The sequence below is a fragment of the Lathamus discolor genome, chromosome Z (genome assembly GCF_037157495.1).
Source record: "Lathamus discolor isolate bLatDis1 chromosome Z, bLatDis1.hap1, whole genome shotgun sequence".
Lineage (NCBI taxonomy): Eukaryota > Metazoa > Chordata > Aves > Psittaciformes > Psittacidae > Lathamus > Lathamus discolor.
The window spans coordinates 46,768,427-46,887,618 of NC_088909.1; the positions used below are offsets into that span (position 1 = coordinate 46,768,427).

The window sequence follows — 119,192 nt, forward strand, 5'->3', positions numbered from 1 at the left end:
TCTTCTGCAGTAGACCCTCTCCTGATTTTGCACTTTTTTTCATACGGAAAAACTGCCCCTGTGCAAAGCCACAGTGAATTCAGTGTAGTCCTCAGCAGACCGGAATCAGTTTGTCTGTATAAAGAGATTGCAGAGACCTCCCAAATCTTCAATAAATTTATAATTAAAGGAAAAAAAAAAAAGAAAAAAAAAGAAGTCATAACATATTTACATATTACTCCTTAGTTTTATTGTAAGGATTTCTGTCTTTTCACAGTTAGTATAAAGCCCACTGTTTGTCTGCTTTTGTGTATTTTCAGTTTGATAGTCATGACATCAAATTCCTACAAAAAGAACATGTACTTATTTCAGTGTCAGGAAGAGATTTTCTGTGTAAAAATTGAGTTTTCATTGAATATATTAAGTTTCTGCCTCTTCAAGATTTCCTCTTTACACATTGTTTTATCTTCTTCCAGAAATTATTTAGCAGCATCAACAAAGTGCATAAACTTTCCAAGATAATGTAATCCAGATCCTGTCTCATGTTGCTGTTTTTAAACTTCTTCAGTGCTCATTTCATTCTTCCTGCCTCATACTGCCATCTTGTACATGAACGAAACATATTTACACTTCAGTAAACAGGGAAGTCATCCTTGCAAACAGAAACATTTTCACTGATAGTGAAAGGAAACTATTGGATAGTATTGTTCAGCATACCTACACTGAATAGGCATACCCACACTAGTGGGTAGCTGTTGTGGTTTAAACCGATCCACACAGCTCAACTACTCACACCCCCACCCCCGACCCTCCCTGCTCCCCGAGGGATGGGGAGGAAAATCGAGAGAATGTAACTCCCATGGGTTGAGATAAGAACAGCCCAGTAACTAAGGTACAACACAAATCACTACTGCTACCACCAATGATATTATTGATAAGAGAAAATAACAAGAGAATACGATACCACCGCCGAATGAGTTCGACTCCCCCGAAGAGAGAGTGTGCCCTTCCAGGTAACTCCCAGTTACCTCCCTGGGCATGACGTGCTGTGGTATGGAATACCTCCTTGGCTAGTTTGGGTCAGGTGTCCTGTCTCTGCTTCCTCCTGGCCTCCCCTCGTCCCCAGCAGAGCATGAGACTCACAAAGTCCTTGGCCAGAATAAACATTACTTAACAACAATTAAAAATAATCGGTGCTATCAGCTCTCTGCCCAGGCTGGAAGTCAAAACACAGAGCTTGCACCAGTTACTAAGAAGGAGCAAAACGGCTCCTGGTAAACCCAGGACAGTAGCATACTAGTAGGTATGCATATACTAGTAGGTATACATACACTAGTAGGTAGCACTGAATATTGAGTATTAAATTCAGGAGTTGCCCAGGCAGACCATCTTTTCTTGTCTTTCCAGCACATTGCTTGATCCTCTGCAGCTCATGATCTGAACCAGTGTAGTACTTTGACTGAATTGCTCTGAGAAAATACAGTCTCATCAGCCAGTATTTGTCTTCTTTCAGATTCAAAGCTTAGAATTAGCTACAGAGCCACCTGTCGTGGTTTAAGCCCAACAGGTAACTCAGAACCATGCAGCTGCTCGCTCACTACTCCCTTCTTCTTCCCCCCACACCCAGAGGGATGTGGAGGAGAACTGAAAGAACATAACTCCCATGGGTTGACGTAAGAACAGTCCAGTAACTAAGGTATAACACAAAACCAATGCTGCTACCAACAATAATAATAATGGTAAGGGAAATAACAAGGGAAGAGAATACATTCGCTCACCACCCACTGACCAACTCCCAGCCCAACCCGAGCACTGATCTAGCCCTTCTGGGTAACTGCCCCCAGTTTATATAGCGCACATGACGTGCTGTGATATGGAACACCTCTTTGGTTAGTTTGGGTCAGGTGTCCTGTCTCTGCTTCCTCCTGGCTTCCCCTCCTCCCTGGCAGAGCATGAGACTCAGAAAGTCCTCGGTCAGAGTAAACATTACTGAGCAACAACTAAAAACACCGGTGTTAACAGCGTTGCCCCAGGCTGAAACTCAAAACCACAGCGCTGCACCAGGTACTAAGAAGGAGAAAAATGACTGCTACTGCTGAACCCAGGACAGTATTCACTCCTTACTCCATACCACTCATGTCATGCCCAGATTCCACATTTTTCAATATACCATCACTTGTGTCTCATAGATATATATATACATATATATATATACATACACACACACACAAAGAGAGAGAGAGAGATCATTCCTTAGTGCATGGACCAATCCCTATAAGGCTGCCGAGTTCATCTGGTTCATGATGTCGGGCTCCATCTCTTGTAACAGTCTTTCAGAGCAGGAGAGACAGCGTGCAGTCTTCTACTATTGCCTGCTGCTGACACTGCGGAACTTGGCTGGTCACTGCTGAGCTCATCTGGTTTCGTCGAAGTTCATTCTTTGTTGGGATGATGGTCAGAGGGAAGTCAGGGCCAGTTGCTGGTGATCTGAAGACATCTAGTTGGTGGGCTATAGAAGTGATACATAGCAGGCAATAGCATACAATTGAGTTCATTGGCTGCTTTCCTCTAAAATCAAATCCCCTTGAGGTACACATCGGACTTCCCCATCTTCCCACATTACCCATCAAGTATATCCAGGTCTCTGAGTAAAAGCAATCCCACGAGTGGGTTTGCCTTTACCTGAAGCAGGAATAACCCAGACTGTCTTCCCCAGCAAATTCTCCATGTGCACCACAGGAACTTTATCCCTTTCTACAGCATGTGAAAGTTCTGACTGGGCTAGGCCAGCCCTGTTGGCAGATCTTCTGGTGTCGACCAACCAGTTGGCTTTTGGTAAATGTGTATCCCAATGTTTGACAGTCTCACCACCCATTGCTCTCAGTGTAGTTTTTAACAGTCCATTGTACCTTTTGATTTTCCCAGAGGATGGTGCATGGTAGGGGATGTGATATACCCACTCAGTGCCATGCTCTTTGGCCCAAGGGTCTAAAAGGTTGCTCTGGAAATCAATCCCATTGTCTGACTCAGCTCTCTCTGGGGTGCTGTGTCACCACAAAATCTGTTTGTCAAGGCCCAGGACAGTGTTCCAAGCAGTGGTGTGGGGCGCAGCATATGTTTCCAGCCATCCGGTGGCTGCTTCCACCACGGTAAGCACATGGCACTTGCCTTGGCAGGTTGGTGGGAGTGTGATGTAGTCAATCTGCCAGGCCTCCCCATATTTGTACTTCAGCCATCGTCCTCCATACCAAAGAGGCTTTAACCATTTAGCTTGCTTAATTGCAGCACATATTTCACAGTCGTGAATAACCTGGGCAATAGTGTCCTTTGTTAAGTCCACCCCTCGGTCACAGGCCCATCTATACGCTGCATCTCTGCCCTGATGGCCTGAAGTGTCATGGGCCCACCAGGTCAAAAATAATTCACCCTTTTGTTGCCAATCGAAGTCAATCTGAGCCACTTCAATCTTAGCAGCTTTACCCATTTGTTGGTTGTTCTGGTGTTCCTCAGTGGCCTGACTCTTGGGTACATGAGCATCTACATGGCATACCTTCACCACCAGGTTCTGCACCTGGGCAGTGATATCTTGCCACAGTGCAGCAGCCCAGATGGGTTTACTTCTGCGTTGCCAACTGCTCTGCTCCCATTGCTGCAGCCACCCTCAGAGGGCATTTGCCACCATCCATGACTCAGTATAAAGTACTGGCCACTTTTCTCGCTCAGCAATGTCCAAGTCCAGCTGGATGGCTTTCACCTCGGCAAACTGACTTGATCCACCCTCTCCTTCAGCAGGTTCTGCAACTTGTCATTGGGGACTTCATACAGCTGCCTTCTGTCTCTGATACTTCCAAAGCACTGGAGGGGCCCAGTGGACTAGATATTTGCGCAAACCATCCCACACACCTTGCCACTCATGACTGTTCAGCCCTGGGGAAAATCTCTGGGTGGTCCTCCTATATTGTTGTCTAACCTAGACCAGACCTAAACCAGAACCTGCTTAACTTTTGAGATCAGACAAAATGGGCCATTCCCAGGGTGGTATGGCCACGGGTAAAGCACACTTTGTATGATCAACATGCTGATCCCCATCACAATCAGCAGGCAGGTCTCAAGCGTAACCAAAGGCTATTCAAAACCTTCAGAACTATCAAATGATGCTGTAAACAGTCTGGTGGAGGGGCTGGAGTGTAAGGAAACAAAAGATGTGTAATTGCTAAACACTTCCATTATATATCTCCCTAAGAACAGAGGTCATGACCACACTGGGAATGCAAGCCAGATCAGTTTCATGATCAATGAGTCTACTGCATTACAAGTCATTACCATAAAGTACAGCAAAACAAGAACCTTAGCCCAAGCCCCCCAGCTGATAAACACTAAAACAGCAAATACTGGATGTAAGTAAGGTATGACATGCTGAAACTCTGAGATCATGAACAACAACTTTGAAAGCCAGTAAATCAGCATTTTTACGAGTTACCATTAATTCAAAACAATGAATGCTTCTCACAAATTCGATTAGACCCACTCTGGTCAGATCTGTTGTTATCTCAGCCCTTTAGGCCCACGCTGGGTGCCACAAAGAACTGTTGTGATTTAAGCCCAGCTGGTAACTCAGAACCACACAGGTGCTTGCTTGCTCCCTTCCCTTCCTCCCCCTACTCCCGGAGGCATGGGGAGGAGAATCAAAAGAATGTAACTCCCACGGGTTGAGATAAGAACAGTCCAGTAACTAAGGTATAACACAAAACCAATGCTGCTACCAACAATAATAATAATGATGAGGGAAATAACATGGGAAGAGAATACATCTGCTCACCACCCACTGACCAATTCCCAGCCCAACCTGAGCACTGATCTAGCCCTTCTGGGCAATTGCCTCCAGTTTATATAGCGGGCATGATGTGCTGTGGTATGCAACACCTCTTTGGTTAGTTTGGGTCAGGTATCCTGTCTCTGCTTCCTCCTGGCTTCCCCTCCTCCCTGGCAGAGCATGAGACTCAGAAAGTCCTTGGTCAGAGTAAACATTACTGAGCAACAACTAAAAACATCAGCGTTGTCCCCAGGCTGAAACTCAAAACCACAGCGCTGCACCAGGTACTAAGAAGGAGAAAAATGACTGCTACTGCTGAACCCAGGACATCACCTTTTCCCATATGTTTGTCAACATCCACCTTGTGACTCGCATACACCTGGAGTATTGGAAATGCTTTGTACCACTCACTGCAAACCTAAAAATATTACCTTAAGAGTGCTGAAGAATTTTAATATGTCCCCTTAACATGTCCCCAAGAGAAAATTTTTTTCCATTTTCATCACATCCCACAATCTGTATAATTTCTTGTTTAGTGTAACTGTAATGTCTGAGCAGACAAATACTGAATAGGTAGCTGTAACAAAGGTAGGTTATAGTGATAAAGAGACTGGAAATGGCAAGTTCTCATCTTCTGGGTTTTTAACTATGGAAATTTATGTGATGAAGTAAATATGTGGGCTGCTGTGTGTATTTAGTTAAAATCCCTAACTATTTTCTAACATATTTGTACAATGTACAGTCTCTTCAAAATTTATGCACAACTACTGCAACAAATCAGTGTATTTTTTGATTTTGTTGTATTTCTGCAGTAAATCTTAAGTTCAGAGCTAGTCCACCACCATTATGATGTGGTAATGCAATGCAAGGAAGGCAGTGGAATCATAATTTTAAATTACCCGTACCTTATCAAACTGGCAGAGAAAATAAACACATACTTAGACAACTCTGAGTAAACTCTCCTACTCACATACTCATTGAAAGTGCACTGACATAACAAAGAATCTAGCAAAGGAGATAGTAAAGTTTTGGGCCTGCTTTGTTATTTAAATAAGAATGTGAGTTTGAATACAGCAACCACAGGATCACGGAAGTACTTTAACCACCTATACACACGTGGACTAGTTTTGTTTCAGCACTAAGATGAATGGATCTAATTAGCTACAGGGAAACCAGGCAAACATCTTGAACGATGCCCCGAAGCCTCACAGCCACCTGTGCTGACACTGGCAGTAAAGCCTTCAGGTGCGAAAGTTAAGCCCTACATTAGCCCAGGTGGCTCTTTGACTGAGAAGACATGACTTCAGATGCTTTACACCTCTTAAAGAAAGGGGATCTATTCATGTCAGTCACCAATTCAGCAAGATGATCATTCGGTGTTTCTGCTCATGTGCTACGTAGCATGGAATCAAGTAATCACCACTCTCTGCTGTGCCTGGGAAATAAGTTTTTACTAAAGTGTCCTGATGAGAAATCTCACTGCACCTGGATGCACTAGTATAGGCAGCACATGGGGCAAAACGGAAAACAGCACAAAAGTGACATCCCCAATGAAAACCAGTCTATGAGTCAAAGGTGTGAATTAGGGTGTGTCTGTGGTTCTTTTTAGTTTGGATCAGGAGTGCGCTTTTGAAGCAGGTATTTCCAACACCCCCACTTACTGTGCTTTGGCTCTCTCTGTAGAGGTCTTGATATGCACAAACTAGATTCCTGTCAGATAAAACTAAACCAGAAGAAGTGTTCCAGAAGGATGCCCAGGACTCAACTGCTAGGAGGTATCTAGTCAGCTGGACAGGCCACCTGGAAGGCACACAGGACAGAAAACTTCTGCTCGTGGCTTGGATAGGCATACTCTTTGATGGGTAAAAACTGGATGGATGGCCTGGCCCAAAGAGTGGTTAAACCCAGCTGCAGCTGGTCACAAGGGGTGTTCCCCAGGGCTCAGTAGGGCCAGTTCTGTTTAATATCTTTAGCAGGGATTCAGAGGAGGTGATTGAGTGCACCCTCAGTAAATTTGTAGATGACACCATGCTGGCTGGAAGTGCTGAAAGACAGGAAGGCTCTGCAGAGGGATTTGGACAGGCTGGGTCAATGGGCTGTGGTCAGAGGTATGAGCTTTAACAAGGCAAAGCGTAAGGTCTGGAACTTGAACCACAACAATCCCATGCAACACTACAGGCTGGGGGAAGAGTGGCTGGAAAGCTGTTTGGCAGAAAAAGACCTGGGAATGTTGGTAATCAGCTGGCTGAACATGAACCAGCTTGTGCCCAGGCAACCAGGAAGGCCAGCAGCATCCTGACTTGTATCAGCACTAGCACGGCCAGCAGGGCCAGGCCAGATCATCTCCCTGTTCTGGGCACTGGTGAGGCCATACCTCGAATCCTGCATTCAGTTCTGGGCCCCTCACTACAAGAGAGACACTGAGGTGCTGGAGTGGGTCCAGAGAAGGGCAATGGCACTGGTGAAGGGTCTGAAGCACAAATCTGATGAGGAACGGCTGAGGGAACTGGGGGTGTTTAGTCTGGAGAACAGAAGGCTCAGGAGGAACCTTATCACTGTCTACAAGTACCTGAAAGTAGAATGTAGAGAGAGGAGCGTCAGTGTCTCCTCAGAAGTACCGAGTGACAGGACAAGACGAAAAGGCCTCAAGTTGTGCCAGGGAAGGTTTAGATTGGACATTTGAAAAAATTTCTTCATGGAAGAGGTTGTCAAGCCTTGGAACAGGCTGCCCAGGGAAGTGGTACAGTCACCATCCCTGGAAGTATTCAACAGACATGTAGACATAGCACTTAGTGACATAGTTTAATGGCTGGACTTGATTTCCAGGATCTTTTCCAAGCTAAATGATTCAATGATTTTATAACTGTTATATCTACTGCTTGGTAGTGGAGAGGCAGAGTCTCAACCTGAGAGGCTCAGCAGCAATGACAATGCATGTGTGGCAGTGCAGAGCTTATTCTTCCTCAGGCATATGAGCTCTGGGCTGGCTTTGCAACCAGCACCAAACTGCGTAGGTGCAATGCCATACACCCATGAACATAGGGCTGCTGAGCTTAACACTAAGTGTGTTTGCATAAGGCACTGTCAGCTTCCTGTTCAGTGTATCAGTATCTACTAAACATTTTTCTTTAATCTGCTGGCACTTGTAAACCACAAATTTCACTATGTGTCACAAGCTGTATATTTTCTAAGGGCTGTAGCACCATTTAGTTCTGAATGCAGCACATTATTCAAAGAGTACAGGCTGCAGGTCATTGTCAAAGGTAAAGTAATTCCATAGACTGGGATCCCTTCTCTCTGACTTCGTATGCAATGGGCTGGGAAGGACATTTGCGTTTGAATGAATTAATCTGGAGTAGCTCGTTGCTGTTCACAGCCGGGGCTGCCTATATGGGTGCCAGTCACCTCTACTGTTAACTTAAGGAAATGGAGTATTACAAGGGCCTTAGAGGGTCGCGTTTCTGCTCAGCACCTTTGTAACAGAGATGATCCACTTCCAAGATCCCCTGAACATCTACTGTTCCGGCTACCTCACCCGAAAGCCGGTCCTTCGAGGAACGCTCAAGTGCGGACAGCTGAAGCCCAAAGCACGGCTTCTTAGCCCATCACGGGTAACTCCCACTGCTGCTCGGCGAGGCTGTGCTCCAGGAGACCACACTTCCTCCCGTTCCCCGCAAGGAGCGGGCACCGCGACATCTACAACCACCGCAAACACAGCCGGGGCTCACCCTGGCAGCCCCACTACCCACCAAGCATAGAGCCCGGCCCGGAGGACAGAAGGGCCTGACGGCGGGCGCCTCCACCGCGCCCCGCCAGCGCCCACCTCAGCACATACAGCGTCCGCGCCCCGCGCTTCACCCGCCCTCTCCAGGGCCCGCAGCTCGGCTGGGCGGGTGACGGGTGCGAAACCCCCCCGCCACATGGCGCGGGAGGAGCCGCCCGGCGGCGGGCGCAGGCGCCGCAGCGCTCGCTCCAGCGCCATGGCCCGCGGGGCAGTGCCGGCGGTGCTTGGCGCTATCGCTTGTCTTTGCTTCCTGGCCCCGGCGGCCGAGAGCTTCAAGAAGAGGGGACCCAGCGTGACAGCCAAGGTGACTCTCGCCCGCGGCTGGGGCGGCTCCGCCGAGCGGAAAGTCGCCCCGGGCGCCGGCCTGAGGCGAGCCGGGATGGGTGGGTCGGTCGTGAGGGGGGGCCGCGGCGTCTGCTCAGCGGGCCCTCAGGGGTGGTCCGCGCCCGTTGTCGGCGGGTTCTGGAGGCTGCGGGCCGCCGCTCGCTCGCCCCGGTCCTGTAAACGTAACGCCGGTCTCTCTCCGGCTCGCTGTTTCCTGGGCCGGATGCCGGGCGGGAGGGAGGCCCCTGCGCGTGGGGTCCGGGAAGGGCTTGGACAAATGTCTTTGCTATCCAATTTTATAAGAGTTTTGATTTTGGAGTTTATTAACCGCTTGCTCCCTTTCTGTTGGCGCTGGCACACTTCAAACTCTGGGTTAGCGAAGCCTGCCTCTGCCTTACAGAAACCATAACTTCAAGAGTTAAACCTCACTACTGCGGGCTCTCCGCCGGCTGCGGACTTGGAGTTAGTGCATTTGATTCTTGTTTTTTTTTTTTTTTGAGGGTAAGTCTCACAAGCTGTGGCCTGCGAATCATCTTCTGGCAATATAGTGCAGTTTAACTGTGCATAAAGTACTTAGCTTTTTAAGACCTTCTGCGTGGGATTTCATTTTGTGCCCTTTCCTGATCTTTCTGCGGTGGGACATAGATAATTGGACCTGCTGATCTTCCTTGCGCAGGCCAGTCATAACTTTACTTAGCTCATCAAATCACTGCAGTTCTCTGTTCCAGCTTGCATAGTTTAATTTAATCTCTCTTCATATAAAAGGTGTTCCAGATCTTTGAGCATCTGTGCTGCCCTTTGTCTTCTTTAGATTGGTTTTATCATTCTGTGACAGAGAAGATAGAATTACATAAAGCACTCGGGCTGTGAACGCATAGTGCAGATGTATACGATACGTAATTATGCTCATCTCTTGTCCTTATCCATGTCTAACTATTACAAAAATTCAGTTTTCTTCTCTGATCTTCACAAGGCCAGAGCTACACTTTTTATCAAACTGCTCATGGTGACACCAGATGTCTTTTCTGAGTGGTAGCTGATTTAGGACCCCTTGTTGTGGCTGTGTAGTCCTCTTCCATCAGCAGTATTTGGATTTATCGCGAGTTTATTTGTCATTGTGTTACCTTGTCTGTAGGAATCAGGAAATCTTTGTTTCACAGTCAGTTTCTTCCTCCCAACCCCAGGTAATTGAGTACTCTTGGCCATTTTTTAATTTCATATACACCATCTTGTGCAAATTATACATGAATATGTTGATGAGAATCAGCCACTCTTAGTGGTGCACTCTTTTTTCATTTCAGTCTTGAAATACTGCTAATTGTAAATAACATTGTATGTCAATATTGGTAAGACTGAAAATGTATAATATTTATTTTCTTTAAGACTTCTTGGTGAAGAATCTGGCCAAATGCTTTTTGAGATTTGAGGGTGCATTGACCAGCTTACTAGTGCCTGTATGCTGACTTTCCTGAGAGCTTGACAAAATATGCTTAAGAGAACATGGCTTCTCTATGCAAAAACAATACCTACAGCTACCGAATATTTCTGTGTTTGATTTCCTTGCCAGAAATATGCACAGACATGTTCTGTGTTGCATTCTGTGGAAGCACAGAGCTTTCTGAAAATTACCAGGCAGGTAGCACAGGTATGTGGAGTGCTAGCCGGAAGCTAGGAACTCACTGCTGTTCACAGAATTAGCTGATGTTTTGGAAGTACTGGGTTTGTTGCTTAGGAGAGTAGCTTTGCCATGGGTGAAGCCTTCTGGTTGGGTTAGCTTTACAGTATGTGATGGACTTTACTCCATGTGGTCTGTGAAAGTGTTTAATGTTACTGCTATCTGGGGTCACTGTTTGGCAGCCTCAGTTGTGTTACTTACATATGGTTGTATATTTCAGGCAGTCCTTCTACTAGGAGAACATTTCCAGGTAAAATAAGGTTTGTTTATAGGTAGGCAGTACCCCTTACCTAGATAACCTTGGTGGCAAAATTCAGAGAGGTGTGTTTATGAAAACATTAAAAAGTTGGGTAAAGTGTGCTGCTAAAACTTTGGGAACCACACATCTGAGAATTTTATGTTATTTAGTGCCAAGGAAATTAATGAAGTGTATCAAAAGGAATTTTATTTTCTTTATAGAGCTTTTATAGAGTTAGCCAAAAAAGTTCAAGAGTCAAAACCACATGGAAGATCAAGAAATGGTAGAAATGTTTAGTAGGATAGCGTGAAAGAGGCATTCACATTGAAGAGACTGTGGTCATTTGTTATTGTTAGTGGACTAATTTCTTAGCGTTGCAGACAAGTAATACGTGGTTGAGCACCACAAGGAACAGCAAATACCACATCATAGGAATACACGTTGCTGTTTCCCAGAAGCTGTAATAGTCTTTATGTAACTTTCACAGAATCTCAAAATGTCTCTTTTCCTGACAGCTGTTTCTATTTTCAGTAATTTTTGGAACACTTTTACACGTTCAAGTACATATTCATATATTCTGAACTATACTCAAACACTTTGTAACTCATTTGCCTTTCTGAAGTTGCATTTACATTTAAGCTTTTAGGCAGTTAGCTGAGTAGTGTAGCCTGGTCCATCCTCCGTCAGGTTTGAATTCATATTTAGGAAAGCAACTCCCTGCTTGAGCTGTAGGATTTTCTTCCTACTGTTTGTCAATTTAATGGCATTTAGGCTTTAGCCTGTACTTAATCACATACATAGTAATGCTTAGAACAGTGAAGGTTATGAGTGGATAGCAAACTATCATTTGTGGGGATTGTCAGTACTATACTTCCTTGTTATTGTTCACCACACTGGAGTTCTTCCCTACTTTCACGATTTGTCTTTTCTGTGCAGCTTTATAGATAACGCATGTCAGGGAAAAGTCTTCTTGAACACTGCCTTCAGACGTGTGGTACAGCAGTCTCACTGAGCCATTAAAAGCAGTAAGAAACAAAAGAGTGAATTCACCAGTTCTCAAACATTTTTCTGCATAATCTGATTTTGATAGCTCTGGAAGTATTTTTCTCAAACAGCACACTCAGGAACTGAGAGTTACTATTAATATAGACCAGCCAGAAGCGGTTTCTTAATACCTTGTACTTTCAAAAGCTTGGCCTTATTGTTGTGCTCATGTTTGTATCACTTTTGTTCTACTCACAAAAATGTTCAGGTGTTCTTTGATGTGAAGATTGGAGACAAAGATATTGGCAGAATTGTAATTGGATTGTTTGGAAAAGTTGTCCCAAAAACCGTGGAGAACTTCATTACGCTGGCAACTGGAGAAGTACGTTTGCAGTTTTCTTCCACTTAAGTGTACTCTAGTTTGGATTGGGAAGTAAATATTTGTTTAATGCTGTTTCAGTTGTGAACTGTCAATCTTTATTCAGTGGAGCCTGTGCAAGAGTGCCATTCCCAAGGCTGTGCACTGGTGTGTGACTTCTCAGGTCCTTGGGGCTTGGTTCGCAAGATGTAATTATGAGATGCTGGATATTGCTACCTCAGACTGTACTTGCCGTGCTGATCTGGCATGTAGTGGTAGGATATCAGTCAGATAAAGACAGTGGCTTTGATAACCTGCTTTGTGGCAGAGCAGTCAGCTACATTCACCTGCATCTCAGTTTAATGTTCTTGCCAGTGTTTGTATCTGATGGTGAAATCTGGTCATTCACCCATATGTGTTTCCATGTGACTGTACAGTACTGGATGTTACATAAATTTAAATAATTATTTCATTTTCTTAGAGAGGATATGGATACAAAGGAAGCAAATTTCATCGTGTGATCAAAGACTTCATGATTCAAGGGGGAGACTTTACAGCTGGAGATGGATCAGGAGGTAACATGTTTACTATCTTCCAGGTTCCCTTTCCTTTGAATCCCTGCTGAAATGATGGGCAAAACCATGTAATTCCCTCAGTCTTTCAGCTCCTAAATAGAATAAATGAAAAAAAAAAAAAAAAAAGAAAAAAGTTTTAGACCATCTAGCACTTTTCCAGGCATCTTGGAACATGAGCTGCAATTGTTTGAATTATTTGATTTTAAGTATGTGTAGAGCTTCCTTTGTCTTCAGCTTTTGCAGACAGCTCTTTTATGTCTGTGACTTGTCCCCCATTCAAGAAGCATGGCTTTGTGTCGTGGATTGGAGCCATGCAACTGACTGAGCTGCTCCTGCAACACACTGTCTCCAAAAGATGGATGTCTCCACCCTTGCTCTGCCCTGGCTTTGGGACAATGCTCCTCCCCTGGGGCATGTATACATGAACCAATTCAGGTCATCCGGTGGAAAAGTAATGTGTGATGAAACAGTGCAGTTGTGTAGAGAGAAGGAAGGCAGGTAGGGAAGGAGGTCAGCCAGTTCTGTGGAAACTTCAGGAACATGCTGTGGGAGGGAATTTCAAAATGGGTAGCAAAATTAGAAAATGAGGGTCATGCCCTCTCCCCTTTTTTCCCCATACTAATTCTAAACCCATAAACTTACCAATGGTGTGAGTTCTGGCTGTGTCCATCACTCATGAGCCTCCAGAAGGGCAGTTTAGTCCACTATGGAGGGCAATCCTGTCTCTTTCATTGTGGCTTCTGATCACTTCCTTTACACATGCATGCTTCATGTGCTAGGATTTGAACTGCCTGCATACAGTGTTAGCAATTTCCCCACTGGGACAGAACGGAAAACACACATTCCTTTTCCTTGCAGTGAACAGTGGGGAAGGTTAAAATGGGCAAGACACAGTTAAAGGTAGGCAGTGTTTTTTGCCTACTAATACCATTTATAGGGACAGTAGCTGGTGGTGTTGGGAGCAGTGTGACCACTGTGCTAGGCACTGTACAAATAAAGAATGAGACAGACTGACTTCTCTTTTCAAAGTGATGGTGGTTTAAACATGACTCAAATGTTTTCTTTTCTGAGCTATCTTAGAAACATCAAAATCTGTATGTAATATGGATGGCACAAATTCACAACAAACCTTTTAGGCTAACCTCCATTTGGTCTTCATATATTTCTAGGCATGTCTAAAGTGTTTTCTCATTAGGAGGAAAGGTTGGGAAAGTAAAGATTAAAATTGTCACAAACCATGGCAACTTAATTTTTAGTGACCATAGATACATAATTTAAATTTGCTGAATTAGGGTGAAATACATTTGTTCAGTGGTATATGTAAGTAGGACCTTGGAAGGTACTCGGCTTCCTTGTTAAATTCAAAGGATAATGCATCATCAGCTTTAAATATTCTCTCCTTACATGCAATGTTTTAGCTTATCTTTTTCTTTACACCAGAATGCTTTTTAGTTGTGGAATCGCTGACAACGGAATGATGATGTTGCTGTGTTTACTCAAACAATGAATCTTCAAGTCCTGAACATATACTTTGTTTTTCCCATTTTTGAACAGAAAGGTTTTGGTTTGGATATTTTTTAAAGTTTGTTTCTGATTTTGTGTCACAGGAAGAAGCATCTATGGGGAAAAATTTCCAGATGAGAACTTCAAGCTTAAACACTATGGAATTGGATGGGTTAGCATGGCTAATTCTGGTCCAGACACCAATGGATCCCAGTTCTTCATCAGTGTGACAAAGCCTTCCTGGTTAGATGGAAAACATGTAGTGTTTGGCAAAGTCCTTGATGGAATGGTAAGCTAAAAGTGGTGGCAAGATTTGTCCAAGAAAATCTGGACAAATTCTGCCGTGTTTTATTTGCGTTAGTGTAATTTACACCACTGTGGTTTAAAACAGTTGAATGTTATCTAGTATGTACATGGTAGAAAACGATTGTGAAGAGCCTGAAGCTGGATGATTTAGAAGTACAAATGGTGACTGCAGAAAAGGAAACTTAAAATTATGCCTCTGGCTTTCACAGCTTTTGTTTAGGCCACTAACCACCAAAATCAACACTGACATCTTTGCAGATTACAAATGCAGAAGGTTCAGGATCCCCTGTCACTGATGCTGTTAACCAAGAAATAATTGTATTTCTACAAGCTAAAGTCTACTTCTGTATCATGTATTAGTTAAGGATGACACTTTCACTGTTAGGATTTTTAGAATCATGTGAATATAAAGTATACAGACAAGTATATTCAGATCTGTTTAAAAAAGAAAAAAAATCTAGCCCATTCCCCAATGTTCCCTCCATTCCCTCCAGCTCTGCACAGCTGCAAAACTGATCAAATGCCAAATAGAATTTAAATTGAAAAATGGTACTTCCAGCTGATTGTACTCATAGTAGTCTCGGTTTTCCTTTTGAGTCATTCTGTTTCATCTGTGTTTTGGAATGAATGGGGGAAACCTGAAGTGCTGCACTGACCAGTTCTTTGAGGGGTTTGAAAACCTCATCAGAACACTTGCCCCCACTTCCACATTCCTATTGAATTTGATTCTCATGAGCTGCAGTAGTAGCTGAAAATTTTTGAGAAGCAACTCAGACTAATTTTTAGTTCAGATTAATGCATCAGATTTCTTGAAGCCCAGTTGTGCTGTTACAATTAGAAAAACAAGTACTTCTCATCCTTTAGGATAATCTGGATTACACTTTTTGATCATAGGCTACAGACAGACCCTGAATGTGCTAGGGTTGGCCAGCTGAGAGGGTATTTTTAGTTGCCCCTTCATAATATTTTCATTGGGTTAAGAGTTTTTATGGAAGGGCAAACAACCTTCCTTCTGTAAGCTGTGTTTGGGTTGTAGAGTGGCATGACTGTTCATGTGGGGAAAAAAAAGGCATGTGAGAACTCAGCAGGGTAAAGGTCTTTAAAGTTGCTTAGTATGTAGTACTGCTTGGAACAGTTAGTTGTTCATGTGGTCCCAGTCTTAAGCTACTGGAGTTTCCTTGGATAAACTGAACTCTCTCCTCTTTTGTGTTAACAGTCTGTGGTACACTCGATAGAACTCCAGCAGACAGATGAACATGACCGGCCTCTTCAAGACTGTGTGATTGTGAACAGTGGCAAAATAGCTGTAAAAGAGCCATTTGTAGTTGAAGTAGGTGACTGGTGAGACAAACAGAATGGAAAGTAAAACTTTCCACTTTTCTTTTTAAGGCTTGTTTTTGACTGATCTCGACCATCTATTGAGTTTTCTTCTCAAAATACATCAGGCTGTATTTAGATAATACTTATTATTTGCCAGATACATAAAAAATACGAGCATTTCTGTAACAATTTTATGGAGCTGTCACTCCTTGAAGTTCATGACATACCTCACTAAATTGCAGAAAAAGTCTTTAATGAAAGATTTTAGATGTATTTTTATTTTTTCAAGGTCTGAAATACAGTAATTTTGTCATTTTTGGAAATTTTTGCAGTGTTTCCACCTTTTCAACTGAATATATTATTTTCTGTAACACTATCAGCATTTTTAAAATTGAAAAAAAAGGAAATAACATTGTTTGAATAAATAAACTTCGATTTCAAATAAATACTTAATGAAGAGCTTTTTCTATACCCTTTCCATCTGTGCTTCTGGCCTCTTTTATCACCTTATTTGATTCTGCGAAGTGTGCAGGAAATGAGGTGGTAAGATTAGAGCAGGGATGGTAAATTTCTCTACTCGTAGTATGTCGAAATCCCTGCTGTCTTCCTAAAAAGCAACAGTATTCACATGAAATCTTGTAATCAAGAAAGAGCAGCTCTGTCTACTGTTAAGTAGGATAATCAGTTAGAAACTGATTAAAACAGAAAGAGTCCTTGCTTTACAGCACAGTGAGTTTTGTAACTCCTAGCTAAAGTAGCTATAATAAATGCTGCTTTTTTGCAGCTTTGCTCTATGTCAGAGATGCAACTTCAGGTTCACTGTTTTTGTAATGCTTCTGAGTAACTCAAGTTGACAGCTTACCTGGTAGCTTTGAAACAAGGTCAGTATAAGGTAACCACTTAGAGACACCTGAGTTTGTTAGGTTCGTGAATGAGAGAGATGTGGATTTTTTTCTTGAGTTTCCAGTGTTTCAAAACTCAGGATACAAGAACTGATGCCAAGATCTGAAGAAAGATGCACCCACCTGCACAGTTTACAGTACACCACTTACCTTTGTGGTGATGGATTTCCTGAAGGGTGTCCTGATGCCCAGGTGAGGTATCCAGACTGTGGTGCAGGGGAGAGCATAAACTGGGACAGCACAGAGCTTGTAGGTACCTACTGGTGCCCCGTTGTAAGGTAACAGGAAAAGACTGTGGGCAGGCGTTTACCTCTGCCCCTTGTGACAGGTCACTTGCAGTTCAAGGGGGTGCTTCTGCTGGTTCACCATTTGCAGCCATGGGGCCTCTCTTGAGGGTAAATACTGACACTTTTTTTAGAGACATGAGAAAGGATTACTGTCCTCTTTAAACAAAGCTAGAGGAGGGTGGCTGAATGTGTCTAGTACTACACAGTCAGGCTTCCAATCTTAACCACTGTTCATTTTTATTTCTAGTGCTTCAAGTAAAATTCTCTGGGAAGCAGTGTTGGACAGTGAGAGAACCTCAGACTCCCTCAAATAGCTCAATTTCTGCAGGTAGCTGAAAGTTTTTCTGGCGGCTGATCTGCAGAACAATGTAGAGGGTTCTGCTGGCTGAGCAAGTGCTGCAGTCACAGGCCCACCTTTTCATCACCCCAGCCAGTTTCAAAACCCATGCGCTGCCAGGACCAGACTGGTGTTCCTGCCTAGCTTTGCCAGTATGGCTTTTCTGCAACACTTCCTTTCTCTGAGCCCAGTGACTTACTGCCTCTTAAATTATGCTGATTTTTTTTTCTTTTTTCCCCAAAACATGCACTTTTATAAGCCTACTATACTCACATAGCATGCTGCTGGGAGCCTTAAATGAGCAGACAGCCAGGCATTTTCTTGCGCTTCATATGGAGGTATCTGTGAGACCATCTCTGAGACAAGCTCAGAGAAATGTCTGAATAGAAATGCAGAGAAAACACACTGAAGCAGTACATTCATCTTTTAGTACTTTTATTTTGTAAAGTCCAGTAGCACACATACAAATTTCCAGTTAAATCTGAACAAATATATATATAATTATACATCTATCATTTTTAGTTTTATTAATTTACTACTTAATCATATTCTTGCTTTAGCTTACCCTAGAGCTGTGTGCTCTGTGACTTACAAAATGTTAAGATACGGATTAAGTTGATGTGAAGAGTAAACACACACAGATTAGATGTCATAACTGAATGGAGATGTGTAAATGCCATTGAAAATCCCCTGGTACATGAAGTCATTTCAGCTGAAATCTACAAAATTTCCTGAGAGCTAGCTATGTATTTCAAAACATGGAAGCAGTGTTTTCCAATAGGAACTCTCCATACAGCTGCACTGGCTCTTTTCCAACCTGATGCTAAGAAGCAGATTCAAAATAATTTAAGAGAAATTAACTAAATATTGAAAGTTGCTTTCAGTCTCTTCTTTTTTTTTTTTTTTTTTTTTTTTTTTTTGGTGCAATTTCTCACACAGTCTCTTAAGTGCCCAGCACTTTTAATCTATCCAGTGGCAGCAATGGGTAATATGCTGGGAAAAATCCTCTTGTAAAAATGCTTAGTGTAATTTATGATAGAAATTACAGAAATAATTAGTAAAGCTTTCAATTCTTTTCAAAGGTTAGTGTAATTCAGTGTAAGACTTTCAGGTTTTAGTGTTAAATAGTTAGAGCATGTCAACATATAAAGGTATAAATAATTTCAATACTGTTGCTTCCGTATCTTTTTTTTCTCTTTTAAAGCAGCAATTGTAGTGACACTGATTTTATTTAAAAAGATCAAATGCTTGAACGTAAACTGAGGTCGTGCCTTTTCCTTCTGAGCATAATTTTCACGTCTCAGATACTTATTCCTACTAATTCCATTACACATGACTCGGAGACTTGCTTCAGCGTCTTCTAGCCACGCATTACTTCTACCTCGGCAGTAAATGAGGATAAAATATTCCATGTAGAATGCCTTCTATAACTACGTTTGGAAAGTCATCTGAAAAGAAAAAAGAAAGAACTTTGCTTTCTTACCTATGCCAGCACAATATAAATGGTTTTGTGAGACTTAACTAGGTAAGGCCTCACATAATGTGGGTTACTGCATCACTCCACTGTTTATCTGTGCTGGGCATGTGCCATTAGTAATGCTGTTTCAGCATTAAAGCCACTTTAGTGTAGCACTGGGCATTGCATGAATGCGCTGCCAGATTTGTAGCTTATTGATTTAAAGGGATGTTCTAATACCTAATGCTGCTAGGCTCCAGCTCTTTATCTGAATCTTTTCTCACAAGGAAGATGGATTACACTGGCAATTCAATTTCTAACAAAATCTCAATATACTTGAAGAAATTCCAAGATCACTACTGGGAATACTTCAAAGCTGTTTTTCCATTGTGGTTTACAGAAATGTTTAGACTGAGAAGACTTGAGGATGCCTATACAGCCAGAGATGATTATATGAGGTAGGAAAATTTCAGCCTGTCTAATCAACATAAAACATCATGTGTTACAAAAAATCATCCTATTAATATCTGAAGTTAAAAAGACCCCACTATGTTCTTACCACAAATGTAGAGGCAATTGGCACTGAATTTTCATGTTAAATTTAGCATGAAGGAATTACCCAATAGAACACAGTTCCATACAGGGGAATGTAAGAATATACATTACTGATGTGAAACTATTTTTCAAACGCACCAACTCCTGTGTTTATAATGGAGGTTTCACTTAAATCAGTGGGCATTAAAAGTAAGATTTTCTGATCACCTCTTGTGATTGCTGCTACACTAGGAGATGGATTGGCCTAGAAGAACAGACTGTTTATAGAACCATAGAATCACAGACTGGGTACAGTTGGAAAGGACCTTAAGATCATGTAGTTCCAATGCTCCTGCCATGGGCAGGGACCCCTCACACTAGACCATGTCACCCAAGGCTCTGTCCAGCCTGGCCTTGAACACTGCCAGGGATGGGGCATTTATCACTTCTTTGGGCACCCTGTTCTGATACAGAACTTTCCACACTAATCAGATCTTTCCATTACTTATCAGCCTACAGGCTATTCAAAATAGGGAGATGTAACTTTTATAGATACTTGGTAAATCAGGTCACCAAATGTGGGTGGGATGTTGCCGCTTATTCTTTCATTAAAATATTTCTGGAGGTAAAAATACTGAGCAAAAAGTAGATTTGGACTTGGTAAGGAAAAAAAAAAAGTCTTTACTAGCCAAATGTTATCTCATTGGCATTAATAAGGTGATTCCAGTGTATTAAAGACGCTACAAACAGGTATTTTAGGAAGTTTTAACAAACTGCAACATCCACTGTGAACAATACATGAATAATTCTCCCAGCTTCTCAGTAAGTCATAATTATAAATTACTTGTTAATACTTTGAATCCAATAATGATTCCTTAAGTCCTGCAAGCTCAGCTATCCCCAGTCACCCTGGCAGAATAACCCTATGCTGTTGTCATTAATGTTATTAAAAATACACTTGTAAGGGCAATCTGATGCTTTTCTTCTAAATTAAATGCTGCAGTTCCAGAAACCAGTTTTTACTGGTTGTTCTGTAACATACAGAATATATAGGAAAATGAGTATTGATTTAAAAAATTACACAACTTTACAGTATCAAATTTACTGTGAGGCTTTGCTGCTTAAAAAAATTCAAGTATATTAATTTCAGTTGATTGTATAAATACACTGAAGGACAGTCTTGCAAATCTGGGATACTGACACGGCTTAAAGAATCACAGAATCACAGAATCCCAAGGGTTGGAAGGGACCTCAAAAGATCATCTAGTCCAACCCCCCCGCAAGAGCAGCGTAACCTACAGTACATCACACAGGAACTTGTCCAGGCGGGCCTTGAATATCTCCAGTGTAGGAGACTCCACAACCCCCCTGGGCAACCTGTTCCAGTGCTCTGTCACTCTTACAGTAAAGAAGTTCTTCCTGATGTTAACGTGGAACTTCCTATGCTCCAGTTTACACCCATTGCCCCTTGTCCTATCACTGGATATCACTGAAAAAAGCCTAGCTCCATCATCCTGACACCTACCCTTTACATATTTGTAAACATTGATGAGGTCACCCCTCAGTCTCCTCTTCTCCAAGCTAAAGAGACCCAGCTCCCTCAGCCTCTCCTCATAAGGGAGAACAGAATCCCAAGGGTTGGAATGGACCTCAAAAGATCACCTAGTCCAACCCCCCAAAATCATCAGAGCAGTTTTTGAACAAGTGACAATAAATCTGAGATTCCATTTTTTAGCTTCTGAGGCATCATTTTCAATTCGCAGCATTTTAGATTTTTAATTAATTTTTCTTCAAAATAGTACACGTTGGGGTTTTTTCCCCACCCCTAAAAATGGAGTGGCCATCTTACACAAAAGGTGATGTGCTCATGCACTCAGAAACATCATGAAAAAGTGAGTGTGAAAAATCAGTGAGGGTTGTAACTGTGAGTCTTATTTTTGCAAAGTATTTTTGCAGTTCAAAAAGACTTAAGTTGAGTCACTAGAATAATAGGAAGATGATAGTTTATGAAGACAAGTAACAGTGCAATGAAGGGGGGAAAAGGTGTTCTCCAAGTATTATCTTGCAGAAACAACTGTTTATTTCATAAAAAACCCCAAAACCCACAAGTACACAATCTCCTTTTTTATGGGAAGATGTTAACACAGGCCTTCCTGTATCCAGGGAGGAATAACTCCTGAACACTTCTGAGCCAAACAACTCTCGCAGATCACCTTCAAAGAGTACACAAAATGAATACTCATTTAGACGCTTTTGGTCACAATCTGAACAACCTTGGCTGTTTTTTCACAAATGAATCAGAGTCTATCAAAATAAGAACTGATCTGAGCGAGACAATTTTAGAAAGCTTATCTATAGTTTCTCTGTGCTGCAAACTGAAAATGAAAGAAGAATTAAAGGCAGTGTGTAAAAGCTGTAAAAACTTTTGTTTCTTTCCAACTAGACTGAACTAGTAGGGCCTCTAGACTTAAGACTTGGTTTTCTTCCCTTTTTAAACTACAACTCACATTCTAATTTGTGTTTTAATTCAAGTTAAAGAGTAACTTGCAAATGAATTTGATGTTTTAGGATCTTGAAATACAAAGAATATTCATGTGCCACATGAAATCTAAATACTGTGTGTCAAGGCCAGAAAATGACTTGGCAAAAGCCATAGAAGTCTTTTGTTTCAGATGTCATTAATGAGGCCTACTTAATATTTAAAGATGGCATGCATTAGAAGAGGCTTTTATCTTAATCCAAGTAATGCACTGCTTAAAGGAGTAGTTACAAAATTCATTATGAAGTTCCTAATGATTTCAAGAAAAGGAAGCTCAGCCTTAGTTGTATATTAGGGAAGGAAGACCATCACAGAACTGCAAAATCCTGAATAGAAGTCTTACAGCAAAACCTTACATGGTGGCTGAAAACATTAAGTGCTGTCTTCATTTCAGAGTAACTGGCTATGAAATCCATTTTCTCTCTCATGAATGATATAGAATTAAATTATGTTCATAATTTACACATTGCTCTCGAGGAATCCAAGTTTGCAATTAAGAGGAGCATTAAACAGTAAGATTAAAACATGCAATTGTGATCCACTCTCAATACCAGTATAGGTAGCATCTGGACCAACATTTAGACAGGTATTTCTGCAAGTGCTTCTGCACTGTGTTGTCACATGGGTCAGGAGTGATCTTGTAAAGTGACAATCTCACCATGACCAGCCTGTGCTGGTGTACTGGTTTTCTGATGTGTGCTCCAGCCTCAGATGTGCATTCAGTCCAGGTGACCAGACCAGTCCTAAGTCAAGTCTAAATGACTGAAAACTAAACCACCTTTTAATGTGTCTTCTGATGTGGACCTTGGTCACACAAGATCTCTGCACTGTTTCATTCTAGAACTACAAGTTCAGTAAGACTCTATAGGGTCAATTACCATTGGGCCACACTACTAGCTAGAGTGGGCATTGACAGTCAGAGAGACTATTTAAACCTCTCCAAATATGTGAACCTGGTCCCTATGGTTTTGAAAAATAGCCTGAAAAAAACAACAGAATCACAGAATGACTGCAACTGGAAGAGACCTCCGGAGGTGATCTGCTCCAACCTCCTGCTCAAGTATGGACACCCAGAGCCAGTTGCCAAGGACCATTTCCAGAGAGCTCTTCAGGATCTCTAAGGATGGAAACTCCACCTCCTCTCTGGTCACCTGTTCCAGGGCTCAGTCACCCTCACAATGAGAGTGTTTGCCACTGGGCACCACTGAAAAGAGCCTGGCTTTGTCTTTTTACACCCTTCCTTCAGGCATTTATATACATCTTGAGAAGATGTGAATGAAGTACACTTCACTGGCTAAGAAACTTCAAGCAAACAGTGTTCTTTCCTAAATTTACTCTTAAAAATTTTATGATGTTCAAGGCAGCTAAAGAAGCTCCCTTTTCATTTCAGTACAGTATTTTCTAAAATCAAACAAAATGCTATATGAAACAAATAATCTTACTTTGCAGCTCTGGGAGAAAATTCTCCCTTGAAAGTGTAATTACATTTTTAATACAAGATTTAGTAGAAGTATCAGTTCAAACAAGTAAAATGATAAAACCACTAGGAACACAACTATTAAAAATTATTTTTTTTGTTTTACCTGCACACATTTAATTTAAGACAGAGGGTAAGTTCTCTGAATTAATAATGCAAAGAACTTTTTATTAAACAAAAAAAAGAAAAAAGGGTTTATGAAAAGCTCTTTCAAACACTTTTTTGAACCACATATTAAGAGATTAAGGTTAACGCAAATGTCCTGTGAAATACATCAAACTATACATTCGTCTTCTCCCTCCCCACTCCCTCAAAAGAGCACTAGAGGTTATAAAATATAAGAAATAGTAATAATCCAAATGGAAATACAAACATGCTCACAGGAGATAGACTGGTGTTTAGGGAAAAAGCACTTATAAAGGACTGTGCTTCTAAGTTCAAATCCTTCAGGCAAAACAGCCCAAAGGGTCAACAAGAAGAAAAGAAAGGCAATGTTCTTTTTCTTTTGACCTGAATTCTCAGTAGATTTGTCTGAGAGAAGAACTGGGGGAGAAAATTCCACCCTTTTATAAATCGCCCACCCCACTTAGTGTTTTAATGTTTTCTTACACAAGAACTATTGTTTTATTGGCAGGTTATTAGATTTTGGACCAGTGTCATCTGACAAGGCTGGTATTAATAATAATGTGGTTTATGCAGTGCAGGGTCAGAGCAGTAAAGCACTGTTAACAGATGACAGGTTTGATTACCGTTGGCTTTAGGCAAGACATATGGATCCCTTAGGAACAGCAGCACAGGCTGGTGGGACAGTTTGCTGGAAAGGTCAAGAACAGAGATGTCAGTATCAAGGGACAGCAAACAGAATATTGTACAAACTAGCTTTGATAAAGTGAGGTGGCTGAGCCATGCAGTAGCAGTGGCCAGTGTGCTGCACATCAGTGCTGCCCAGAAAGAGCAGGCTTCATCTCCTGTGAGCAAAGCTCACTGCTCCTCAGCTGCACAGCAGAATTGCCGATGTGAAGCTGAGGTGAAGGGGCTGTGCCCAGAAGGGGCAGCTGGCAGCTGGCTTTGAGACCTCCCTGGTACCTGATGTAATGCAAGCTGCAGGATCACCTACAACCACAGCTCTTGGTAGCCCTTCACAGGGCTGTTTCCCATCCTGGCCACAGTACAGACATCCCCCACCAGCCCTCTTCCCTCTGCTCTGTACATGCACGTGCCAAGTAGTTCAACCAGGTACATACAAAGACCTGTCAAAACGCATAGTGGAGAACCCAAACCTCTGTTTCCTTCTGGCAAATCTTCTTGCTATCTAAAATATACTTTAATGGGTAAAAACATTCCCAGAAATTATTTTAGACCTAGCAGTACTCTATTAGGGGTTTGCAAGGAATTTCTCAATATAAGGATGCTCAATTCACACTACAAATGGATGGATCTACCACAGCTGATGAAACTAGCCATGATTATAAACACATCTAATTTTAATGCTATACTACTGCCATTTTAGTCAACTGCACTGGACAAATACAGCAAAAACCAGTAATTTCAAGTAGTTTATTAATCTGCTGTCCTAGAAAGAGTGGGCATCAAGCTTACCTTGATTCTTCAGATTCTGTTTCATCAAAAGAGCTGCAAGTGAAGTGAGAGGAAACTTTGGTTAAACAAAATTACACTAACAAAAACCCCCAAACAAATCCTTTAAGAACCATCAAAGGGAGGAATATTTTAATAGTCAGTAGTTGCATAATGTCATGCGAAGGAATAAATATGGAGATCATATCTTTTTACAATAACCTCTACTTGGAAATGACAGCATCCATTTTACTGAAATAGATTCACAAGCACATCTCTTTGTCTATGAAGCACTGGGGTACAGTCCCACTGAAGGTATTGCCTGAGGTTATTCACTGCAAGTGAAAGCACAAGTCTGTAAGCTTCTGAGTCCCTCTGGAGACTGCCCTGGGCCAGATGCTTCCCAGTGTACAGAGGGCCTCAAAATTACCTCCATTTTTTTCATTGCCTCCTCTCCACTGCAGATCCACAGAGCTTCCCCTGAAGTGGGAAAGAGCCACGTAGCTTTCTGGGGAGCAAGTTCTGGTGATGCTGCTGGACTATCAACTATGTCAGCCTGCATAGCAAAAGAAATTACTTTCCCTACAAAGCTTACAGCTGCAGATGGTAACAGAGCTTCCAGTTACACTGTTTAGGGTATTTCTGTAGTCATTACATCGATCAGAAAAAGATTCCCTTCTCCCACCCTGATCAAGAACCCTTCCCAATGGAAAGGCAGTGGGGCCATTTGGGTTGATGCCTTCAGAAAGGTGAAAGACCCCACTTTCAAACACACAGAGGGAGATCATAAAAGGATCATAAAATGAACTTCTATTTTGTGCAGTTACTATGACCATTAGACACATGCAAAGGCTTTCTGTGCAACTTTAGTGAGTGTTTATGAGTATTGTACATTTCAGTAGATACTTCAAGATCTATGAGAAAATCATGTTTTTCCTCATCTAAACTCTCCTTTCCTTTCGAAGAATATTACATGAAACCTCACTTGTGTCTTTGAACAGTCTGGATTTATTTTACCACCTTTTGGGGATATATAAACATTCTCAACATGAACATTATGCCCATTTATTTTACAGTGTTAGAGTTGGCAGCAAGACCATTTTAAGTCAATGGAATTGCATCAGCACTGAGTGAATATGGGCCTTTTGGCCTCCATGTATTTTTCAGTAAATGAGAGCTTACCCACAGCTTTCTGCTTTTGGCAAGCTAGGTACATGGCGAACATTCAGGAAATCAAGAAATATTTTAGGGAGCTCTTCATTTTCTAAAATGACTGTCTGTAAAAAAAATAAAGAAGAAAGGCACAATAGAAACCCAAGATTTTTTAGTATCTTAATTATCACACACTTTTATTCAAGCTACCAAAACATTTCCCATTTGCAACACTTTTCAATTCTTACACCTATTTTGGAGCACTTCATTTCAGTAGGAAAACCACAGTTCTTAATGAATCACATATAAATACATTCAGCTCATGCTACTACATTGTTTTTCACCTGCCATCACTGGTGCCAAGCTAGATGTCTCTCAAGCAGAGAAGTCTGATTCTGGAACTAAGTTACTGGCACACTCATTTGTGAATAAAATCCTGTTTATTTAAAGCATAAATCAGCTATAACACAGTGCTTTTATGTTCACCTCACAGGAGACTCCCGTCTGCCACACCAGTGGAAAACTGAAGTCTCCGCTTGGTGCAATTTTATTAATACATGCCTTGGTAAATGCTAACAAGGGAAAGAAACTGTTTGCTTAGCTTGACAGATGAGCTTACAACATACTCCTATCTGCACTGTGACTCCTAATGGCAGAGCTCTGACCAAATGCTGCTGGCTAGACGTGACATATTCTTCCAGAGCAGTGACATGAAGACTGGACTCCATTCTCCTTTGTTTTCCATTCATGAGATGATTTACAATTTTCAGTAAATTAATTCCAAGTATACTTAAAAATAGGTAGCAAATAAATGAGATTCTTAAGTGCATGTTTATCATGAAACAATGACTCTTAAAGAAAATAGATCTCTGACAGTTTCAAAGAAGCAGACCAAAAATAATCATTGATCTTTTCATTTTCATGGAGCAAACAGAATAGTTCATAAATTCAGCCAATGTCTCACCTGAAAGATTAAGCCCTTATTTATTTACTGTTCATACTGCCATATATTCTGATAATACATATACTTCACATGCAAACGAAAGCCACAAGCTCTTTCCTAAAAAGCCTTCCTTCCTTCATAAAGTCCTGATCCAGAAAGGATGTATGCATGGAAGAAACTTCACTAGATTTATAAATCAAACAACTTGTACAAGTAAAGCTGTCCACATCCATCCTGATCATTTCCACACCCTATGTTAGAAGAAACAAACCTAGAGAAGAAACGAGACTGGCAATGGGAAGAAACCTTACTCTGGTTACATTCAGGAGGTAACTTATTCCTACGTGTATATTCTTTTACATTATAATTATCACTGGGGAGACACAACAGGATGTAGAGAATAACAAGATTACAAAAAAAAAATTAGGTTGGAAGACACATTTAGAAGTTCCTCTAGATTTTACAGTAGGTTTTATAGGAAATGGTTTGGTTATTTGTGTAATGAAAACCCAGTTAGTGTTAAAATTCAATAAGACATGCATAGACTTAGAGAGAAACACATTTGAAAACAAAGATATTTGAGAATTGCTTCTTTTTTTTTATGTTACATTTGCAAATCTGAATTTAGAATCTACAGTTCTTCAACAGCTACAGATGTCACTAACAAATCTGAAAAAAACCCAAACCAAGAGGAAGAAGGCAGCTTTTGAACTCTCCTGTTCTAGATTTCAGTGGATGTAACAAACAGGGAGGTCTGAAATGTTGGCAAGTGTGAAGCCTTTCAATTCACCTCTGTATGAAGATGCTGCATTAAAAAATGCCACTTCATTTGCATTCTGAAAAGTCAGCACTCTGCTGCTGCAGAATTTATCCTGTTCTGCATTCAGGTTATGCACAGAAGGAGGGGTGTAGGTGGGTGCATACTCAGAAGGTGTGTGAATTGCATAACAATGCATGTTGTTTGCTCAAATAAATAATAATTATATGCAATGAAGAACTGCAAAAAGTTATATAAAGATGTTTAAGGGCATACAATGCTTACATGCAACCTCATACACCTACTGACAGCTTCTTGCAAAAGTTGAACTGCCTGCTGAGGCTGCTCAACAGAACAGACTGTCAGGGAAGACAAGGATACATGACTGTATAAAAGGAAAACTCTCAACAGCTCTTATTTGTTTCTACTTCCACTCACTCCAGATTAATATCTTATTCTGTTTCTCTTTTTTTTTATATGACATGCATCAAGTCAACCCAAGCGCTAACCCTGCCCTGACCAAATGTATTTCAGAAAAATATGTAAGGAAATAGCATCTGGTTTAGTGTGCTAATCCATATAGTTTGTTAACTGTCAATAACTCTGCTTTGGTGATCAATAAACTTGAAAATGTAGAATTTGCAGAGAAGCAAAGGCAATTTGCACTGTACTCTATCTTGGATGTTGCCTCTGTTGACTGGGAATTCTGTCATTTCCAGAACTTTATGAAGGCTGGAATTACTGCACTGAACAAATGAGGATTTTTCAACGGATGTAATGTGACATGCATTTTAAGCAATTAAAAAATAAACTGGACATACAAGTTAATTATACTGATAAGGGGGAAATTATCTTCCAGCTTAACTTCATTTGCTTTGGTATAAAAAAGGGCCAGTGTATAATCCATCCTCTTAATATACATGGTAGAAATCAAAGGAAAAGAGAAAAAAAGCTTGGGAACAACAACAACAAAACCTCAGCCCTACTGGATCAGGTGTATCTGTGTAGCTGCATTTCCTATATCTTCTGGTGGCCCGAAGTGGATGTCCAGAGAAAAACATAAGCATGATCAACTTCCTATTTAAGTTGTTCAAAAAAATACTCTTAAATCAGAAATAAATTTTAACATAATTGGCTTTATTTAAGTGGGGAAACCCACAACAGAACTGATTTTTAATGTCTAACTGAAAACTTGTGACATATGTATTTTGCAAACTTGATGATCTTTTAATAACAGCTGATTAGAAAAGGTACGAGAAGGTAAAGTCTCTACACTACTGTCAATAATTTATGATGTGATACGCTCAACTGTAGCCTTTGTTCAAATGTATATATGTCACTGGCTTGTATATATGACTATTACCTGTTTGCTTTGCAATCTGAAACTTAGATATTTTCAAAGAAAGTCTCACAATTAGCTTGTTTGTTATGTGAATTTCCAATTAAGCTGAACTGTATCAAGACCATAGCAGTGAGTTTCAATTATGGGCCCCAGAGGGCTAAGTAGACTAACTTAAGAAAAAAAACCAAAACCAGCATGTGTATTTCCTTCCCAAAATTAATAAAAACCTACAAAACTAAAACACCTAACACAACCTCTGGCAAGTGATTGGGAAGTGACTCCAGAAAAACATTTTTCAAACTCATTGATTTCAGCTAAACTAAGAGTATAGATGCCATATATTCTTAGAAAATCTTAACGGGTTTTTATCTGTTACTGTCACACTTTAATGAACTACTCCACGTTTCAGGTAGAAAAACAAAACAACACACACAAGGGAAAGCCTGGCATTTAATCAGCAGAAATGTCTTTTTCATCAAAAAGGTGCAATTATTATGTAACACAAATCGCAAAAATCCCATTTTTTCTACCTTATCAGTTTTATAAAATCATGTTTCCTAAGGATTTAATTGATTAGTTGCACATGTTCTTACAGTGACATCTGAAATACTTAATTGTTGGTTATCTTTTCTCCTACAGCAAGTAAAATATAGCCACAAAATTGCAAAGGGACTTGTTCTGCCTTAACCTTACCTAGATGCCATCATGCAGTGGAAAACAGTGCTAAAATATCACAGGATAATGCTCTTCAACAAGGGAGACATATAAACAGCATAATGATTTCCCACGAGTTTCCTTTTTAGAAAATTGTCTCTAAAGACAGGGTAAATGGTGACATATCTTCACAGAGGACACTGCAAATCGAACACTGGCATTTTAGTTAGGTCCAAACCTACTCATCAGCCAATTATAAGAGTAACTGAACATCCTGCTGAAAACCTGAACAAGACTACTTTGCTAACCTTAGGAGATCATGCCACAGGAATGCATAGTTTTCAGGTATTTATTATTTTTTAAATTATTATTATTAATAATTATTATTAGTAGTGGTGGTGGTGATTTTAATGGAAAAAGATTTAAAAATCAATTTCTTACCATCACCTATCATACTTTCTCAAGGTTACTGGAACAGTTGTTGGAGAGCAAAAAATGTGAGAGGGGAGCTGAGTTACAAGGTTTTTACGAGTCCTTACAGACTTTTCCATTCAATCAGGTTTAGTCTGAAATGCTGTACTGTTTGGATGAAAAAGTTCATGACAGTTTTTCCTCTCTTCACAGGGAGAGATGCTTCACAATACCTAATTCAGTGGTGCAGCTAAAATGGGGGAGAAGAAAATCAATACATTCCAGCTACAGTAAGTAGGCTGGAGTGTCAGTCTCCACTGGGACCAAAACCCACATCTTTTAGAACGCTTTACAGTCTATATTCCACTAACCTGCTTTTCGTGAAGTGCTTTATACAGTCCCATGAAATGATAAAAAAGTTACCAAAAGAACGCATTAACTAAAAACCAACTAGACAAAGGAACCAGACTTCTAAGAGCCAGCTTTTATTTTTTTTAAAGTCATAGCAGATACAATAACGTTTTTTATTACGCATTGTGAAGAACTATGAAGAAACCACTTCCTTCTTCAGTAAGGATGTTATTATGGAATTATTTCTAAATAAGTTGTCACTTAAGTTTTACTAAGGAATTTCCACTTTTCATTATTACTAGAAACATGTTTTTCAAGACAGGAGGTTATCAAACATGCTTAAAACCCTGTTTAAAGATACAAGAAGCATGCAAACACGCACACAACAATACAGAAGTGATGCTCCATGCAACGTACCAGCTAGCTAACACTCCTAGGCTGCATATTGAAGGGAAGTCAACAGCAAAAAAGGCACAGAAGGAAATTGCACCTGTGAACCTCAAGACTGGAGAATAAAAATTCCTGTACCAACTTTCAGATTTGTTATACTTCTATTGAGCTTAAAACTTGCAAGGTATCTCCTAAGGGAAAAATCCATCTATCACAGCATTCTCAAAGTACATGGAGGGTAAGTGAACTAGATAGAAATGAAGCCACGTAAGTTATATGACTGCTGGATCATCATTGAAAATATGTCTGCAGAAATTTATGACAGTGTCTATAAGTTATTAACGCTTTTATTTAAGCCTTACTTAACCTAAATTTAAAGCACTTTCATAATTCTCACTAAAATTACTAACCACTAAGTTTTAAGGTAGTCAGTACTTTAGTTGGAAAGCTAGTTAATTATACATTTGCAGTTCCAACTAGTATTTAACTACTAAGTGCAGAACACATTGACTTGAGGCTATGTGTACAAACATAAGCCACTTGATGTGAAAAATACATTGAATTTTTTTTTGAAAACTGGGAACATAGTGAGAGCAAACAGTGCATATCTCTGCAGCAAAATAGGAGACTAACCCTTGAAAGATTAGAAACAAAGTGCAACAGACTACAGTTCCTTTGAAAAATAAAAATGAAAGGAGGCAGTCAATATAATTTCCTGAGACACTGCTCAAAGGACTGGAGGTTAGGACAAAGCTCACTGAGAAATGAAGAAATCAACAAAGCAAAAGGAAAAGAAGCAGAAGGGCAGGATGAGCTAATGATATATATAAAAAAAAAAAGTAGGAACAAGAAAGGCTTTTAAAAATGAGTATTGGGAAGAAGTATTGCAAAGAGTAAAGAGATCCCTTAACGACAAAAAAGACACAAAAATAAACGATTTTAAAATGGCTTAATTGAAGTGTTTTTTAAAAGTCAATGGACCCCTAAGACAATGGACAATTAACAAGTAATTAAGACCCTGTCAATAATGCTACTGGTAACAAACAGGTGCAGGACTACCTTAGACAATAATATACATATATATCAATCAGTAGATCTAGAAAATACACATTCCAGGATGGTAAAGAAATTGTGTAGTTATGCTTGGAAAAGTCTCCTCGAAGTACAGGGGAAGAAGATTCGAAAAAAGCAAACACATTTACAATACACAGTACACAACAGACAAAGCAGAATAGGTTAACACTTGAGGTACTGTTTTCTGAAAGCTTAAAGGAACTAAATACAAATACACTGTAAATGACCACATCCCCTCCAACATTCAGGTTTTCCAACGCCTGGAAAATCTGGAAACCAGAAGTGTTTTTGTCTTTTCACAGTCAGATGCTGCCCTCCTTATATGCTCTTACACACCAAAGAGGAGGTCAGATGGGATAAAGCAGCAAAACCCGCAATGGTATCAGATCAGGTAATTAAAGACTACCACAAACACATACTTTAAGGCAAATAAAGCCAGTACTGAAATGTGAGTTTCAGATTTTCCAAATTTGCAAGTGTTTCTTCAGTCCTAAGAATGCTTCTCTAAATACTGGGATTTAATGCATGTTCTTGTCTTCTTAGTATGAGATAACTCCTTCTTAGAATTACAGGATCATTTAGGTTGGAAAAGACCTTTAAGATCATCAAGTACTACAATTAACCTAGCACTGCCAAGTCCACCACTAAACCATGTCCCTAAGCACACGTCTACACATTCTTCAAGTACCTTCAGGGACAGTGACTCCACCAGTTCCCTGGGCAGCCTGTTCCAATGCTTAACAGCACGTTCTGTGACAAAATTCTCCTAATGCCAATCTAAACCTCCCTCGGTACAACTTGAGGCCACTTCTTCTCATCCTATCACTTGGTACTTGGGAGAAGACACTGACACCCACCTCACTACAACCTCCTTTCAGTTGTAGAGAGTGGTAAGGTCGCCCTTGAGCCTCCTCTTCTCCAGACTAAACACCCCCAGTTCCCTCAGCCATTCCTAGTCAGACTTGTGCTCCAGACCCTGCACCAGCTTCCTTGCCCTTCTCTGGACCCACTCCAGAACTTCAATGTCTCTCTTGTAGTGAGGGGCCCAGAACTGAACACAGAACTCGAGGTGCAGCCTCACCAGTGCAGTACAGGGGGATGATCCCTGCCCTGGCCCTGCTGACCACACTATTGCTGATACAGGGCAGGATGCTGTTGGCCTTCTTGGCTGCCTGGGCACAAGATGGCTTATGTTCAGCTCTGTCAATCAGCACCCCCAGGTCCTTTTCCACTGAGCAGCTTTCCAGCCACTCTTCCCCAAGCCTGGAACGTTGAATGGGAAGCATAGCAAGCCAGTAGCTTTTTTGTTTTGAGTAGCTACTCAAAACAAAAGACCTTCAGGATCCCCTTGCCATGACCTTCTCGCCATCAGGCAGATAGAACTGACCTAGGAGACAAGGGAGGTTGGAAAGGGGTTACTCTTTTTTTGCATAAGGTTGTTGTGGCCCAAGGGCAGGACCTGGCACTTTGCCTTGTTGAACCTCGCACCATTGGCCACAGCTCACCATCCAGCCTGTCCAGATCCCTCTGCAGAGCCTTCCTATCTTCCAGCAGATCAACACTCCTGCCCAAATGGTGTCATGTGCAAACTGACTGAGGGAGCACTGGATCCTCCTACCCAGATAAAGAGATCAAACAGAACTGGCCTCAGTACTGTTACCCCTGTGGAACCGCACTTGTGACCAGCCACCAACTGGATTTAACTGCATTCACCAGCATTCTTTGAGCCTGGCCATCCAGTTTTTACTCGCTAAAGAGTATGCTTGTCCAAGCCATGAGCAGATGTTTCCATCCTTTTTTTTTCCCCCCCTCGGTCTCCTCATCAAAGGATGTCTCTAATTGAGGCCATAAGCCACAGAGAAGTATATTTGCTTACAGATGCAGTAACAAATCAGCAGGATCACACATTATCTTGCCTAAGGAAACTCATTCTCTGATTTGCCACTGGTCTATACCGTATTATCTACAGCTGCTTAGAACAGGAAGACTAAAAAAATGTCAAAAATGTTTTAAGAAAAGAAAGTCCCATAAGAGAACTGGGGATTTATAAACTGGTACACCTGTTGCAGGGAAGTTAGCAACAACTGCAGTAAGTAGTGTGTGGATAAATACATCTGGATAGAAAAGGATCACATAGCTGCTGTTAAAGGAGGCCCTGTTTCAAAACTTACTGCAATCCCTGACAGGATCAAGAAGCACAGATAAATAGGGCCCTGTTGTTTAAGCATACCTTCATTTCTGAAAGGCTTTTGATAAAGACCCCCCACAAAGACTTGGAGGTAAACTGAACAGCCATGATCCTTGCAAACATAAGCAGTTACAAGTCCTGAAACAAAGGATAGGAGAACACAGCCCACAGTGGTGCATATTGGAAAACGTAACAATGATGGGCTTTAGACTGACCATTAGTGATCAGAGAAGTGAGATGCTGGGGGCTACGATGTATCCCTCAAAGGACAAGCATGTTAGCCAGCAGCAACTTAAAAAAAACAGATCACAAACTTATTAGAAATTATTAGAAAAGGAATCAAGAACGCATGAGAAATAATTATTATATGTTGTTAATATCATGAAAAAGGAAAGAATTTAGAGATAACGAGACACTTCTTCATGGAACAGGTAGTTGAATCATGGGCCACAGGGCATTACCGATGCTAAAAAATGTGTTTGTTTAAAGGAGAGACTGCACAGAATGATGGAAGAGGAATTCATTGAACTGAAAATGCATGGAAAAGCAGAGTGAATTCAGAAAGAATTATCAAGGTATGTTCTCTCTGTTCTCCCTCATGTACCTGCTTTTGAGCTCTATCAGATGCAGGCTATTCTCCCAGAGAAACCTCTGGTCTAATCTGCTCCAAATATTATTTTACGGTATGCCAGGTGAGTTACAGGGTTAATTGTACTAGTCCACAATAGCAAATGGCTCTATCAGAGAAGGAAGATGGCCAGCTCACTCTCTCCTCTCTTCATTTCCCTCATCCTCTGTGCCATTTAGGTGGTTGGGAGAGGCTGCTCCCACCTGCCAGTTCTCATCAGAAAAACTCCATGATGAAAGGTAACTTGTTGGCTTCCATGCACCCACAGCCCCTCTACCTCCTTCCTCTCCCAGCAGCAGAGTGGAGATTTGCTGAAGAGACATGGGAGCTCTGTTCTGCTCAGTGGATCCTATGTGAAGGACTGCCAGGGACAGAGGATAGAGCTGGTGGCTGACATGGTGGTGGTGGCCAGCATCCCCACTTGCAAGCAGTGAAGACAAAGGAGTGATGCAGGGATGATAATCCAACACCTCTTCCCTGCTGTCAGCTCCAAGGACTTTTATTTCAGAAATATGCACATTCTTTAAAGATTTGAAAGCAAAATAATATTAGGACAAAACAAAGATAAAACAGGGAAGAGTTAAGGAACACAACAAATATTTTCAGAAAACTTAAGATGTTACCTGGAACCAGGTACTGTTTGTCTTGGTTTACCTGTACTGAATACAAATTATCTGAGAAAAAATACATTTCTGAATGTAAACTTGAAGTGAAATGACTGTTATTTCAATTTGCTAGATGTTTTATGTAGTCACACTGTGAGATATATTAATTCATATTTCATAAAAAAATGCTGCTTGACACAGAATACAGTTTTGGCTACAGGATGGCTGCATTTTTGTATTTGCATGCTTACTTTCTAGACATGCTAAAATATATATAAAAATATTTTTTCTCCTTTTATTATGTTATTTCAAAGAGGAGTTTGAAGAAAATTGTCACTTATCTCTACACAGAGTGTTTACTATTTTTCCTGCACTGCTGTATTTTCTAATTACTGTATTTACTATACTTGTAAAAAGTCCCTTATAAGAAGAAAAACTATGAGCAATTAAAGAACTAAGCTGTACTCCATTCTTCAGAGCCAAGTGTGACAATATTACCTCAACAGTCAGAGAAACAGAGGCATAGTTCTGCAGCTTGACCAACTTTCTCTTCATCTCCTCAAGCCTTCAGTCACTGGATAATGTCACAGACTATTCTGTTAAAACACTTACGCTGAATTGGATCTTGGATTTTTTGGTGGGATAATGTGGTTTTGGTCAAATGAAGCAGCTTGCGAGAACTGAAAAAGCCCAGAACAATACTGAAACCTTTAAGAATAGCCTTGAAATAGCATTTTCACTTTTTTTTTGTTTCAGAAAAAAAGCATCCCACAGCTCCAATTTTGCTGGTTTTGCTGGGAACAAAGAAAGAGCCAGGTATGCGATGAAGACTGAGGAAATTACCTACGAAAACCAAGTTTCTAAGTCTTGCTCTCCCACAAGAAGGTTAATTACATGCAAATGTCGTATCAAAAATCTAGAAATCATTGAGGGATGACCTCCCCATCTGCACTGTTTCCACACGATACTGTAACAAAAATGCTATTCAAGTCTACAATAACTTCTTATTTTGTCTCCCTGATATTTTCTTGTCAGAGGTTTTGACTCACAGTAAACTCTTGAGAAATGATTCGACATTCCCTTTGAAACTAATTAGACTAAGCAGCAGGTACCCACTCCAAAGTCCAAACAAGAGAATGTAGAAAGCACAGGGAATTCACTGCACCAGGGGTTAGAAACTCACAGTGCCATTTTTGCAGAGGTAACAAGGGGTAACGTAGCTGACCAAACATGTTTAGATTTATATGGTGAGGTTTTTTGGGGATTTCTTCTTTTTTAGTTTTGTATGTTGGTAGCTCTTTCAGCACAAAATGTGGTGTTGAATAAGGACTCCAGGCTACTCTACAGTGTTGGAAGAGTCATTGCAAGGAAACTGGTAAGCTTAATTTTAAAAACTCTGAAGCTTACATTACATTTTAATCAGCTTAATAAGAAAATACACTCTGATATTGAAAGATATTTACTTTTAGCAGTAAAAGTGAGGTAAAAGTCTGTAGGTTTTTTCCTTTTGTTTTGCTCCCCCAAATTATTAACATACTAACAACTTACTCTGATATCCTAATTCTGTAGTTAATGAGGTTGTTTACACAAGGGCAGAGAAGCACGAAGTAAGTTTTGATTACCAGCAAACTCAGAAATGAAAGAGACTGGGGGTTGAGGAAAATGAGTCGGTTTAACAGTATAAATAGATACCACAGGAATAGAACAATAGTATAAATGTCTTTGTCCTAATTTGTGAAAACAACTGGCTTTCTTGTAGAATCACTGTAGCAAAGAAAAATCTGTTTTAAAACATGCACTTTTTCAGATCATATTAAATAACCTTCTGTTTGTAATAATTCTTATGTTTTAAACATTTCCCTAGCACCACAGGAGACCAAGACACAATCAACTTAGAACAATGCAGTAGATGCTGTGCTGACAGCATTAGCCATTGACTCAAAGACATCAGTTTTTTGAGAAATTCAACAAGGTTTGCTCTTTTTGCAAAACATTCATACGAAATTTCTACTCTGCACTGAAACCAACAGGTTAAAGTCAAAAGTTCAGACAATCTCTTCTTGCCTGCTTATGCTACAGAAGCAGCATAAGAAATGGTCAAAATGTAGTGACATCTAACCATATGGAGATCAAAAAAGCTTAGAGAGCATTTCATAAATTACACAGGCAAGTTGGAATCAATGTCAGAGAATAGAAGCTTGAACAGATGAAGTAGGACATTTTTTAACAGACATTAATATGTATGTTTAAATTAAATTCTTGATTAATAACTACTATGCTGTGAGAATGTTTTGTCAGGGGTTATAATTCATGGATTATTTTCATTAAAAGGAAGACAATATAAATGACTTGGAGGATAACAGGGCAGTCATAACAGAGTAAATTATTTTGCCAAACAACATCAGAGCTTGGAAATGCTCAAGACTGTTCAAAAATCAACAGTAAGCACTTCCAGTGGTAACAGTCACTGCAGAACAGTCATGTGGGCAAGGAAGACTTTAATATGTGTTGTCAAATATTTAACTGGTCCAGTTTTGTCATCAGTAGGCTGAGTTTGTTAATTCTCGTACTAACACACATGTGGACCTTGACAGATGGGTTACTTCTGTGTTAAACCAGATTGATTGGGGACTGCACCCTGCTTCTCTGTACCACCCACCATACTACTCCTTCAGAAATGAGACTTTCAATTATCGTAAATATTTTGTCTTAAAACAGTAATTCCTATGCTCTATTTACTGAAACCTTCCTTGATCATACATGTAATTTTCATTAAAATCTGTCAAATAAAGACCTTGTTAATGCCAAAATTTTACATTAAATACCCTTGCAAATTTTCAGAAAAAGCTCTCTTTGTCCCTCTTCCCACTCACACCCATTACAGGAGAGATCCAACAGCAAATTATTAAATTCTTTACTAATCAGTGAAATGAACTGTTTGCAGAATCAAGCCCAGCATACTGCATCATGACTTTGTCTTACTAAGGAGTTGAGAATGTCTAAACAAGCCGGGGGTGGGGGGGGGGGGGTGGGAATTATAAATAAAAGATACAGCAGCTAAAAAGTGTGGTGTAGAGTCTCTGATCCTAAATTCTGGATGCTCTTTACAACCTTCAGTACTTGCTTGCTCATGGATTCAATCTACAGTGAGAATTAATGTTACCAGAAGTGCTAGAACCAAAGTAACTCCCTTTCTCTGCAAGTACACAAACCCTGCTTTTTGTTTGTACAGAACTGCTAACAGAAGTTGCAAGTTTTCCCTTTTATTTCTTGCCAAAAAACCCAACCCCGAACAATACTCAAAATGCCTTGTCCTTCTTTTTTCAGTCCCAACACCCTGGCAAAAACCTTACCTCTTTCAGAGAAATGAGCATCTCTTGTTACATGCTGCTCTGTAACTATAGGAGCAAATCAATAGCAGCTGAATGCCATCTGCTTCGGGCAGCAGAACAGCACCAAAAGTGTGAGCAATGCATCTTCCCTTATTGAAAGGTTATTTTATGCAAGTAAACAATTCGTCGTCTTCTTGCACGCTTGATGCTCATTTACCACTTTTGATCAATAAAATATGCAAAACAACAAAAAAATTGAATCCTAAGAGTAGTTCTGATGCCAGTGTGATAGTTAATCAATATCAGGTCTCTGTTCAGTAAAGCAGGCAGTAGGGTAACTCCTTTATTGTATGAACCCAGGAAAAAGTGTGGAAATGTGTCTTCTTGCCTCTAAAAATATAGTAAGGGAAACAAAACTTTATGCTGCAAATTAAAAAAAAAAAAAAGATATTGAAACAGGAAGCACTATTTCAATTGTATTTTCCCCCCTCACTGTACAGAGCTTCCTTATGTCAGCTTGCCTGATAATTTGTTGCAAAGAATCTGCTGTTATGCTGTTGATGGAGGTCTACTATCATCAGCACAGATACCTGGTTAAATTGTAGCCATTACGAGACATACTTTGGACAGCAACCCACTCTGTTTCCTTCTAAAGCTGTTCTACCTTATTAAGTCTTGGCTTTCAATATATTTATGTTTCAGGTGAATTCAGTTTTTCTGTTAAAAACAAACTGCTATGGGAATTTCTTTTGCACGGTGTTTCTTTTAGTCAGACCACAAACTGCCTTATTACATTAAGCCTCCTGACAATTGATTCAAGTAGAATACTTCTCTCCCAACAAAGAAAACGATATAATTTTTACAGATATTGCAGAACAAAACCTCCAATTCAAACAACTTCCTAAAATAACACAAAATACTTGAAATAACAGTTGCTACTTACAAAGGCTGTCTACTGTAGAGAGCCATATATGCTAATAAATAAAAAAACCTTACTCTCTTATTTGAACAGCAATTATGCAGATTATACCACAAATGCAAAGCCACAAATGTAGTTCCACACTCTATGTTCTGATCTGCATTTAATACTGCATTTACTTCACGGTTCCTTCCTGCTGGTACCTAGAAAACACAGTTATTCAGATATGTGGCCCTTACACACTTTCGGTTATTTGAACTGAAAAAAAGCTTGGTACACTTCTGTGGAAGAGCGTCTTTTGCAGGGCTTCCATTTAAGAGAACTACCAAGTGAAGGACTTAAAGAAACAAAACCAAACACCTGTTCTCTAGATTTGCAATGCAAAGACACTTCCCAATGTACTGGTCATGGACTTCTAGAAAAGATTTATTAAGGTAAAGCCAAGCAATGCTGAATAAAGTATCATTTCATTATCAGATTAGTACCAAACACAAACTTACAGGCAAGCAGCAACACTTATACACAGGAGATAGATACAGAAAATCTCTTGTTCGTTGTTCGGTTCTCATAATTCTCACAAAAACAAGACAACTGGAAGAACATATTTATAAATCAACCTGTATAGAATTTTTAAGATAATTACTGGTACTTAACAAAGCACATGTTTGCACACATGAAAAACGTCCTTCTGACCAATCAGTGAAACTTACTAAATGTAAACAGGTTTGGGTTTTGGGTTTATTTAAATGTGTGAATTAGAGGCTGATTTGTAAGCAACAGCTCAATATTTTTCTTCTGAAAAAAAGACCCTGTAAGACCCCAAACATCTGTAGTTATAACAGGCAGCTGTCCCTTCTGCATAACGAAGCTTGGATCAAGCTCCTTCTGCATGGCTTCTTCAAAAAAGCTTATGAGTTTACATGAACTCCAATATACAGTTTGATCACATTTACAGAAGCCAAAACAATTTTGATCAAATTAATAATACAGAACATAGTAGTGAAAGCACAGTAGCTTTGAGTCAATGACCCAACTAGCAGCAAGGGTATAATTTAAAGTCAGAAATTTCCAGTGCATGCACCGTTAGCCACAGTGAGCCTGTTACTGCTCTAAAGGGAATTGTTTGCCTCTTATTAGATTTTCTACAGCACAGCCATAAGTGATAAATGTACTGCTGTACTCACTGTCAAGTTAATCAATGCTGCCAAAGTTTTGTTGACCTAACAGTAATCCATAAAGTGAGCGGCATTTTCTCTATCCCTATGACATCTCAGTCCTCAGTGGGGATACAAATCTTCCAACAGCTTCTTAAAAAAGATGAAAAAAAAAAAAAAACCAACAACCAACCCAAAAGCAAAGCAAAGCAGACAGAAAAAAGATATTTTCAAAATTCTGTCTTTAAATTACCAGACTCTGAGAATTCCTTGACTCTCTGACAAATTGTTTAAAAATGAAGGCCACAAAATGTATTCAGTTTGATGGTTAGAACACTAGCAAATGGATAACTTCACAGAAGATAAAGCCTTGCCTACTGAAAAGAAGGTAAAAAACAGCTTCAGGAGTCTTCGTAGGAAACAGTTGTGAACGCTATTTACTTGTGACTATAGATTAGTGCCAAAGTTCAAATGGAGCATGGTGCAGCAATTCTGAAGACCGTAATGTGAAAACAATAATTAAAAAACCACCACCAATAAAACTCATCTATTGCTGCATCTGGCTGCAATTCACAGTCCACGACAGGCATCACCACGGCAAAGAAGAAAAAGTCAGGAGACAATCCCTGGTAGAACAAGCTGCTCTATAAACAAACTGCTGCCATGCTCTCACAAGCAATTATAGACATATGAAATATGAATTGCCATTGATTTTTCTTCCAGAGGTCACTCTACTCCATGTTTTACGCACTCTAGGCATTTATTTGGGTGGCAAACTGACAAGTTTTTACAGAATTAACAGAACAATGTAATACTTGCTCAATCACAGGTACTTCATTATAGTTCTGTTCCTTGACACTTGTCCCTCCCAAAACTCACTAGCAAGGGAGCCCTTGATAAAGGTGAGGAACAATGCAATTCCTTGTGAAAAGAAACCATCCTAACTTGGTCAGCAAACGCTTATTTACTTCTGCTGTGCTGATGGCAGAAAAGCAGCAGCAGTCAGAGGGCTGCATTTATCACAGCGTAGTAATTTTACAATGTTCTGATTTGGCTAAAACTCTCCACATTCTTCTTATTGAAAACAGGATGACTTCTCCGGAAAGGAGAAACAAGATTGCAAGTTAGCTCGCTAACAGAAGTAACATAGCTGCCTGGATTTCTGTTAAAAAATAACGTAACATGAAAATACTGCAAAAATGTCAAACTGCTCTCTAAAATTTCATGGTTTTAATGTTTTCACACTTAGCAATTGCTTGATGTCCCTTACTCGGCAATTAGAGAACTATTTAATTTTGGACAGTAAAGTGGACTGAGAATCAAGAATTCCCAAATCATATATTCTGGCATTTTTAGACAGCAGTCTTCCTTAGTTCTATTATTCTATTCTGACATCAATATTTAGTCTCTGGGTTTCCCATGCCAGAAGAATTTGCAAAAAGACTGCGTTGCACAGGTATTCTGGCCCGAGAGGCTCTTGTTTACCCTGCAAACAAGCCTTGGCATCTGAAGCTAACCTTAAATTGTTATTTTGTCACAATTCTTGGCGCCTCAATGCAAGGACAGAACAATACTACTGTGGCACAGACAGCTTAATCAGACTCTAGACTCCATGATAAGCAAATAAAAGAGAGTATCTGAAGGGGACCTGTAAGGATGCTGAGGAAGGACTCTTCATTAGGGACTGTAGTGACAGGACAAGGGGTAACGGCTTAAAACAGGGGAAGTTTAGATTGGATATAAGGAGGAAGTTCTTTCCTGTGAGGTTGGTGAGGCACTGGAATGGGTTGCCCAAGGAAGTTGTGAATGCTCTATCCCCGGCGGTGTTCAAGGCTGGGTTGGACAGGGCCTTGGGTGATATGGTTTAGTGAGAGGTGTCCCTGCCCATGGCAGGGGGTTGGAATAGGACGATCTTAAGGTCCTTTCCAACCCTAACTATTCTATGATTCTGCGATTCTATGCCACCAGTGCAAGTACACTTGGAGAATTGGCACTGTGAAATCAAAGCATATGTGGATATAGTATAAGTGTTCAGAAAGGATCTGTAGTTGAACTGGTCTACAAAACTCCTTGCATTCTTTATTGACTGGACACAGAGGTATCCTTCAACACATGATCATTAGAAGACACCATTATGAGTGATATGTAGACTGAATAAACCAGTAAAGGGAACAAAATAAAAGTTCAGGGAAAATCCAGCAAAACAAGAAAAGGTGGGAAGATGGGTACTGACATATGAAGTTGAAAGAATCTGCTGTAAATATAAAAATGTAGTGGTTGAGATAACATACAAATATAGATAACATGCTGGTTATAACTGGTAAATATACTACATGAAAAATAATTTAGATTGTGAACACGACTTACTTGTGATGATAGATTAGTGCCCTGTCCACCCACATATTAGCAAACCCAGCTCCTCCATCTGCCCAATACGTCAGCGTCAGTCAATGGTCAGTGGTGGACTTCCGTCTTACTTCTTTGTGAACACCATTTTGTAAAATTGGGCTAAAATAACTGGTCAATCTCAAGCAATAGGGATTTTCTTTTATTTTCTTTCTTCCACATCCATTTTTTACTTTTTCTTTTTCAGATGCCAAGGCTGGCTGCTAGAGCACTGAAGTGCTGTCTGTACTTTCATACTAATCATACTGCTCCTGAGCATCTGCACTGGACCACAATAGCAGCCTCCTGCATCATTAGAGCACAAATGCATCACAAAACCTACTAACCTTTATTTCCAATACTACAAAAAGACCTTAATATCCTATGGTAAATTACTCTTACAGAACCTGTCCTCATCATTCTAGCTTTTAAAGTTGGATAATTAATTAAGGTCACATAATTAAACTTACTTGAATTTGATTAATTATAAAAAAAAATCCACCTGTAAAGCAAGTAAGCACTATTTCATGGCATATAAATACAATGTCATTACAAAAAAGCAAACTGCTTCCTAACCCTGAAGTTATATGACTGCTGCTGTTCAAAAATATTAGCATGTATCGCTGCATGACCTTGACTGAGTCCAAATACACGAGAACTATCTGACTGGATAATGTAGACACAGCTGCTTAAGTGCTGGTGGCTGCGATTATGAATCCTGTGCATGGTCTTTGCTCCTCTGTAATCTCCTGTTACGAGTGCTTTTGAAACGTTGCATTAGGAATCTTCCCCACTGAACTAGGTGTGTGGTCTGGATCCCATGATGAAAAGTCCACTTGGACATCTGGCAAAAGTGGGAGAGGTTTCACTTGGTTAACTACCTCTTGATTTCTTGGGGATGTTCTGAACACTTTTGAGAAGCCAACATTACAGGGAAACTGCTCAGAAAACCAGTTACACAGTATGCAACTGTTATCTCCCAATGACCTGCCAGCCACGATTTAAAGAAAAATACTGTAAATGATCTGTGTTCAAAGTGCTATGTCTGTTGTGGCATGTCTGTTATCATCAGTTCATGAGCTGATATGATACCATACTAGCACAGCTATGAATGCTGGATTTCCCTACTGATTATGATATTCTGGAAATAAAAAAAATAAGACACTAAAAAATGGAGGATGAACTCCCCCAGTCAGATACACATAACTGGAATGACATTTTCTAAGAACATTTTATAGGGAAAGTTATCACTGACCTTTTCATTTTCCTAGAATAGACACAGCCAGTGGGTTGCAACAGCATAAGAAATAAGATTTGTATCTAACCATTTTAAAACTGTAACTCTACAAAAGCAGACTCCAACCACTTTGCTGCTGTAAAGGCCATGGACGCACCACAAAACCTGCTGTTCCAAGACAGCAGTTTTAAAAGCTGTGGCAACTGATGTATTTGTGCTGTCAGTTTACATGAGTGATGCCAACACACACTGCAGCAATACGACTTACCTAGCCAACATAGTTCTGTAAAAACTGGCATAAAAATAAGCCTATTTAGTGTGTAATTGACTATGTGTATCCTCTCCTGCCTTCTTCTTGATGGAGCACATTACTCCAAAGCCTTATATACACAACAAATATCACCAACCGAACCAACATGTAATACCTTCTTTAAGTATACTAATACTCAAAGCCTATAAATCTATTTTGATATCTAAGGTGACAGAGAGGCTTTCTTCTCATGCTGATGCACTCATTCTCGAAAGGCAAAAGGTTGGGACATAAGAAGATCATCTAGGTGTCATTTGTCATTAAGAGAAACATCTAGAGGACCCGTGCAGAATGATGCTTATACCACACGGGTCAATACTATTTGGTGTGCATGGACAGCTGAAAGGAAAGAACACCCATCAAAAATGTCTTTAGGGATGCCCACCTGTATTAAAGAGGAATCAAAATCCAACATGCTACGTTTAAGTCTCTATCAGGCACATGGGTTACTGGTTATTAACAGAAGCAGACACTTAACAGATTACCATGTGTGCTAGACAGCAAAAACCACAAATGTTGTAGTGTAAGCAGGGCTTTCTTGAGCTTTAGATGCAATTGGAATGCATCTTGTGATCGGCTCTGAATTGCAGGATCTGAGATTTTCCCATGTGTGTTATTTCCTGCACCATGTTGAAGGAGAAATGTACACAGCAGAGGTGTCAAATACAATTTGACACTCCTGCAACTGAGGTCTTGAAAAGAAAAGGCTTTTAGTGCTTCTGTTGTGAGGAGAAACAAACAAGACTTATTTCTATATCACAGATAAAATTTTCCTTTGTGCTTAGTGGCTACTTGCAACTCTATTTTGTTGCACCACTGTTTCTTACTGCTTTATGTAAAATTTGGATTCATTGATAACATTGGTTTACTCTGACTGTTATACTGAGCTTTGAACTAATTGCTCTCAATTAATCTGTTCCACTCTTTGATAGCTTATTTATCAGATTGGGAAAGATAGATTTAACGGTACTTGCTGGAAACAAGTTCTTTAATTGGAAATACCAGAGTGCTTAGCTCACTTCGTGCTCTAACAATTAAGGACAATTTGGAAAAGCATTTTTCCCCCTACTATTGTCTCCTTGATTAGATATCCAAAGTAGAAGACAAAACAAATGACAATACCAACTAGCAATATTGGCTCAAATAAAAGCCAGCAGCCAAATTACTTTCTATGAGAAATGTGAACCATCCCCATCAATTCCAATGCTGTGTTACATTCATTTTGCTCTATCTTTGCCTCCCACGAAGGCAAATTGCAAAATTTCTTTCAAAATGCATAGCTCTATGCCTGCCTCTATACAATTATCCCTTTCCACAAATAAGCCAAATCAACAGAAGAAATTATTTTTCTTGATTAAGCTCCCACATTTCTCTTGGGATGAAACAAAACAAACAATTAATCTTTCCTTATTTGTTCTCAGAAGAACCTGCATCCCTTAAATGTACGATAAACAGGGTACCTGTGGCAGGCAGTCGGCAGCAATTAGGCTTGTGCTGGAAATGAATGGACTAGAGTCAGAATACCTAATCTGCTGAGAGTTTCTACAGGAGGGCAAGGTTAGACCAGGAAAATTCCCTAGCTGTGGAAATACTGTTAAAAATTACCACTTGACTTCAGCATAATTAACAAGGTTTGGGAATTTATATGAACTGAGTAATTGAAAAGAATTAGCAAGAGATATATACATTAATCTTCACCAGTTACAACATGCCTAATGAAATTAAAGGTTCTACTTCTACTTCACGCTTTGTTTCTGCAAACTTTTTCCACCTACAGAAGAAAAATTATATTAGATAGACAATAATAGTTATGAGAAATTAAAAAGAAACTGCATCACCAATTTTCCTGTCATTACTTCTTGAAGATTTTCTTATATATAATTCATAGAATTTATGATAAGCCACTCTATGTAAGTTTCTCATTTAATGTTCATGTTTTTAAAGTCAACAGGAAGAATCCCTATGAGAATTATAATTTTATACACCATTCAGTGATGTTTTTAAATGTTTGTAAACTTACCCACAGTGAAGATATCAACAGTTTCAGTAAAATTAACTTTTTCACACTTAACTAAATTCAGATTACAGAGACAATAAGCAGGTGAAAAGAGAAATAAAGGCAAGCAATATTGATGTGTGTGGAGAAAATGTTAGCAGAACAAGCTACCCATGAGCACAGGACCTTGTCCCCTCAGTTCACTCTTGAAATCCTTCAACATATCCTTTAGAAAGATTGCACAGAAGCCAAGAAAAGGAAAGATACAAAAAGGAATTATATCTAATGCAGGAGTCCAATTTACTGCAAGACCAAAGGAGAAGGCGCAATGACTACTTTCACACAACCTATATGAGGAAGACTAGTATTCTCCTCCTCCTCTCACCTCTCTAGCTACTGATGGTATAACTTCTTGTTTAAGCAACCCTTCTTGTAAAGGATTTTTCTGACCTGTGCTTGTTCCTTGCAACAACCCTTATAAGCAGAAGCTCGAGAATTCTGAGTTAAATAAATTCAATGCCTTTCTGGTAAAACCCTATGATGATACATTGTTAGATAAATACATTAAACATTATTATGGCACACTTCAAAGTAAAGAATTGACAGGTTACATTTATAAGTCAAACTTTTATTCAACTTCCTTATGTGTAAGGATTTATTTACTGTTGCTTACATATACAGTATGATCCCATACTACTTTTGCCCTCCAGAATCAGTTCTTCATCCAAAGCACAGAATGGATGATATTCAGTTATTCAGCATACATTTAATATTTTGTTTTCTTCCTCTCACCTCCAAACATGGCCTATGCCTTATTTGCAAATTCAAATCCTGCTTTGAAGATGGAATTATTCACTTCTTCATGAACTCACTGGCAATTCATTAAGTAACTTTACAGATTAATTTTGAAGAAAAAGCCCTGAAGACTTAACTCGCCTTAAAAGTCCAATTAAAAAAAGGGGTAGTCACTTGTACACCACAAAGTAAGTATTAGCTTATGCAAACCAACACAGAGTAGGAAATGAAAATGCATTTAAAATGCTGTAGATTGATTAAAAGGACGAAGGAAACTGTCTGCCATACTTCAAGTGGTGATTATAAGGACTCTTTGCAGGAATTACAGCTCCTTCCTTCATCCCCTTATTACAATATACAAAATTGTTTTGACTTTTTTTTTTTCCCCTCCAAAGATGCTCAAGCAAATATATAAAATATTTATTAAGGAAAAAGAAACTTTAATGCCGAATGTCAAATGAGGGGCTGCCTTCAGGATAAGGAAGGTGACCATTTTTTCTATCATCATGGCTAAATGAAGTAAGTGTCTCACGCCTTCTACTGCTCCAGAAGCAATCATGGCTATAGAACAATTGGCCATCAGTAGACTACAATGAATACAGCAGTGCACCAGCACTCAAGTTTTAATATCCCTAGTTCTGCTTTATCAGGTTGTGAAATCTCAGGCAAAGAACTCGATTTCTTTCCCCTTTAAATATCTTAGTTACTCTGAGCATATGCAGGTCATGACAGAGATCATTTCTCAGTGTACAGAAATGCATAATTAGTATAGTTTGCTGTTCATCTTAACTTGGGTGAAAGTATGTGACACAACTGTGTTATGATACACAGTATAATGAAAAGAGAACAAGCATTTAGACATGATTTCTAAACCTTTTATGACTTCTAATGTTAATTCTGCTTTTAGCTGAGTAAAATTTCTTTTGATCCGCTCCAACATGTAAGAGTGAAATGAGAGTGTTCATGCAGCACAATTCTATACAGCAAAACCAAACAGATTATTGTATATTAAGGAAGAAATATGAATCATAAACCACAACACAGTACACTTAAAAAGCAAAAAATGTATCTCTTAAAACATAAACCAGGTAAACTTCCTAAGCATGTTTGAAAAATGCTTGGACTATTTCTGCAGTAAACACCTCTGCAGACACTGTTAATGAATGGCTCTCCTTTAAATTATCTACAGAATTATTCTGCTTTCTCATTTTCCTTTGCTTTCTGCCTCGTTTTAACAAGAATACAATCCTGCACGTATGAAGCACTCTTCTTTAAAATCCACAGCCGTCTAAAACCAGCTGTGTAACTGTACCACCCAAGAAACATGTATGCACAACAGCATCTTAAAATACCTGGTCACAGCAATGATGGATTTAAGTTATTAACCGATCAAAAAAAGATGGATGGTGGTCTGCTTTTCTTAATCTACATCATCATCTAGATCTATTTAAAGATATGTGGTACACTAACAAACTTAGTTAAGGTTTCGATAAAATCAGTAGAATAATCTGCCCTGTTACATTGAGACTGTATCGATCAATAAAATCACTTGTACTAGGAAAGTACTGTTAACTACTGACAATCCCAGCCATTAATATTATTTAACACTCTGCTCACAATCTTTAATGAGGACAAAGAACATTTTGTCTTTTTACACTTATCATACCATTGCTTTTAGAGTTCCTTACAGGTACAGTTCAACCTTGATTATTACAGACTAAATGGAGTTAGAAAAGGAAGACATTGAATAATTTTGGATAATGGAGAGAATTTCAATGTGATGAATAGATGTGTGTGATTCGACAGGCTTGCCAGCAAAACATCAGTTAAATCTTATTTCACTGAATCCAACTTTTACTTGCAACTTCCTAATGCTAAACTGATTCTTCCCAATGTATTTATCTGCATTTAAAACAACTGATTTCCAGAAGCAGCTATCAGAAAGATAAGCATCTGTACTGGACTTCATGAGATTATTTTTTTTCCTGCAAATAAGCCAATTTGGTCTTAAATTAATTAGAAGTAGATCCCAACAGTGAATGTGTACATAGGACAAAGGCAAGGATTGCCTTTGCAGAAATCTTTGTGGTGGTTAATGAATGACACAAGAAAGTCAAAGCGATTTCTACCCAGCTCCTGCTCTTAAATATGGGGAATGCTTAAACAGAAGTCTAGTGGGAGAAAACCTACAGGTCAGAAATGAACGGGATAAGGTGGAAAACAATAAAAATAAGCTCACATTTTGCACAAAAGTTTTATAGCTTAAAATTTCTTCCTCCAAGTTCAGCTTTTAAATATACAGCCAATTAAGCCAATTACCTCCCACATGTAAAGGATTTGGTCTTAAAAGGCCTTTACTAATGCTTTGCACAGTGGCATCTGACCTGTGAATCTCTTCATTATATCAATATGATTCAATCATGTCTTCTCAGCAATATGATTCAATCTCTTTTCTTTAAGAATAGTGTTTGTGATAAATACAGGGCTCAGTTCATGAAAACACATTAATGTTCAATCAGATCTAATGAAAGCTGAAGCACAAGTATGTGTTTAATAACTTCAAGGGCTATATAAGACAAAACATAATGGTTCAGACCAAAGGTCCATTTGTATATATCCTATCTCCAAAAATGGTTAAAATGGATACCAAGGAAGAGTATAAATGAAAAAGACTAACATATAAGTAACTTTTCTTCAATACTCTAACAGCCCTGAAAGGCATGAGGACTTTCTATGCTTGATATAAACTACTCTTCCATAAACCTTTCCAATCTTCCGTGGAACCAATTTAAAGTTTTGCATTCATGACACCCTTGGGAAAAGACACACAGGAATAACAAATTGCTTGATACAGAATGGATTTCTGAGAATATAAAAGAAGAACAATTATAAAGAATATGAACATTGACAGAATGGATAAATGTGATGAACGTGAACTACACAGAAATAAAATTTGAATAGCTGAATGATCATTAAATAATTCTAAGATAATTTTGCTGTTACGTTTCCAGAATTAAATAGTGACCAACTTGATTTTACTGGGGAAAGACAAACAAACATCTCATAAAAATGTATGTATCACACACAGAGATCTCAATATTTCCAAACAGCTCCAACAGGACTGGTTCAAAACCATCTACCTCTACAGATATTATATTTTTTCTACTCTAATATTGATAATGGAACATCAAGAACTGTTCCATTTAGACAGTATTTATATATTGCTTCTGATTCTAGAGAACTATGCCAGCTTCAACAAACTCACAACCACAATCTCCCTGTCTTTATATGAAATCCTAGCTTTTGTTCCACCTAGAAGAGCTAAGGCTGACTTTTATGTACTACCATGGGACATTTTTATCTTCACAAACAGAAGAAAAAAACTGAAAAATCCAGTCCATCGCCAAGGATTTGTGTTCCTCACTTTCTCATCCTACTCCAGTCAAAATAGCTCTGAAGCAGTATTTCAGCTACAGTTGCAGAGGAGTATTTGGCTATTGAAAGGCAAAGGTTTAGCCAATGCTTTATGTGAATTACTTGCAGACTGGAGTCAGGAATCTAGATGGCTTTTCTTAGAGCAGGGAAGTCTCAGTCTTCTTGAGGATGGACAAGGTTATAAATGGCTGCATCTGCATTCCTTCTTGTTAGAACTGCAAGATGCCAACAGAAATGCAATCAATTAAGCAGTGAAGAACTAATGAAACTTCCCACCAGGTGATGGAAAACTCTTTTTCTTCACAATTTGATAAAAAAAGACATAAGAAAATAAATTATCTTATTCCCCAAAATGATAGTGAAAAGGAGCAATGAGTGACACTCAAAGAAAGTGGATTTTTATCCTCAGTTGCAATATGAAATGCTCTATTAAGTCTGAAATGCTCTACAACAGAGCTTTCAAATCAACAAAAAGATCCTTTTAGTATTTTAGTTTTTTAACTTGAATCTAAAATTTTTATGAAGCAACAGCACATAAATAAATCAACTTAAAATACAGTTCAAAAGTTTTAGAATAAAATTTGGATTGATGACTAAAATCAGAGGGTTTTCTGGGATAGTGAAGGTTATTTAATGCTTCCATTCAGATTTATTAATTTGTTCATATCCATTGCCCTGTCAGAAAAGGCTATTTATTTACTTAAACTTTACCACAAGGAATTTATCAACACTTACTGAAGTAATTAAAGAAAATCATCGTGGCCCACAAAGAAACAACACTTTGGGCCAAATTTTCTGTAAGACAGTTTTCCTTCTGCAGTCACTAGCTGCACAAATAGCTCATGTGCTGGTTTTTGTTCTGGTTTGTTTTATTTATTTTTTTTGGTGTTTTGTTTTTTTTTTAATCTCAGCTGCTGTTCCACTGCTCCCTCAAAAAGAGTAAAAAAATGCATTATAATAATGTTATTTTCTCCTTTATATTTCTGATTAACTTACTCATAAAGCAACTACACATTATTCAACATTCCATCCACTGTTTTCCTAACTCCACTCTGCTGGAAATTAAGACAGCTAAGGAGTATAGGGTTGGATTTTACTTTCTTAAGAGCAAAACCATAACAGGTATGGGTTTATTTACATTTTTCAGGAAAGACGGGTAGTTCAAATATTTTTTAAGACAACTGCATTTTGAAGAATACTGAAATATAGGACAAAGTGCTTCTCAAATATTCAGATTATTTCCTTAAATGGAAAACAAATCTCTAGTCCAGTTCCATAAACTCCATAACTCATTTTTAAGATTTGGATTCCTGAAACTGCTGGAATGCTGAAGTTCATAAAATCTTCAAGTCTCACAGCCAAGCAGCACTTTAACCAATCTTATCTCCAGGAATCAGGACTGTTCTCTCTGTAAAAAGTTCAAGAGTAAATAAAAGGCAAGTATGTTTTCTTGACCACAGCTAAGAGAGAAATATTAGCTATACAAATTAACTCTGGTTAGAGACATATGTACATGCAGACTTTACATACATGCAGAGCAGTTCAGAAGGTTTACAGCCCTCTGTTTTATATTCGAATCTTGCCAGTCACAAGAAGAATTTCTTCAGGTCACGAGGACCAGAAGAAACAAGTTTGTATCCTGAAACTCATCAAAAAGATGGGCCTCTTCCAAAGTCTCTCTCCATACCCAAAACATTTCAGTGACGACTATCAGCAAAAGATGGGCCTCTTCCAAAGTCTCTCTCCATACCCAAAACATTTCAGTGACGACTATCAGCAGCTACATAGTCTCATGCTGAAGTGTGGGTGCCACTTCACAGTAAATTCTGTTAACGATGCCTGTTACCTTGTTGGACTGATGATATCAGCAAATGATGAGATTTCTTTTGCCCAAGGGGGTTAGAAAATATCTATTCAATTGAACTTTAAAAGCCAGATCTGTCAAAGGGCAAGTCCTTGGGGCAGAGAGACTGGATGACAATAACATTCAGTGTCAGCTGACTGGGACAAGGATATGACCTAACTCCAAATCAGTAGAGAGCAGGTGGCTAGATCAAATTCTTCCCCATTATCAATTCACTGGAAACAAGCTCCATAAAGACTCGTCCTCCAAGAGTACATTATATAAAATCTATTTGTAACAAATACTGATCAGATTGACAATGCAGCTGCTTCGATAATCATTTAGGTAAGGTTCCTCAGTCCTGCCTTCAGGAATCCCAACAATGTCTTCAATGTCCAAAATGAAACCCCATCTACCTCTTCAGTTGGTCTGTTCACAAAATTACTTTACTGAACTCATACACAGAATCACAGAATCACAGAATCCCAAGGGTTGGAAGGGACCTCAAAAGATCATCTAGTCCAACCCCCCCACAAGAGCAGGGTAACCTACAGTACATCACACAGGAACTTGTCCAGGCGGGCCTTGAATATCTCCAGTGTAGGAGACTCCACAACCCCCCTGGGCAACCTGTTCCAGTGCTCTGTCACTCTTACAGTAAAGAAGTTCTTCCTGATGTTAACGTGGAACTTCCTATGCTCCAGTTTACACCCATTGCCCCTTGTCCTATCACTGGATATCACTGAAAAAAGCCTAGCTCCATCATCCTGACACCTACCCTTTACATATTTGTAAACATTGATGAGGTCATCCCTCAGTCTCCTCCAAGCTAAAGAGACCCAGCTCCCTCAGCCTCTCCTCATAAGGGAGATGTTCCACTCCCTTAATCACAATAATAATTGTGCAAGTGGCAGCATTTCCAGTGATCTATGCCTCCTTTAAATATGCTTCCAGAGCAGACTATATTTCTGTATTGCTTTGTGTTACACCGTCAGTACAAGATTAGAGAGTGGATTAATAAAAACCAAAACAAAACTCAAATAACTGCCACCAAGAAGCTACAATGCTAGTTAACATTCTGTCATATCATCTTCCACACTTACCTTCATCTTCTTGTACTTTCAAGCAAATACATTTCTCCAGGCTCACAAACATACTATCTGGAATTACAGACTTTCAGTGCAGTCCAGCTGGCAGCCCTTCTCAAATTAAGGGCTCCTCCCTACACAACCAGCTCCCTCAAATCTGTATCTTCCACTTTTTCTTAACACCAAACTCTACAGGAAACATATTGATAACAGATATTTTGTAACCACAGAAAAGTCATAGCTAAGTTCAAATCTTGCCGCAGTCTTATACTACTATCAAGAATATTTTCGTCAGCAATAGTATAATCCAGTGATATCTATTTTACAAATTTTTAACCAAAATCACCTGGATCTCTGCTGTATTACAAGCTACAAGATCAGATATTCAAGTAAGTAACTATTAAGTTAGAATTTATAACACACACCAGTTGATTATTAGCTCTTAGTTCATAGCCACCACAAGGTAATGAGAACTGGCTTTGTCTGCTTCCACTCTCAGTAACAGGCGTTTTTTTTATTCAGCAAAGACTAAACCAGCTCAAGCCCTCTGCGCTGTAGGTTAAGATCATGGACAGAGACAGTTACCACGAATCGGCAGAGAAGCAATATTTTATTGCTTCATACTAATCTGCTTGAATGTTTGGGGCCGCACTCTGCCATTCACTTATCTTTGCATCTGTTTCCTCATTAATAAATTAAACATAATCACCTTTCTTCTTGTCAATCAGTTGTTCTCAGTATGTGCAAGGGCTCTGTATTATTATTATATGTGCAGTTGAATTACTATGCATATTAGTGTTTAATAGTCAACTGTTTCACAGTATTAAAACCAAAAGTTGTGAATTTGGGTCAAACTTGTAAAATATGAAAGTAACTTAAAAATAATATAGCTAAATCATTATTTCACAATTCAATGAAAATTGGTCTTATTACAACAAAAAAATTTCCCACTCAACTTTTCAAGAACAAAAGAAAAGTAAGCTGTCTGATGAATATTAGCCAACAGTGTATACTGATAAATTGAAGAAAATTACTATTTTTATCTCATCATTTAATATTTTACTTATTCACAATTTTGGTATTCCTCAGAAAGACATAATTAAGTGTTTCTGAGCTCCTGTCTTTCCACTCCAAGAAACAAACCACCTGTGCTAAAGGATCTAAGAGGGAGATTTCATTATGAAAAAGTCACAAAGAGCTAACAAGGTACTTGCAAGTGCAGCACCCTGCAACTCAAACAGGGGAGATTCTTGCCCTCTTTATTACTTGGTACAGACTGATTTTACTATTCTAATTTCATATCATTTTTATCTACATTTAACTATAGAAGACTACTTCATCAAAAATAAATTAATAACCCAGTGTGATTAGACCATGTCAGATACAGCTCTGTATTTGACTACAATCTTCATGGCATGCTACTTCTTGCCTGTACAGACTTTCAAGGTGCAAAGTGCAATGACGAGAAATGAATACATATTGCATAAGAAAAAAATATCTGAGTGTAACATCCGTGTAAATGCTTAATCTCTCCATGACATTCTGGCTGTTTTTTGAAAAAGTGACTACCTTGACTCCATAATAGTTTACAAGTAGCACAAATGGCTGGCCTCTAGTATCACAACTGACTAGTGATGGTAGTAGCCAAACTGCTCTTACAGATTAACTCTCATTAGTATCACCTGAAAATATGTTTGCAATATTTTATATACATATTGTTAAGTTAAAAACTGATGATGTCTTCTGAAATTGTACCATGTTTCTACATTGTGTCTTAGAAAATGCTCAGCAGTATTAAAAACCTCCTGATAACTGAAGTGTATCAGTATGAACTTCTAACTGTCTAAAATCATGTTCTTCATTATCTTACAAGTTAAAATTTTACTGATGATTAGTTCTGCTTTCTGCTAGCAGAATCAGAAATTAGTGACTTTGCCAAGAATTCAATTACTTTTGTTTTAATTTAGTATGCACATGAGTATGGATATAACTCAGAGGCTTGTCATATTTTAATCAAATGATGTCCATCAATCCCAACATAAACCATTGCATGTTCCTATGATAGCCAATGGTGATAGAAAAGGGAAAAGGTCAACTGAACGTACCAGAGTGTACAAGACCAAGAGCTGATTGACTCTTCCAGTAGGGGGAGATGTTATTTTAAATTTTATCAGCAATTATAAAGTGCTAACTGATTTACCCCTGTATCTTTTTAAGAAAATCAATCTCGTAACAGAAATCCGTGCCTTAGTAGCAATATGCTCCAAAAGAGAGTTGTATGAAAATCAGAAAAAAAAAAATCACAGAAAACGGCCGCAACAGAGAAACATACTGATGATGGAGAAAGCTGTGCTGATAGCCATCAAAACCAAAAGGGCAATATTCCTTTTCAAAACCAAAGTCTCTCCAACAGCAATGTTTTTTCACCCACACAATAAATGTAATTTTTAGATATCAAAGATGCTATAAATACCACAGAGGAAGAAGGAAAAAAATATTAAATTTTTGCATTTAACAATACCAATTAAATATTTAAGAATGCAAAATAAACTATGTTGCCTGAACTGGTCCCTGTGTCTCAGAACAAAATCTGAGCTGTGTTTTCCTCCTTATTTCCAAATTACTTTTAAAACTTTAATGCCAGAAGTAATTCTGTCCCAGTATTCTCCTCCTTAAACAGCTTTCTTTCACAAACCTTCTTTGAGAATGAGGGGCGTTCCTGAGCAGTGCAGGCTGCCATCGATTTTCTATGAATGAAACTCACTGTCCATTGTGTTACATTTCACCATTCTTCCAGATGTGCCACTGCAATTGCAGATGAAGTCATAAACCAGATCTATGAAATTTTTATTATTTTTACTACTCTGAGTATAAATAGAATATTTTCAGTCTTGTCTTCCTCCAAAAATTATTTTTTGACTAAGGTAATCTCTATGATCCCTCTCAATAAAACAGCATTTGCATTAGTATAACTGAATGTCCAGTAAACTGGGAACATGCCTAGAGGACCATCTTAATCTGACTTTGTCACCAGAGAAATGGCTGTGAAACTACACCATAGGGGATTTTTAAAGCAACCGTGGTGAGAGTAGAAATTCCATTTATTAAAAAAGGCTGTTACTTATCGCTGGTATATTTAGATGTCTGTACGTCTAAGTCATTCCTGAAGAATCCTTTTACAGTCTGTAGGAAAATCAGAACTCAAATAGGTAGAATCTGGGACTTTAAATGCAAGTTTCCAAACCAGCTGAGATGAATACAGGATGACAGGTGCCTATTTCAATTAGATGAACAATTCAGATACAGGTATGACAATAGAGAGATAAATTTGATGAGCTGATTCTTCCCTACTCTCTCTAAATAGAGCTAAGTTAAATAAAGCCTCCTCGTACCTCTTCTGCAACACTTTTCATTGGTACAGTCAGAACAATAACATTATTTTCCCCATTTTAGGCACAGGAAAACAAGGTAGTAGTAGGTACACTAAAGTCAGTCAGAAGCTTTTGCATGAATTTGGGACAAAAATGCCAAACAGTCTGGACTTCCAGCTGCTAGGCTTGCTAATCATCATTGCTGTATCCATTTCCCACCTCTAAAATTGCCTGTCAGAAAAACATCCCACTTTATACCTTCAGACGTTTTGGACTCCACCACTTTTAAAATAAATGTTGATTTTACTTTCACAGTGCTGAGAGGAGTCTCACCTGCAAGTACAACTCCAAGCCTTGCCGTCGCTGCTCCAGGACTTTGGGGACCCAGTTTCTCACATGCTTTGAAGGCATCTCTGGAGTTCTTATGAATTTCTTGAGCTGCAAATGAAAAGAAATGCAGACAAGAAAGAAAGTATAAGAGTAAACAAAAGATTTCTGTTAGAGATGAAGCAGTACATGTAAAATAATAATGCATAAAATACAACAGCACAGCAATGAAATTACTCACCATAAGCTCACTGTAGTAACAGAAGACTTCATACCTACATGTTGCCATTACAAATCTCCAGGCCTAGCTGCCCTGGACAGTGAAGAGGAACCCTACTAACAATTTGGTGTGACTAACTGCATTAAAACAAAATGACAACAGCTACATGAGAACACTTGAAATGAATTCCTCATTAGTCAACCTGGGATGATACCTCACAATGTCACTGCGGCATACCTAGGTATTACTTTGCTAAGTGCACTGACAAAACATGGTGACAATCTGGAACTCTGGATTTAGGCAATGATGAACAGGTGGAAGAAGTACAAACAGGAGTGCTAACTCGGGAGAGCTGGCAATCAAGAGAAAAAAATATCCATGTTCTCCAATTGCACCAACAGATTGACAGTTGTGTTTAATATACTGAGAAATAGGGAGATTGCCACTGAATGTATTTCCAATAATTCTCCATAATTATTCTTCTAAAGATTTACATAGGAAAGTTTTATAGATATATACAGAAACGTGTCTATGAATACATGACTGCATACAGATGGACACAAACATGCATTCAGAGAACACTAAGAATCTGCTTGGTGGAACAATATATTTTTTCAAAACACGAAAATATTAATGTTTTCCTCAAAACTACAGCACAAAAATTATAACTGAAATAGGCTTCATTGCATTTTAATAGAAGGTGACATCAGACATTCTTTCTGTTGGCTATTGCCTGAGTAAATCTAAGGCAAAGAATGCATGGAAAGAAACTCAAAATTGACTTTGACATGCATGCCCATGGGAGACTGAGAATTTACATTTCATTTTTGAGCTTGCTGAGATGTCACTATAGGAAAAAGCAGTGCCAACATATCAATGTCTCTACAATCACAAGTAATGAAGCTACTGCAAGGAAACCTCAATTGCTCTGGAAACATTTTGCCACTTGCTTATTTCTTAACAGTGCTAAATTACAATTAAACGTGAAGTGAGAAAACAACCCACCAAAGCAAAACCCCAAATCCATGTACTTTTACTGACTGATCTTAAAGCCAGAATATGAACCCCAATTTTTACATCTAAATTGGTTGAGTATGTTGAAGGAACTATGGTCACAGCTGTTACAAACTATGACAGCACCTGCATAGGAGTAACAAGCAAAATGCTCCAGATGAGAGGAGACAAATCTGAAACAAAACAAGTGTCCACCAAAGCCTAACCGCTTGCAGGGTAAATGCTCTGTGCCTGGTACCACCAGCTGATGATGGCCCTCTTACATAAACCATAAAACTCATTTGCATAAATATGCAAGTACATGTACAACATGTAGGTATAAAGCATGTGCTCTACAGATGTAGAAGTAAACAAGCCCACTTTCTTATGCTTGAAATAATATATTGCAAAAAGTAAGTACCACAATGTCAAAGAATATTGAGCAAATCAATGTATGCATTAGCTGTATTTCTTTACACCTGTCCCTACAAAAAACCCACGAGGATGATCAGGGGACTGGAGCACCTCCTGTAGGAAGACAGGCTGAGAAAGTTGGGCCTGTCCAGCCTGGAGAAGAGAAGGCTGTGTGGAGACCTCATAGCAGCCTTCCAGTATTTGAAGGGGGGCTACAAGGATGCTGGGGAGGGACTCTTCATTAGGGACTGTAGTGATACGACAAGGGGTAATGGGTTAAAACTTAAACAGGAGAAGTTTAGACTGGATATAAGGAAGAAGTTCTTTACTGTTAGGGTGGTGAGACACTGGAATGGGCTGCCCAGGGAGGTTGTGAATGCTCCATCCCCGGCGGTATTTAAGGCCAGGTTGGACAGAGCCTTGTGTGGGATGGTTTAGTGTGAGGTGTCCCTGCCCATGACAGGGGTGCTGGAACTGGATGATCTTAAGGTCCTTTCCAACCCATGCCTATTTGACATACTGTAGTCTCTATTTCCTGCAAGACTAAAAGATGGCACAAATTACCAAGTAAAGAATTATCTGTCCAACTGTGAAGTCAATTGTGATTTATAATGTACAGTAATTATTCTAAAATTATAAGTAACTTGCAAGACAGAATTCAAAGAGCTTAGGATTTTCAGAGATTTCACTGAAGTGAAATCTGCAGCTGTAATGCTGTCACCTTCTAGCATTCTGGTGCTTGAAAAGAACTACCAATATTTAAAAATGTAAAGGAAGAAGAGTATAAAAAATAATTAGGCAATAGACGGTTGTATTTTTAACTATTCTGTACATATAGAAAGAATTTAATTCTTTCTAAATAGCTCTCCATAAGAGAATAATAAAACTTTTGTTCAGACTTGAATATAATATTGTAATGTGAATGGTGCACAGCTTGAAAGGCGCAGTTTGCCTTTCATAACCAGCGCAAAGTGTAAGAGTCTACGAAAACTATTTCAAAAAAACAACAGCAGTGGAGAGTTTCTGTCAAGGAAATAATCTGTACTCCCGGTGTAGTCTGGGAAAGATTTTAAACCTTTTCAACTACAGCCAGATGGCAGAAGAAGAGGGGCTTTACTTTTTTTACACAACTGGAATGTAAAAAATGTTGAACCCAGGAAGGAGAAATACTCACCTGTGTTCTTGGAAATGGCTTTGATTAAAAAAAAAAAAAAAGATAAAAAAGATAATCAAAACATTAATTGGCATTCTGATGAATAAGTAATCTCTCAAATGAACATTGGAGTCCTCCTTCCTTAAAACAATGCCAGACGAGCATGTCCTTCCCTGGCCAAAGGTAAAATCTCCCTTTCAGCCTTTATTCCCATTTGCTATCATGGTTGCTCTCTATGGAAGCTTTGTTTCTCTAGCTCACTACAGGTATCTCCAGCACTAAGGGCACCTTGAACATACAGCAAGTCTAAAGACACCTTTCGAGCTACCACGGACTCACAGCAGTTTGGAGTGAAACTTACATTTTAAATTAATGAGTAAGAGAGGAACAAAAAAATAAATACCTTATTAGCATGCTGAAAACAAACTGGTATTTGGACCTGACTATAAACAGTGTCATGAGATGTGAACAAATTGTTCGCAAAGAACAATCAAGATACAAGTGCAAAATATTCTTCTCCAATAAAAATTGTTCAAATATACACCCTACTTTTTTTAAGAGCATTGAGATTTTCTGCTCTAACACAAAACAGAGAAGGGTGAAATCGCATACTATATTACCTGAGAATGCTTTTCCAGTATTTCTGTAACACTGAAAGCACTAAGAAAGGTTCAGAGCATGAGCTGTTCAAACATGTTTACTGAAATTTTACTACAGCTTCAAAAAGCAAGACTTAAGAAAAGAGGTATATTGTTGCAAAATACGCTGGGTGCTTTGCCAGGAACAAGGAACAAATAAAGAAAAGTCACTATCAAATTTGCAGAGTAATATAAACAGACAACAAGCGGATGAAGAGTAAGATGGAATAAATTGAAGAGTGGTACAAAGTGTCTCATTAGAATAACTCGTTTTCAAGTTTGTTTATTTTGCTGTTTATTTTGCTGCTCTTTCTGGAGATAAAGTGAACATCATTTATGTTTTTTCTGGTGTTTTAAGGAGAAATCTCTGCAAAGGAAGTTACCTCAAAGGAATCAGGGTACAAGGAGACAAATCCGAGAGTGAGACTGCAATCATTTGTGACTTCCATGTGGAGTACCTGTGCATCTCCAGAAATTACAGTGAAATTAGACTTCAAAAGGAAGAAGAAAAAGGAAAAGAAAAAGCAGAAGCATTCAATGCCTTTTTTTTTTTTTTTTTTTGCCTCATTCTTTAAGAATACTGACAGACCTTGGGCTGCCCAGTCCCTGGAGTTGGAAGACCACAAGTGTGGGAAGAGTGACTTTCCATTTGTGAATGCTGAAATTATAAGGGACCAGCTGTAACAGCTGAATGCTCACAAGTCCCTGGGGCCTGATGGACCAGGCCGCTCCAAGCCCCATCCAACCTGGCCTTGAACACTGCCAGGGACAGGGCAGCCACAGCTTCCCTGGGCAACCTGTGCCAAGGCCTCACTGCTCTCACAGGGAAGAATTTCTTCCTAATGTCTAATTTGAATTTCCCCTCTGTCAGCTTAAAGCCATTCCCCCTTTTCCATCACTACATGCCCTTGTAGAAAGTCCTTCTTCTTGCAGGCCCCCTTAAGGTATTGGAAAGCTCCTATAAGGTCTCCCCAGAGTTTTCTCTTCTTCAGGCTGAACAAGCCCAACTCTGATAAGGTCATCGACCTAGCAGGTGAAAGGAAGGCAGTGTATGTAGCTTTTCTGGATGTTAGGTTTTTGATACTGTCCCCTCACAGCATCCTTCTGGACAAGTTGTCTAGCTGTGAAATGAGCAGGTTTACGATATGCTGGGTGAAGAACTGGCTGAAGTGAAGAGCTCAAAGATTTGTAGCAAATGGGGCTACATCTGGCTGACAGCTGATCACCAGCAGTGTTCCCCAGGGCTCAATTCTGGGAACAGTTCTGTTCAATATTTTTATCAATGATCTGGATGCAGGATTGGAACGCACCATTAGCAAGTTTGCTGATGATGGCAAACTGGGAGGTGCTGTTGACTCTCGAGGGACAACAGGTCTTACAGAGGGATCTAGCCAGATTTGAGTCCTGGGCAATGATTCATGGGATGAAATTTAACAAGTCTAAATGCCAGAATCTGCACCTGGAATGGAGTAATAACGGGTACAAGTATAAACTGGGAGAGGAGCGGTTGTGGAGCAGCCCTGCAGGAAGTGATCTGGGAAGCTGGTTGACAACAGCTCAGTGTCAGTCAGCAGTGTGCCCTGACAGCCAAGAGGGCAAACCCCATCGTGGTGCACATCACACACAGCATGGCCAACTCATCAAAATAGGTGATTATCCTGCTGTATTCATAGAATCACTGAACGTTTGGATTGGAAGAGACTTTAAAGATCATCCAGTTGCAACCCTCTGCCATGGGCAGGGATACCTTCCACTAGGCCAGGTTGCTCAAAGCCCTGTCCAGCCTGGCCTTGAAAACTAGATCATGTCTTATTGCTCACAGTAATACAAGCAAGAAATGCTTTTTCCATGTGGGGATATAGACAAACTTATTTAAGACTCTTTAAATGTTAAAGGTGCTATACAAACACAAACACTCCTTGTTTCTCAGCTTGTGCTTTACAGCTCATCATTTATAATTTACACTGCCTGCCATAATAAAGGGTGTGGGGGGGGGGAATACTCCATTCCAGTTCTAATTGCTCCTGCAATTTTAATTACCCAATTTTATTTTTTACATAAAAATGTGAAGTTTTATTTTTAGAAATTTTCATTGTGAAGAATAAACTTACGGAGCCACACAACATATCCAGACTCCTTGTTCATCCTTCAATAACTTTTTAATCCAATAGCCAAGTTCTGATTCAGTGATGGTGCTGCGTCACCCTGAGTAATGTGTGCAGCTCTGGCCCCACAGCTGAAGGATGTGGTCCTTGAATGTGTCCAGAGAAAGGCAACAAAGCAGTGAAGGGGATGGAAGGCTGTGGGCTCTGGGTTTGTCTAGTTTGGAGACAAGGAGGCTAAGGGGTAACCTCACTGCTCTCCACAGCTTCCTGAGGAGGAGAAGTGGAGAGTAGAGGTGCTGAGCTCTGACCCGTAGTACCCAGTGCCAGGACATATTGGAATGGCTCAAAGTTGCATTATGGAAGGCTCAGACTCAATATTAGGCAGCACTTCTTTCATGAGAGGGTGCTGAAACAGAGGAACAGGCTTCCTGGAGAGGTGGTTGATGTATCAAGTGTATCAGTGTTTTAGACTCATTTGGACTCATAAGCCCTTTATAACATGTGTTAACTTTTGGTCAGCCCTGAAGGGGTCAGGCAGTTGGACTATATGATCCTTGTAGGTCCCTGGCAACTGAAAATACTCTATTCTAATCATGGGCAGGGTGCATTTTAAGCATATAAATCCTGATTTTCCTTTCAAAATGCTTCCTAACTTAGTTGTATAATCTCTGCTCACCTGCTTTGCTTTCAATTGCAGTATCAGTCTGAAATGTAAAATAAAGCACACGTGTATTGCAAGGCTTGCTGGTGGGCAAGTTGTACCACTGATTCTGACACTGCTGCTCATGAGGTATCATATTCAATGTGAATACAAGGGGGAAAATATCTGAGAAACATCTGAATTAAAACAATAAACAAGGAAATATTAAAAAGTGGCAGCTGATACATTAACTGGGCCAAGAAGAAAAAGGCAAGAAATACTTGCACATCTTAATTACAGTTCAGGTAAGCAAAATGTACTTTTGGACTTTTGAGGGCCAACAAACTGATGGTTTAATAGTTTCCTTTTGTTGACATGAGCTTGCTTATATCCATAACCCATATATGGCTGGTAAAGCCATCCTGTCTTCCACCAGTATAATGTTTCTTCCCTGAATGAGGTCATCCCTAAGCTGATTCAGGACCACCAGCATACATGCTGGTGTGTAAGCTCCTCTGACACTGCAGTGGCAGGAGCTGTAAACTCCTGTGCTCTTCTCTGTCACTTGCAGAGAAGCTTTTCCATACTTAAGGCAAGCAGTATCAGTCAAAGCAGCTGAGTGTGCACAACCCCATCGCCGTTGAGAGCTACAAACCAACAGATGCCCAGGTGACTCAGGTCCTAGGAATGAAGGACTGAAGCTCTTTATTGCAGTCCACCTCTGGCAATAGGCTGTAATTCTTTTCCATAATTTTCCTTCATGACACTTGGCCTCCACAAGCCTTTCAGCTGAACAATTAGTGGATAACCAGACTTGAAAGTACTGAGTTCCTCGTTACACATTATTACAATGATTCAGGAGACAAGGTTATCAGATATCTTATATATTATAACACATTCATTATATGAAGAACAGCAGAGTGAACTCAGTCTTTTTCATGTCTAGTTTCTGGTGTATACAAGTTGCTTTTTCAGCTTTATATATAGCAGGTTAGCAACATAATGTAAAGAACTAACAAGTTATTTGCCTAAATGAATAAAACCAAGTAACATATTTATTTGCTATAGGAATATGTCTTATTTTGTGGCTTTACAAGAAGAAAAAAAAGCATACTACAGACAGCATTTTAGCAATACAACATGTAAACAGTAATAAAAAAGGCGAGTTAGTAACATGTGAGAAGTCATCACTCCCCTCCACAGAAAGAAGAATCCGAGTTAGTTGGGAACTCATTTCCACATACATGAATCACAAGATGTATTTAAGATAAACCATATACAGTAACAATTTTGAGAAAGGAAAACATCACAACTAAGGCAAAACAAAGTTACATCTTAAAAAGAAAATTACTACCTTTTTATGAAGTGCATGGAATTCACTATACCTCTTCTCCACAAAATGTTTCCTTCCACTCATAAGCACCTCTATTTTAAACACCTGAAAAGTATAAATAATAAAACAGAGATTAATGTTACTTGCACAGACATGTTGAGTAAGAACTGGGTAACAGAAGTAGGTTAAGCATGGAAAAGGAGAAATAAATGCAAATGTTCTACTGTTGGTTTATTTCCTCCGAATATATTAATCTACAGTCTCAACAGAGCTTGTGCTACCATCTACACCATAGGAAAAAAACCCAGAACAAACTCCCAAATATGGCAAATGCTTGTTTTCTTTGTATGATACATGTGACAGCTTTTGTTGCTGCCTCTGCAAGGTTGAAAGGCCAGGAGAAGATCCTCTCCGGGTCCACTAATTAGTAGTCACTAACATGACATTTCCTAGATTCTCAGGTCACTGGGTCAGTTCTGAGGGCAAGTGATGAGAAATATTTTGAAGTGCTCAAGAAAACACTGTCTATTAAATAAAGGCAAAATCAGCAGAAAAGCAATACAGAAAAGGTGCCTGGTCTATCTAGGACTTGTTTCCTGTTTTGCTCAGAAAATACTGGAAATAATTATTTACAGGCCAATTAGAGACAATGTTCAGGACACATGATTACATCAAAACTTAGGCTAAATAAAAAGTTGTTTCAAATTGCAAACAGTGTTTATGCCTGTTTCTGTCACAACATGCCCAGCTGGATAAACACTTTGTATTGTCCACTAGAACCTTTCAAACAGGTCAAAATCCTATGGTTTTCACTGGCTAGCCAAACCACATTAGAAACAGCATTTTATTAAATCCAGTCTGAAATGCATCAGACTTTTGTTTGAATGCAGTAAGGATGGGACTGCAGTTATTTCACACCAATGTTTACATTACCAAAATTAGTTCAGATCCTTGCAATAATTTGTGCTACATTCTACCTCTTTGAAAACAACTCCTTCTGTGTCCTAATCACTGTGACCAGATGACCTTATTTGGGGGCACTGTTTCCCCTGCCTTTCTGTTAATCTATTTAGCCTATTTTGGGAGAACAGCTATTGGCTATTAAACAATTTTCCTCTACACATGAATAAACTCCAGGGGACCCTAAGGAATATGTTGTAAGTTCTGAGTTGTAAAGAGAATCACATGCAAACAAAAATCAATGTAGACTTTTTTTCTTCAGTTGGACTTAATCCTAATTATATGAGATGAAAATATGATTTACATCTTATATTCCACACACTGTATAAAAAAAGTAGTTCTGCAAGGAACAAAATGCTTTGGATTGCACATGAAAGCTACTGCACTGAGGGAGTTTCAAGTTATCTTAGTGGGAAGAATTGATAACAGAATATAAAACTAGTTACATTAGAAGTGACGATGAGTCACTAGTTAAGGTGTTACAACAATTCTGAATTAACTTGAAATTAAATCTCCAGGAATTATGAGCAACTCATAATTCTTACAACTCAGTCAGCTAAATGCCACTACACCACTGTTAGTTTAGCACTTCTGTTGGCTACAGGGTTTGCCAAGCAATTTAGGGAAGCGCAAGGGGCTCCTGCCTCAGCTATAAACACTCCCTTGACAGGTAACTTTCTTCTGAATCATGGCTTGGCTTGCACAGTCCCATTCTGATTTTAGTCATATATGTGCAACCTTGGAGAAATGTCTCTCTCTGAAGACTGTAAACCTGACATTTTTTAAAGTAGAATAGCTGGATATACAGAAGAAATTAAATATAAATCTCTCTGTGGACCTTCTTTTCAAAGCATGTATCTGTTCTGTGTTTCATCACTGATTAAGGACCTACAGAACTGGCGACAGAACACTGAAAAAATATGCAGCACTTATTCATTCTCCTTTTTCATCTTAGAAAAGTTTTAATTACTGTTTTATAATTTTTGCTAACAACACGACACTAAAGGATATATTTGGCTGTCACTTTCACAGGAGACACAAGAAAAGAGAACCACAGTTTCCCAAGCACAGTGGCATAATTTCCAAACCCACAAATCTGCTATTTTTCCACCCTCAAATGCCTATGACAATATAGAAACTTTAAGTTTGCCTCCTACCATCCAAAGCTCTTGGATCCAGCTTTAGCAGCCATCTAAAATTTACAAAGCTAAACAACAGATCTGCTATGCATGAAGTTGAAAATTACTGTCTGAAAACAAAACCCTTCAGATGGCACTTCTAATCTACTTACTGTGGCACCTGTGTTTCAGAAATATATGTGGACATTCTGCAAATATTTTCATTTAATGTAAATCTAAACATTGAATTGATTTATAAAGCAACTTAAAACCCAGAAATGCAAGTAAGTGAGATAACACATATTGTGTTTATGAACTTCATATTATTAAATGACTTTATTCAGATAGCATAAATTCTAGGTTTGCCTCCTGTTTACCAGATCACAATTCACAAGAGCAAACTAAAAGCACAGAAGTGAGTTTCTGCGTCACTATTTAATATAATAACATGGCTTTGTGTGAAAGACAGAAAGATACATTAGTTTATGAGAGAGATAGGATCTCTTCATGGATTCAAAATAGCTATAGACAAATCTCACACAAATTTAACTGAGCAATTGCAGGCCTTGACAGAAAAACAATGTAAGGAAACTGGTGAACACAGATGAAAGTGCCAAAATAAAGATGGAAGAACTATGGGGGAAAAAATGCAACACTGCAAGGAAATTACTTTTCTTGTAAAAATGTTCATGTTCTATGAACAGATAACTCTGAAAAGACCTACAACTTTTTATAAGTGACAGTTAGTTAAATGAAAAATGCAACAATTAATCACCGAATAAGACAAGTAAAATGCTTTTCCAATAGTCACTGAAATACCAGAAATTACACTACATTGAAAGATTTGCAGTTCATCCTGACTTGGATACAAGGGACCATAGGTATAAAGACACCAACTAAAAAACTCTTTATGAGTACTCTTAAAGTAGAAATGTCACACCCGTCTTGGTTGCTGTCAGAACAGTTACTGAAGATATCTGCACAATGCCAGAGTTTAACCCACATAAATGAAGTATGGGACAAACACCTTCAGATATCAATATGAATAACATTGATATTTTGCCTAGAGGAATTTCAGATCTGCCACTGTAATTCATAACCATCAAACCTGTGAAGGAAACTCTTCAAGAAAAATTCCTATGGTAAAAACTTTCAGGTCCAACTACAAAACAGATTTACATATGATTTTTAAAAAGTCCAATAAGAAACCCCCAAATTTTTTGTCTTACTTCTTTGCTTCCACTTTGTTCCAATGATACAGATTCTGTTCAGATCTTGGAAACCATTTTCTTCATTTGTTATTGTTAGCAAATATGCCTAATTTTACCATTTCTCAAATTCATTGGCTTTTGATCATTAGTAAACCTCTTACCTTAATGATCCTTTTTCATTATTTACAAGAACACTTACATTTCTTGCTGCAGAAATTGGACAGCACAATGTAGTAACTACTCTGGATTATGTGTGTGCAAACAATTGCTACTATATCACTTTGAATTTCCAAGACAAAAAGCACAAATGGAACAAAACAGGAACCAGTATGTCATATTTATATGATTTTACATTTAAAAACTACCCATGCTTTCCTGTAAGCCCACCAATGTCTTAAGTGTACTTCAAGAACTCTGTGGTAAATAACATTAATACTGTCCTCCTTCGGTTCTTTAAATAACTCTGATACTGCCCTCCTTCAGCTCTTACCTATGTCAAATGCTTACACTAGATATAAAAGGACATCTCTTAACTGCTAATTTGATGTGAAAACAGGCAGCTTTAGCAATTTTGTCTCAAAAACCCCAGAATGATTGGTTCAACAAAACCCAGACAAGAATGACAAACATGACTACGAGTAGGGAGAAAACTTAACAAGAATAGTAACTTCCCAGTTTGGTTTTCTATTATATAAGAAATACACAGATCGCACTTTTATACTCACTCATGGAAAATACATTAACTACACAGTTTACAATTATGGTAAATTAATATCATATTGTGTATATTTTTACATGGAAAAATTAATTCCAAAATATATCAATTTCTGAAAAATCACAATTGAGAAATGGGCAGCCTTGTTTAGAATGAGGAGAAACAAAAACCAGAAGCAGAAAAAGAGAAATTTACAAAAAACAGATACACTTGGCTAACATTCATCAGGAAATAAAACCCCACAAAAATCTAGTACTGCGCTTTTCTCTCTCAAGACCAAGCTTAATAACACTAATTTTATCTAAATTATTACTCTCAGAAATAAATACATCCCTTTAGATGCTTCAGTATGGTTGACAGGCTTTTGTCTGAGGAACAGCTAATGCATTCGAAGTGTCAAGAAACTCAACCTTAAACCTTTGTCATGGCTGTATGAAAGGAATTCCAGAGCAAATGAAATGACAGCTACGGTCCATGAAACACTAATCAGAGTTCCATGTGTTCAGTGTTTCATTATTGTACAGACAATGGCACATTTTCTGTCTCAGTTGTTGTATAACTGGAACAAGACTATGGCATATAGTAGAGATCAAAAGATGACTTTAAACCTATTCCCACCCAACTGATCCAGGGGAAAATAATATTCCACAGAATCAGCAAGAGCACTTGGGGGGTGGTGGTAACCAGAGCTGCATGTAGCTATAGCAGCGATTCGGTATATCAGGGGTGTAAGTGCCTCATGGCAATGCTCCATACTTCAGCCCTCCACAGCAGAGGCGGAGACAAGGACAGCATTTGGAGCCAACTCAAACTTCAGAGCAGCCTTGATAAAACTGGATCTCGCTATCCCCCAAATGAAAACAAATTAACTTATTCTGACTTCATACTTTGGAAGGGGGAGTAGCAAAACTCAGTTCTGTAGTGGGCACAGGGCAGCTCAAAGGCGCAGAGACAGGCCGACATGGATCATGGAGGCATGTAGTGAGGGAAATCTCCCTTTTTCTCTCAAACCACATTCTCGCAAGTTCTGGCACTTCCCTGTCTTGCATCTGCTGTTTACTCTGGGACATCTCCCCCATTCTACTTTGAATTAATCACCACCATGACCTCTTGCTGAGACTTAAGGCCTTCTGTGCCATAGGTAAATTGCTTATAGTCAGATCTTTGCCTCCTCTCTATAGCAATTGCTCTCCCCACTCTACAGGCGCAGCCCCTACACAAGCTCCTCCATGATCTTCCCATAAGAAAAATGTCCCCTTCCTGCTATGGAACTAGGAAACAAACAGAAGCGCAGCAAAGAAAAATGCAGAACACCTCTCAAGACCCCTGTTTGCTCCATTCGGCTTTGCTGAGGCCCTGAGGAGGGATAAAAAATGGCTGTAAGAGACAGCAAAGCAAAAGAGAAACATTGGGTATTAGAAACTGAAAGTAATCAGAGTGCTAGATGGCGGGGAGGCTGAACAGGATCAGAGCTGACAGTCACCCATCCTCCCTAGCAGCAGCCCTCACACGTACATCCTTTTTCCTGATGGCCACAAGAGGAGGCAGAAAACAGGAGCTGCAGAGGGGCAACGTGGCTACCGCAGTCATTTGGAGCACTGGTCCTCACAGGCAGGCAGTGGGTCCACAGCTACCTCCACCTCCCAGCTGGCCTGGGCAACTGCTTGTGCTTGTGCTTCGACCTCCAACAGGACAGCTCTACTCAGAACAAGTGTTTCTTTTCACTTTTACAGAAGGGCCCCTAAGAAATTCATATCCATTACATTACCCATTGCAAGATGTACTTCCCATACCTGAAGCCAACTCAAAATTTGGTTAAGACCCACAAACAGCCCCCTCCCCCAGCCCAAGCTGTGTCATGTCCGTTATACAAAATCAGACTGTTTCACTTAGTCCCAATTACAAACGTACAATATTAAGTTACAGCACAAGAAGTCCATATTAAATATGGAAATCAAGGCTTAGCACTATGCAACTATGACCTGCTTTCTCAGGTCTGTGAAGGAGACCATGTCAGAGAAGTGAAATGTTCACTACAGGACTTCTAGAGAGTATTCCCAACAGCTGTAGCATGTGTGAAGCAGTTACCTGACCTCTCCTAGAAGCAGCCCTACTATTTTTGTATTACAATAAATAGATTTTCTACTGTGACATAAACCCATTGAGAGGACAAATATGTTGTTTCACTAACTCCTGTTAAATCTGTTACTGCAATGTAATTTGGATATTCATTACTAAAATAAGATGCCTCTTTACTAATTTTATGTAACCTTCAGCCATTTATTTACTGAAAAAGCTGTCTCTTCACTAACACCAGTGTTACTTGTACAAGCAGCTAAGCAGCTATCTAAATAAGACTACAGTCTTTTTAAGAACCTTTCAGCATGCAGTTTGTCTTTCCCAGCAATACTACAAAATAATCAAGGATACTCCTTCTCCTATGCACTTTTGCAGCATGGTCCTCCTCCATGAATGGCACAGTGTTGGTAGGAATTACATGCAAAAGGCATGCATAGGACTTGGGGGTATTCTTTCTGAAGACGGCCTTTGAGAAGTGCATGTCATATTTCCTAGGGTTTAGAGGAAGAGGTAGTAAAACAAATTAGACTGCAACCCAGTGGGACAGTATTGTAATCCCTACAACATGGGAAGCTTGAGGGAGGCTTCTACGGAGCTGTCACTGTTGAATGAAAGAGTAGCTGACATATAAGACTAAGTAGTTTTCTGATTTTTTCAACTCTCTTTAAACCAATCTTTTCCAAACACATGGTTCATAAAATCCCATAGGAACTTCTCTGTCATTTCCTGAAAAATAACTTGGCTTTCCAAGCCTCTCCCTTGCCAGAGAAACACTGACTATGGAAACCTAATTTGTAACCTAACCAAGAAGCTACAAGATCTGACTTGCTTTTGATAGTTTTCTTTATTAGCCCTGAAGAGCACAACTGTTACACAGGTGACACCCTTTTAAAACTTCATTGGCACTGCGGTCCTCCATTTGGCTAACATCCTTAGAATCAAACTCGAGGAAAAATGTGTCGATCTTTTACTGAATAAGGAGAAAATTCCTAACAAATGCTAATGCCTACAGTCACACAAACAAAAAAATTAGCCTGCTCTGCTCTATTTGTACACCCGGATCTTCCCAATGTCTCTTATAGGAAGGGTTCTACTAATAGAATAACCATGCACCTTTTTATGGAAAAGATTAACTTTCCAATATAAATAGTATATTGGGATAAAACACTTGAATATTGCAAAAAAATAACTGATGGTGAAAGTATTTACATGAAATGTCTAAGTTTGATGAAACATAAGGGCTCTTCCATTTTGTCACAAAATCCTTTGCTATTTGGATTCTATGGAGTCCTTCCACTTCCCAAGGCAGGATGCAATTCCCAATGACAATGAAAGTACCCCCACTTGCAGCTAAATAGCTCCAAAAAACTCCTTTTATTGAGAGACTAGACACAAGACCAAGTTTACTTCTAGAAAGTTTAAAACTGTATCGTTTTGCTTACACTTATATTTGCTGTCTGGAGAACGCCTGGGTCACCTTAGACTTCCAAAGCACAGATGTTTTGTTTAGAAACAAAAATGTCAAATATGTGTCAAAGAACACATTAAAATAGTATACGCACAGCAGCGTGATAAGCACTACACTTCAAAGGACCTGGCATGTCTTATATTCCATGGTATGTGAATTTAGCTTTTTTCTCTGCTAGTGACTAACTAAACACATATGAACACGAAACACAACAGTATTTTGCCACATTACATTATACACAAGCTATTAAAATCAGCTCCATATTCTTCATAGTGAGTAAAGGGGTAAGAAATACCACATAGCCAGCTTGCATCTTTTCTTATTAGGGTCTCTGCAGTAACCCACCTGAGAAGTCTCTGCTGCACTTTACCTGTCAACTTAAGTAGTTCATCTGAACCATGTTTCAAGAGTGGTAGAGAAAGTAGTCAAAGATGTTGCCTTTCTAAACATCTGTGCAGCTTAGCAAAGACCCTTCATTTAAGCATTGGCATTAGTTGGCTTAGTGGCCACAGTGAATGCAGATATTCCTAAACCAGATTTAAACTATTTCGGGTACTGCTGGCAGTATAGCAGTAGCAGCAGGGTGGGTAGCATAAGATGCAAAACTGGTGTCGAAGCCTGGACAACGTTCAGTGCCAATGGAGCCAGCCTGGCTCTAATCAGGTGTATCTACGGGAGCTGCAGTAAGTGAAGCGCAGGTGTCCCACAGAAAGAAGCAAGTGTGAGTGTGAAGTTCAGAGGGATGCAGGGCTCACATTTGACTTGAGCACAACGTACTAGGGGAAGAGAAAAAGTATTTCTCAATTTTATTTCCTTAGAGTTACTAAATAAAACACAAGGGCCTGAATTGCAGAGTTTTAAGGAGAACTGCATTTGCCTTAGTGGAAAAGCTAAGGCAGCACCGAATTTGACTCAAACACGTCTGAGAAAAGGAAACATCTAAGCCCCTTATGGAGACTACATCGACATATTGTATAAGTTCAAAGGCAGTAGAAATACTAACATAAACCAATATCCAGGATAATATATAAAGTTTCCTATTAGCAATTTTGCAATATGAGATTGAATAACCTATCAGAACTGGTTGTACAATTAAATATTTATCATTTGAAAGACAATTAAAATTGATTCAATGAGAATTATGTTAATTTGCAACTAGCCTCTCAATCACTTGGAAGGCAGTGAGGCAAACATCAAGTAATTACATGCCTGCACACATATTCAGGCAGATAAAGTATTATGTATCCAACACATTTCATAAAGATTTTAAATAAGTTATGAATCGAGTGTGATGATGGCAACGTGAAGATAAAAACATGCATACTGCAAACAAAGTGACAGGCAACGGATGATTGAAAATTGTGCTAAATGTTTAATTGCTGACTGTCACTTGAACTGAAGACAACCCAGTATGCCAGTCTCTTCGTTAACTAGACGCATCAGAGTCAAAAAATAGCATTGACAAGTCTAAAAATCTGTGACTGTTTTTTCCTCAAAGAAGAAAAATTTAGAAACAGCCAAGCACAGGCTGCTGAAGAACTAACCTGGCTTGAAGACTTCAGTAAAAAAAGCTTCCAGATTCCTAAATACAGCACAATGAAGAAATAATATCTATATACTAATTTTTAGCTGGAATTTGAGAGTCACATTTCATATCCTGGTTCTTGGGTGAAAAAGAAATCTTTATTAACTCTACCAGAAAACTCTGGATGTTCATCACCTGCAGATAACAACCAATTCCCCTATTTAAACCTCTAAATTCAATTGGACAATTCAAAAGTACTATCAAAAATAATAAAATAATAATAATAGTAATAACGTCTCTACAGACACAATGCAATACTGTCACAGATATCACTCCTTCCCTCATCCTGAGGCTTCAAACTTTCTTTCTGCCCTACTATGAACTTACTGAAAACTCCGCTCCCCTATGCAAACCTTACCAAATCTCAGCATTTTCCTGCTTCTAACCTTCTGTAATGCATATAAAACTTTTGTCCTTTCTATTCACAAAAACATTGCCATAAACAACTTATTCAAATGCGGTTTTTGTTACAGAGGCCCTATTATTGTGAGTCTCCAGTGCCTCCCTGCAGAAAGAACGTAAACTTCACTTTACTTTCAGTTCTTAGTTGCATTGAAAGTTGATTCTTTTATGTATTTATAGAAAGTGCCATTTCTCTATTTACAGTGCAGAAAAAATGCAACTTGACTTATCCTATATGTGTATAAGGTGCCATCTTATCTTCAACCGCCGCAGCAGTTGCTCATCTTTCTGTGCAGCCTCTGTCCCTACTTATCGTTTCTTTCACCTACATACATTTTCACAGGTAAGAAATCTAAATGGGTAACTAAAGGACATTTATCTTATATCCTTCCTGTTTCATACTTCAGCTCACACACACTACTATTTTTAATTAACATCTCAATAACATTTGAAGAGGACCTGAGATGGAGCTAATTTAATAAAACATATTATAAGTTAATGGCAGCATTAGGAATAATTATAATAATCTAATATTTTCCATTAAAAGACTGTTCTCAGTTACCTATAGTTTTGCCAACCTTTAATTTTTGAGCTTAGATTTTTCATACCACGTATGTGATTCAGACAGAAAATATTTTTAGAAAGTTACAGCTGAGAAAGTCCAAACACAAACTTAAAGAAAAATATATTTTACTTTACATATGCCAAAAGAACAAATCAAAACCTCCAAACCCAACCCAAATGAAAGCCCATGCCATTTCACAAAAATTCCTTCAGGACTAGGATGAGAAAACCAGTAAGACAGCTGGGAGGCAAATCTGGCTAACCCATAAACTTCTGGAACAAACTCTTAACAAAACTTTGCACAAAGTATGTGCACAATGCACATCTTCCAACGGCATCAGCATTCCTGGTGCTCTGTTATTTTTACAGTGCATCCCTACTGACTGCATGTTTATGGCTTCTCCACAAAGCTCGGGTAAGTTTCAGGCCTACAGAGTATTTTTCTATGGTTCAGGAGCCACTATGATATTAGGGAGCAGAAAAAAGATTGGATGATGCTTTTTAGTTTTTGTGAGAAAAGATGCTGGACAGGAATCTACGCTATGGCACAGGGAACACGACCTGAAAAGACCATACAGTGTTACCATTAAAAAAAGCAGGCCAAGGAAGACCAGAAGGGCCTTTTAGTCTGAAGCAGTCCAGCTCTTGTAACCTTGAAGGGAACGCATGATTTCATCATGTATGAATCAGAAAAGTATGTCACTGGATCTGCTCACTGTGAGAACCCACTGGTAACACACAGTATTCCTCTCCCTCCCTCCACTGCTGGTGGGGCAGATAGTGGATAAAAAAATATCAAACACCTTTTAGTAGAGAGGCCTGTACTAGGGACCTAAAAGCTCCACATGCAACGATCATATGTCTGGAGCAGTACCTATCCAAATGATGTACTCGCTTCCCTTTATTACCAGTCACCTGTTATGGGGTAGAAAAAGCAGAAACTGTTAAGAAACACTGGTTGTGAACTTAAGTACTCAAAGTGTCATTTAAACTATTCATACAATGCAAGCCAGTGTCATTGCACGTACTTACTCACAGTGGTCAGTTACATGCTACTTTTCCCTAGTGAGCGCCTTTTCAGCTCAGCATGCAGGACTGACAGTGTCATGGGAAAAAATGAGCCCTGGAGATGATGCCCTTAGGGCTCTTCCAATGTAAGAATTAAAGAAACATATAAAAAGGCAGGAAAACCATATGTATGGAAAGTATGGCCTCAAGATTAAGGCAAATGGTAACATCACAGTCACTCTGGAAACTTTAGATCTATAGTCCAAGTACTTCTACAACACTGAACAATTTATTTCATGCTTTTTCCTAGGTTAAAATGCCAAGCCTTTGGAGACCCAGCGGATGCAGAGTGGAGATGTACATGTTTACACCCATGCAGACAACAAACATATTTCACCTCGCATACTGTTGTACAGGTCTTGATTACAGGACATGAGAAACTAACTCTGGCACTTACTCACTTCTTCCTGATTTTGTCAAGAAGGCTTTTCAATAAGGATTGCATGTAAAATGCAGGTGGAAGAACAAGAACAATAGGAAACCAAAAGCCCACCACCAAACCTGGCAAGTGCACACACAAACTCAAATGCCTCCTGAAGTCAGCTCCTGCATGCACTGCCATCTAGCTATTTTAACATTAGAAGCTGTATCCTTGCAGGGACCACTCTACACACAGAACCAACATATCTCAAGTCCTCCTTCTAGGGTATACTAAAGAGCTTAGAGAAGGAAACAGAAAAGCTATTCCAGAAAATGCAGTATTGATTTTTCTACCTGAGGAAAGAGAGTCTCAGGGCAAAATAACTCTTTGCTCCTCTACCTCGCAAGAGAAGTCTCAAAAAAGACATTAACCTGCAAAACCATGAATCACTGCAGAATTTTGCTCTAGACAGCGTTTTTGGCATATGTTGACACTACATAACTGAAAAAATCATCAAATAGTATTCATACTTCTGGTATTCTTGAAGTACATAAAAGGAAAAAAGCTACTTTTCCTCAAACTTCTTAATCACTGCAATTGCTAACAAATAATGAAACCAGTGGAGGATTTTAAAGTAGAACAAACTCCTCTAATTTCTCTAAGATCACAGAAAAAAAAGAGGAAACCAGTTCATTTAAGTGTGTAAGTAAAAAACTGTTAGTGTTAGAAGACTGACATTTTCTTATTCCTGTATCACGTCAGCTTTCTAAGATCTTGATCATCATTTCTACATGAAATTGTAATGCCCTACTAAAACTGAACATAAGATTGCTGACTGTAAAGACTGATAGAATTTATAATGGTCTTAAAGGAAGATATTAATTATTACTGCAGTTTACTGTGACACAATAATACTTCTAAAATAATTTCAGAAAAAAAACCCTAGCACTTCAATGCTTTTGGACAGTTGTTGCTTTATCTACATGTTACCCAACACGCTGGGTTTCAAAAAAGTCTTCCCCCAGCATGTGTCATGACATCCAACTGTGAAATAAATAAATAGCTTGTAAAATGCTACCCATCAGAAATAAACAATGTAAAATGTATAATCCCATTCCCAGATCTTTGTACTGAAAACAACATTTTTTTCCCCCTTCGTTTTCTTTTTTCAAAAAGAACCAATGGGAAATTACTGCATGCAAAACTCATTTTTTTAAGAAAGTAAGAGCATGACAGATCTACTGCCAAATCTGGATTATTTAATAGTTTCATCAGAAAATTTTCACTGGATAAACACTGCAGCCAGGGCCTGAAGCAGTGGTGGAGAAAGTCAAAATATGATAGGTCAAGACCCTGTGCAATCTGACCTATGTTGGCCCTGTTTGAGCAGGGGTGAGGTGAGAGATGCCTACATCTCCGTGGGCCCCTACCAATCTAAATGACTCTGTGATCCTATAAAATACCACTTTTAACTCAGAAGGAAAAGTAAAAAGACAAAAATATCTGCTTTTCCGTGTTCATTTTTTGGCTGTCTGAAGATCCAGTTATGTATTCGCAGCTTTTACTGCCACAGATCTGCAGTTTTGTGTTATTGGGCAGCAATTTGCCCTTCTGCTTTGTGGAGTAACTACCTTGAAGGATTAAATTTATTCTGATTTAAGATATCAGATGATATCCTGAATTTGTTGTTTCTGTGAAGATCCTGTTGCAATATTTTGAAGATGGGCGGGATGGGAGACAGTAGATATTCCCATTAGCTTCATACTATTTATCTTCTTAAGAGCCTTTCATCTTTCCCACCAGAAACAGGGGAAAAAAGTCAGGTGGACAAGTCACCATTCAAACAGTAATTTATTCACCACAGACAAAATCCTTCCTAAACTACAAATAATGCTTGTTTGCTCAAACAGCAATCACAGAGAAGCCAGGAGGGAATCTCAAACTGGCGTCACCTTTGTGGTTCTCTCCATTTCCTCTGTGACTTCAGCAGTGCTTTCTTCCACATTCATTATTGCCATTCCAAATAAGGCTAATATTAGCTTTTGTGGGTTCTACAACGAAGAGTGAAATTTCTCAGACTGCTGGTGATCTAATCATGAATACTTGCTGTTGTCACTGAACAGTACAGCATAGGTCCTCAACAAAGGTTCAGAAGGTAACTAGCAACAACTAGAGCTCTCAATATGTCATAAAAGTTGCTGGATTAATGAAAAAGCTTATCAGATCACCAGCATGTATTAATCATACACTTGAGACTACATACTTATTGATGTGTATATAACACAACGAAAGTTATTATTTACATTCCATCTTATGTGATTAGGATTAAAGGTGAAGTTTCTAGCAAGAGAAGATCAATGCTCTTCTATGTTCAGAAGCCTTCAAACCATCAACTTATGTTCAATCAAACACACCGGAAACTGAAAATTCAGCAGCAATTTACAGTAAAATGAATAGCCAATAAACAAACTGTATACATTTACATAAGCAAAACTCTCTTTTTCCATGTTTATTTTAATTGCTCCAGGGTGCCATAAAATCACAGGATCTACACTCTGCTGATGCACATTGATCCAAACCTTGCAAAGATTTGGGCAAGACATATGCCCAATTTTGTTAATGTCCTAAAAAGCAGCAGAAGAAAGCATTATGCAGTCAAAGCGAACTATTATTAAATGTGTGGCAAGTAAGTGCAACTGTACTGTTGAGTAAAAATAAGGGTCTCCAGAAATGCTGACAGTAGTAAAATAACCTTTGTTAGGCACAGTGCCTATTCAGCAGACAACTGAAGCAAATCCCAATCTCAAAACACTACAGAACCTCAAAAATACACAAATTACATTTATCAACAAAACAGCTCAGTTCCTACATGAAAAGGGAAAGCATGTGGAGACAGAACAGTAAATAAACCTGGTTTAAAATACAAATTTTGTATTTTAGATCCAACTAACAATACGTAACTGAGAGATGATCTATTTACACTACAAGATCTGCATACTTTTTAAAGTTGTTTGGTTTGTTTTGTTAGGTTATTTTTGTTTGTGAGTTGGTTTTTTTTATTATTTTTAAGTTACCAGAAAGAATCCATTTATTAATGAACACACTGTGCTTGATAAATAAATAAATACATTGCCCGCTTATAGTTAGAGACATTTAAATATTCAATATATCAGGAATAGAAGTCTGAAAATATTTTTCATGGTTTTGCTTGTTCTTAAAATGGGAACTCAAATGCTTAAATTTTTGGTGAAAAGCCGCAGTAATGACTGAACAATGATCCTATTCATTCTTTCTTCTACCCCCTTCGTACAAGCTGGTTTACAATGACCTCATACCAACCTCAACAAACATTATTCTGCAGATTATGATCCAGTTTAAAATAAGAATTTAAAATATGTTTCCTCTTCTCCTCACCTCCTGTTTCAAGGTATTTTAATCAGTGAAAAGTTGTACTTTCTAGACTTTTTGTTAATGCAAAGAAAAAAGAGGTTCTCTGGCTGAAAAAAACCTCAAGTGACTTGCTTCCAAATCAGATTTGTACTGTCCCCTCTCAAGACACCTATTTACATGAAATCTCTTATAGTTTCTCTGCCTGTATAAAATGCAGATGCCACTGCACATCAGGCCTGTGTTTGCCTCTTTGCACAGACAGTCCAAAACAGTTTTCCTGATCTGTTTCAACTTGAAATGTTGTCAATATATGGATTGTCTTGCTTTCTAATTCAGTGAAAAATCTAGTTTTCCATTAGTCTCTGCCTTTCTAATTTTCGATACAGCTTTACTAAATGTAATTATTAAAGGCAGATTCAAGAAAGCAATTACTGAGCTACTGGTTTGTATCTCTGAAGTCTTAATAAGGAACAAGGAGTTGAAGTGACAGAAACATGGCAAAATCTGTAAATAAAAAATAAAAACTAACAAAACCCCCAAACTAAACCAAAACCCCAAACCTGGCTAGTTGTTTACTTTAATATACAATATACAGAGAGAAAAATCAGAATGATACATAAAATTGCTATGATCAGTATATGTTTGGGGCAACCACACAACTCCCTGTTATCACAAATGAGTTTTAATCTTTATATCGCTGTGCAGTGTATTGGAATTGAAAGTATATTTCAGCACTGCTGCAGAAACAGCTCTAGAAAGAGATTTTAAAATATCAAAAGTGGGATTGCGAATAATGGGAAAGTGTAATTTTTCCCTCTTCATTTGGGGATTTTCAATGTATTCGGGAGGTTACAGTATTTGGAGGGGTTATTCTGGACTATGAGATACCTAATCTCACCTATCAGTTCTTGCAACCAAGTATTCAAAGTAAAATAAAGGTGATTATGTAAAAAATGTAATAGGTAGAAAATATGCAGTAATTGTTTTAAACCCAAGAACTATCCTAAAGCACAGGAAGGCACTAGGTTGTAGCAGAACCCTCATGCTAGTTTTTAGAGAATTTCACTAGCTGTTCTCAAGATGGTTGAGTCCAAACACACAAGACTGCAGCTGGAATATTTTCCTTCTGGGTAATGATTTCATTTCCCTTTCTCTCCCACAAAGAAGTGGGTAATATCCACAATGAAGTCAGTAACAGAAGTCCCACTTAACAGCTACACCTTGACACTACTCTGGTTTTCTGACAATTATTCTACACAAACTATGGGTTGCTGTAAAATCATTTTGGTCATTTTATGTATCAGAAAGAATGACAATGTTTATCACTTGCAAGGCAAAAACAACTGGCTCTGAGTCAGTTCATAAGCCAAACAGAGAAATAACAAAATAGAAATTGACTAAAAATAGTTTTCTGATTTAAAATAAACATCACATTTTCTGATTTAAAATAACCCACACAGAGCTTTCCAACAGCCTCTCTTTCACCACAATAGTTCATCATATGCAGTAAAATAATTAAAGTATGCTAGCAGAGTAGCAATTAGTAACTTGGCATCACTTTCCACTGGTACAAATGTGTAACATCAGAAGAGCACCTAGCCACTCCTTGCATACAAAGGTAATTCGTGTCAAATAATTAACAATATGAAGGAAAGGCAGAAGTAAAAGCTGATGTCTGAAAAAATAGGGAATACAGTTAATTTCGACTGGTTTAGTTTAACTAAGATTCATGCCCCGCTCAAGAAACCTGGTCTAAATTTTCCAGCTGAGGACAGCTATTGTTTGAAAGCCTTGCATAAACCCCCTCAGTGGATGGTAACCTGAGAGCCCAAACTGAGGACTCCAGAAGTCGATGGGAATTGTGCTTCCTGCTCTGAAACCAGGTGTTTCAGCTGAGACATTCTGGTACACGTGGCCAGTATGGTGAGTGACTGGTGAAAACCAAATCCCCAGTACAAAAGCACTGTCCACATGGCACATGCCCAAGCCTCTCACAGTGGAAGCAAAGTACCAAATCTGAGGGCTCTTGAGCTTTTCTTCATACAAATCACACTTCAATATGACAGATAAGAATACTAAATTATGACAGCATAATTATGGTAGCAAATACTCAACTGGACATGGTAGACTGGTACGTAATTACATACCTGTATAAACATGTACACAACATCACACAAAGTTAACACCCCTATCTTCTCAGCAGTTTTGCCAGTGGCCAGGAGAGCAGGCTGGAGGGCAAGCTCAATGAGACTGCTATTACAAGTAGGTAGACTACAGAGCAGTTTGTTAGTGCATTAGCAGGTGTCACTTTAGATACTAAAATCATTATTTTTTTAGAAAAACATTTAATTTTATTCATACATTCAGTTTCTCTTCAAACTCACAACTTCCATGTTTTCCTTCTTGTGCAGCAGCAAACCTGGTAAAGATAAGATGTCTATGCTGCATAGGAAGGACTAAATCAACCCTCAAGACAAAAAGCCAATTGCCATGCTCCTGTCAAAACAGCTTAGATGTTTATCTAGCTCCAACCATCTATTATAGAAATTTCCTCTCCTCCCAGAAGACTGTGCTCTGGAACTTGCGTTGTAAACTTCTTATGGTAAAATTGGAGCTAGAGTCTGTTCCACAGTGGAAGACCCATAATACAGCCAACTACAAATGAAATACCAAACAGTACCAATCTCTCTTCTCTTTGTCCTATTTCCTATGGCAGTTGATCCTCATTGGAATCATGAAGTATGACCAAAAAAAAAAAAAAATCAAATGAGAAAAATATTGCACATTTCAGCTACAATTCCCCACTACAGAATGCAACTATTTTGTTCTTCACTCCCCTGTTGTCAGTTTTGAGGTTCTTTAAGCTTCCCCAACCAACCAACCAAAAGCCCTCTATTATTCAATTCCGTGGTGAAATATTGAAGAAATTAACTATCTGGAGCTTTGAAGGAGTATGTTAGCATAAATAACATTACCTATTGTATGCTGCCTATGAGAACATTTTCTATATTTATTTAATCTTCCTTCATTTTAACAGCAAGTAGGACTGAAGATTTAGTATCAAAAGACAAAAATAAAGTAAGGGGTAACTTCTAAGCGGGCCACTTAAGAAACTGTGGTCAGTGCTGCCCTGTAATACAAAAAGCCTTCTTTTTCTCTTCAGTCTTTTTGAATGATTTGACTTGTACAAGCCACAGTCATTTTGTTGCATGCTCACGGAAAATGAAAAATCTTGTATGTAGCAATATCAAATCATTTATACACAGCAGAGATCAGCTGTCATTTCTGTCTCTCCTATCCCAGCAGTACATCCCCTCCCACACTTCTCTTTAGTCTAGGGGAGCTGTCAAGTTTCTAGTTTCTGACACGTATTTACATCATTCAATGACACCTGACAGTAGTGAAATGCCACAGAAAACTGCTTATTGATCAGAGCAAAACTAGTTGACGGAACAGATGAGGTTGTATCACAGAAATGCAGCCACACTCAGGTGATGACATTTTGCTCCCTTGTATACAAGTGCTTAACGGAATACAACTTCATTAGATGATGCCACTAGTGCTTAAAGAATTGAACAGTTCTCATGAGGGTTTGTCTATGCGGCGATGAGGACAATCTATCTGTACTGGTACCAATGTATTACTAACCCGTTTTGCTCGTGAAGACTTGCAAACTACCAGCCAATGTGTCCTGATGAATGCACTAAGAGACACTGAAGACTCAATCTTGCCAAAATCTAATTGAGTTGACCTTTAAAAAAAAGATAGAATTACCATTTAGGGAGCAAGATCTACTCGAGATTTAGTTCTGCAGAATTGTGTGGTGCTTAGTAAAGACATTTTAAATGACCATTTTTATGCTTGGGACTTGTACAGTTTCCCAATGGAAGTGATAACTGTTCATTAGTATTTCAGAGGTTATTATATCAGCTGCATGAGTGTCTTTCAAACTGTATTGATTTCAACACTGTAGAGTTCTTGGACAGAAGCTCTCCATACAAACTCTGCTGCAGCTAAAATATTATTTTTATTACTTTCTTCTTTTTGTTGAGTAGAAAGCCACATCCAATGTAAACATATTTTCCACAGAGTAACCTATAAGGATATAATTACAGTATACAACCATTCTTTACAGAATCTATGTTTGCATTAGCAGTGTAACTGGAAAACTCAAAGCAGTTTTAACATAAAGTAAACCCAAGTGATTAAAAAAGCCAGTACGTTACTGGAATAACTTGCAGTCATGAAACTTCTAGGGGTACACTGATTACAGCAAAAACCTCAGAAGAACTTGATTTCCATTTCATATCTTACAGTAGATAACAACAGTAGGTCTTTGTTTCAAAATAAAAAATACAGAGGGGAAAAAAGATGCTGATGGTCCAAAAGTCACTCTTCACAATGGCTAAGCGTCGCTCAGCCTTTCTTAAGTTAAGCTTTGATTCAGGTTAACTACTTAAAATTGAAAAGAGTTTTCAAATTCAAACCAGAACTACTAGCCACCTCAGACACTCAGAAAATTATTTCAGTTTCAAGGGGATAGAGATAAAAGACTTAGGTCTGAAAGAAGGCATTTCTTATCACTTAACTTAGACAAGTAGCATGAGACTATAAATTGACTAAATCCAAGCCCTACACAACTAGAGAAATCCAACCTTTAAAAATAACAGAGAAATGCAAGTGAATCATGTCTTAAACAGAGTATGTACTCTGCTATTTCTCAGTAGAAACAACATGGCCTATCCTATATGTGACTTACTAACAATAGGAAAATATGACAGCAGTCTTGCTATTTTCAGTTCAGCTGTATCACTGAAACTTCTTTCAGACAAAAAGAGTAACTTAGAAGTGTGTCTTGTTCTTTCCTTGGTGTTCTTGTAACACACTTGCCAAAAGAAAAAAAAAAGTCTAGAAGAATTTTGCTTTCAGGCTGCAAAAAACCTTGGGACAAACAGAGATTTTCCTAGGTTATCTGGCTAAGTTTGGATCAAGTTTCATGTATAGAGCAATTATTTTTCCCAGTCTAATAGTATCTCACCGTAATAAAACTTCTACTGTACAGGAAAAAAAGAAAAAAGTGTGTGTGTGGGGAAGGTAAAAAAAAAATAAAAATAGCAGCACAACAGTTGCAAGACTGAATTTATTTTATTAGCCCTGGCAAAACACTTTTTTCCCTTTGCTTTTGTAGTTGGTTGGTTTTTTGGTTTTGTTTTTGTTTTTTTTTTTGGTGGGGGGGTGTTTCATGAATTTTAATAAGACTTTCAATGTGTACTGATTACTTGTGATGGAAGATTTCTGTCCAGACACCAATACTTACAATGATTCAGAAAAATAAAACAAAGGACTTAATCTTACCAAACAGCCTAGTATATCTAACAGAAACTGTGTCATCTCAGACACTATGGTTAGCTGTCTGTATTTGCACATAGACAAACCCATGCATATTTAACATGTACAGAGCTAAGGGGAAAAAGGAAGGTAAAGAAACAGTCACATATTCAATGTATGGGATGTCAAATGTCTGAAAAGCAAACACTCTGTAATCTTCTCAAAGTTAGTGGGAAGAGGAAGTATTCCAGACAATAGACAGTATAGATAGGATGCTATTTTATGTATATTTAAGAAACTTATTTTAGCACTGACTTTTTTTTAACAAAGTAGAAATAAAAAAAAAAAAAAACAAAACAAGACAAAGAAGTGCTTCACATTCTGCCATAAAACTCTTTACTACATAAGTTTTTATTCATAAGAACTCAAAATTATCCAGAATATCTTTAGACAAGAAGTTGCAGACAAATTACATTTTGTCCTTTCCAAGTCTGGTTCTTGTACTTTGCGCTTATATAGAAAACAGGAAATTCTCTTCATCTCAGTTGTCTGATATGCATAAATATCTGGGCTCAGAGCCTTGATACTGATACTGATGATGGCAACAATTCATAACCAATTATGAAAAAAAAACCCAACCAAAAAACCAACCCAAACACAAATACCCAAGTGAACCTATTTTTAAATTAACCCTGGATCTAGAACTGTTTGCTTTATTTTAAGTCCAAAGCACAAGAAATATCTCTCTTAATTCAAAGAAATTAATCAATTTTGAGTCACCCTGAAAATCAAACATACACAACATAGAATAAATCATTTCCAAATTTTGCTGGACATACCTTGGAATGAGTTCTCTCACAAAAAAGCAAGAAGCCATACATTCCCACTCTAAAAGAAGAGTAGCTGGAAGGACTGGAAACAGGCTGCTGACATATGGATACACAGAGGACATGCAAAACTTGAAAGAGAATAATATACACACTTTGCTCTTTCAATCTTTACATAACATAAAACGAATTTCACATCTGATAATGTTATTTCTTAATTACTTTTAGATTTGGATTTTATTTTTGTAAAGCAGATCCTAATTGCAGCATGCAATAATCTAAATTAGTTGTTCATATTTAGGCCATTATTTTAATATTCTTTTATCTCATTATAAGAAAATACATCACAGGCATTTCTTTCTGTTTTAGAAGAGACAGAAGACTTTTTCCACCCTGTGAATAATTCACAAAAAGCCTACATCATTGCATCTGACTTCAAAAGAACAGAAACTGACTCTTTATGACAGGGATATATGAACTGGGTAAATGCCCAAGCCATTGCTCAAAGCATGCCTGTAGGGGTATCGTCACTTTTTTCTAGACAGGCACACTAAGCTGAAGCAATGACTTTTCTGTTTTTCCTAGTTAAACTCAATGGAGTTTAAGTCAAAGTCAAAAGAAAAACTAGTATTTGTATTCCTTATGCATTAGAGTTATCTTTCTTTGTTAGTGGATAAGTATAGATTTTAGTGCCATAGGCTGTTGTTCTATAAAATATTTACAATAAATCAAGAATCTAACCTTTTTAAAAGGAATCCTGAAAGACTAAGAAAAACAAGAAACCATGTTTACTAATTTGCAGTAAATTACAGTTCTGCTATCTTGAATCCCAAAGCATGAGACATTACAACCCACATCACATAATCAGATCTTTCCATTGGAAAACACATCACTTAAGAGAGCTCTTTTGAGCACGGGTTCATCTTTGCACTAAAAGCACATCATTCAAATGGTCCCACACTGAGGATCTTATGACAACTTCTGCAATGCCCTTCCATGTCATTTTTTGCTTCCTCTTCTAGCCTCAGTCTTCCTACGATGCTCCTTGGCAAAATGACCAATCTGTGTTCTGCATGAAATACAGTGAACGCGCAGTAACTTCAAAAACCAGCACAACATTCACTACTGTATGATGTAGTAAGTCTTTTCATCCTGCTGAGGTGGCTTGACAGTTATCAACTCTCACTTATGTTACTATTTGGGGCTGTAAACTAATTTTTTTTTTATAATTATTATTGTACTTTACTGATTTTTTTAACTTTTTAAAGGTTTTATGTTAAGTAAAAGTATACCTGAAAATGAGACGGAGTTAAAAAAAAAGTAAATAGCTACATCTGTGATTTAAGAAATACAAAGCCTACAGATAGAATCTAAATTTATAATGTATGTACAGCAATTCAGTACATAAAGAAAGAATCACACACTCATTTAAAACCACAGAAACACTGTTTCAGTCAATAAAGTGATAAAATACTTTTATCTTCTCAGATCCTGCTTGCTATATGTTCAGACTAGATACAGGAACCTGTTTCCTATATGTTTCTATACAAATCTAGTGATCTTGTCAACATACTTCTAAAGCTATTCTTTGGATGTATTTTGAAGAAAGACAAGCCTATATTTTCCCCATGGATGAAGAAGCAAAAGGATTTCTTCCCCTTCCCCCCAATCTCTTGTTTACCAAGTTGCCGTTTGAAGTTACAATACAGTATGCTGACATTTTGTCATATTCCTAATCCACATCAACCCCCTGAACCCTCCTGGAAAGCTTTATTTCTGTCTACCTTGGAATGGATAGCTTTTCCGAAGAAAAAAAATTGCAAAAAAGGTAATACAATTAGTCAGTGAGTAATACAGCAATCATTTGCCCTAATCAAGTATTGCATTTAAAAAACACCAACATACTATAATCTCCCAATTATCACTACTCATTTATCAGTAACCATTACAATAAATCATATGTAGGTCATGCTAAGCAGTAAGTGCTATAGTTAATCTATATTACCGAACTGAAACTAATAATCTCAGTTGCTATCATGTTAGCAACATAACATTAACTTGAACTACTGCAGAATTTTGCTGTGTACTCATCAACTGAAGAGGTGGAAATATTCACGTTCAAACTTTTAAAGTTTTGATATAATAGAAGATCATAATGTATTTGAAACTAAAAGGAGAGCAAGCTTTTGTTTCAAAGATCAGCTTCTGAAGAAACAAACACTACATATAAAGGTGTTAGAATATATTAAGCTTAGATGACCAGAACAATTAGTATATCTGGGAGCAAAGAGAATCCAGAAAAGCTGTGACTCACTTAAGCTACAATGACTGCACTGGAGATGCACAGAACAATTATTAGAAGAATGAAAACCAAGTAGTCTTATGCTACACTAAAAAATACTTACACTGAAGCTGAAGTAATTTTGTTAATTCAAGGAACATTTGCTGAAAACACTTGCTTTTTCTTACTGGATTACAAAATTTGTTATTCTTTTTCAATCAAAAATGTATCTTCATTTGAAGGAATTTCTCTGCTTTTAAGATATCACTTTTTAGACTACTTAATCAAGCAAAATGTCAATTTTATAAAATAAGAACATAAGGAAAAGATTAATACTCTTTTCCATCACTTATTTCTCCACCGTTCCCTCTCTCCCATGCTATAAAACTCTTCATAAAGAGATGACAATTACTTAAAGGAAGAAACAAAGATGCTCTTTATTATAATGCAAAAATTTCCAATATAACTAGAATTTCAACCAAGTCACTAAAAAAAAAGAAGACACACACTTGAGCGAATCTTTGGTTCTCTTGTCAGAGAGAAATGCGTGCAACAGTGATCAGCACAAGTTTTCAGATACAGCTCATCAATCAAATTAAGCAAATCTCAGCAGACACAGAAAAACAAGAGATGGTGCTGCCTACTATCTTGCTATTTCCCCTTTCTGCTCCCAGCTGCTGTTGTACTACTACTACATAAATTAATCACTTTATCCTTATAGGCAGCTGCTGAAGCAGAGACTATGAGTATTACAAATATGCTCTTACTGTCTACCTCATCTGACTCCACACGGTTTTCCATGCTTTTCTGCAGCAAACTACCAGACCACTTTCACTTGCTTGAATCAAAAACTGAATTCTCAGGTCCTGGATCTCAGATAGGGCACCAGCCTGGGTGGTTTTTCCTGGAAAACAGGGCTTTTTCCACAGACCACTTACACTGAAGATTCTCAATGGCTTCAAAACATTGTGAAATAAAGCTCAAGATCCATATACAAGTTCCTGAAGGCACAGCTGTGGCAAGAATAACACACATACAAAAAAGTAGCGCAACAATTGTGGAAGAGGAGATCATGGGAAGGATATGAAAATAAATAGCATAGCTATGTCCATCTAATTATGTGCAATGCTTCCCTCATTAAGAAATCTCAGTAATGAAAGTCTTATAAACAAGAATTCTCATTCTTCACATTTAAGTTAAAACTGGATAAATGCCCCATTTAAGAAAGGATTAAAATGCTTATGTGCTTTCATCTTTCTTTGACCTTATATAGAAACATTTAAAATCCCAAGATACAGATTTTAGGAGAGGGCAGAAGGGAAAGAGATATTTCACAGCACTGCCACTACAGAAAAACTAGAAACAGATGGATCTTATATATTGGTTTGAAGTGACCATATTGATTATGAACTAGTTGCACGATTAACTGCCTGACTTAGAGGAGCTGTGTATTATCAGCCATCTATTTCAAATGCACATTTTAGAAGGAAAAACATGGTTGGTATATCTTTCTGCCAGACTTGTTAAAATGGCTTAAAATCTGGGTTTTGAATGAAATGCAAGCAAACATTACTGAAGCATTTATGTGGCACATCAACCTGCCTCATCACACTTTCCAGTCTGCTTTATTGTGCTAGGATAAGAAAATACAGCAGCACCAGCCAGAATCACATTCTTCTCAGCACACTCTTATTTTCAGCAAGCTGTGAAGTCCCATTCAAAGTCAGATCCTCCTGAAACTGTATCATTAGACATCCAGTCTTTGACATATCCACGCTTTGCACTTACCTTATAAAATGCTATTATATGTTTTGCACAGATACTCCCAACTCAAAGACAATAGAATGCTATGATAAATAATGAATTATTGTCTATGATTCGTTATTTCCAAGTGTGCTAGCATACACAATTAAATAAAGTAATTAAAATTACTTATGTATTTCCTAAATTCAATGCATACAGTGACCCCTACTGGTCTGCTAGACACCCCCTCAAAGACACCAAGTGACAAAATCCATCAATCCCTCCAAGAAGTGTACCTGAGCTAGCTTACAAGGACAATGCTCACATAAAAAGCATCTATACCTTATTCAAGTTACAGAACGACTAATACTATTAACTCCATAGAGGCAAAAATACTCCAGTGCTTCCTATAGACTTTTAAACATACACTCTTATTACTATTCTAAATAAAATAATCAAATAAATGGCTTGTAAAGAATACCATATACCAGTATCTATAGCCAACAGCCACATTATCATGAAGAGTTTCAATTTTTTTTCCAAAAAATTTCTTAGAAAAAAACAGGAGAAACAAACTTCAGTCAACTAGAGGTTTTAAACGACAAAAATGTGTACTTCCTGTACTTTCCCAATTAAACATGAATAGCACTTATGACAATAAGCCCCCATGAATCAGACTGTGCTTGCTACTGGTTTATACATTGAAAGTAAGGTCACAAAAGTATCTGGTTATTTGTCTAAATACTTTCTGCTTTAACATACAACTAAATAATAAGTAACCAATAATGTGCTGTGAAATACACATACTTTATCACCTAATGCACTATTTGATTAACTTAAGCAGTTCATGTTGTAGGAGGATCAGTTCAAGATCTTAACACTAAGATGAGTACACTCACAGTTTAATGAGATTACGGTGTTTATCAGAAGTGTTAAATGTTCTATGATTTTTTTATAAATATATATGTATATATTAGATATATATACACACATTTATGTGTGAAATCAGTATCCATCTAGGATCAACAATAACTAGAAAACAAAGAAGCTTATGCTAAGTGTGAATTCCAAATGCATTTCTTTCACCACTGGGCTTTTAAATTACACACATGTGATTACAACACAAAGTGTGTGGGAGATTGAAGAAACAAAATAAACATTTGCCTCTGACTCCTTTTCAGCCAGGATTAATTCCAAGAATCTAGCAAAAGAAAGCAGTGCTATTTCCCATTCCTGAAGGAAACCTTTGCTTGGAAAGCTTACATAATAGAAATAGAAATCTACTCTCTCTGCTTCAGAATCACTACAAATTAAAAGGAACAGAATATTGCCATGACTGCAAGTTTCCACTGCATCTAAACCAAGTCAGACCAGTGTTGCTCAATACGTGCTCATGCCAGGAACTTATAGAAGACATCCTCATCCCAGTTGCTCAGAAGTAGCTGGAACCTAGAGGCAGAACCTCAGGGTTTCCAAGTGGCCACCAGCAGGCTGGCCTGCATCCTGCTTCTTACTTCTGACCACTAGTTACAGTTGCTGAAGCAAACCATTACAGTAACAAGATATTTTTAAAATGCATTGAACCACTTCTAACTGAGCACAAAAAAATCCCTTGAGACTTCAACAGGAGCTCAACATTTTCTAGAGTTTTTATTTTTGGGAGCCATATTTAAATATTTACAATGTTAGACAAAGAAGAATAAAAGGAAAAAAGAAAAAGAACAGTGACATGCTATAAAACATTTAAGAAGGCTGTAAGTCTATTTTGTTGTATTTTTTTTTCTTCCAAAACTATGCAGTGAACTGTGGTATTGTTTTCACTGAAATACCAAGTACTACAACATCCACTGTAGATGTATAAATTTAGATATTTTTATGTCTAAAAAAATACAAAAAAAGAACACTGAAGTTAAAAGTCAAGCATCCCAAAGACAGTGAATTCAAGAAATAATGCTATGCATGTATAACTTAATCAAACCCTTCAGTCTTAATGCCCCAAGACATAATTAAAAACTTATTTCTTAAGATCCTAGCACTATTCAGTGAGTAAGTGTTCAACCATTATTGTGGTGGTCTTGCACATGATGACTTCTAAGAGCCATCTAAACACTGTAATGAAGCAGACAGCAAGCTGAGTAGTGCAGTTCATTCACTAGAGGGAAGGGATGCCATTCATAGGGACCTTAACAGGCTTGAGGAGTGGGCCTATGTAATAAATGTCAACATCATAAATTCCAACAAAGGTCCTGCACCTGAGTCAGGCCCATCCCCACCATAAATACAGACTGAGGGATAAAGGGACTGAGAGCAGCCCTGTGAAGAAGGATTTGGCAGTACTGGTGGATGAAAAGCTCAGCATGAGCTGGCAATGAGCCGTTGCAACCCAGAAAGCAATCGTACCTTGGACTGCATCAGAAGAACCGTGACCAGCAATCAAGGCAGGTGATTCCACCCCTCTACTCTGCTCTGGTAAGACCCCACCTGGAGGATGGCATCTAACTCTGGTGTCCTCAGCACAGAAAATACATGGACCTGTTGGAGCAGGATCAGAGGAGGGCCACAAAAATGGTCAGAGGGATGGGACACCTCTATTAAGAGGAAAGGCTGAGAGAGTTGGCGTTGTTCAGCCTGGGGAAGGGAAGGTTACAGGGAGATCTTTTTGCAGCCTTTCAATACTTAAAGGGGGCTTATGAGAAAAATTGAGAGAGACTTTTTCCAAAGTCCTGTTGTGACAGGACAAGGGGCAACAGTTTTAAACTGAAAGATGGAGATTTAGTTAGGACATAAGGAAGAATTCTGTATTTTTTATTTATTTATTTATTTATTTTACACTGACCATGGTGAGACACTGAAACAGATCACCTAGAGAAGTTATAGATACACCATCACCGGAAGTGCCAAAGGTGAGGTTGGAACTGATCAGCAACCCAACCTATTGGAAGATGTCCCTGCCCATGTTAGAGGCTGGACCAGATGACTTTTAAAGGTTCCTTCCAACCCGAACCATTCTATGATTCTACAAAAGGGGACTTTTTACGTTTCCAAGCTGTCCACACCAAAACAAGGGCCCTAATTTTATTAGAAACCCTGATTCCCAATCTGTGGTAGGAGGAAGTAACACAGTGTCAAAGCTGTTGCCAAGCTAGCATCAGTTCTAGATGGCTACAGATGCACTACTACATCAGTAGGCTGCTCTGATCAAACCACAGCTTTTTATCCGCATTACTTTCAAACCCCTGATCTCTGTACAGCAGTGGAAAGCCACATTGTGACTGCATGGGTATAAGAGCATACCTGTCAGACGGGGGGATTTCCACTCTGCTCTTCTGCAAGTCCACTCATGATTTGTAAATGGAATACTGTTTTACCATCTATAAACTGCTGTAATGCAGGTGGTAAAAATGGGTTTGTAACTGGGGAATGCATGAATGTTGGCTCGTGTTGCCTTCTTACCACAACGCCCATCATAACCTGACATTGCTACCTTAAAAAAAACAAACATGCCTGAGCCATGAGGATAAGAATTTTTTACTGTAATCATATTCTTTGTTAGTGACCATGATTCTTGCATACTAGTGATTCTTAAATAGCTTCAAACATCCTGTTAATGACAAGGACAACAGTGAAATACAACTGGTTTGTATTTAGTGTTCGAGACAGAGGCACATCACCATACTGCTGCGCATCCAGTATTTTGCACCAAGCCTTGTGTTTTAAGGTACTATCCTTGCACAAGCTGTAGAAGATTCTTTGATCACTATCTTGGTCTTAAGGACAAAAAGCTACATGATGAGTTACCTACATCAAGAATCAAGTGAAGCTAAACCATCTGTGGATGTCTCTAAGAGAAGCAAGAGGACTACAGTGGCAGGTGGTAGAGCACTGCTGTATTGTCCTACTCTGCCTGTGACTTCTGGCAAAGTACATGGTCTGTGAAGGCACATGGGAACAAGCACACAAGAACTTAAGAGTCACCACATAATACCTCTTGTATCAGGGCAGAGACAAGGTTGGTATTACCAGTGAACATGCAAGAAAACATCAGGAAAAGGAGAGGATGCTTATCTTTGAGCACTAAAGCACACACTGACAGCAGCAGCTCATACCACAAAGTTAAAAATATATGCTTGACTAATTCATTCATTCAAGAACAGGTGACACCTACAGTAAGTTCTGCAAATAAAGGTATATAACAATGGTTGCCCTACAAATGCCCCTGAAATTCTCTTTTAAAAAATACAATTCTTCGATCAGCTCTGGAAAATATTTGGGAGTAAGTGGAACAAACTGCTGTGGTTTTGTTCTGTTACCTCAGTCATTAGCAAACCTGAAGATCTTTCTAGCTTTACAAACTTGTACAGTTTATCTTCATGCTTCTTCACGTGTGACAGGACTGAGGCAGAAGATGCCTGTGCTCTTCAGGTGTTAACTGTGGGAAGGGCTCCTGCATGGCTTTCCCCTCTGTCCTGGGTTTACCAGGAGCCGTTTTGCTCCTTCTTAGTAACTGGTGCAAGCTCTGTGTTTTGACTTCCAGCCTGGGCAGAGAGCTGATAACACCGATTGTTTTTAATTGTTGTTAAGTAATGTTTATTCTGGCCAAGGACTCTGCGAGTCTCATGCTCTGCTGGGGACGAGGGAGGCCGGGAGGAAGCAGAGATGGGACACCTGACCCAAACTGGCCAAAGAGGTATTCCATACCACAGCATGTCATGCCCGGAGGGGGAACTGGAAGTTACCCGGAAGGGGCAGGCTCTCGCTCTTCGGGGGGGTCAAACTCGTTCAGCGGTGGTATCGTATTCTCTTGTTATTTTCTCTTATCAATATTATCATTGGTGGTAGCAGCAGTGATTTGTGTTATACCTTAGTTACTGAGCTGTTCTTATCTCAACCCGTGGGAGTTACATTCTCCTGATTTTCCTCCCCATCCCTCCGGGAGTGGGGAGGGTCGGGGGGGTGAGTGGACAACCTGTGTGGATTGGTTTAAACTACGACACCCTCCTATAAAAATGTCTCCTTTTTTAACAGACAGATGAGGACAAAGGGCTTGACTTAAGCTGGAGACCCAGAGCTCTGATAAGGACTTCTGTTACTCTTGTGTTGCTTTCTGCTTCACAACTAAGCCACCAATCTAGACACCTCTTAATAAGCTATCCGTCTAGCAATTTAAACATCTAGAATGCTTTCATTTTATGGCAGACACTAAACGCAGGAAAAGGTGTACTGAGGTAAGAGTGGCACTGAATTTTTGCAGTTTCTTGAGTAGCTTATAGAGCTATGTACATTTACAGTGACAGAAACAAATATAGGCAGTCCAACTCCGAAGTACTAAACAAGACACATGCTGAACACAAATGCTTTACTGAATAATATTTGCAATGTCTAAAAAAGGGGGAAAAAATCTGATGTGACAAGTCCGCTCCAAGTACAGTTGTTACTTCAAAATTTAAAGCTGGGGGCAGAAAAGAATTACCTCCTCCCAGGAATACCATGCCAAAGGCTCTCTTGAGCAAACTAAGAGAAGATGTTTCTTCTGCACAGAGAAGCTCATGATTGTTTCAGTAACTGTTCCACTATGAGATATTCCTACCATTCCCTGGAAAGAGAAAAAGAGTGAGCTACTTTGGGCGAGTTCTCTGGGGTTTTAGAAAGCCATTTTTGAAATAATGCAAAGGACAATTGCCAAGTATTAAGGGAGGCTCACAAAAAGAAGCTCGAGGAAGACTTTGCTGGGGGATGCCCAGATGAGCTTCAGAATGCCCACGCAATTTGCTTACATGGGTTTTCTGCATATTATCTCCCAGTTCTGAAGACCTCCTGTCTATTTTGGCTCTGTATTTCTCAGAGTTATCAGCTCACCCTGCTGCCTCCAGCCAGGACTAACTATACATTTTACTCTTGACAGAAACATCTAAGCCTCATACAGATGAAGCTTCCATACCCTACTCCTGAAGTGTTTTCTGGTGCTGCAGAATCTTTATTATTTGGCACCACTTTGTAATTACTCTTTCTTATTTCTGGTGGATAGGACAGGAATTGCACGGCACACGAGCACACCATCTCCAGTCCACAGACTGATTGCCTCCTTTCTTTTTTCAACAGCCTTTCCTGTTAATGAGATTGTTATGAAGTTCCTGCTCGGTGTTTTCTTTTTGACCTAAACTGCCCCTGGTGTATTTCATTCTTCACAGTGATCAAAGATCCAGAAAGCAGTGTAACACAGCATATTTTCTCCTACAGTGCCTTTGCCTGTGGACACTCTTTCCCATAGACTCACGTATTTCTTAGAGTTCAGTATCTAAAATTGGATACGGTAGTCCATGCTTAGTACACAGTTCTCAGTACCTATGTTTTTTTATATGCATCCTTTGAAACTCTAACATGCAATTGCTTTTTCTGAAACAGCATGACGTCAGTGACATGGCCGTCTTGCTATGCACAATGAGCCCCACATCCTTTTAGGAATATCTGTTACCTAATAATCTGTTGGACCTTACTCTATGCTGCTGATTATTTTTGATAAATACAGCACTTGGTACCCAGTTCCTACTGAATTAGCTCCCCATCTTCCTTTCTTAAGAAATCTTCCCAATTCACCAAAATTAGTTTTAATTCTGTTCTTGTTCTCCAACATGCTCAGTCACTTCCACCTTGGTGTTGACAGCAAATTTAAATGAGGACAATCTTACTCTATCATCTGAATCATTAAAACATTAACTCATACAAGACTTCAACCAGGCTGCTCTGCAATAGAGCCCAATAAATCCTTCCACTTTTGACATATGCCTGTGATTTTGTAGACCTGCACTCACATAACATTCAAACGCGTGTGTGCACGCCCATCTATGTTCTGCCCCTATCTGAATCTAACGAGACTGCACTGAACACAGTACTTTATTGCTTTTAATGTTTGCTTAGTGGCAACTGATTCAGATTACCTTCAGTACAAACCAACCTTGCGCTAAAAGCATGCTTACTGGATTCAACTAACTTCTACTTTCTATAACCAACCACATTTTTTTTCATGGGAAACAGGGCACAGCTGTTTTACTAATGCACAGCTAACATTCACACAAGGTAGCTGATGCCCTACCAAAAACCTCCACCAAGAAATAAAAGCAAAACAGACTTCCAAAAGTTGGTCTGTGTTAAGCTTAAAAAGAAACTCTCCTTTCTTTTTATACGCAATACTGAACAGTAGAGTTCCAGTCCTAACACAGAATTTCTCCAAGGTAATGTATAACACAGGAATACTTTTCTGAATATATTTAGAACAAAAAAATGCATGCTCATTTAAAAATTCTGCTTAGCTATGCAAAGATGCTAAGCAAATGTGGAAGCTACAGTGGGAAAGAAAGTGTCAGACCTGCACAGACGTGCTAGCAGGGTGCTCAAAGTTACACTGTTGTCAGAAACTCCCTAGGTAAAGCTAAGAAGAAATAGGTCATGCTCAAGCATTTTTATAAGTTTCTTAGAGATACCATATATATTAATAATATATTTAAAAACCTGTTAAATATTAAGGCATGTGCATGTATGCTAAAGTACAACAATAAAATACAAATCTGCTCTTCCCATAGGATTCACTACTTCCTTTTTTTTTTTCCCCCTCTCCAGAAAAATCCTTGTTAACCCAAACTAACATGTTCAAAATAACAAGATTCAATGGTCAGGCAGTTTTTAAGAACAGATTACTGACACAGTTTTGAATGTTTCTTAGATGAAATCACTAACTAACACCTTCACATTAATCGATTAATGTCAGCAGAATTCTGGAGAGCTATGCTGCAGGCTCCTGCACCAAAGTTGTAATCAATTAAGGAAGTCAGCTGAAAAAAAAATGATGCAAAGATCAGAGTTGTCAATGGCAAAATAATCTCATCTCAGTAGTGTCAAAGGAAGAGTGAAAAAATTCCATGTATTTACTTCATAATGCAGGAAAACTATTCCAAACAAACATTTAGTAATCCAATTAACTGTCAAATAACTATTGCAATTAAAATCTATGAAGAAATTCTTCAAGAATCTACACTTTAGATCATACTGATGTTATTTTACACAAGATACATTTCAGGAAAAATTGTACAAGCTTTGTTTTGATTTTACAGTGTTAAAGAACATATTCATTAAAAAATGCAGTGATTTTATTTAGAGTACTAAAACTCCAAACAATACAGAGTTAAACATTGAGAAAAAAATACCCACAGTTTAGCCCCTGGAAACTCATCGACATTTTTTACACATTTTACAAACTTTAACTTTTGAATAGTGAGAAACAAAGCCACTGATTTTTGGCTGTATGTTCCATCTGTAAACAATCCTTAAGCACAAATAACACTGCTTTGTTGGGCTGCTAAGTTCTTGAACCTGCTGAGTTAGCAAGGATGTCCACAGCAGGGTGTTGAGAAGGGGAGCATTAAATATCACTCAAAATAGGGTTCTCATTTCTCCATACCCTTTGTTTGGCTATTACCATCATGAGGGCCTCTACCATGTTACATGCCATAGAAAGCTGCCTGACACAATCTGTAGTGCATTCTTTACCTTCCACAAGCAAACCATCAGAATCTATTAACATTACTTTACGCCGATAGCACTAGAGACATGACAAATCACAGGCCAAGAGTCAGATACCAGAGAATGCGTCTCAGGGCATTGAGGCCAGGCCCATTTGCAAGCAAATGATATTGTGTGAAGCTGGCATGCTCAGTGTATGACAAACTGATGCAATTTCGGTACTGTCGGAGAAGCTGGGTGAGATTTCTCTGATGCTAGCTACAGTTACTGTACAGAATTGTGCAGAGTTCCCAGATTTGAATCACTTGGGGCCTGAGAGGGCTTCACTTGACAAGCCACAAGTAATTACACTACACTCTTTCTATTGTACTCTATTATTTTGCCTCTTATCTCTAGGCTTTGAGCACTCATGAGCAAGCAAGGTCGCTTCTATTTTGACCGTGATGCAACAAAACATTGTTCTTTTGTGATATGATAAATAAAACACAGCCCTGCAGGCTAAACATTTTTATCAGGCCTATTTTCCACTTCTATAAGCAACAGCAACTTTGGGAGCTTGTTAGAAGAGTTGAGGTTGGAAATAACCATGCAGGCAAGTTCATGAGCTTTTCACTTTTCACTATCTCGTTATTCTAAAAAGTCATTTGAGAAATGAGGCATTAAGTTCTTAGGCCATAACAGATAACAGTTGTATCTGTGATTCCTTTAAGCAGGTTTTTACCCCCTTCCAAATCAGCAATTTTTGACAATTTAGTTGGTGAGTAGCAACGAAGTTTTGAATGTGCAGCATGTTGCCAGTTCTTTCCCAGACAACAAATACTCTTCAAAACTAAAGTAACTATATTTTCTGTACCAGTTCACAAAATGTATTATTTAAACACCTAAGCAGGTAGGAAAGTTTTGTGTTGTAGCATTATCCTGGCCACTGAATTCAGGAAGAGTAATGATATCAAAAACATTCATATTTACAAAAAAAAAAAAAAGTGTGTGTGTAAAAAAACCACAACAAAACAGTGGCTTTAGGTTTAAGAAACTGTCTTCTAGTCATGTCTTCTTAGTTTAAAGAACAGTTTCTTCTTTCAGGAGAAATTCCCTTCTTTCTCCCACGGTCTAGGCAAAAATCAGGCTTTTAATTTAGAGGTCTGTATTACAAACCAGATGGTACCAGGTTTTTTCAGCCTTGAAAATGTATTTAAGAGTTTTTCTAATGCTACAATTAGATACAAACCATTTAGCAGTAAGGGAAAAAAATCAAGTATGAAGACTAAATGCACATAGACAAAAAATTATTCTACCAAGTCCTTAAAACTGTTTCCAATTCCCATTAATGTACAGTCCTTATATTTCTGATAAATGTGTAGTAGCAAGTAGGCATCAAAAAGTAAAGAGAAACTGTTAAAAGAACTTAGCTACAACTGCTGAGTTTAGGGTATGTTCTCCAACTTTGTTTCTAATCCAGGCCAGCCTAAGGATTGTCTAATTTGAGAGGATACAATTACTACCCTCAGTAACACTCCTAACAAGTTCTTATCAAATTGTTTTAAAACACATCTAAAAATATTGTTTCCCTCTTACCAACAGGTACTAAAAATTTATAGCTAAATCTGGAAGTCTGGCATCATAACATTTTCACCAAAAGGAGGTAAACCAAAATGCCCAAATGAAACAGATTTTGATATAGAGGAGAAATATGGACAGGAAACTAAAAAAAAAAACCCCATACTCAGCCATACTTCAGAATCTTGAGTTTTGTAATCTCTGTGTCAAACAGGAATTTTTAAAACATGCAGAGGAAATACTGCAAAGATTGTACCCCTACCAATCACACATCCACATTCTGAGTGCTCAGCAAAAGAAAAGGCCTCTGACATTTTCTATTCAATACCAAAAATAGGTGTTAGCATTTTCTGCCTTTTTATGCTCCCTCACTACAATGTGAAAATGATAGCAAGGTATTTGGCTTTCAGAGGGAGAATGGATCTTTAATTAAAACCAAGCTTTTAAATGGTTTCTAACTTGCTTTTAAGCGTTGAGTGGTTTGGAGTTTCATTCAGAGTATGTCATCATGGGACATACTTTTTCTCAGAAAAGCAGTAGGCTAACACTAGTTTCTGAATCTATAACAGCACAGCATTCAACTCCAAATTCCATTTGTAATTTTTCCCTGAATACCCATTTCTTCATGTTTCAAACAAAGTAAATATACCATTCCTTGACATTACTATAAATCTGTTAGTCTGTTAATCTATGATTAAACTGAACACACGCGCCTTATGTTTCTGCATCTCAAAAGAACACGGAAGTTAAGATAGTAATTACCATCTCAACCGCAGAAGTAGGGAGTCCTATTCCTGGAGAGAGCTTGAATACTACATAAAGAGTACAGAAGGGAATCTATATGCAAAGAAACACGAACCCTATGCCAGACCAGAAATAAAGGCAGTTAGCTGAAGTACATATGGTCACTTTTCATAAAAGCAGTTCATTGTAATCAATACAAACTTGCGGCTGAACAATTGATTCTTTCACCACATAATCAAGATTCTTTATTTGTCCTTATGTAAGAGATTATAGGAAAGCTTTAGATTTCATTATTTTCCAATTTAGAAATACTTGCAGCACATGAATGTGCTAGTATATAAACAAATTCTGCCCCAGTATAAAAAAAGGAATCAATTTTTAAAAAGTGAATCAATTACAGGAGAGACAAGGAATATAAAAAATAAAATAATGATGATCGGTAATTTTATCTCACAGCTTTCAAGGTAGACTAGTGGGAGAAAAGATTCACAGACGTCTTATACCATTTTCACTACATTAAAGATTTCAGTAGTCAAAACAGTAACAACAATGTTTTGGATAGACATAACTTTTCACAGCATCTCATCAGGAAAACACTATTACCAAGTGCAAGCAACCCCCTTCAAGAGTGATTTTTGAAACTCTACGTACCATGGTACACAATTCAACAAATGTCACCTACAGCCCCTTGTTTTAACTGAGATCCACAAACACTGTGACATACAAATAAATAATATAGTAAATGGAAGATGCAGTGGAGGCTTGGCAGTCATTTCTTTTAAATTACTTACTGTAGCTCACTGGTGGCAGCTTCCATATCCAAAAGCATTTTCTCAGACTTCCTATTTATACATTCATAGAACTGAAGTTGTTTTGAACAGGAGGTGGAGCTCTCACTGCATCAGCAGCAGAGGAATGAGAGGAAACATTTTAATTAGAACATGGAATGAAGATGCTGCTCCTTTCTCATGCTCTTTGTGCCCTGCCTTATTGCAATGCCTAAAAGTATGCAAGCATTACTGTTGTGCCCAAATACCTTATTTAAAAAAAAAAAACAAACCCAAAACTAAACAAACACCACCACTCATAACCACATAGTATTTATTTGTTTAAGAAATGTGAAATGTTTAGAACATGATATATAGATTGAAATAATAATTAAAAAAAAAAACCAAAACAGACAGTTACTGGGAAGAAAGTATACATGTTCTAGCTACAGGATCTTTATCATCAGGACATCTTCAGGATGCTTCTTTCATTTTTCATTAAAAATACAATGCCACTTTCAAAGGGAATGATGATACTTCTGCTTTGTCACCAACGTTGCCTTCTAGAATGCTCTACAAAAACGCTGTTTCAGCCTTCCCCAAGCCACAGACAAGCTTATAGGAAACAGAAATGAAAAGCCGGTACAAGTCCTTAAACAGTTCTTGTATAACAGTGAATGGAGAAATAATGGTTGCTCACAATAACAGTATTCAAAATGTAGTAGCTGGAAGGCCATCACTAGCACATTTCCATGGTGCATACCCAATATAAGTACTTCCACTGTACCCAAACGTAGCACTGAAATTCTATCACCAAGTGTTCTGACAAGAGCCTGTCTTCTCAATATTCTCCTCACTGCCAGGGTGCCAGGGAGACCTTTCTTCATCTTGGCAGCTGGGTCAAGACTTACTAAACTTTGTCCTCACTAACCTATTAAGTAAGAAACAGAGTTAAATTATTAAGCTGCCATACAAAGTCCCACCCATCTCTCTCCTATTTCTTGTGAATTCAAAGATAATAATTGATAATCATTACGAATTCAAAGTTAATCATTACAAAACCCACTATGATTTACATATATTCAACCTCCATATAACCAGTCCTTTAAATTCCTCCATATAAAAATTTCACAAAGGAACTTAAAACCAGAGATTGCTAAGTCCAAGAACAATCCATGTATATTAGCAGCATAGACAACATTCTTCACAAAGACTGCAAAAATTAAAATCTGTAAGTGGGTGGATATCTGGAGGTATTTTCCAATGAATAATTTTGAATTGCAATGGTTTGAAGAATTTTCATGTAAAGTTTCCAGTTACTCTAAAAATAAATACCTATTATTAAAAAGATAGCTTTCTAAAACTGCTACTGCAATATTAATTAATAGCCTAGCTAGTTCTGTAAATGAAAAACACACCTTGAGCTTCTTCAGAAATCACCAGTCACTTAACATAAAAATTGTTATCACATATTGAAATTCCAAAATGATCTCATCATTTAAACCTGGAATGAATTACACTAGGCATTAAAAAGTTCAATGACCAATCAAAATGTGTGTTGCAGTAACAAAAAAAAAAGAAACAAAAAAAAAAGAGACATCTACTATGTATCTTCCCTCTTTTTGTGTTTGAAAGCCTCATGTGTTCTCTCTCCTGAGAAATAAAAAAAGTGCATGTGCTTAATGCTATCTTTGACAAGATTTTACAAGTATCACAAATTGATGCTATACAGACATAAAACACTGGCAAGGGCAGTTTGTGTGAATCCTCTGATTAAATAATTGCATTGGAAGCATTATATTATTAACAAAGATTTGCCACTACCTCTCAAAAGGTCAATGGAATTCAAATATATCTTCATTGTGACACATGTTTGAATGTTCTGCTACTTCCTATCTTCCTCAAAACATAACTTCCTCATCAAAACTGCAAATCAGTAGCTTTTTGGAGAGAATTGGGTAACTTGTGTTTGCAGTTATGTTTTACTGACAGAATGTGTCAACTTTGGTCTATCAGATGGTAAATTGATACAGGCAATTAAGCTGCTGCTTTTTTATCCTACTGCTGACACCCCTTCAGGAACACAGAAAAAGAGATTTCTTGTGCAGAGAAATCTTGCATGGCCACTTCCATCAGGATTTCATGACTGTGAATCAGGGGAAGGAAAAGGGTAGTGGTTGAGCAATTGCACAAGATAGTAGAGATCACTGGAGCTGTATGCCTGTCTAATCTGTCTAAACCCCAAAGCAGATTAAACACACAAAAAAAGGAAACAGCTTTAAATGATTGTTATGTATACATTCAGTCAATTTTCCATTTTGTTTTTACCTTTTTCCAGTTTCTGCCTTAGCTGCTTTCATCTGCACTGCAAAATTCGCTGTGTCTTACTTCATACTCCTTAAGTTCCCCACTGTGCACCAAGCGGTCAGTTTCATGTCACTGACTTTGTCAACAGGAAAACTGACTGGAGGAAACAAATTTAATCATCACTGCTGACAAATGCACAAGTTAACACGCACACACAAAAGTATTTTCAGTAACAGCAATGTTTGACCTGTTTCTCCCACTAGTACATGCTCTTCTATTGGAACTGAAAAAAAACCCTAATGGTAAAAAGAGCATTTTTCTGACACTACAGAATCATTGCCATCCTTCAAATTATCTTTATCCTTTTCATCACCCCCTGCAGGAAAGTATCCATACTGACCTACTCTGACTTCCCTGTGGAGTAACCACAAAATTCTCTATGAAGACACTAGGACAATTAAAAAAAATACAGAAATAAAAAAGCCTAATTGATCTAACAGAACTAATATTTCTGTTTAACTTCCTTGAACTTAGAGTAACTGGTCTGTCATTGATTTCAACAGGACCTGCGACATGAGGTAATGAGTGCCGAGATTGCACAAGCCAGACTGGTAAGCAAGAAGTGTTCATGCTGGCAGATTTCATAACCAAGGCACACAGAGCCTGGTCAGATTTTGTAAAACTACCAAACTCACGGAGTCCAGAGATTCAGTGAAGGGGTATATATAAGGTATACCTAACTCTAAGTCCTTGTAGTTTTTTAAACTTCTAGAAACAAGAGTATAGCCTAATATTTAAACTGCTTCTTCTATGGACGTAACGTCTATGAACTTTAAAAAATCCACACTACTTCAGGATTTTACATGTCATATCTTACTCCCACAACATTTGCAACTCCAGAAGCAATTTGGGGAGTAGTATTGGAAGTGTTAATTAAACGTAGTAAGCACATGTGTCAGTCAAATATGCCCTCTGCTCTACAACATATTAAAATGTATGTCACCTTGGCCTGTAATATACCACAGTAAAATTTTTGTGGTCAATATAAATCAAACGTACACTAATTTATTCAGTAAGTTTCCTAGCATCTGAATCAACGTTAGAAATCTGACCAGTATTTATTATTCTGTTATTGACAAAGGGAGCATATTTAAATGATAACAAGAACACATGGGTGTCATTTTGAAGTTAAATTGCTCCCTATGGACATCCTTAGTAAGCATCTACATTTAAAGGTCATTCACTGCCAAATTATGAACAACTGTTGCATTTATTAGCACAGGCTCAATAGTTTGGAAGCTAGTGGCATCAATTTAAACTGACAATGAAATCTAATTGTCCACATAGAAAACGGACATTTTCCTTACTCTTCTGTTTCATCATGTTATGTAGACCCTAAACAGAACTGGAACAAGTGCAAATTTACTCTGTGGGTTTTTTTGTTGTTTTGTTTGAGGGTTGTTGTTTTTATTTTTTCGAGGGGGGTTGGGGTAGGGGAGCATGTGTGTGAACTGTACAGGGGGAGGAAGGTGGTGGTGGTTAAAAGGTTCTATACCATAGGAAGCGTGCTTTAGTAAAGCTGAGCTCCCGAAACAAAGACCAAAAGGAGTGCATTTCCCATTACTTTGTTGACAGATCCCTATCTCAAGTTTTGCATTAAACACTTCTTCCTCATTTTTCTTTCTCATCTTTTCTTTCCTCAAACCAATCTTTCATTGGTCGAGACCCCACTCTTTCTACTTCTTAATTTCTCTGTAGTTTTCCCTTTGAAGCTAGAGAGAAGTTTTCATTTTCTGTGGCAAGTCGCTTCTGTGCTCTCTCCAGAACTGCATTCTACATTCTGCTTTTACAGATAGACAGTGGCTGATGGGTCTCTGTTCATTCCACTTTCCCAGTGTTACCTCGCCATACCAAGGAGAAAATCATCTGAAAAATCAGGTTTCAGGGAAAGCAAGCTGAAAAACAAACCAGTAAAATTGGTAATAAGCTTCTTTAAAGGAAAGGACAAACACTCTTTTTTTGTGACTTTCCAGGAAGTGAAAATACACAGTGGCAAGCTGAATCCAAGAGGAACTGATTCTGGTTTGCTATAGATAAGGAAGCAGAAACACAGAGATACCAGGAAAGCATATTTTGGTAGCCATACAGAGCCACCACAGAGAGGAAGGGGTCTTCTTGCAGTCTCTCATTTCATGCAGGAGGTCATGACCGTTATTGTTTCTAGCAAAGAAACTAGGATGACCTGATGGCCACACTTCTCAAACCCCCATCTTTCAGGACTGTTTCTCTGCAGTGGCTTCTGACAGTCTCAGTGCAGAAGGCATCCTCTGCAACCCCCTGGCATGCTACTGCACTGGTGGGGAGCCAGCACATGACCAATTATCTATCTGCCTAGGTTCCGTCAGCCTTTTCTGCTATTAATCACACAATCGGATAGCTCCTTTTTTCAGCTACTTCAAGAATATATTTTAATTCTAAGCAAGTTAGCAGTTGTGGGAAAGGGAACAATAAAAAACCAACTGTGTAAAGGAGTACTCCTGTGATCACAGAATCATAGAATGGTTTGGGTTGGAAGGAATCTTTAAAAATCATCTAGTCCAACACCTCCTAACATGGGCAGGGACATCTTCAACTATATGAAGTTGTTCAGAGCACCATACAACCTGACCTTTAATGTTTCATGGGATGGGACATCTACCATCTCTCTGGGCAACCTATTCCAATGTTTCACCACCTTCACCACAGAAAATTTCTTCCTTACGTACTAACTAAATCTCCTGTCTTTTCAGTTTAAACTCCCCCTTGTCCTGTCTCAACAGGACTTTGGAAAAAGTCTCTCTCAATTTTTCTTATAAGCCCCCTTTAAGTATTGAAAGGCTGCAATAAAATCTTCCTGTAACTTTCTCTTCCCCAGGCTGAACAACGCCAACTCTCTCAGCCTTTCCTCTTAAAAGAGGTGTCCCATCCCTCTGACCATTTTGTGGCCCTCTTCTGATCCTGCTCCAACAGGTCCATGTATTTTCTGTGCTGAGGACACCAGAGTTAGATGCCATCCTCCAGGTGGGGCTTACCAAAGCAGAGTAGAGGGGTGGAATCACCTCCCTTGACCTGCTGGCCACGTTTCTTCTGATGCAGTCCAGGATATGGTTGGCTTTCTAAGTTATGAGCTTGCGTCCAGCCCTTCACCCACCAGTACCTGCAAGTCCTTCTCTACATTGCTGCTCTCAATCCCTTTATCAACTGCTCTGTGCTGACAGGGGATGGCCCTGACCTAGGTACAGGACCTTGTACTTGGACTTTGTTGAACTTTATGATGTTCACATCAACCCACTCCTCAAGCCTGTTAAGGTCCCTCTGAATGGCATCCCTTCCCTCTAGTGAATGAACTGCACTACTCAGATTGGTGTCACCTGCAAATTTGCTGAGGGTGAACTCAATCCCACTGTCTATGTCCTTGATGAAGATACTAAACGGCACTGGTCCTAATATAAACTCCTGAGGGACTCCACTCATCACTGATCTCTATCTGGACACTGAGGCGTTGACAGCTACCTTCTGGATGTGACCATCCAGCCAACTCCTCATTCACCAAACAATCCACCCATCAAATCTGTATCTCCCCAATTCAGAGAAAAGGATGTTGTGGGGGATCATGTCAAAGGCCTTACAGAAGTCCAGACAGACAACATCTGTAGCAATTCCACTGAGGTAGTTAGTCCATCCTAGAAGGCCACTAGGTTGGTTTGGCAAGACCCACCCTTGGTGAAACTGTGCTGGCTATCTTGAAACACTTCCCTGCCCTTGCTGTATCTTAACATAGCTTCTAGGAGGATCTGTTCCATGGTCTTCCCAGGCACAAAGTTGAGGCTGACAGTTTGACAGCTCCCAAGGTCCTCCTTTCTACCATTTTTAAAAACAGGTATAATGTTTCCTTTTCTCCATCCCCTAGGGACTTTACCTGATGGCCATGACTTCTCAAATATCATGGAGAGTGGCTTGGGAACTGCATCAGCTAGTTCTCTCAGGACCAGGACTTTGGGATACATCTCATCAGGTCCCACAGATGTATATATGCACATGTTCCTCAGTTACTCTCAAGTATGATCTTTTCTTACAGTGGGAGGGACTTTGCTCCCCCAGTCCCTGCCCTGAGGTCCATCCACTCGAGAGGTGTGGGAGAAGAGATTGTCAGTGAAGACTAAGGCAAAAAAATTAAGCACCTCAGCCCTCTCCTTATAAGTCACCAGTTTGACAGTTGTGTTCATCAGGGGGACACAATTTCTTTGACCTTTATTAGCATACTGGTTTAGATGTTAATACTATATACTGATGGTGCACAAGAACTGATATTGAATTACCTATGTAATTTCATAGAAAAAAACATATTTCACTCATATACACTGAACTAGTCCAGGACCGCACCAATCCCTTTAATTTGAAGGTTACACTTCAAAGAGACTAAATACTTTATAGTTCCACTTCCTCCACTTTTCTCAGCTTTCATAACTCATCAGATTCAGGTAGCACAGAACTGGTGAAACATCTATTTAATCGCAAAGACTTCAACACCCTACAATCCCCATATTTTATAGCAATACCTACCAAACACACAGCTTCTGACTGTTAACACCCACATAATGATGTCTGTAAGCATGACAGCTGATGTGGTGTGAACACACAAACATTCACAGGCTCCAACCATCCAAGTGAAATCACCCTTTTGCTTAATGCAAAATAATTCCTATGTTACTGTTTTTTCTTAGGTTAATATTTCTGCCTACACAGTATCTTTCAACCCAGTACAGAGCAATGATACGCTCTCAGTAAACTCAGTTTTGCTGGAGGGAAGATTTATAGTGTACCCATTTGCATCAGCCATCAATTTTTATGCTTGGAACAATACCTACATAAATTATTTAGCAATATAACAAACTGACAATTACATTACAATAAGTGTTGCTCATGCATAACCCATAAGCTCTTCAAAACATAAAGGAAATACACCACATTACTTTCAGAGCGAATTTCCATATCCTCTCCCACCAGCATGCCTCACCCAGAGCTATGACTTCTAGAACAGATTCATGGTCAGGAAAATCCCTGAACTAATACATCTGACAGCATAAAGCATGATAATTTTTGTATGGGATGTGGTACAGAACTCCCTCACCTGACTGAAGAGGCAAAGTAATTATGCAAGAACAACTACCAAACTACTAAGCTAAAGCAAGTTTCAGATCCATGAGTTTGACTCAGCACCAGTGACCTGGGAGGAACATTGCTATAATAATGAACAGTGCTGCAATAATCAAACACATTCACTTTCAAGTTAATTTTCCTGAAAGACTTCTAGAAAGACAATTTTGGTTTTTTTGAAATGTGTTTCAAAAGCTTTGTTTGAAGCTTACACAGCTTAACATTTATAGTATTTAAAAAACCCAAATTCTCTGGATAGCAGGATTCACTGACAGAATTACTATTAATGAAAAAAAAAAAAAAACCCAAATCACTAAACCAGACTAAATATTTATACTGATATGAGAAATCCTACTTGTGTGATAAGCACATCTTAGAAATAATTCTGTCACTTCAACTATCTTGCCCAACCAGGACATGCTGGAAACAGACTCAGTTGGAATGTTTTAAACCTGGTTACACTCCCCAGAATCATGCAGACATGTTGTAGGTAACCACCTACATTTAAGTTCAGATAAACAGAAATATTAATGCAGTTACCCTCTATATTAACACATCGAAACTGATTTACAAGGCTTACAAATACTTGCCAACGAATAAACACCATTAGCATTAGGTAGATGCACTTGCTTCATGCAACTATGCCTACATGGATCAATTTTCTGGCAATTCTACAGAATCAGACTTTTTTTTTTCCCTAGTATTTCTCAACAGGTTGGAACTACTGAATGAGTATATTTAATAAAAAGCTAGCTTTGAATATCCATCTTTAGTCAACTCCTTGGGCTTTGGTTCACCCAGCAACAGGTAGTAAAGTGTTAAAGCCCAACAGCTCCATGGGATGATAAAATCACTGAGGTCAAAAGGACTTCTGAAAATCGTGCAGACTAACTCCTCTGCTTAAGCAGGGTCTGCTAGATCAGGCTGCCCATGACCACGTGCAATCAGGTTTTGAGAACATCCAAGGATGAAGACTTTACAGTCCTCTGGGCAACATGTGCCAGTGCTTGACTATCCTTGTGCTAACAAAAAGGTTTCGTCTTATCTTTAAATGGTATTACATGTATTGTGATGTGTGCCCATTGGTGTCTGTCACTGAGCACCAAGAAGAGTCTGGCTCCTCCTCCTTCATTCCTTCCATCCAGATTATTTGTACATAGCGCTGAGATCCCTCCAGACTTCTCCAGGCTGAACAGTCCCAGCTCTTTCAGCCTCTCCTCACGCAAGAGGTGCTCCAGCCCCCTCATCATGTTTGGCTCCGCGCTGGACTCGCAACTCGCAAGCCCCTAAGCCTGACCTGGCCTCAGCACCCACACGAGCCTCTCTCAGCGGGGCCGGGCGGCAAGGAGCCACCACCTCTCTCCACCCGCTGGCTACGCCGCAATAGCCACTGCTGCCACTGTCACTGCCGCCACTCCACAGTGCGACGCTCGCTCAGGGCAGGAGAAGCCCGGACAGGCCGAGGCACCCCGTCCTGCGCCGCGGGGGTCAGGGCACCACACGCCGGAGCACGACAGGGCGGCCTTGCCCCGCGGCCCCTCAGGGCCAGCACCTGCGCGGCGGCCTGGCCCCTGGCGCGGCCCCGGCCACATCGCAGTCCCGCCGCTCACCGTGTATCCCCGCTCCAGCTCACTCTCCTCGTAACGGAAGGAGGGGATGTACACCTCCATGGCGGCCGGGCCGCGCCGGGCAGGGCAGGGCCGGGGACACCGGCTCCCCGTCAGGGCCGACGGCTCCCGGCGAGCGGGGCCGCCGCAGCCATCTGCACGCAGCACGTGACGCCGCGCATATGACGCGGGCCGGGGCGGGGCGCGCGGCGCGGCTTTTGGTCCTCGGGTGCTGCGGCCGTTTCTTTCGCCTCACTCCTCACGGCTGCAGGCGCAGGTTAGCTGACAAACGGCGGGCAGGGCCAGCCCGCCAGCCAGCCAGCCGTAAAGGTGTGCGAGGAGCAGATGCCCGCAGGGCAAAGGGAGAAGCCTTCCGTCGCGGCGGTGTTCTCCGGGCACCAGAGCCACTGTGGCACCGTGAAGGAAGGGCAAAGGTAGCTAGCTCTTGTGGGAGAGATGTGAGGTAAAATAGACCGCAGGTTCCTCTAAAACCCGTGCTTTTTAAATCAAGAGTTGAAAGCAGTGGCTTTAACGTGACAGAGCAGCTGCGTTGCTTTGAAGCACAATAAAAGGAGGAGAAAATGGAAAAAGGATGCGTTTATCCTGTCCTAAATCCACACCACGGCTCAAACCACTTCCTGTGCCTTCTTGGGCAACCAGCTCTCGGTAGCTGTGCGAACACACCGCCTTTCATAATGCCAGTTGTGAACTGGTACATGAAGTGATGGGAGAGGGGAGAAGACGAGCGCTGAGGAGTTTCCCGTGTTGTGGCTATTTCTCAGAAGCAGCCTCTTACTTCATTATTTAGCAGAGTAAATGCCCCATCCCTGGCAATGTTTAAGGCCAGGCTGGATGGGGCTTTGAGCAATCTGGTCTTGTAGAAGGTGTCCCTGCTCAGGGCAGAGGGTTGGAACTAGATGAGCTTTAAGGTCCCTTCCAATCCAAATCAGTCGGTGATTCTACAAAACTAAACCATTTTAAAGAAGTACAGAGGATAGCTAGTCACTGGGCAAATTAAATTAAACTTCCTCCCCCAAATAAGCAGCTGTGTCGATGATTTAAGAAGTAATGGAGGAAAAAGCAGAAGGTAGAATACTAGATTAATTTAGTAGGCAGGGATGGAGTACAGGGTAGCACTCCCACCTGACATTTGCAAGTTTGCTAACCCCAAGCTCTAAACCATTTGGAAGCACTCAAAAGCAAATCACAGCTATACTAAATGCATCACCTTAGAACTCACCTTGTAAGGTTTTATGAATGCTGGAGGGTCTCAGGGGCTAAATGGTTAAGACGTGCAACATCACCATTCCCCACTGATCTTGTAAGAAGTAGCTACCATTACGAATTTATGTGCATGCAGGGTTTGATTTTGCACAAGCAGAGTGAAGCATAAAGACATACCTCAAAAATGGACAGAAACCAGCTGATTACTTTTATCTAACCTCTGTGGTTATGCTATCTCAGTGCTTCTAAGATCAGCTTTTGAAACATCTTCTGAAAACTAATTTGGTTCCTGCTAGACTAGTAACATCAGGAGGAAAAATGTTACAAGCTCTCCATTTCTCATTGTTTGACTACCAGTTAAATTTAATTATATTGTGCTCTAAGCAAAGACCTGTGACCTGAAGAATTCAATACAAAATAGAAGGATTTTGACTAAAACCAAGATAACTAAAGCAAACTAACACTAGCTGTCTTTGCTAAACTTTGTTAATATAAAGTAACAACCATACATATAAAAAAATTACCTGAAGTCAAAGAAAGATGGTCCTGGGGCATTTGTTTCTGCACAACACTGCTGCTGAGCCAGTGTCCTCTACTGCTGGTGACCAGCAGGACAGTCCCAGTGCTGCTCTGTGCTAGTGGTGACAAGAGTAAACAGGTTTCCAGCCCACATACTTCCTCTGTAGGAACCACGTCCTTGGAACACAATGATGACTAAAGGGAGTCAATAAGAAATCCCATTTCCCCCCAAAGCATGACTGGTAAGTACGTTACAATCATCCCAAAGACAGACTAGCCATATAGTAAGTCTAGTCTGTCTTGTAAATGTGGGCTCGCTAGAGAATAATTACCATGCTACCATTATTGTTAGTTTCTGGTTAAGACTCCAGTCTTCAAGCTTAGTTTCTGTTCTTCCCCTAATACAAAATGAATGTACAATTCTAATTACACCATTTATGCTGTAACACATTTATGCTGATGAGAAATCAGTAGAAAAATTTCACAGAGTACTATTTATGGTTGTTTGCAATCTAATAACCAATTATTTCAAGAAAAAGCTACTTTTCTCCCTAATGCCATGCAACTTATTAACAGAGAAAAGTTTGAGACATTAATCTGGTTTCAAATTCAATAGTACATAATGGAACTTTTGACTGTGCATCAGCCAAGAGGAACAGGGAAGATTACATGGTGAGCTGAATGCAAATACATCAATATGTTTTGGAATGTTAAATACTTAATTTGCACAATACATCATCATTAGTAGGCTAATCTTTAAAGTTACATCTAAAGAAAAGACAGGATTTCTCCACATGGCTGACTGGCCAAGGATTGTCTTTCTGTCTCATACATCGAGGATCAAGAATCTAAGAAATATTCATTCACAAAATGCTATCAAGTGTGTGCTGAAAACCATCCAGGATTCTTGGTTTTCAAAGTTAATTGCACAAATGATACAATGATTCCTACAAGCAACAAAGCAAGGAGAACATATTTTAAATGTAGCTTGATTTGAACCAGTGTAATGTATAAACTACTTTATTAAAAGCAAAACTGTAAAAGGGTTGAGCTCTACTGGTAACAACTACATAGGCTGCCTCCAAATTCAGCTGTTGAGCAGGCTCCAAAAGGTATGAACTGCAAGTGTTGGTCTTCAGTGCTGGTTTTTGTTACACATATCAGTATCTTGGGTTATATTCTTAAGTTAACTAGATCCAGAATGTAAAATAAATTAATAAATATCATAGAATCACAGAATCATAGAATGGTTTGGGTTGGAAGGGACCTTAAAGGTCATCAAGTTCCAACCCCCCTGTTGCAGGCAGGAACACCTTCCACTAAAGCATGTTGCTCTAAGGCCCATCCAACATGGTTTTAAAACTGTACTCCAATTTTAACCACTGCCTGTCATTAGACTCTGTCTTAACCTTCCATGATTACAGAAACATCGCCACTGTTTAGAATAAGGTCCAATCAGTGAAGTATATGCCACACTTAAATAATCGAATGTTTAATAATTTATTGAATATAAATAAGAATGTGGCATTTTCACAATCAAACTTTCAGATTACCCAAAAATTAAGTATGTTTTGGAAAACAAAACCCCCTCCTCTCTTTGTTGGCCACTTATGTGTTTCTTTTTTCCAAAATTATTACTGTGCAATTCCTCCGATAGGGGGAATAGGGGGTGAATTCAGCATCCATCATGCTGGAATGATTCACGGGAGCAAAAAATGGAATGAACACAGTCAACTCTGAAAGATCAGTTTCCACTAATATTCACGATTCAAGGACTTTCTGAATGGCTAATTTCCAGGATAGGAGTAGGCAAAGAAATGCACATAACAATTCTAATCAAAATGATAAGTAATGTACACATCAAAACAAGAGGCCAGATTAAAATAAGAGATAGTCCTTAATAAGATCATTAGATCACAACCTCAGTTTGCCAATTTTGCAGTTGCTACCAGAAAGACTGGTTTTAAGTAAACCTGTATCTCACTGTACGCCTACAGATACTGGGCTCCTAAGTAAATAGTAGCGAGATTGAGCATACTTGATAAAACTTTGAGTAAAACAGTGTTTTCTCTATTCTCTTTTAGAAAAAAAAGCCATCTAAATCTCTTTATTCCCTTTAAGACTTAGATGGCTTTTTTTATGAAAGAGGTGTAGTTCTTTCTAAAACATCACACAGCACTTTAATCAGCCAGTGAGTACAAACAAGACCACTTGGAAAGAAGACAGGCAGAATCATAACTTCAGAAAGGTCAGTCAGTTTTCTACAGGAGTTCACAGAACTCAGTATTTCTAACAGCCACACTGTTTGGACCTGGTAAGTAGATAGTTTTCTGAACAGCTCAAGTGCATGAGCACTTGGGTGGCTGGGGCAAGAGGGGAAAGTCAATATGTTAGTACAACGTAAGGTAACCACAGGTTTCTATATGGTGCAGTGCTCCTCTGTCTTGCTGAGACCTCCCATAGAAGTTCCACATCAGATGTGAGGCCAAGATAAAGCATTTCCTCTCTCATGATTTGCACTTTCTTCCTTGTGCTTTCCTTATCTTGATTTCTCTAAACCACTTGGTTTATCTCATCTATCCTTGCTCTCCCATTTTCATTGCGTATTTCTTTTATTTTAGTTTTCAAATACCCTGCAAGAAGGATTCTGCCTAAGCTGCCTTTCATACTCTTCTGAGACTCTCTTTCTTAAGGGCACATTTTCTTCCTGACAGAAAACAGATGTAGTGTTTTAGCAATCAAGTAAAGTTATTTTACTTGTTAGCAAGCTCATTCAACTATAGAGGACATTTTTTTTTTTTTTTTTAAAGAAGAATCCCCTTAGCAGGTAACCAGTAACATTCTGAACAACCTGAAACTTCAGGTCCTTACATGTTTTAATATTGAACTTTTGTTGTAGTGGATTAATGTTTTGCCAGAGATTCAAAGTCTTACCTTAGGAGAGGTAGAAAAAGGAACAATTGATAATGAAGCAGGATATTCCATTTTAAAAGGGACAGTGACTAAAGAATCAGAGACTTACTGTGGACTGAACATCAGTTTAAAGGAGAGGTAACCATGCGTTCAGTTTGAGCCATATCATGTCATATATTTTTAATTAAAAAAAAAACCAACAAAAAAACCACAAAACCCTACACAACTCAATTCTCATTTTCAGTTGACTAGTGTAGAAAAAGAAAGTCATGTTAATCCCTGCTAAAAGACTAATGTGAAAGCTATTTCTCATTCTCTCATCACAGAGAGAAAAAATCTGATCCATAATTCAACTGAATTTTTGTACTGATAGAAGAAAAAAAAATCAAGAGCTAAGAAAGCTCAATAAAACACCTAAAGAAAAAGGTCATGAAAGTATATGTTTACCCATTTTGAGCACTGCATGTTCAAACTGAGCCTTTCATTCTGGAAGTACCCACCTTCAGCCTCACTGGCACAAATCTGAAGTTTAATGTTGAGTTGTTGGTCAGTTGTCATTAGCACCAAGCAAGCTAAAGTCGAGAATATCATAGTACTTAGTTGAGTGTTAGGCCTAATCAATTGCTTAATCATAAACCTGCTGCACACTTGAGCTTTGCAAGAAGAAGTTATAAGCTGCACACTGATGCACAAGGTGTTACAAGCTTAAAGTTTCAGCATTTCACCACAGAAGGTGCTAATCTGGAAAGTTTACACTAATTTCATAGCATAAATCAGAGTGTGTGATCTTCCAGCTCAATTTAGGTTTCCATTCTGTTTAGAAACAGTATTGGGTGTTTACTTGTGCTTGACCACAAACATCCAATGTCCACGTGTCCTCAGGGAAATGGCAGATGAAGTTGCCAAGCCATTTTCCATCATATTTGAGAAGTCATGGCAGTCTGGTGAAGTTCCTGCTGACTGGGAAAGGGGAATATAACCCCCATTTTTTAAAAGTTAAAAAAAGAAGACCTGGGGAACAATACACCAATCAGTTTCACCTCAGTGCCTGGCAAGGTCATGGAGCAGATCCTCCTGGAAAACTATGTTAAGGCACATGGACAATAAGGAGTGATTGGTGACAGCCAACGTAGCTTCACTAAGGACAAATTGTGCTTGACAAATTTGGTGGCCTTCTATGGCCACCGCACCATTGGTAGATAAGGGAAGAGCGACTGACATTGTCTGCCTGGACTTGTGCAGGGCATTTGACGCTGTCCCACACAGCATCCTTGTCTCTAAATGGGAGAAGCATGGATTTGATGGAGGGACCAGCTGCTTGATAAAGAATTGGCTGGATGATTGCACTTAGAGAGTCACGGTCAACAGCTCGATGTCCAAGTGGAGATCAGTGACAAGTGATATTCCTCATAGGTCAGTAACTGGGACCAGCACTGTTCAACATCTTTGACAGGGACAGTGGGATTGAGTGCACCCTCAGCAAGTTTGCCGATGACACCAAGCTGTGTGGTTCTGTTGATACGCTAGAGGGAAGGAATGCCATCCAGAGGGACCTCAACACGCTTGTGAGATGGGCTGATGCCAACCTTATGAAGTTCAACAAAGCAAAGTGTGAGGTCCTGCATATGAGTCAGAGCAATCCCAAGCATAAGCACAGGCTGGGAAGAGACTGGATTGGGAGCAGTCCTTAGGAGAAGGACTTGGGTTCTTGGTTGGTGAGAAACTGAAAATGAGCCAGCTTCAGTGTGTGTTTGCAGCCCAGAAACCACCACGTGCTGGGCTGTATCAAAAGGAACGTGACCAGCAGGTCAAGGGAGGTGATTCTGCCCCTATACTCCACTCTCATGAGACCCTAGCTTGAATACCATATTCAGCTCTGGGGCCCCACACAAGAGGGATGTGAACCTGGATGACTGTGACCAGATGAGACCACAAAGATGATCAGAGGACTGGAGCGAGCACCCTTCCTATAAAGACAGGCTGCGACAGTTGGGCTTGTTCAGCCTGGAGGAGAGAAGGCTCAGGGGAGACCTTATAACAGTCTAAAGGAGACCCACAAGAAATCTGGAGAGGGACTTTTTACAAGGGCGTGTAACAAGAAGACAAAGGGGAACACTTTTTAACTGAAAGAGGAAAACTGGGTTCGAGACTATCTTAAGAACATGAACTTGCAGAAGTCCATGGGACCTGATGAAATCCATCTGTGGTTCTTAAAGAAGCTGGTGAATGAAGTTGCTAAGCCACTGGCCATCATATTTGAAAAATCATGGCAGCCAGGTGAAGTTCCCGATGACTGGAAAAAGGGAAATATAACCCCCATTTTCAAGAAGGGGAAAATGGAAGACCCAGGGAATTACAGACCAGTCAGTCTCACCTCTGTGCCTGGCAAAATCTTGGAGCACATTCTCCTGGAAGGCATGCTAAGGCACATGAAAAACAACAATGTGCTTGGTGACAGCCACCATGGCTTCATAAAGGGGAAATCCTGCCTGGCCAATTTGATAGCCTTTTATGATGGGGCTATGGAACTGATGGACAGGGGTAGAGCAGTTGACATCATCTACCTGAACTTGTGCAAAACATTCAATACTGTCCCACATGACATCATTTTCTCCAAATTGGAGAGACATCAATTTGATAGATGGACCACTTGGTGGATAAAGAACTGGCTGGATGGCTGCATGCAAAGAGTTGTGATCAACAGCTCAATGCCCAGTTGGAAAACAGTAACGAGTTGTGTCCCTCAGGGATCGGTGATGGGACCAGTCTTGTTCAACATCTTTGCTAGCAATATGGACAGTGGGATTGAGTGAGCCCTCGGCAAGTTTGCCAATGACACCAAACTGTGTGGTTCGGTTGATAGGCTGGAGGGAAGAAATGCCATCCAGAGGGACCTTGACACGCTTGTGAAGTGGGCTAATGCCAGCCTCATGAAGTTCAATCAAGCCAAGTGAAAGGTCCTACATCTGGGTTGGGGAAATCCCAGGCACAGCTACAGGATGGGCAGAGAAGAGATTCAGAACGGTCCTGCAGAGAAGGACTTGGGGTGTTGGTGGGTCAGAAATTGAACATGAGCTGGCTTTAGTGTGTGCTCACAGCCCAGAAAGCCAACCGTATCCTGGGCTGCATCAAAAGGAGCATGACCAGCAAGTCAAAGGAGATGATCCTGCCCCTCTGCTCTGCTTTTGTGAGGCCTCACTTGGAGTATTGTGTGTAGTTCTGGTGTCCTCAACATAAGAAGCACATGGAACTGTTGGAACAAGTCCAGAGGGGGGCCATGAGGATGATCAGGGGCTTGGAACACCTCCTGTATGAAGACAGGCTGAGGAAGTTGGGGCTGTTAGGCCTGGAGAAGAGAAGGCTGCATGAAGATCTCATAGCAGCCTTCCAGCATCTGAAGGGGGCCTATAAGGATGCTGGGAAGGGACTCTTCATCAGGGACTGTAGTGATAGGACAAGGGGTAATGGGTTCAAACTTAAACAGGGGAAGTTTAGATTAGGTATAGGGAAGAAGCTCTTTACTGTGAAGGTGGTGGGGCACTGGAATGGTTTACCCAACAAAGCCGTGAATGCTCCATCCCTGGCAGTGTTCAAG

General features: G+C 39.0%; 2 protein-coding genes across 4 annotated transcripts; one reads left to right on the forward strand and one right to left on the reverse strand.

The window, feature by feature from the left end:
* Nucleotides 1-8,690: 8,690 nt before the first annotated feature.
* On the forward strand, nt 8,691-16,337 carry PPIC (peptidylprolyl isomerase C). The gene is made up of 5 exons (XM_065664062.1): nt 8,691-8,880; nt 12,066-12,179; nt 12,637-12,730; nt 14,338-14,522; nt 15,756-16,337. The coding sequence occupies exons 1-5, from the start codon at nt 8,713-8,715 to the stop codon at nt 15,882-15,884; spliced, it is 690 nt and encodes a 229-aa protein (XP_065520134.1). The 5' UTR covers nt 8,691-8,712; the 3' UTR covers nt 15,885-16,337.
* Nucleotides 16,338-17,803: 1,466 nt separating this feature from the next.
* SNX24 (sorting nexin 24) lies at nt 17,804-111,117 on the reverse strand. Of its 3 annotated transcripts, none has more exons than XM_065664064.1 (8): nt 110,945-111,117; nt 104,160-104,295; nt 65,171-65,254; nt 57,660-57,764; nt 26,149-26,243; nt 24,991-25,023; nt 24,141-24,205; nt 17,804-18,833 (listed from the first exon to the last, which is right to left on the reverse strand). In XM_065664064.1, exons 3-8 carry the CDS (start codon nt 65,231-65,233, stop codon nt 18,763-18,765), a joined length of 432 nt encoding a protein of 143 aa, XP_065520136.1. In that variant the 5' UTR covers nt 65,234-65,254; nt 104,160-104,295; nt 110,945-111,117; the 3' UTR covers nt 17,804-18,762. The 3 variants fall into 3 exon arrangements, with proteins under 3 accessions (XP_065520136.1, XP_065520137.1, XP_065520135.1); XM_065664065.1 differs by having other exon boundaries at nt 104,160-104,291; nt 110,945-111,016; XM_065664063.1 differs by lacking the exon at nt 104,160-104,295.
* Between the last annotated feature and the right edge of the window lie 8,075 nt (nt 111,118-119,192).

Bases quoted from the DNA above. Each gene is read 5' to 3' on its own strand.
- PPIC (XM_065664062.1), top strand. From the start codon at position 8,713: ATGGCGCGGGAGGAGCCGCCCGGCGGCGGGCGCAGGCGCCGCAGCGCT. The intron at 12,180-12,636 runs GTACGTTTGCAG...TCATTTTCTTAG, and splicing joins TTACGCTGGCAACTGGAGAA to AGAGGATATGGATACAAAGG. The intron at 14,523-15,755 runs GTAAGCTAAAAG...TTGTGTTAACAG, and splicing joins GCAAAGTCCTTGATGGAATG to TCTGTGGTACACTCGATAGA.
- SNX24 (XM_065664063.1), bottom strand. From the start codon at position 111,004: ATGGAGGTGTACATCCCCTCCTTCCGTTACGAGGAGAGTGAGCTGGAG. The intron at 26,244-57,659 runs GTGAGACTCCTC...TTTTTTTTACAG, and splicing joins GCTTGGAGTTGTACTTGCAG to ACAGTCATTTTAGAAAATGA. The intron at 25,024-26,148 runs GTAAGCTCTCAT...CTTCACTTGCAG, and splicing joins CCAAAAGCAGAAAGCTGTGG to CTCTTTTGATGAAACAGAAT.